Source organism: Dermochelys coriacea, chromosome 1 (assembly GCF_009764565.3).
Source record: "Dermochelys coriacea isolate rDerCor1 chromosome 1, rDerCor1.pri.v4, whole genome shotgun sequence".
Lineage (NCBI taxonomy): Eukaryota > Metazoa > Chordata > Testudines > Dermochelyidae > Dermochelys > Dermochelys coriacea.
In genome coordinates, this window is record NC_050068.2 from 350,087,261 (window position 1) to 350,227,208 (window position 139,948).

Consider the following 139,948-nt stretch of genomic DNA (forward strand, 5'->3'; position numbering starts at 1 on the left):
ATAAAAGAAAGAATCAAAATCACTGTCTGCCGGTGTAAGGGCCTCCTCTCACTGTGACAGTCTGAGGCCCTGTTCTTAGGCTAAGGCCTTTGGCTAAGCAGCAGGGGCAGCCATAAGTTAGGAAGCGAATGGTCACATCCTTACAGTTAGAATCAGTTAGTTAAATTTCAGTAAAATGACAGGTTAAGGTTTAGCTAAGCAGAACTCAAGTTTTACTATATAGTCTGCAGTCAATCAGGAAGTAAGGGGGGAAGGGAATAGGGGGTGGGGAATTGGAATCATGTTTTGCTAAGGAGGGGAATGGGAACAGGGACACAGGCAAGGCTCTGTGGTGTCAGAGCTGGGAAGGGGGACACCGAGGAAGGAAACTGCTTGTTGGAAGTTCACCCCAATAAACATCAAATTGTTTGCACCTTTGGACTTTGGGTATTGTTGCTCTTTGTTCATGCGAGAAGGACCAGGGAAGTAAGCGGGTGAAGGAATAAGCCCCCTAACATGTGTCACATAAGGTAACTGTCTGGGTGGGATGAATGGCTGCAATCCACCCATTTCAACTGAGAGTCCGTAAAGACAATGGGAACCCCAGGACTGAACAATTAACACCTAACGAGGGGAAAGTCTGACAGGCAGAAGGTGTGAACCCAGCCTGGGTCTGCAGGACAATGGACCGAAAGGTGACTGGAGGCTGGGATAAAAGCTGGCCCTTGGAGACACCAGCTCATGTGGGACTGGGAGACAGACAAGGACAGGGACAGAGTGAGGAAACCAAGATTTTTTTTCAGGAACGTGGCTGAAGGGAGCCCTGCCTTGGCCCGTCTGGACAACGTCTTACCCTTTGGTTCTCTGTGCTGACCTAAGGACTTCCCAGGGCTATGTTGCAGTTGACTAATAAACCCTACTTTATTTGGAAAGGGCTGCCTGGTGTCACTGCAAATACTTGCAGAGGTGCACTGGCCCCTGGAGAGCAGACAAGTCTCACAGCACAGGCTGGAGCCCAGGGGCTCAGCCTTGGGGCTGCTCAGGCCGCGTGGCCACCCCTTAAGAAAGAGTGGGAGCCCTGGGGTGTCTGTCACAGTGAAGCAGTTCCTCTAAGGGGCTGTTTTAAAGCCAGGGCGTAACATCCTGTGGGGCCATGACACCCATGCTCTCATTCGGCGCTTCATGAGGTAAGATTAAAGTTATCGAGTTCACCTGGCAGTTCTTGCCATGGGGGTTTTCATGGGCTCCCTTGCTCATTCTGCGGTTCCCGTCTCGAGCAAGGTTTTCCATGCAATTTGCCTTTCTCCTGGGCAGGACAGGTGTGGAGTCTTCCTTTAGCTCCACTTCTCCTCAGGATGCTGCCGTCTTGAATTGCCTGACCCCAGCTGAGAGAGACACATGGCAGAAGTGAGGTTCAAGATTGCAGAGCACCTCCCTTCTAGCTAGTCCCAGGGAGTAATACAGCTGCCTTAGCAACTCAGCCACTGCACAGCCCCGGCTCTCTGCGGGAGTCGCTACAGAGCTGTGGTTCTCAACCTATTTACTATAGTGGGCCGCATCCAGTACTACCTCTACGGCCCTGAGGATGTCACGTGGGCTGCAGCGCCGTGGTGATTGGGCCACAAGTGGCCCGTGGGCCGCAGGTTGAGAATGCCAGAGAAGACGGTGATTGCGGAAGTTTGATGCTGACTGAATCCCTTTGCATCTTGGAGTATGTTAGTCGTGGCTCTTCCGGGCTCCAGCTCAGTCAGGGGTTGGGTAAGGGCGCATAGCTGTATGGGTGGTTATATTTTCCCATAAGCTTTTTTAGGGTCAAGGAACCATGTGTAGGGCTATAACACAACCTCTGGTAGTGCAGTTCCTAGCTGGTGGAAAGAGCATGAGAAAACCAGCTCTCCTGCTATTTCATCCCCACAAATAGCTCCCTAGAAGTAAAAAAAAAAGAATTTGTGTGTTTCCCCCATAGGGTATCAGCATTCCTGGACAATCCAAAGTGACAGCCTCCGGGATGGACATTGACCCCTACAACAGATACAGGAGTTGTGACAAAGTGGGAACTTTCTTAACGTTTTGTATGAATATGGTGTGTGCCTCAGTTTCCCCCATATGATACACAAGTATCTAGGTGGCGGGAACAAGGTTGTGTGATCTTGCAGAGACCCTAGCAGGCAGGTGTGAGTACCATATAGCTACTGGTGCACAGACAGTGGCCAGCACTCTGTGTCCTGGCAACTGATTGCTAGGCCCATCCTCTGCAGGAGCCAGCCGGAGGTGTTAGAGAACAGATAGAGAGCCCAGGTTACCTGTTTGCCTGGGAAAGAGACGAAGGATGGAGGAGGGGCAATGGGGCGTGACTGAGGGTGGGCTGCTGGAAGCTAGTCAGGCTCCGGGTCTGGGACTCAGTGGCAGAGCCCAGGGCTCTCACCCCCCCAAGATGGACTTTGCTGCAGGTTCCTGTTTTCTGTGCAAACAAAACTCTGTTCTATGCTATGTTCCAACTGATTAATAAACCCTCCTGTGTCACACGCTGAGTCGCTGCCGACTGTGGAGTTGGGGTACATGGGGGCATGAGGCTTCCCCAGGTGTCCCAGCCAGCTGGACTCACTGTGGAGAGCATGGACAGGGGGCTGAACACTCCAGGGTCAGACCCAGGAGGCGCAGTAGCTAAGAGGGCTTGCCCTGGTGAGAGCGCGCCCTGAGGGTGTCACAATGGCCCAGGGTCCTGTGGGACCTCCCCGAGAGTGGTGCCAGAGTCCCGAGCCTGGGCACCCATGACAGGAGCGATGAATGCGTTAGTTAGCACCCCCCAGCTCACTACAGAAACTATAGGGTGGCTCACTGGCCGCAGAGGGCTGGGAAAGGGCTGACAGCTCCTCTCCTCAGAGCTACGCTCTCCCACTCCTGCAAACAGAGCAAGGAAGTAACAGAGCTTCTCCCAGGAGCAGGAAGCCATCCTTGCTTCCAGCCAGCGTCTCTGGCCAGCAAGCCATCCCTGGTTCACCACTGGCAAGAGCAGGTCTGATGAGATTTGGTGGCTCCCTGAATAAGCCCGACTCCTAAAGCTTGGCTCCGACTGTCAGGGGTGCCATGCAGGAGGCAATCCAGTCTCAACAGTGGTATCAATGTCACTTCCCAGTGAAAGGCAGAGACTTCACAGCAGGGAGAGGAGGAATAAAAGCTTGTTTGAGACACTGTGTCCAGGTTGTGGAGTTTTTATTTTACAGGGAGGTCGTACTGGGCACTAGCAAGTTATAGACAGGCCCGGCTGTGTTTTGCGTCCAGTGCCTTAGACAGAACCATCCAACTACACTTGTTTTTCCTGTTTGGGTGGTCACCTGCCCTGGTCTCCACATGGCTCTGACAGAGCCATCTGAGGACGGGTTTCGACCCTCCCCTAGGAGGCCAATTCCAGAGCAGCCATCTCTGCCCACCTCACTCTGCCATCTGGGTCCCTGTGCCACTGTCAATCCACAGAGCTTCCCATGCTTCAGGATTTTGAATGGCTGATTACAAACCCCTTTGGGAGGGGTTAGAGCAGGGGTCCCCAGAGTGCAAGCACAGTTCTTTGCCTAATGTAGTCAGTACATGGTCATCTTCAGCTTGACTACACCCAGTGCAGACTGCATGGTCTGCTCCAGGTCCAGCATGCAATCATGGTCTTGCTTGGCTGAAGATGAAGCACTGAGTGCTCAGACAGGGAGTGTCTGGAGGCCACATCCATATTGTCATGATGAAGAGGGCTGCATTCTGCTCCACTCTGCTGTGTGTTAGCTCAGGCTGCTGGCAAGCTGCCAGCGGGACAGTGTACCTGGAAAGACATCCAGAGTGAAGCTTGTCTCACTGCCTGTCAAAGTGATTTTGGTCTCCTGCCTAAACCTTCTGAGCTAATGGTGTCTCTGACTGTATGTTGACTTCTACTAATCTGAAGGCTTGAAGCACCACAGCCAGCTGCAAACAAATGCCTTTCAGGATATCGATGAGAGGGTAAGTCAGGTTCCGGATACTGCAAAGGACATTCAATAGGAATAGCAGCAGGGGCTGCAGGAGGCTGTTAAACACGCCAACCAAGAAGGGCTTAATAACGTGATCTCCTACGGTTGTCAGCAGGCCCACCACCAAGACCTGGAGGGAGAAGATGGATTTTGGTTAGTTGTTTACAGAGTTGTTTATATAGCTGAATATATTCACCAACGAGCAGTATGTACTGTATCCAGCCAGGTGTAATGGAACTGCTGAGTATATGAATAATTCGTGCAGGACAGTCCACTAGCAAGGACCCTGTTAACAGATCAACCATTGAGGTTGATGGTATCCAGATATAAGCTCAGGCTGGAGGGAAGTTCTCCATGCTGAGAAGAGGGAAAGCGGATAGAAGAGGCCAAGAGATTGAGGTTAGAAAAAACAGTTGAGAAATCTCCATTTCTCCCCACCACAGAAAACAACAGCCTCTGTGTACTACAGAAAAATCCAAAGTCACAGCAAAGCTGAAACTTCCCCAGGTATTACAGAGCATTGGTAACCGCTCTAGGGGTTAAGATGAAAACTAGCTTCCCATTACAAGCCTGGTTTTCAACCCCTTAATCCAAAGGAGCAGATCCTCTTGAAACTCTACATGACATCTCATCCCAGGGTAGAATCTGACTGAAGTACTGGAAGGGAATCGGGAGTTTTATTCTTAGGGCTGTAAACATTTTTCCATCACTGACTGTGAGAAATTTCCAACCCTTTTCCTAAGCTAGCTTTGGCTCATTTGTCTCCAAAACAGCTGGGCCTCCAACCTCCAGAGCCGCTTTGCTGCCTGAGCAGACACACCTTTTGGGATTTGGGGAAGTGACGGATTTATAGCAGGGTTTTGTTTGAGAATTTTTCATGTTTGTGTTTTGAATGTAAGATTCTTCATAATCTGCATTTCTCTGTCTAGACGACGTGGGGGATCAAGATACTCATCTTCCTTTAACTCCTTTTCTGGAAAGTAGGGAGAGTTTCCACGCAGGGCATGTTTGCTTGTCTTAGACTGGACAGTTCTTTTATGAATCAATTTCTTTGGTTCCCAAAACTAACCATGCAGGTAAAATTAGCCAAATGTTGGAAGTCCCTGAGCCCTCCAATTCCTAGAACACACCCTTCTCTCAAAAGGAAGAGGAGTTCCAGAAGTGCCTCAGACTTTGAGAACGTTCCTGAGGCTATGCAGCAAAGGCCACTGGCCTCAAAATCCACGGGCTCTACAGGGGTTATCCTCTTTTCTATATAGGAAAGTAAGTTGTGCTCCCTGAAGGCCAACATATCTCTGGACCCCATTTACCCCGCCCCCTGCGCTGGGAGTTGTTGACTTCACTATTTAGGCTAGGGCTTAGGTTACAAAGGAACCAGCACTTATAGAAGGAGAAAATGGGATACATACACCCCCATAGAAGACCTACTGCAAGAGGGTCAGCTCAAGGAAAACCTCTCCCCACTGAGATGGTAGAGGGTCCACCAGCCACGATGCTTCACTCACACAGAATCCACCCTCTCCTGCATACCCAAACAGCACAGAAGAGCGTGTTTTGGTTAGAGTTTGACAATTACTTAAAAGAAGCCATGTTGATAAAGCAGAGTCAGGATTTTCATTTTTGAGGAGTTTTCCATTTCTCCTCTTCATCCACCCACAAACCTAAAGCCACCCCCTGTAGCATCAGTTCTAGTCTCCTAGGGAAGTTCTAGGGAATATCCTGTTTCCTTCAGAGGACTGAAGTTGTGCCCAACTCTACCAATACAGTCCCACATTGTCTGGGCAGACCATGGTTTTAAATCGAGTTGGGATAGGCCAAAGGCATGTGACCAAAAAAGGATGAGGTCATGAGAAAGAAGAACTTGTGTATTAAACTTACAGTGACCATTGGAAATACCAGTGTTCTCTTATTTAAGGTTTGGGCTAAAGTAATAGACATAAAACGCAGTTGATTGGGTACCAGGTGCAGTAAATCATTGGATATAAAAGAAAATCTTTCATCTGGCCTTAGCTAAGAGCTGATACTCAGCAATGACATCACTTGTTTGTTAAAGCGTATTGAAAAGTAAACTCTTAAAGGGTTCATTGCAAATACCTGCCTGACCATGCTGGAGCTGACCTATCCGGTCTACGCACCCCTGGGTTTAGCCCATTTGTGAGTATCTTGCTCAGATGCTTGTAAATGTTTTGTTACTGTTTGGATGTAGTAAATTACTTAATTAGTTAGGCATGTTTAGAGCAATTTCGGCCTCTAGATTTAACAAAGGAAAGTAAGGTTAAATCAGTGTCATGGTCGTACCCTGCAAAGTGAGGATGATGGAACCCCACCATTACAATCTGATCCACCAAGGGTGCTACCAGAGGTGCCTTTCTAGGAGCAGGGAGGCCAGTGGAGCTCTGGGAAGGGCCTGCTCACCTGGAACACTGATTTGCCGAAAAAGCGGACCAGCTCAATAAGGAAAATAAGGACCACATTCATCAAGATCCTCAGCAGGCCAAAGAATTCCCTCAGGTTTTGCTGAATCACCTTCTCAGAGCTGCCAAATGGAGAGGAAATAAAGGTTCTTACGCTGACAGGAAAGACCAGGCTCTTTGGGAATGAATCGTGCTAGCTCTGCCCTGGGTGTTACATCAACACAGAACTATTGTAAGAGTAAAATGACCCCCAAGCCCCACCTAGAATCATAGAATCATAGAATCATAGAATATCAGGGTTGGAAGGGACCCCAGAAGGTCATCTAGTCCAACCCCCTGCTCAAAGCAGGACCAAGTCCCAGTTAAATCATCCCAGCTAGGGCTTTGTCAAGCCTGACCTTAAAAACCTCTAAGGAAGGAGATTCTACCACCTCCCTAGGTAACGCATTCCAGTGTTTCACCACCCTCTTAGTGAAAAAGTTTTTCCTAATATCCAATCTAAACCTCCCCCATTGCAACTTGAGACCATTACTCCTCGTTCTGTCATCTGCTACCATTGAGAACAGTCTAGAGCCATCCTCTTTGAAACCCCCTTTCAGGTAGTTGAAAGCAGCTATCAAATCCCCCCTCATTCTTCTCTTCTCCAGACTAAACAATCCCAGCTCCCTCAGCCTCTCCTCATAAGTCATGTGCTCTAGACCCCTAATCATTTTCGTTGCCCTTCGTTGTACTCTTTCCAATTTATCCACATCCTTCCTGTAGTGTGGGGCCCAAAACTGGACACAGTACTCCAGATGAGGCCTCACCAGTGTCGAATAGAGGGGAACGATCACGTCCCTCGATCTGCTAGCTATGCCCCTACTTATACAACCCAAAATGCCATTGGCCTTCTTGGCAACAAGGGCACACTGCTGACTACCCACACTGGGGGCCAACGTTTTCAAATGTACGTGTTGAGCTCCATATTAAGGCACTTAAATAAGTGGCCTGATTTTCAGAGATGCTGAGCACTCATCACCCAATGAGTCTTGTGGGTACTTGGCCCCTCTGTCATCAGGATGCTTATTTAGGTGTCTAACTTTAGGTATACAAGAGTCAAACTTGTTGTCAGGAGCTTGAAGAACCCCTTCCCCCATCCCCATCCTGCATTTGATTAAGCTGCCCAAGGGCCCAAAGCAAGGCAACGGCAGAAGCTGGAACAGAACACGGAGTCCTGATTCCCAGTCCCCTCCTCTAGCCACACTCCCCTTCACATACACAAAACCCATCTCAGCCTCTGACCTTTCAGCTAAAAGCAGCTAGATTATTTTAGTCTTTCAATATTACCCTGTATTAGCTGGCTGGACGGGTTGTTCACGAGCAATGCAAAATGTTCTTCCCCTTGGGCTGAGCACAATTCCTCCATAGCACGCTGCCCTGCTCATCCAAGAAGCGAGAAGCCAGCATTCAGATCTAAATAAGTCTCTCACATGGCAATGTGGAGTGCTACCGACAGGCACCATCAGAGAGGATGAACGATTCCAGTAGCTTATAGGGAAAATCCAAATCTTAACTAGCCCTTACCATTGAGAACTGCTCATTTATAAAAAGAACGGTATATTGCAACAGCTCATAGATAGCCTTCTCGTATTACAGCAATGGTAGAAGAGATTGTTATTTGTGGTGGTGGTAAAAATCTCTCCGCTGCATTGTGCAATACTTTCACCAGCCTTCCTTGTTCAAACATTCTGTTCAATAATTTTCCTGTGACAGTAACGGACAGAGCAGGATGCCTGACTCTGTCATTCAGCAATTTGACTGAGAAAGAGATGCATCCTCGCTGGCTCAGAATGATTCGTTCCTCTCCATCAGGAACAATAGGAGGCTCTGGAGGCCGGCCAGCTCAGGATAATGGGTTATGAAGACTTTCATCTCCTGATAACTAGTGACTCAGAGTTGCTACCATCTGCTGGGAGCTCAGTGGCGCGCCAGTGTGATACAGCGGTCTAAGTTGGAGTCCCCATTACAAAAGACATCCTGGAAATCACTGGCCTCATGTTAGGTTGCCTCAGGGAGAAGCTGGTTACAGATGTACTGTATAGGGCTAGATATCATTAGGGTTATTGCACCCAGAATCCTAGCAGTGATCTTTCACAGAATCATAGAAATGTGGGGCTGGAAGGGACCTTGAGAAGTCATCAAGCCCAGCCCCCCGCACTGTGGCAGGACCAAGTACACCTAGACCTTCCCTGACAGCTGTTTGTCTAACCTGTTCCTAAAAGCCTCCAGTGACGGGGATTCCACAAATGCACTAGGAACCTTATTTCGGAGCTTAACTGCCCTTAGAGTTAGAAAGATTTCCTAATATTGAACCTAAATCTCCCTTGCTGCAGCTTAAGCCCAGTACTGCTTGTCCTGCCAATAGTGGACTTGGAGAACAACTGATCAGATCCCGCCTCAGTCGTCTTGTCTCAAGACTAAACATGCCCAGTTTTTGAACCTTTCCTCACAGGTCAGGTTTTCTAAACCTTTGATCATTTTTGTTGCTCTCCTCTGAACTCTCTCCAACTTGTCCATGTCCTTCCTAAAGGGCGGTACCCAGACTTGGGACACGGAACTCCAGCTGAGGCCTCGACAGTGCCGAGCAGAGCAGGACAATGACTTCCCGTCTCTTACATACATTTCCTACCTTTCTAGGACAGATTTGAGGTCAGTGGGAAGGGGCTGGGGAAGAAGACACCCTTGCACTGCTACTGCCTTCACTGTACCAAAGAAGTGCAATTTGCAGGGCCACTAGTCAACGATCCATTCATTTTAGAAGGGAAAATAAATAAATAATTTGAGACAGCTGCAGGCAGGGACTTCCCACAGGACAGCGAGTGCTGGTTACCTTTCTGCCAGTTTCATCATGTAGGCTCTCTCATGATCTTTCTTAGGCTGGTAATAATGTCTGTTTCCATAGTCAAAGCAGTACATGCAGCTGAAAGAGCCAAAAGCGACACAGTGAACACTAAAAGAAGAGTACTTGTGGCACCTTAGAGACTAACAAATTTATTTGAGCATAAGCTTTCGTGAGCTACAGCTTACTTCATCGGATGAAAGCCTATGTTCAAATAAATTTGTTAGTCTCTAAGGTGCCACAAGTACTCCTTTTCTTTTTGCAAATACAGACTAACACGGCTGCTACTCTGAACAGTGAACACTCACAGTGTGCAGCTGGCTACCTTTCACACTGTGAAAGCCATCAGAACGGGCATCCCAGATGCTCCAGAGCCACCATTATCAACAAATAACGTTGCACACTAACTCTGGATGGACGGGGGGGAAGGGGGACGGGTGGGGGAGGAAGCTATATGCAGCCGGCACCACAAAGATGTCCACAGACCATGCTATTAATGGAGGGGAGTGTGCCCTCTAATGGCACAACAGAGAAGTGCTCTAGCAAGGCCCTGTGCACAGAATTTTTTGTCCAAAAGGTTTTTCTGAAAAGCTTTAACAAACATCTACTTAAATGGTGATTATCTGAAAAGTGCGGGGGGTGGGGGGGAATTCCACGGTACTGTCCTTCACTGACTCAACAAATGTATTCAGTTTGCTAGTAAAGATGTTTCCCGCCCCCGCATCCTCCCCGCAACTACCAGCTCTGCAAAGTTCCCTGATAATAGAGAGTCAAGCTGGGCTCTTTCCATCTCATGGGCCCCCCCACCAAGAGTTCTACGGGCCGAATTATGTTCTCACTGATATCTGTGCCACTCCATTAGCTGCTTGCGCAGGTGTTACTGTCTGGAGCTTAGCAAACCATTCTGTTGCTGACACCTGAGAAGGAAAAGATTCCAGCATGCTCTTCCCCAGCATGTTGGTGCTGCAGATCTAGTAAAAATAAAAAGCACCACAAGAATGTGCAAACAGAACTCTGAATATACAAAAGGAGCAGCCCTGTTGGGTAATATGTTACCACTTTTACAGTCGATTTTCAGAGGAGAACGACACTTTTAATCATCTTTGTCAGCACTGGTGAATGTACAGTTTGGCAATACTGGCCTTAATTAAAAAATACAAACTGAAGAAATGATTGCCAATTGGATGAGACTGGAAGGCCCTGGAGGTCAAAACTTTGGCCACCCCTTTTTCAGACATTGCTGTGGTCACCTCTCTGGGGTGGATCATGGTAGCTGTTTAACAGAGCACAGCAAGAGTTTAGAGCAGGAAACGGAAAAAAAAAAAACTTTCCAGTTGAAAGTGCTGGTGAAGTTTGAGGGCTGATCTACACTACAGAGTTACGTCAGCTTAACCACAGTGCTCAGGGCTGTGAAAAACATCATGTCCCCTGCTATGCAATTAAGCCGACCTATGCCCCCCTGTAGACACTGCTAGGTTAGCAGAAGAATTCTTCCATGGACATAGCTACTGCCTCTCGGAGAGGTGGATCTACTACAGGGACAGAACAACCCCCTCCAGTCGCTGCAGGGAGTGTAGTAAATGCCTATGCTACAGAACTGCAGCTGTACCACTGTTGCGTTTCTAGTGTAGACAGAAAAGGAGTACTTGTGGCACCTTAGAGACTAACAAATTTATTAGAGCATAAGCTTTCGTGAGCTACAGCTCACTTCATCGGATGCATTTGGTGGAAAAAACAGAGGGGAGATTTATATACACACACAGAGAACATGAAACAATGGGTTTATCATACACACTGTAAGGAGAGTGATCACTTAAGATAAGCCATCACCAGCAGCGAGGTGGGGGGGGAGGAGGAAAACCTTTCATGGTGACAAACAAGGTAGGCTATTTCCAGCAGTTAACAAGAATATCTGAGGAACAGTGGGGGGTGGGGTGGGGGGGAGAAATAACATGGGGAAATAGTTTTACTTTGTGTAATGACTCATCCATTCCCAGTCTCTATTCAAGCCTAAATTAATTGTATCCAGTTTGCAAATTAATTCCAATTCAGCAGTCTCTTGTTGGAGTCTGTTTTTGAAGCTTTTTTGTTGAAGGATAGCCACTCTTAGGTCTGTGATCGAGTGACCAGAGAGATGGAAGTGGTCTCCGACTATTTTTTGAATGTTTTAATTCTTGATGTCTGATTTGTGTCCATTTATTCTTTTATGGAGAGACTGTCCGGTTTGGCCAATGTACATGGCAGAGGGGCATTGCTGGCACATGATGGCATATATCACATTGGTAGATGCGCAGGTGAACGAGCCTCTGATAGTGTGGCTGATGTGATTAGGCCCTATGATGGTATCCCCTGAATAGATATGTGGACAGAGTTGGCAATGGGCTTTGTTGCAAGGATAGGTTCCTGGGTTAGTGGTTCTGTTGTGTGGTGTGTGGTTGCTGGTGAGTATTTGCTTCAGGTTGGGGGGCTGTCTGTAAGCAAGGACTGGCCTGTCTCCGAAGATCTGTGAGAGTGATGGGTCGTCCTTCAGGATAGGTTGTAGATCCTTGATGATGCGTTGGAGAGGTTTTAGTTGGGGGCTGAAGGTGATGGCTAGTGGCGTTCTGTTATTTTCTTTTTGCGAATACAGACTAACACGGCTGCTACTCTGAAACCTAGTGTAGACAGGTTTCAGAGTAGCAGCCGTGTTAGTCTGTATTCGCAAAAAGAAAAGGAGTACTTAGTCTCTAAGGTGCCACAAGTACTCCTTTTCTTCTAGTGTAGACATACTCTTAGGTAGGAAAAATATAACCCATATTGGGGTTTGGCTGGAACACCAGGATTAATACCCCTGTTACTGCAAGAAGTGCTCTACAGCTTTAGAAACCAGAGGCAACAGGAACAGCCTGGGAATCTGTCTGTGTGCACTTATGAATTCCAGTTGGATTTTACATTTACACCCTTATGGGGGTTGTTCACGGCATTGTACCCCTTGTGTTACAAGAAGGGGGACTGGGTCTCTGCCCTGAATGGGACAAACTTCACAGACCATCAGCAGGTGAATAACCTTGCCCTAGCAGGGCAATTGAGGCTCATTGGAAGGGCTATTGACTTGCTAATGATTTATCAGATCCACCCCCTCTGAAACAAAGGGGTGTATGGAGGTGAATCTACCACAGCTGGGGTCCAAGGTCTCACACTGGGGCTCATGACCAAACTGCTTCTTATAAGCCAGAGTGCTTCTGTGAGTGCTTGAGCAGAGAGAGCCCAGAAGCCGAAGACTAGGCAGCAGGAGAGGGGGTGCAGAAGAATCTGGGGTTCCCTGGAAGACACTGACTAAAACCCAAAGGATTCTCTGGAAGGGTGAGGAAACTGAGGCAGGTCTTTGCATGCAGGTGTTTGTTGTTTCTTACAGATCTATGTATCTCTTGTGCTCTCTCTAATAAAATGAAAGTGTGTGTATTTAGTAACACCTTGGCAGAGTCTGCGTGTTACTTGCTTAGGGCACACCTACACTAAAAAATTAAGTCGATTTAAGTTTGGTCGGCCTCCAGCTACTGCAGTAATTAAATCAGCACATATTGCACTCCTTCTGTTGGTGGTCTGCGTCCTCACCAGGAGCGCTTGCACCAACTTACGTGGCACATCGTGGGGCACTGACAGGCAATGTAAGCAACGCAATGTCTACATGCACACTGCATCGACCTAACTACATTGACCTAAGTGCTATGTCTCTTGCAGAGGTGGAGTTATTAGGTCAGTCTAGTGGGCAACTTACTTCAGTGTGAGCAATGTTACAATGTAGACACTTACAGAGTTTGGTTGGTGTAAGCTGCTTTCCATCAACCGAACTCTGTATTGTAGACCAAGCCTCAGACTGTCACATAGTCCCTCAAAAAGGAAACCACAAACTAGAGGGTCCAAAGCTTTTGTGGAACTCTGGGAGCAAGTAGCTGCTACTGAGGAGTTTGGGGAGAGCAGCAGTAGTTTCAGGGCCCAGGGGTCCCCACTGCCAAAAGGGGTGTCAGACATGAGGGCTGCACCTGTACTGCCTGATTTGAGGTTCAAAGCCAGAGAGACAGTACCTAAACTTCATCCAGCCCTTGCAAGCCAAAAGCCTGTGGGACCCAAGGTTTGGGTGTCCAGGAATAGGAGCTCATCTAGGGGTGTGACACCACATATGGTCAGGACAGAAGTTATGCATCATCTGAAAGATGGTGCCTCCAGCAACACTGCGCTCCTCTCTCCCTGAGAGGGAATGGGGCTTGGTTTCACTACCCACTCGGACTCAATGACCCAGTCTACCTTAATTAGTTTGGCGGAATATAAGAAAATCGCATACAAAGGGATGTTGCTGCAGTCACCAAAATTCATCCCAGCCTAGAACTTCCTACTAGATGCCCAACTCCCAGTATTTAGGAATCAAAAATGCTCTGAGAAGAGGGGAATGGGAGAACAAGTCCACAGGAAAGGGAAACAAGTTAGAGGGGCCTTTTCCAGGAGCAAGAAGGGAAACAAGCATTTCACTTACTGATCATCTTTATAACTAACATCTGTTATAGTCCCCACTTTAACTCCTTCCTCCATGGGACAATCAAGCTTTCTATACACTGGCTCCGTAGTGAACCCATAGTTAATCCAATCAAGCTGTCAAAGAGAAGATATAAGAGTATACATAAAACATATCAAACTATTTTACTCTATCCAAAACCCAAGGACTGTTTCTAACACAATTTCTGGAAGAGAAATGTTCTTTGCATTCCTGCGCTTTTGGATGCCTTTTTTTTCTGATAAGCTCATTAGTTTGTTCTTGTTGAATAACACACTCATGCTGTACATGGTTCTTTGTAGAATTAGAAAAAATAGACCTGAAGTCTCCCCTATAAAGGGAAGTATAGATGCAAGGGCATGACTTCAGGAGATGGGGGTAGAAAGAGTAAAATCCTCCCCAGTAACTATCATTCTGGGGAAGCAACTCCTCCTTGAATGTACTGATGGTAAATGACCACTGGAATAAACTACAAAGGGAAATGGTGGATTCTCCATCACTTGAGGTCTTCACACCAAGACTGGATGCCTTTGTGGAAGATAAGCTTTAGCCATACAAGTCACTGGGCTCAATACAAGGGAAACTGGGGGAAACTGAATGGCCAGGAAGTCAGAGTAGATGACCAAATGGTCATCTTCTGGCCTTAAACTCAAAAGGGAATTGGCCACTCTTGGCAACATTAGAAGCTCTCCTTGTTCAGGGGTCTATTATTACCACTCCTAACCATGAATACCATGCTTTATGTCCAGTATCAGTCATTCGTTCAGTTCTTGACCTGCTCTGCTGTGACGGTCAATGATGGGAGTTTACATGGGGGCACCCATCTGCTCACTAGGAACAGGACTGAGATCCCCTAGCTCACTTCAGACCCAAGTGACAGCCGTCAGGATAGCAACTTCCAAGATGGATTGGCTGGGAACCAGTAACAACAAGCGAAAGGCTTTGTACCCCAGTCCTCTACAGTGAAGGATTGTAAAAACCAATCCTCAGCAGCAACATCACCACATGCCTCAAGGAAGTGCTGGTACTTTACAACCTCTAACTCTGTCAGAGAAAAGAGATGACTAAGCGGGGGGATAGGATAGAGGTCTGTCAGATCACAAATGGTGTGGAGAAAGTGAACCAGGAAGCGTTATTTACCCCTTCACATAGCACATGAACCAGGGGGTCACCCAATGAAAGTAAGAGGCAGCAGGTTTAAAACAAATCTAAGGAAGTATTTCTTCACACAACACAGAGTCAAGCTGTAGAACTCATTGCCAGGGGATGTTGTGAAGGGCAGAAGTATAATTGGGTTAAAAAAGAATTAGGTAAGTTCCTGGAGAATAGGTCGAATAGCTATTAGCCAAGATGGTCAGGGATGCAACCCCATGCTCTAGGAGCCCCTAAACCTCTGACCACCAGATGCTGGGACTGGACTGGATAAATGCCCTGTTCTGTTCATTCCCTCTGAAGCATCTAGCCCCGGCCATTGTCAGAAGACAAGTTACAGGGTTCGATGGACCATTGGTGTGACCCAGTATGGCCATTCTTATGTCATTTAGGAACTGAGACCCTATATAGGATGGCATGGTGCCATCTTCACCTTTAGCATAAGAAGGTCCAGCTCTGGCTTCATATAGTTAGTTGTACATTCTTATACCAGTAGAAAATGTGGTCCCCATGTGAGAGTGAAAGAAAAAATGAGTGTGCTATCAATGCTAGATTTTACTGTCCACGAATAGGCCTGGGTAATGTACCTGCCTATTGTAGGATTAGCCATTGTGTCCATCACTATAGCAACCAAGCACTGAAGAGCTCTACCGGAGATGACTTGTATACAGATGAGATCCAAACCAGGATTGAGGTGCCTTGGCAGAGCTGTGCTGGGACAGCTGGCACAGCATAGCACCTGCTCACAATGCCAACCTAAGCCACTTAGTTCCTCATTTCCAAGAGCCCAGCTTTTTTCTGCTCTGTTCTCTTTTAAACCAACTGACCAAAATGCTGAATGAACGTTATAATAAAGACAGGCCCAAGCAGCAAAGCTCCCTTGAAGCATGTGCATGCGCATGAGAAGTCAGGGGTGGGGCACAAAAGTTTGGGTCCAATGTATTGCTTCATCTCTCCTTTGCAAGGGACTTGGTAAAGTACAAACAGAGCCAAGTTATGATTCATGGAGGCCTGAATATGGGGCCCACAGACTGCATTGGGGCAGACCTTTGAATATGCTCAGGCATAACTTTTGGGAGTAGAGGGAAAAACCCCTTGATCATAGATACATCACTGCTCTTGCAGCTCTCGAATCACCATCACAGGTTGGCCAGGACCTCTAGGCATAGTCGTCTCAGCTGAGAGAGTGCCACAGAGACACAAAGTATTGGAGCTCTCAGAAGTCAAGTGACTTGGAGAGAACTGTGCTGTTATCCTGAGACATACCCAGCTTTTGGATAAAAGGAGTTTTTAGGCACAGCAGAGAACCAGACAGGGTTTCCAGTCCAACCTCAGACACAAGTAGAAGGTAATCTAGTGGTTAAACCTCTTCCTAAGGAGAATTTTATTAACTAAGCAGACATTTCCGGAAGACAGAGCTCTTCAAAATCCCCTTCAGAAATGAAAGCCAAACCTCTAATCTCCATTCTGTTAGCACAACAGAGGTCCTGGATTGAGAGGAACATCCCAGTTTGGGCTGATCAAGTGCCGAAAGAGTCTGCAGAACAAATGACACAAGGATGAGCAGCCCCCCTCTAGAGGCTCCCACATTTTTTTATGGGGAGGCACTTTCATATCAGGGTTAGAGCTGAGCCCGAGTGGGGATAGGACAATTCAAGGGCTGGTTGAAGGCATCCAAGGATAGTCACACTCAGAAAAGTATCTTCAATTGAAAGCTCTTGGCACAGCAACTGCCTGACCCTGATCTGAGCTTTTGGCCATTACCATAAATAATAAATAAGAAAACTATGAAATAATAATCAGCACTTCACTCTTCACTATCACCTGGAAAAAATGCCAGACTGCGAAAGATTTAAAGAGCTCCATCAATTCACCTTATCCAAAACCAAGATCAGGAAGGAGATAGATCCCAGCCCACCTCCTAGCTGCTTGCTCAGTTACCAGTGAGGATACAAAGAGCAGAAGATTTTCAGTGTTTAGGTAGGTGTTTGCAGCATTAGCTATTGGGGAGAAAATAAAAAATCATCTATTGACTTGTAAACGAAGCACTCTGGCTCTCCAAACACAGCCTGAGGCTGCCACTGCTCTCACCTCTGCAGTTGGGGTCTCTCCTACTGACATTTACTGTCATGGCCACTTTTGGCATCATGTGCCAATTTGATCACAGCTGAGTTTACACCAAACACACTCTGCTTTCTATCACACTTGTCACTCCAGCAGCCAACTGCTTCCATTACAGGGATTGAAACACAAGAGCAGAACAGATGTAGCTGATCAAAGGCTAAGTAAAAAAGAAGAGGTTCCTAGAGAATGCCCCCAGACAGCTTGCAGAGGCCATGAAGCAGCTGTACAGGATGCAGAGTTGAGAGTCTCCAGAGGCTTTTTGGATGAGTTAAGTGTTCACCAACTGGGCTACAATGCCACTTGAAGCCTCAGAGATGTTTAGCTGCTGTAACAGGAGACCAGAGACCAGTGTGAGAACCATTGAGCTCTACACAACACAGTTCTCCAGTCTAGTTGGCTCCGCGGATCCAGGCCCCACAGAGGGATACTGATATGTTTTAAGGTACCATTTCAGAATCAATTATGCTAGCACAGGCCAAGTCTATAAATCGCTACAGTTAACTTGTGCACTACATTATGAATGCATGTATGTAGCTAGGTAGTCCTGGCCAGAGTCTGACAGCAAGACGGCCGCAAATGCTGCATGCTGTAGTTGCTAGGCACAGTGCAGCACAGGGAGGTCGCCTCCGAAACATATATATTGAAATAGGTCTCTCACAGTCCTATGCTGTTCTGAATTGGGAACTGCCACATGAAGCTACAGAAGGCTTTGGGCAGCCTCCACGCAAGTGGGCACAGATGGTCCGTTACCTCTTTCAGTTCCTCTTCACGCTCCACTTCAGAGCCCCCAGCCCACTTCCTTCCTGTTCCTCCCAGTGGAGTGGGAGGGTTCCTCTTCTCAAGCCCAAAGCTGTTCTTGTTCCCTCTGCCATCTGGGAAGCAGGGTGGCTGGGTCTGGTTTGGAGAGGATTCTAGACAAATATCCCAACAAAGAAAACAAAGAGGAATGTTAGATGAAGTCTGGGCTCGAGGGCAGCGGGGCTTGCAGGTTTATTTGTTTTTTTCCTCTTTTTCTTTGGAAAAAGAAATGCAAACAAGTCAGTAGCTCCCCCATAAGCAACAGCTGGCTTCAGGAATCAGTCAGGAATCAGATTTCACAGCAGCTGGGAGCTTAGCCAGCCTCCCATTCCACCAGCACCATGATGATCACCACACATTTCCTTTAGCATCACCACAGTCTATCAGATGAACACAGACTGCCTGAAACCACATCCCAACTGGCTGGTTGCATCATGCTGAAGTCACACTGTCCACCTGCTGCATACAGCTCACGATGTCGCTAGCTAAATCATGCACCTCCGGCAACACAGGCCTCCCTCACCAGAGGCAAAGCTGCTCTCCCTTAGCTCGTGATAGCAGGTTTCTTCCTACCCCTGCCCCTTTGCTTTTCCTGCCTTGGCACGTGAACTCCCCATCCCAGTACCCAAAGCAATATCAAACTATTCACTCACATCCCTCCTTAGCACTCACTTCTTCTAACAAGACTCACTTTGTGTAGTGTTCCTTGCCAGAGAGAAGAAACAGAACTAGGCTGCGATCAATACAAATGGGACTCTTCATTGAGGCAGCAGGACACAGACAGTCCCTGTGGTTTTCCCTGACTCTATAGTTTCCAGACTGACTGACAGACACAGTTTGTGCTGCCAAGTGTCCTTCTCATCTCCCGAAATCCTGGCCTGGACCATGTAGTCATGGAAAGACCTGCTGACTATGCTAGTGGTATCAAAAAATCCTCCAGTTGCCTAAAACCTCTCACAGCTGACTTGTTTGGTCTGCAAGCAGCTTGGGGCAGAGAACACATCTTCCTGCATGGACCATGCACTTAATGCATCTTTGGAGCATGTCACTGTGTCTTCCAACTCAGAGCAACAACACACCCTTTGCATTCAGGTACTGCCTCCAACGTGCTAGGCACGGTCCAAACACACAATCCCTGCCCTGAAGAACCTATGATCTAATAATATTTGGCACTTATAAAGCTGAGCTAGTATAATCAGCCCCATTTCACAGATCAGGCAAACGAGGAAGAGAGGTGAAGTGACCTGCCCTAGCTCTAACAGGGAGTTGGCAGCTGAGTCATGAACAGAACCAAGGAATCCTGGCTGCCAGCCCCACTCATATACAAATTACAAACGGATACAGACAGCAGCAACATACAGCCTTCTCCCTCTCAGTGACTGTGCCTGGCCTGGGCCAAGTTACCTTCACTTTGTGTGCTCTTGGTAAGGGGCTGCATCCACCTCGGACTTTTGATCTCAGACCGAGCCTCTGAGTTGTCACATTCCTCTCTTTTTTCAGCTGGTGCTATGGCCAGCTTAGCCAATGGTGGTGGATCTCCTACTGGAAAGTAAACAGTACAGGTTCTCTTTTTGTGAAAGAGGCAATGAAGAGGCATTCAGGGCACAGACAGAAGACTGAATTGATAAGAAAGGAGACAGTGGACAGAGTTTAGTACAAGCTCTACCAAGGATCTTCTAGTTCACCCTCTACCAAGCCAGGACACACTCCCCAGATGGGGTGGTATCACACTCTAAACCAATCATCTTTTACTGTTAGTCAGACAATATTAGACTGCAGTTGTTCACTCCTCACTCTAGTGCCAGGTACCACCGTAGGCAATTCTTCTCCCTCTCTAGAAGTCGTTCAACTTTCAGATACTTTTAGAAGTGTGTTTCCCCTTGGGCATTGCCTGGGCTAGTTGGACACGTCTAGTTCTCACAGCTCTTCCTCACATATCAAACCCTCCAGCCCCATCATCAATTTCTCTGTACTCTGAGTTGCCTCTAACTCATCTTTGCATCTCTCTGGGACTGAAGTGATGCTCAGGGGGACAGAGACAGGACAGACGTACCTTTCTCCAGTGCGTTCTGGCAAAGGGCATTGACAACATTCATGAATTAAGCCACCCACCTTCCCCCTCTTCTGTGCCAATTCATTCATTGATGCATCTCCCTTTCCACTCATCTCACCCAGAAAAAGTCCCCTGCTCACATACATAACATGACCTGGTTCTCTATTTCAAATTTGGCTTCTGTTCTCTGATGCAATTGGACGGTAGCCATGCACAAGGCCTGAGAAAGGGTCAGTACACAGTCATTTGGAAACTAAGAAGTAGCTAGGATACCAAGTGGCTAGTTCACTGTAGCTGCCATTCTGCCCCAATCTCAACTTCTATACGATTTTTACACTCCGGCAGGGCGGTCACTGCTAGCTTGTCTCTGTCCATGGAAAATTCCTGAGTCCACTGGATTTTCAGACAAAGCGGAAGTGCTCTTTCCCTCCACGGCTTTGTTTATACCTTACAAATGCTGGCTACATTTCAGAGCAGGATAGCTGCTTGTGGAACAACATGCTTACTCTGCTCTAAATGCGCTCCTCTTGCTCCAGCGTGGTTTCCAATGACAGAAATGGAGCAACTGGAGTTTAGAGGTTTGGTTAATCTCTAATTTTAATATGTTTCTTCAACAGGATCCAGCTAACTGAGAGATCCTATAGAGCAGTGGTTCCCAAACTGGGGTTCGTAAAATGTTACAGGGAGTTCTCAGGAAAAATTTCCCTAATGGCGGACAGAGCTGTCCCTAGGGACCTTGGGCAGCATGGGGCCAGCAGCCCGGAGCTTCTGGACTTCCAAGAGCTAAGCAGATCAAAGCAACCATATCTAAAACACTGAGGAGATATAAACTTCAAGACTCCTTATAAGAAATGGAAAGGGAGGTGGATATTTTTTGCTGTTTTTAAAATTAAATAGGCAGCTAGTATTGTTTTTAAAATTATTATGAAAAACAAGTTTAAGCTTTGTTGTAATGTGCATTGTTTGCCTGGGCTGCTCAAGACCTGAATGCTTATGTAGAAGAAACTCTGAGTTGGCTTCTTAAATACCTTCATACTGTTTCACATCTGATACTCCTTGGTGAAACATAGGACCCTTGTCTTATAACAGGCTTATTCAAAGTGATACAAACTATGAAAGTGAGATCTTGGAATAGTGTTGCCATTTTCAAAATGTAATAAAAATACTGTAATGATAAATAATAATTAATAATAAATAGTGTGTAATAAGCATGTCATAAAAACAAATTTTTTGTTTCCAAGATCACCGCTTTTATAATTTATACTCAGATAAAGGAGAAAATCCCTGGAAATATTCATTTTTAGGAGGGGGTTTGCGAGACTTGACATTTTAGTGAAAACGGTTCATAGGTTGTTAAAGTTTGGGAACCACACAGAGAAAAGCAGAGCTGGAATATTTTTTACACACAATAGAGTAAAGAATGCAAACCACGGTTCCGGTTCTTGTAGAAGGACTTCAGGCAGAATCATCCCTTCGATTGTGAGGGGCCTAGGTTGGTATCTATGTTTTTGTCTTGTTTTCTTGATGTTTTTATTTACCTTGAGCATGTTCTGTTGAGCTGAGCTCATAAACAAAGGCTCTCTGATTCTTCACGGAATGTTGATGAGATTTAGCATCTTTGGGGTCTTGATCTAAGAGAAATTAAGGAAAACAGGTACAAGAAGCAAACCGTCTACTGAGCCAAGCCACAGTCACTCATATGCCCCAGAGATGGCCACAATAAAGAGTCCTGAATAGAACAGGATCACTTTTTTCCAAATCAAGAAGTTATTCCAGTCCTGGGCTCCCCACGCACACAGCCATTCTGACATCCCTCAGTCCTGGCCCACAGCCCTTCTGGTCTTCTACGCTTGCATCCCCACACTGCTCTACCAATGCATCCCTCTACTCCTGAGCTAGAACATCCTCTACTGCTGAGAATCTACTCAGACCAAGCAAACCCACCACTCAGGTTGAACTGTGCTAATCTTGTGGCAGTTTGGGAAGGTAGAATATGCACAAGGCTGAGAAGAGCACAACCATATAACAGTGCATTGAAGGTAGTAGAGGGTTATATTTGTGTCTGATACAGAAGTCATCTGTAAGTGCCAGTTACTCAGATGTGCTCTGTGCCAGCCCATCGGATCGGTGGGGAGCTGGTAGAATTCACTGATATAAGATTTGTATATTTTTAAAGAAATTGGCTTCATAAAAAGATGAGATCCTTTAACAAAGGCTTCGAGCAGTGGGGCTGGGGTAAGGGTTAAGGAGAGAGAGGAGCTGCAGCAAGCTCAGCCCTACAGGCCAGGGTTGACAGGACTACCATACTTGACTCTGCTGCACCCTCTGTGGGCAAGCAAGGTGCAGGACTGATGGTCTCACAGGTATGTCTACACTGGAGCTGTAGATGTAACTTCTAATTCTGGCAGACAGACCTGAGCCAGCCGCGATGGACTAGTATGCTACAAATAGAATTACTGCTGCAGCAATGTGGAAGGCTAGCAGCCTGAATACATACACAGGGCTTGAGACGGGAGCGTACTCCAGCTCCAGTGCAGATTAAGAGCCCCATCCAGTTCTTCAGCTTCCCCTGTCAGGAAGATGCTGGACTGGAAGACAACTCCAAGTGACTACAGAACATGAGATCTGTTCTCCAGGCCAGTCAGAATACAACCCAATAATGACAAACCTGCCTTCACATCTATCAGATAAAGTGATCTGTTACAGTCTCAAAGAGGACCTGAAAGGTACCCTACAATCTCATCTTCAGCAGAGTTCTGGGGACATCACCTATCAAAGTTCCCTTAAAGTCTTCAAACGGAGGGTTCTTCTGATCCACTCTCCTGCTTGCCACCTTTTTCCGTGGTGCCTGAAGATGACTCTCCCCCTCAGCAGAGGCTCTGGACACTTGCGAGTGGGTGAAAGCAATATTCATCCATGAACTGTAGAGATTAAAGATCTAATTAGGAAAATAAAGGGCCACATACATAGAATCATAGAATATCAGGGTTGGAAGGGACCTCAGGAGGTCATCTAGTGCAACCCCCTGCTCAAAGCAGGGCCAATCCCCAACTAAATCATACCAGCCAGGGCTTTGTCAAGCCTGACCTTAAAAACTTCTAAGGAAGGAGATTCCACAATCTCCCTAGGTAACGCATTCCAGTGTTTCACCACCTTCCTAGTGAAAACGTTTTTCCTAATATCCAACCTAAACCTCCCCCACTGCAACTTGAGACCATTACTCCTTGTTCTGTCATCTGCCACCACTGAGAACAGTCTAGATCCATCCTCTTTGGAACCCCCCTTCAGGTAGTTGAAAGCAGCTATCAAATCCCCCCATCACTCTTCTCTTCCGCAGACTAAACAATCCCAGTTCCCTCAGCCTCTCCTCATAAGTCATGTCTTCCAGTTCCCTAATCATTTCTGTTGCCCTCTGCTGGACGCTTTCCAATTTTTCCACATCCTTCTTGTAGTGTGGGACCCAAAACTGGACACAGTACTCCAGATGAGGCCTCACCAATGTGGAATAGAGGGGAACAATCACATCCCTTGATCTGCTGGCAATGTCCCTACTTATACATCCCAAAATGCCATTGGCCTTCTTGGCAACAACAGCACACTGTTGATTCATATCCAGCTTCTTGTCCACTGTAACCCCTGCAGAACTGCTGCCTAGGCATTCGGTCCCTAGTTTGTAGCGGTGCATGGGATTCTTCCATCCTAAGTGCAGGACTCTGCACTTGTCCTTGTTGAAACTCATCAGATTTCTTTTCGCCCAATCCTCTAATTTGTCTAGGGCCCTTTGTATCCTATCCCTACCCTCCAGTGTATCTACCTCTCCTCCCAGTTTAGTGTCATCTGCAAACTTGCTGAGGGTGCAATCCACACCATCCTCTAGATCATTAATGAAGATATTGAACAAAACCGGCCCCAAGACCGACCCTCAGGGCACTCCACTTGATACCGGCTGCCAACTAGACATGGAGCCATTGATCACTACCCGTTGAGCCCGACAATCTAGCCAGCTTTCTACCCACCTTATCATCCATTCATCCAGCCCATACTTCTTTAACTTACTGGCAAGAATACTGTGGGAGACTATGTCAAAAGCTTTGCTAAAGACAAGAAAGATAATGGCCAATGGCTCTGCAATCACATCCGCCAACTCCGTTAGCACTCTCGGATGCAGCACATCTGGCCCCACGGACTTGTTCTCGTCCAGCTTTTCTAAAGAGTCCCAAACCACTTCTTTCTTCACAAAGTGCTGGTCACCTCCTCCCCATGCTGTGCTGCCCAGTGCAGCAGTCTGGGAGCTGACCTTGTTCGTGAAGACAGAGGCAAAAAAAGCATTGAGTACATTAGCTTTTTCCATATCCTCTCTCACTAGGTTGCCTCCCTCATTCAGTAAGGGGCCCATACTTTTCTTCACTTTCTTCTTGTTGCTAACATACCTGAAGAAATCCTTCTTGTTACTCTTAACATCTCTTGCTAGCTGCACCTCCAGGTGTGATTTGGCCTTCCTGATTTCACTCCTGCATGCCCGAGCAATATTTTTATACTCTTCCATGGTCATTTGTCCAATCTTCCACTTCATGTAAGCTTCTTTTTTGTGTTTAAGATCAGCAAGGATTTCACTGTTAAGCCAAGCTGGTCGCCTGCCATATTTACTATTCTTTCTACACATCGGGATGGTTTGTCCCTGTAACCTCAATAAGGATGCAGATGAAGTTTCCCTCCCCTAGGGTTAAAAGCCAAACCTAAATTATTTGTGATGATATCTGCAACCCATTCAGTAAACCTGTGATCTAGTTGCGCAGATTAAGAAGATATTTGAACCAGAGGGGGAAAAAAATCAGCTGTCTGCATTTTGTGGCTGTGTAAAAAATTCTAAGACGGTTGGCCACGTCCTGGTAATTTGGAACACTAACATCTGATGTTCCTTCAAAGAGAAGTTCTCTGTATTTGGTGCTCCAATGCTTCCATCCGATCCTAACACGAAGGAATTCTCATGTACAGCAGGGATACAGACTGAATGCTAATTTGCCATGCAAAATCTCATAAACCTTATGGTGAAGTCCTTGCAGTATCTCCAGCTGATCCCCACTCAGCCCCTTGATAAATGCTGAGTTTATGGCTCAGTTCTCACAGCTCCCCAGATGAGAGCTGTTGTGCTAACTGGGCCTACAAATTTACCCTAATTGTGAGTTAAACTGTAAAAAGTGAATGAACATTTATAGAGTGGGTAACAAAATGGAGGAACTAGAACTACTGGTGCAGGAAGTGAAGCCAGATATTATAGGGATGTCAGAAACATGGTGGAATAGTAACCATGACTGGAGTACAGGTATTGAAGGCTATGTGCTGTTCAGGAAAGACAGAAATAAGGCTAAAAGTGGTGGAGCAGCATTGTATGTTAATGATGAGGTAGACTGTAAAGAAATTAGAAGTGATGGAATGGATAACACAGAGTCCATTTGGGTCAAAATCACTTTGGGAAAGAAAGCTACCAGAGGCTACCTAGGATAGTGCTTGGGCTATGCTAAAGACCCCAGGATCCAATCTGGATATGGATTGACATCTTGTTAATATTTTTAATGAAATAAATACAATTGGAAATTGTATGATTATGGCAGACTAATGTCCCAGATATAGATTGAAGGACAAGTGCTACTAGTAATAGCAAGACCCAGATTTTCCGGGTTGTGATAGCTGGCAGATGTCTTCATCAAACAGTCATTGAACCAACAAGAGGTGATGCCATTTCTGATTTAGAATTGGTGAGTAGTGAGGACATGGTTTGAGCGATCATGAGTTAATTCAGTTTAAACTGAATGAAAGGATAAACAAAAACAAATTTGCATGTAGGGTCCCTGATTTCAAAAGTGCAAACTTTAAAATATTAAGGGAATTAGCTAGGAAAGTGGACTGGACTGAAGAACTCAAGGATCTGAATGTGGAGGAGGCCTGGAATTACTTTAAGTCAAAGTTGCAGAAACTCGGCCTGCATCCCAAAAAAGGGGAAAAAATTCATAGGGAAGGGTTGCAGACTAAGCATCACAAAGAGGCGACAAAGAAAAAGCAGAAAGCCTGCAAGGAATGGAAGATGGGAAGGATCAGCAAGGAAAGTGTAGAGATAGAGTGATAACTGCTAAAAGCTAAGCAGAGTTGGACCTTTTAAAGGAAATTATGTCCACCTAAGTTAGGTCTGCGTACAGCCGATGCAGTAATTAAAGGAAAGAAGAAGTAGGATCGCCAAGCACTGAGGATGGGGTGGAGATTAAAGATAATCTAGGCATGGCCCAACACCTAAACAAATACTTTTCCTCAGTTTTTAATGAGGCTAAAGAAGAGTTTAGGGGCAATGGCGGTAGTTAATGGGAACGAGGATATGGAAGTAGAAATGACCATATCCAGGGTGGAAGACAAACTCAAACAGCTTAATGGGACTAAATCGGGAAGCCTGGATAATCTCCATCCAAAAATATTAAAGGAACTGGCACACGAAAATGGGAGCCCAATAGCAAGGATTTTTAATGAATCTGTAAACTCATGGGTCATGACTGGAGAATTGCTAACATAGTATCTATTTTGAAGAAAAGGGAAAAAAGTGATCCAGGAAATTACAGGCCTCTTAGTTTGACCTCAACCGTATGCAAGGTCTTGGAACAAATTTTGAAACAGAAAGCAGTTAAGGACATAAAGGTAAATGGTAATTGGGATAGACTATAACATGGGTTTACAAAAGGTAGATCATGCCAGACCAACACGATCTCCTTCTTTGAGAAAAAAAAAACTGATTTTTTTGACAAAGGAAATGCAGTAGAACTAATCTATCTGGATTTCAGTAAGGCATTTGATAGAGTTCCACATGGGAAATTATTAGTTAAATTGGAGAAGATGGGGATGAATATGAAAACTGGAAGGTGGATAAGAAACTGGTTAAAGGGAAGACTACAATGGTCATACTGAAAGGTAAACTGTCAGGCTGGGCAAAATTTATTAGTAGAGATCCTCAGGCATCGGTCTTGGGACCAATCTTATTTATCATTCTTATTACTGACCTTGGCACAAAAAGTGGGAGTGTGCTAATAAAATTTGAAGATGACACAAAATTGAGAAGTATTGCCAATACAGAGGAGGACCGGAATATCATACAAGAAGATCTGAACGACCTTGAAAACTGGAATAATAGAAATGGGATAAAATGTAATAGTGCAAACTCATGCACTTAGGGACTAATAAAGATGATTTTTTTCTATAAACTGGGGATTTATCAGTTACAAGTGACAAAGGAAGAGAAGACCTGAATGTGTTGGTTGATCACGGGATAACTATGAGCTGTCAACGTGATTGCGGCCATGAAAAGGGCTAATACAGTCCTAGGATGCATCAGTGAGGTATATCCAGTAGAGACAAGGATAATGATACTAACACTTCCAAGGCACTGGTGAGACGTCATCTGGAGTACTGTGTGCAATTCTGGTCTCCCATGTTTAAGAAAGATGAATTCAAACTGGAATAGGTGCAGAGAAGGGCTACTAGGATGATCCAAGGAATGGAAAACCTGCCTTGCAAGAGGAGACCTAAAAAGCTGGAGATAAGACTGCTCTCTATAAATATGTCAATGGGATAGATACCAGGGAGGGAGAGGAGTTATTTCAGTTAAGTGCCAATGTGGACACAAAAACAAATGGATACAAACTGGTTATCAACAAGTTTAGGCTTGAAATTAGACAAAGGTTTCTAACCATCAGAGGAGTGAAGTTCTGGAACAACCTCCCAAGAGGAACAGGGGAGGCAAAAAACCTAACTGGCTTCAAGACTAAGCTTGATAAGTTTATAAAGGGGATGGTACAAAGAAATTGCCTACAACTGCATGCAGCCGATCTGCAACTGCTAGTAGCAAATATCCCCAAGAGCCGGTGATGGAACACTAGATGGGACGGTTCTGAGTTACTAGAGACTTCTTTCCCAGGGTCTTGCCCACATGCTCAGGGTCCAACTGACCATCATATTTGAGGTTGGGAAGGATTTTTCCCTCAGGTCAGATTGGCAGAGACTCTGGGGGTTTTTAGCCTTCCTCTGCAGCATGGGACACAGGTCACTTTCAGGTTTAAACTACTATAAATGGTGGATTCTCTGTAACATTAAGTCTTTAAACCATGACTTGAGGACTTCAGTAACTCAGCCAGAGGTTATGAGTGTGTTATAGAGGTGGGTGGATGAGGTTCTGTGGCTTGCAATGTGCAGGTCAGACAAGATGATCATGATAGTCACTTCTGACCTTAAAGTCCAATACACCAGGCCAGAGAGAAGGAGCCAGATGACGTTTCCATCTCTACTGGCTAAATCCAAATACCACCTGGGATATCAGACTTTGTCACACGCGCACTCCCACCTCTTTGTGTGTTCTTTTCTTTCCCCACATTATTTCTTCTCCTTCTCATCCCTCCCTCTACTTTTTACTTCTATTTAATAAAAGTCTGGCTTAGCTGGCCAAGACTGCATATTTTGCAATTCTGCTGTAAGCCTGTGAGCAAAAATGGCAGCTACATCCAATGCCTTAAACAGCCTGAAGCTGAGACAAGTCTGCCAAGTCTCTGAGGGTATCTCCACACAGCAACTAGACACCCACAGCTGGCCCGTGCCAGCTGACTTGGGTTTGCAGGACTCTGGCTGTTTCACTGCTGTGCAGACCACTTGGCTTGGGCTGCAACGCAGACTGTAGGATCCTGCGAGGTGGGAAGGTCCCAGAGCTCAGGCTCCAGCCTGAGCCTTGAAGTCTACACAGCAGTGAAACAGCCCCGCAGCCTAAACCGCACGAGCTGGAGTCAGCTGGCACAGGGCAGCCACAAAGTCTTCTTTGCTGTGTAAGCATACTCTGAATGCCTGACCAGACAGAGTGCTGGGTCAGTGTTTCTCAAGCAGTGAGGCTGCAAGAGTCAATAGCAGAGCCAGAAACTGAATTTTGTCTCTTTGCTGTTCTTTTCTCTCCCCCTTTTGTGTTTATTCCTCTTGTCTTGTCTTCTAGGAACCAGGATTGGACTTGAACAGCAGCAGCAGCAATGACAGAGCGAAGTCCTCATGTTGCTCTGGGTATTTCAGGAGCTGCACTGCTCTGGAGTGAATGTGTCCAACCCTCCTTGGCCAGAGGGATGGGGCACAGTCACAGTAATGTGTCTTCATGGTAAGAGCAAATACAGTAGAGCGAGAGGGAAACCCACGCAGGGAAAGAGAAAAGCTATGAACTATAATAGCACAACTACTTCTCCAAAGGGCAGAAGAAAATCTCCCAGTTTGGGCGGTGCTAGTTGGGGATGGACCTACCCATCCTGCTGTGGAACTCCTGCTCCATTCCCTTGTTGGCTTTGCTGCTTCTTCTGTCCCTCCTCTTCCTGACTGCACAAGGACTCGGTAGCACCAGCCTTAGGAAAGATGCAGGATGTTAGCAGTCTCATATTGCTAACCAAAATGTTTGCATCACAAGGTGAAGACACCAATTTAAAATTGCTCTTTAAAATAAGGCATGCTCTCCTTCGCTTGAACTACATTACAGCACCCAAGGAACTAGCTAGGGTTATAGATGGGAAAAGAACATTCATCTTGGGCCATATGGGGAGGGCAGATGTTTACTACATTTAGACAAAGTTCCACATCACGCAGTTTAGACTCCCCCCTCCCCCCTCACCTAAGGGCCAACTTTAGGCACCTGCACCTCCTGCAGAGGCCCCAAATTCTCCTAAACACAACCCATCTCCTGGGACCAATGAAGGACTGATCTCTAGTGCACATTTCCTGGGGTTTGGTGTCCTGTCCAGTTTTAAGGGCCCCAGGTGATGGAGCTTCCATGATATCCTTGATGAGACCAGAATCCACAAGCTAATCCATATCACTGCTCCAAAAGCCCTTCCTGTAGAAAAGACTGGTCTAGTGGCCTTAGGTGACTGTGGACCTTGAACTCCTGAGTTTTGCTTATAGCTCACTGTAATGCTTGAGTAAATGACTCCCTTCACCCTGCATCAATTCCCCAACCTGTGAAATGGAGAGGATAGTCCTTACCTAGCTCACTGGTATGTTGAGAGGTTTAGCATCAGTGAAGTGTTTTGAAAAGCTTGAATTTACCACGGCCAAATTTCTCCCCTGATCTTCCCTTTCAAATCCTCTCCATTCCCTGCAGTCTCTGTAAGGACAGTTGACACCATCACCACCCTCACCTTCATTCAGGCCCATAACCTGGGAGTTTCATTTCATTCCTCTCTCTCCTTTCCCCAAATATGCAAGTCATATCCAACTCTTGCCACTTCTTCCTCCATAACCTCTCTATCTGTGCAGCTAAGAGCTCATGTCCAGGCCTTTATTTTCCATATCGACCTCTACAACTCCTCCTCTTCTCTGGCCTCTCTGCCACCGACTTCACCTTCTCCAGTCCACAAAAATCTCACTGTGCATTATCCCCTTGCTTCTTTAGAGTCACTGATTGCTTAGGAGTCTCAATAATTCATGAATGAAGGACTTCACCCCTGAGTACCAATTAAAGTCAAGTGCTGCAGCTAAAATCTTACCAAGAGTTCCGACACTGCTAGCCCTCCATATGGCTCCTCCTCACAACTGGAAGAAGAACGAGAACTGTCCCAAGGACTGCTCAGTGCATCAATGTCCTGAAATACAGAAGGAGGCGTCCAGGTCAGAGCCCACTGCACTTTCAGGCAGTTACATTTTGATTTCCTAACATCTCTGTGTAGTTTCAACAGGATATGATGTTCTCCTTCAGCTGCTGCAGAGCACTGCGGCCAGTAAACAGGTGAGGCTGCGTTCCATCACAAAGGTAGCTGCATTTCAATGTGGGGAAGTCACAAAGTAATTGCTATTTTTATGGTCCATAAAATGCTTTGAAATCCTCCTGCATGAAAATTGCCATACTGGATATCAAAGATATAAGACCACAGCGAAGACTGACCAATAAGATATTAACCCTACAATGTTCAGGAAGATTTTAATCATTTCAGGTATGCTTTGCAAGGGGGGTAAGCACATTATATATTCCATACACTCACCAGAACTGGTCTTTAGCTAACAAATAAACTAGTTAATTGGCTTAAATATAAAATATACATGAAAGTAAAAGGTATAGAGTTGAAATGTGAAAACCTGACTGATGTGAATACAAGTCTGTGTTGTTTTAAGCTTTCAAGTCTGGATTACCTAGCTAGAAGGCCAGATATGGATTGCTAACTGCATTTCATTTTTGCACTGTACATGGTGAAAGATGCTGTCACTATGTACAATGTTGAAGAGAAATCACCATGATAATTACTGTAATGAAAACTGGAAGGAAAATTTGTGGTTGGAGTCAAAAAAGCAGCTATATTTAAAAGTTTCCTTCTTACTCAAGCAAGCTTCTCCTGTGTACCTCTGAGTCACACTGTAGCTGCTCAATTTGCTAACACAAACTGCTCTTCCAGCCACAACAATGCAGCTATGGCTGAGAGGTGGATTCTGATCTGCCCCATGCATTCCACACTACGCTGGAAGGCCTGTCAGCTGAGAGCCTAGCTGCCACCTTTCCAAAACTCTTCTGGCTGCTCTTCCATGTGACTCCCCACTCTTCCTCTATTGACATCAATGACCCTGGAGAAGCACTCTGCTGCCACTAATACTAATACTCAGCATCACAAATTATAATGCAGACTTGGAAGTGAGTGCATGAGTCATAGTACCATAGACCATATAATGCAACAATAGCGAACTGATTCAGTAACAGCCTCTGCCTTATTCTCTTTTTCCAAGTCTAGCTACTACCACTTCCTAAGATCAGTTAAAAGAAAAGAAGGACTTGTGGCACCTTAGAGACTAACAAATTTATTAGAGCATAAGCTTTCGTGAGCTACAGCGTCCAGTTTTTGACCGAAACGCCCCATTGAAAAGGGACCCTGGCGGCGGTGCTGACTGGGCTGTTAAAAGTCTGGTCAGCAGTGCAGCAGGGGCCCAGGGCTAAGGCAGGCTCCCTACCTGCCAGGGCTCTGCACTGCTCCCAGAAGCGGCTGCCAGGTCCCTCTGGCCCCAAGGCACTGAGGCGGCCGGGGAGGCTCCATGTGCTGCCCCCACCCCTTGTACCAGCTCTGCAGCTCCCACTGGCCAGGAACCACGACTAATGGGAGCTGCAGGGGCGGTGCCTGTGGGCGTGAAGGCAGCATGCGCTGCGCAGAGCCACCTGGCCGTCCATGTGCCTAGAGGACGCAGGGACCTGGCAGCCGCGTCCTCAGAGCCATGGTAAGTGCCGAAAGGACCCCACACCCCTTCCCGCACCCCAACCTCCTGCCCCAGCCTGGAGTCCCCTCCCACGCCCCAAACTCCTCATCTCCAGCCCCACCCCCAGGTAGAACCCTCATTCCCCCTGCACCTCAACCTGAAGCCCCCTCCTGCACCCCAAACCCCTCATGCCTGGCTCCACCCCAAACCTACACCCCCAACCCAGAGCCTGTACCCCAACCCCCTGTCCCAGCCCAGTGAAAGTGAGTGGGGGTGGGGAAGAGCAAGCAACAGAGGGAGCGGGGACGGAGCGAGCAGGGGGTAGGGCCTCGGAGAATGGGTGGGACATGGGGAGGGCAGAGGTGTTGGCTTTTGTGCGATGAGAGTCAGCAACCCAAGATGGGCAGGGGTGTCCCTCTGTGGCCCCGATTTTAAGGGCACAGATGTGAGCGTTCCCCCATGCAGGGGACCAGTTCCTAAACGGGGAGCCAAACCCCATGCTGCTCCTGCTAAGCTTATTCCTGGGGGTACGTACCATGTGGCAGGCCTGGCCCCCGCTTCAGTCCCACGAAGTCTCTGGGAGCTGCCCAGCGGTGCAGCAGGGCATGGAGTGGGGCTTGTAGCTGGGCAGCTGAAGTGGGCAGAGGGTGATACCCAGGGGCGTAAGGGGGGCTAGCACTGGGGGGAGGACTGAGGGCAAGGAAATGGGGGCGGGGGGTGAAGCTGAGAGGCTAGGGGTCCCGAAAGGGCAAAGGCCGGTACTGGGCAGGCCTAGGAAGTGGAAGGGGCCTGGAGGGATCAACGCCGGGGCGGGGGGTCTGGAGCTGGAGCCCCCTGGGGCAGTGGAGGGAAGAGATGGGGTGGTCCGGCGCTCGGGTGGGGGAGGGGCTGGAACTGCCTGGTGCTGAGGAGTCTATGGGATGGGGCGGGGGGGCTGCCAGGAGGGAGCTGGGGCTTTCGGGCACTGCGGGGCACTGCGGCCTCTGGAGGGGGTCTGCTTGGGGTGCAGCAGGGGTGGGGCTGCCTAAGAGGGAGGGGCCGTGTGTGGGGGGCGCGTCACCACTGGCTGGGGGCGGGGCTGTCTATGGCGGCTGCTGTGGGGGAGGGGCGGTGTCGCGAGTGGCTGGGGGCGGGGCTGTCTGTGGCGGTTGCTGTGGGGGAGGGGCGGTGTCGCGGGTGGCTGGGGGCGGGGCTCTCTGTGGCGGTTGGTGTGGGGGAGGGGCGGTGTCGCGGGTGGCTGGGGGCGGGGCTCTCTGTGGCGGTTGGTGTGGGGGAGGGCCGGTGTCGCGGGTGGCTGGGGGCGGGGCTCTCTGTGGCGGATGGTATGGGGGAGGGGCGGTGTCGCGGGTGGCTGGGGGCGGGGCTCTCTGTGGCGGTTGGTGTGGGGGAGGGCCGGTGTCGCGGGTGGCTGGGGGCGGGGCTCTCTGTGGCGGTTGGTGTGGGGGAGGGGCGGTGTCGCGGGTGGCTGGGGGCGGGGCTGTCTGTGGCGGTTGGTGTGGGGGAGGGGCGGTGTCGCGGGTGGCTGGGGGCGGGGCTGTCTGTGGCGGTTGCTGTGGGGGAGGGGCGGTGTCGCGGGTGGCTGGGGGCGGGGCTGTCTCTGGCGGTTGCTGTGGGGGAGGGGCGGTGTCGCGAGTGGCTGGGGACGGGGCTGTCTGTGGCGGTTGCTGTGGGGGAGGGGCGGTGTCGCGGGTGGCTGGGGGCGGGGCTGTCTGTGGCGGTTGGTATGGGGGAGGGGCGGGGCTGTCTGTGGCGGTTGGTGTGGGGGAGGGGCGGTGTCGCGGGAGGCTGGGGGCGGGGCTGTCTCTGGCCGTTGCTGTGGGGGAGGGGCGGTGTCCCGGGTGGCTGGGGGCGGGGCTGTCTGTGGCGGTTGGTATGGGGGAGGGGCGGGGCTGTCTGTGGCGGTTGGTGTGGGGGAGGGGCGGTGTCGCGGGAGGCTGGGGGCGGGGCTGTCTCTGGCCGTTGCTGTGGGGGAGGGGCGGTGTCCCGGGTGGCTGGGGGCGGGGCTGTCTGTGGCGGTTGGTGTGGCTGGGGGCGGGGCTGTCTGTGGCGGTTGGTGTGGGGGAAGGGCGGTGTCGCGGGTGGCTGGGGGCGGGGCTGTCTCTGGCCGTTGCTGTGGGGGAGGGGCGGTGTCGTGGGAGGCTGGGGGCGGGGCTGTCTGTGGCGGTTACTGTGGGGGAAGGGCGGTGTCGCGGGTGGCTGGGAGCGGGGCTGTCTCTGGCCGTTGCTGTGGGGGAGGGCCGGTGTCGCGGGAGGCTGGGGGCGGGGCTGTCTGTGGCGGTTGGTGTGGGGGAGGGGCGGTGTCGCGGGAGGCTGGGGGCGGGGCTGTCTCTGGCGGTTGCTGTGGGGGAAGGGCGGTGTTGCGGGTGGCTGGGGGCGGGGCTGTCTGTGGCGGTTGGTATGGGGGAGGGGCGGTGTTGCGGGTGGCTGTGGGCGGGGCTGTCTGTGGCCGTTGCTGTGGGGGAAGGGCGGTGTCGCGGGTGGCTGGGGGCGGGGCTGTCTCTGGCGGTTGCTGTGGGGGAGGGGCGGTGTCGCGGGGGGCTGGGGGCGGGGCTGTCTCTGGCGGTTGCTGTGGGGGAGGGGCGGTGTCGCGGGGGGCTGGGGGCGGGGCTGTCTCTGGCGGTTGCTGTGGGGGAGGGGCGGTGTCGCGGGGGGCTGGGGGCGGGGCTGTCTCTGGCGGTTGCTGTGGGGGAGGGGCGGTGTCGCGGGGGGGCTGGGGGCGGGGCTGTCTGTGGCGGTTGGTGTGGCTGGGGGCGGGGCTGTCTCTGGCCGTTGCTGTGGGGGAAGGGCGGTGTTGCGGGTGGCTGGGGGCGGGGCTGTCTGTGGCGGTTGCTGTGGGGGAGGGACGGTGTCGCGGGGGGCTGGGGGCGGGGCTGTCTATGGGGGGCGTGTCCCCACTGTTTGCGGGGGGGAGGAGCTGTGTGTGGGGTCGCGTGGCGGGGGCGAGGCTGCCAGGTCACCGCCGCACGTAGCTCCCGCCTGCTGCCAAAGGCCGCCCGCGCCAGGCGGCCCCCAGTGAGAAGTGACCAAGCCGCGGCGGCCAATCGTTGAGCCGGGCTAGGTGAAAGGGGCGGAGCGATCTCCGGAGGCGAACCAATGGGAGCGGAGAAAAGCGGAGGGGCGGGGACATTTTCAGCGCCCTCGCTGGCAGCTCAGAGGAATCCGGGGAGGCCCCAGTCCCGCTCCCTGCTGCATCCCCCGCCTCCCCCGCACGGCGCTGAGCGAGTGCCCAGGTGCATTGTGGGTACGCGGCTCGGCGTTGGGCGGGGTCCAGCTAGAGAGCCCGGGGGGCGATGGGCCGGGGCCCGGCCAAAAGCCCTGGGGGGTGCAGGGCTGGGAGGGGGCGGGGCCCAGGCGAGGGCCGGGGGGTGCAGGGCTGGGAGGGGGCGGGGCGCAGGCGAGGGCCGGGGGGTGCAGGGCTGGGAGGGGGCGGGGCCCAGGCGAGGGCCTGGGGGTGCAGGGCTGGGAGGGGGCGGGGCCCAGGCGAGGGCCTGGGGGGTGCAGGGCTGGGAGGGGGCGGGGCGCAGGCGAGGGCCGGGGGGTGCAGGGCTGGGAGGGGGCGGGGCGCAGGCGAGGGCCTGGGGGGTGCAGGGCTGGGAGGGGGCGGGGCGCAGGCGAGGGCCGGGGGGTGCAGGGCTGGGAGGGGGCGGGGCGCAGGCGAGGGCCTGGGGGGTGCAGGGCTGGGAGGGGGCGGGGCCCAGGCGAGGGCCGGGGGGTGCAGGGCTGGGAGGGGCCGGGGCCCAGGCGAGGGCCTGGGGGGTGCAGGGCTGGGAGGGGCCGGGGCCCAGGCGAGGGCCTGGGGGGTGCAGGGCTGGGAGGGGGCGGGGCGCAGGCGAGGGCCGGGGGGTGCAGGGCTGGGAGGGGGCGGGGCGCAGGCGAGGGCCGGGGGGTGCAGGGCTGGGAGGGGCCGGGGCCCAGGCGAGGGCCGGGGAGTGCAGGGCTGGGAGGGGCCGGGGCCCAGGCGAGGGCCGGGGGGTGCAGAGTTGGGAGGCGCCGGGGCCCAGGAGATGGCCGGGGGGTGCAGGACTGAGGAGTTCAGGGCCAGGAGGGGCCGGGGCCCAGGAGAGGGCCCGGCCCAGCCAGCAGGCCTGGGGGGTGCAGGGGTAGGGCACAGGTACAGGGCTTGGGGTGTACTGGGCTGGGCAGGGGAATGTGCAGGGTATAGGACAGGGGGGTGCAGGGTCAGGAGGGGGCAGGGCCCAGCCACAGGGCCTGGGGTGTGCAAGGCTGGGGAGGGCATCGGCACAGGCAGAGGACTTGGGGGTACTGGGCCTAGGACAGGGGTAGGGAGATCCTAGGATGGCGGCACTGCAGCCTGGCTCCTTCAGCCCAGACCTGTCTCACTCGAGCTGTGGGAGCAGCTCCGTTAGCTGCTGGGAGTATTGGGCTGTTACCCTTTCTGGACAGGACGTGGTTGTGATGCGCCCGCTCCACCAGCATGTGGCAGCAGCACTGGCACTTGCAGAGCCCATCCCTGCAATGCTGGAGTGACGTGATGATGCCTGGAGCCATGGCACCCTTGGTGATGTTCACTAGGGGACCTTCCCCCAGGGAACTACTGCACGCCAGCTACTCATCAAGGTCCTGCCCTACTGAAGTCAGTAGGGACGTTACCATTAACATTAACTGATGCAGGCTCAGGCCCCAAGTCCAGAATCTAAATACCCCAGGTGTCAATAACCAGACACTGAAATAGGGCATGAACTAGAGGTAGGACTGCAAAATCAGGACCAAAAACAGAACAGGGATATGAATGACATGAGCAGCAATCCTCATGAAGTGAACTATTCTTAATCATATCCCAGCCAATCAGGCTGGCTACATATCCATCCCCTAGATTGATGGCTGTGTGAAATAGAGGTCCCCAAACATCTAGGCCTTAGAGCTTTCAATTCATTATTCCTAGAATCATAGAGTATCAGGGTTGGAAGGGACCTCAGGAGGTCATCTAGTCCAACCCCCTGCTCAAAGCAGGGCCAATCCCCAATTTTTGCCCCAGATCCCTAAATGGCCTTCTCTAGGATTGAACTGACAACCCTGGATTAGCAGGCCAATGCTCAAACCGCTGAGCTATTCCTCGTTGTGGAAGGATTTGATTTTTATTGATTGATGTTGGTAAAGGTCAGTTTTCCTGTACACATCCAAACTGACAACAAAAATATTTTCATCAATAACAATAGAAATGTACAGACAGGCAATGTAAGAAAAGCGCTGCTTGAGAACTTACTGTGGTTTAGAATGATGAATGAGGCTTTTTACAAATGGACTAGTGTACGAATAGTGAACAGGTGTGATTTATTGATTTAAGGATATTTAATTTGTATGATTTTGACAATTTGTGTTTTAACAGTTTGTAAAGCTTTACCTTTTTGAATATCAGAGTCTATTGTTCTTAGTCTGATTCCCCCCCACCCTAATTTCCCATAATTGAAAATTTAAATGGGTAAAAATTTAAAAAAAAATGCTTAAAAATAAACATTGATATCAATCAAAATTATAAAAAAGTTAAATTTTGTCAAGATTCATTATTTTCCAGTTTAATTTCTCTCACATGACTTAGTTACATGCCACTTAGTGTCCCAGCCAGCAATCACACCAAAATATCTCTGATTTGTTAAATAACCACAATAAACAAATAAGAAAAGGAGTACTTGTGGCACCTTAGAGACTAACAAATTTATTTGAGCATAAGCTTTCGTGAAAAGCTTATGCTCAAATAAATTTGTTAGTCTCTAAGGTGCCACAAGTACTCCTTTTCTTTTTTGCGAATACAGACTAACACGGTTGCTACTCTGAAACCTGTTAATAAACAAATATTGGACACTTTAGAGTCTTTAAATCAGGATTTGACATATTTTTAAGAGGAGATAGGTTTTGTCTAGTTAAACCACAAGTTATTGACCCTGATACAGGAATCACAGCATGAAATTCTACGGCCATGTTATGCAAGAGGTTAGATTAGATTATCATAGCGGTCCCTTCTGGTGTTAAAATCTGTGAACTTCCTTTACATCACCCCCCTTTGACAAATGAGGAAAAGGTGGCATGTTGAGGAGAAATGACCCACACAGCAAGTCAAGAGCAGAGCTAGGAACAGAAACCAGGAGTCCTGATTCCTTGTCACCAAGCCAATATCTATGTTAAATTCAACATTATCTTTGAAAAAGAGGAGGTAAAAGTCTATGATTGTCAGTCTAGTATTTCTAACATCTCTATGGGGAAACTGGAGACTTGCAACTTGTGTGGGAGGTTTTCTTCATGTGTCTATCTCCGCAGCTGGAATGGGTCTGATGACTAAATTCATTGACACGGAACTGTGGAACAGCTCACGAAAGCTTATGCTCAAATAAATTTGTTAGTCTCTAAGGTGCCACAAGTCCTCCTTTTCTTTTTGCGAATACAGACTAACACGGCTGCTACTCTGAAACAGCTCAGGTACAGTCAGAGATCCCCTGGGCTAAATCCCAACCATTTATCCAAATTAAATAACATTCCTGGTCAGCCTCAACAATGCAAGTGAAGCTGATCAAATCAAATAAATGAATATTTTACATTTCTGTGGAACTTTTCAGTTTCAGATATTTAGAAGTGACTGACGACAGCCGTTTGGCGTGCGGAAACACTGTGCAACCTAACTATTGCTACTGCTGCTGCTACAATACCAGCAGGAATAGCTGGGAATACCCTGCTCTGAAATACAGCCACCCTGCTATGAGTCAGGAATCTGGGACAATCAACAGAGAGAATTTTCGACCAAGGACTTCAGAGCAAAAACCCTACTTATGAAAAGTGCCATGGAATCCTTAATACACACATAGAACAAACAGACTATTGGCACTCAGGTCTCATCTAAAAGACCTTCAGGCAGTAAACTGCATGGAACTCATCAGTTTCTTGACCTTGGTTGGAAGGATGAAGAGCTAGGGGAACCCTGCTGGAATCTGAAGCTGTGATTTCGTAGAATCTGGGTGTCTGGAGGCTCCTGGTTAGCAGTTTCAAAAATGCTTTAGCTAAGAAAACCTACCATTTCCTACCAGGTTTCAGAGTAGCAGCCGTGTTAGTCTGTATTCACAAAAAGAAAAAGGGGTACTTGTCGTACCTTAGAGAGGCACCCCTCTGTTTTTTCCACCAAATGCATCCGATGAAGTGAGCTGTAGCTCACGAAAGCTTATGCTCTAATAAATTTGTTCATTTCCTACCAAAAACTCTTTGATGAGAGGCTGGAATATTTTAAACTGTGCAAATCAGAATTCTGCTTTCTTAGTTAGAACTGAGTTCCAGCTTGTTGCTTTTAAAGGAATATGTTCCAAGGGAAGTCTTGTCTCGAAAGGAAGGTTTCGAAAGAAGATGTAATGGAACGAATACATTGGTTCAGTTCCATTCTCTGCTGAGCCCCAGATCCCTGCCACATACTCAATGGCCAGCAGAGAGGGATATCACTCCATTCCCCTTTGTGTAGGATGGCAGGCATGGAAATCTCATTTTGCAGTTAAGTTTTGACATCCGGATTAAAAAGAGTTTAATCGGGTTAATTTCACTTCACCAGGTGACTGCTGCATGGGTGGGACACAGCACACACTGGGTCCTCTTGAAAACACTTCAGGCTTGTACTGGGCCTGGAGTAACTATGATGTGCTCAACAACAGCTTACACCCAGTGCTTAAAAATACCACCAGTAGTATTGCTCCTTCCTCTTTCTAAAAAGTGCCACAACATCTGGGGCAGCTGCTTGCGAGATGGACAGCAGCTGGAAGACAGGACCTCTGCCTAATTTCTCCGAAGCAGAGCATCTCTCTGGAGCGGCCATTGTGCGATGCTGCAACACAGCTGTTCTTAAACGGTGGCCCCTGGACCAATTGGTAAGCCTCAGGGCATTTGGTCCCCAGGTAGCTGGCTGGCCACATTGGGCTGGCTTCTCCTCCTTGTAGGCAGCTTCTGCACTTCACGAAAAGCTAGTTTCAAATGCTATACAAATCTCCCCCGAGGAAGTGTTATCCCAATGTGAGAGACTCACCTGAGCCCATCTTGGCCCGCTGGGTTTACGAACAAGAGTGTGAGGCCAATGAGCCACAGGAAGGTTCCCACTTGGGACGGAGCTGGGATGAAGGTACCTAGAAGAGGCCGGTGAACAGCTGGCCAAGGGAAGGCATTTTCTCCAGGGAAGAGGGGGGCTGGCAAGGATTCCCGGGCACACACACAGTTTGCACAAGAGAAGCTTCATCATCGAAGGAGGGGCTGGAGTGGATGGGCCGCCATGCGGGGGACTAGCTCCCCCCCCAGGTGAAACTCGTGTCTCAGTCCAATTCAAGTGCACTGGGGAGGTGAGGGGTTGGCATACAGCTGTGGATAGATCAACAGGTGGCACAGGGCACGACACCCGGGGAGAGGGGCTGGCCCGGGGGAGCGGCTCCCCAGGCGGGTGGGGGCTGGCCCCGGTGAGGGGCTCCCGGGCGGCGAGGCGGGGCTGGCCCCTGGGGACGCCCCGGCCGGGGGTGCGGCTGAGCGGCGGCCCCGCCACGCGGAAGTGCCGGGCGGCTGCTGCCGAAGCCAGGAGCTCGGCGCGGCTGACAGCGGCCCCCGGGCAGCGACGGGAGCAGCCCGGCAGCGGGATCCAGGAGCCTCCCGGCGCGGGGTGAGTCCCGGCCCCCACCGCCCCGGGCTCCGAACCCTCCCCTCCCCGGGGCGCCGCGACTCCCACCCCGAGGGCCCCAGCCCTCGGGCAGACCCGCCCCAGAGCCCCTCCCCCGATCCAGTGCCCGTCCTGTGCCAGCCCCAGACCCCCTCCCCTCCCCGTCCTGTGCCAGCCCCAGACCCCCTCCCCTCCCCGTCCTGTGCCAGCCCCAGACCCCCCCCTCCCCGTCCTGTGCCAGCCCCAGACCCCCTCCCCTCCCCTCCCCTCCCCTCCCCGTCCTGTGCCAGCCCCAGACCCCCTCCCCTCCCCTCCCCGTCCTGTGCCAGCCCCAGACCCCCCCCTCCCCGTCCTGTGCCAGCCCCACAGCCCCTCCCCCCTCCCCGTCCTGTGCCACCCCAGACCCCCTCCCCTCCCCGTCCTGTGCCAGCCCCAGACCCCCTCCCCTCCCCTCCCCGTCCTGTGCCAGCCCCAGACCCCCCCCTCCCCGTCCTGTGCCAGCCCCAGACCCCCTCCCCTCCCCTCCCCGTCCTGTGCCAGCCCCAGACCCCCCCCTCCCCGTCCTGTGCCAGCCCCAGACCCCCTCCCCTCCCCTCCCCGTCCTGTGCCAGCCCCAGCCCCCCCCCTCCCCGTCCTGTGCCAGCCCCAGACCCCCTCCCCTCCCCTCCCCTCCCCGTCCTGTGCCAGCCCCACAGCCCCTCCCCCCTCCCCGTCCTGTGCCAGCCCCAGACCCCCTCCCCTCCCCTCCCCGTCCTGTGCCAGCCCCAGACCCCCTCCCCCCCTCCCCGTCCTGTGCCAGCCCCACATCCCTCCCCTCCCCGTCCTGTGCCAGCCCCAGACCCCCTCCCCTCCCCTCCCCGTCCTGTGCCAGCCCCACAGCCCCTCCCCCCTCCCCGTCCTGTGCCACCCCAGACCCCCTCCCCCCTCCCCGTCCTGTGCCAGCCCCAGACCCCCTCCCCTCCCCGTCCTGTGCCAGCCCCAGACCCCCTCCCCTCCCCTCCCCTCCCCGTCCTGTGCCAGCCCCACAGCCCCTCCCCTCCCCGTCCTGTGCCAGCCCCAGACCCCCTCCCCTCCCCTCCCGTCCTGTGCCAGCCCCAGACCCCCCCCTCCCCGTCCTGTGCCAGCCCCACAGCCCCTCCCCCCTCCCCGTCCTGTGCCACCCCCAGACCCCCTCCCCTCCCCGTCCTGTGCCAGCCCCAGACCCCCTCCCCTCCCCTCCCCGTCCTGTGCCAGCCCCAGACCCCCCCTCCCCGTCCTGTGCCAGCCCCAGACCCCCTCCCCTCCCCTCCCCGTCCTGTGCCAGCCCCAGACCCCCCCCTCCCCGTCCTGTGCCAGCCCCAGACCCCCTCCCCTCCCCTCCCCTCCCCGTCCTGTGCCAGCCCCACAGCCCCTCCCCCCCTCCCCGTCCTGTGCCAGCCCCAGACCCCCTCCCCTCCCCTCCCCGTCCTGTGCCAGCCCCAGACCCCCTCCCCCCTCCCCGTCCTGTGCCAGCCCCACATCCCCTCCCCTCCCCGTCCTGTGCCAGCCCCAGACCCCCTCCCCTCCCCTCCCCGTCCTGTGCCAGCCCCACAGCCCCTCCCCCCTCCCCGTCCTGTGCCACCCCAGACCCCCTCCCCCCTCCCCGTCCTGTGCCAGCCCCAGACCCCCCCTCCCAGTCCTGTGCCAGCCCCACAGCCCCTCCCCTCCCCGTCCTGTGCCAGCCCCAGACCCCCTCCCCTCCCCGTCCTGTGCCAGCCCCAGACCCCCCCTCCCCGTCCTGTGCCAGCCCCACAGCCCCTCCCCTCCCCGTCCTGTGCCAGCCCCAGACCCCTCCCTCCCCGTCCTGTGCCAGCCCCAGACCCCCTCCCCTCCCCTCCCCGTCCTGTGCCAGCCCCACAGCCCCTCCCCTCCCCGTCCTGTGCCAGCCCCAGACCCCCTCCCCTCCCCTCCCCGTCCTGTGCCAGCCCCAGACCCCCCCCTCCCCCGTACCTGTGCCAGCCCACAGCCCCTCCCCCCCCTCCCCGTCCTGTGCCACCCCAGACCCCCTCCCCTCCCCGTCCTGTGCCAGCCCCAGACCCCCTCCCCTCCCCTCCCCGTCCTGTGCCAGCCCCAGACCCCCCCCTCCCCGTCCTGTGCCAGCCCCAGACCCCCTCCCCTCCCCTCCCCGTCCTGTGCCAGCCCCAGACCCCCCCCTCCCCGTCCTATGCCAGCCCCAGACCCCCTCCCTCCCCTCCCCTCCCCGTCCTGTGCCAGCCCCACATCCCCTCCCCCCTCCCCGTCCTGTGCCACCCCAGACCCCCTCCCCCCTCCCCGTCCTGTGCCAGCCCAGACCCCCTCCCCTCCCCTCCCCGTCCTGTGCCAGCCCCAGACCCCCGCCCCCCTCCCGTCCTGTGCCAGCCCCACATCCCCTCCCCTCCCCGTCCTGTGCCAGCCCCAGACCCCCTCCCCTCCCCTCCCCGTCCTGTGCCAGCCCACAGCCCCTCCCCCCTCCCCGTCCTGTGCCACCCCAGACCCCCTCCCCCCTCCCCGTCCTGTGCCAGCCCCAGACCCCCCCTCCCAGTCCTGTGCCAGCCCCACAGCCCCTCCCTCCCCGTCCTGTGCCAGCCCCAGACCCCCTCCCCTCCCCGTCCTGTGCCAGCCCCAGACCCCCCCCTCCCCCGTCCTGTGCCAGCCCCACAGCCCCTCCCCTCCCCGTCCTGTGCCAGCCCCAGACCCCCTCCCCTCCCCGTCCTGTGCCAGCCCCAGACCCCCCCCTCCCCGTCCTGTGCCAGCCCCACAGCCCCTCCCCCTCCCCGTCCTGTGCCAGCCCCAGACCCCCTCCCCTCCCGTCCTGTGCCAGCCCCAGACCCCCTCCCCCCTCCCCGTCCTGTGCCAGCCCCAGACCCCCTCCCCTCCCCTCCCCTCCCCGTCCTGTGCCAGCCCCACAGCCCCTCCCCCCTCCCCGTCCTGTGCCAGCCCCAGACCCCCTCCCCCCTCCCCGTCCTGTGCCAGCCCCACACCCCCTCCCCTCCCCTCCCCGTCCTGTGCCAGCCCCAGACCCCCCCCTCCCCGTCCTGTGCCAGCCCCAGACCCCCTCCCCTCCCCTCCCCGTCCTGTGCCAGCCCCACAGCCCCTCCCCTCCCCGTCCTGTGCCAGCCCCAGACCCCCTCCCCTCCCCGTCCTGTGCCAGCCCCAGACCCCCTCCCCCCTCCCCGTCCTGTGCCAGCCCCAGACCCCCTCCCCCCTCCCCGTCCTGTGCCAGCCCCAGACCCCCTCCCCTCCCCTCCCCTCCCCGTCCTGTGCCAGCCCCACAGCCCCTCCCCTCCCCGTCCTGTGCCAGCCCCAGACCCCCTCCCCTCCCCTCCCCGTCCTATGCCAGCCCCAGACCCCCTCCCTCCTCCCCGTCCTGTGCCAGCCCCAGACCCCCTCCCCTCCCCTCCCCGTCCTGTGCCAGCCCCACAGCCCCTCCCCCCCTCCCCGTCCTGTGCCACCCCAGACCCCCTCCCCCCTCCCCGTCCTGTGCCAGCCCCAGACCCCCTCCCCTCCCCTCCCCGTCCTGTGCCAGCCCCAGACCCCCTCCCCTCCTCCCCGTCCTGTGCCAGCCCCAGACCCCCTCCCCCCTCCCCGTCCTGTGCCAGCCCCACAGCCCCTCCCCTCCCCGTCCTGTGCCAGCCCCAGACCCCCTCCCCCCTCCCCGTCCTGTGCCAGCCCCACAGCCCCTCCCCTCCCCGTCCTGTGCCAGCCCCAGACCCCCTCCCCTCCCCTCCCCGTCCTGTGCCAGCCCCAGACCCCCTCCCCTCCCCTCCCCGTCCTGTGCCAGCCCCAGACCCCCTCCCCCCTCCCCGTCCTGTGCCAGCCCCAGACCCACTCCCCTCCTCCCCGTCCTGTGCCAGCCCCACAGCCCCTCCCCCCTCCCCGTCCTGTGCCACCCCAGACCCCCTCCCCCCTCCCCGTCCTGTGCCAGCCCCAGACCCCCTCCCCTCCCCTCCCCGTCCTGTGCCAGCCCCAGACCCCCTCCCCCCTCCCCGTCCTGTGCCAGCCCCAGACCCCCCCCTCCCCGTCCTGTGCCAGCCCCAGACCCCCTCCCCTCCCCTCCCCTCCCCGTCCTGTGCCAGCCCCACAGCCCCTCCCCTCCCCGTCCTGTGCCAGCCCCAGACCCCCTCCCCCCCTCCCCGTCCTGTGCCAGCCCCACATCCCCTCCCCTCCCCGTCCTGTGCCAGCCCCAGACCCCCTCCCCTCCCCTCCCCGTCCTGTGCCAGCCCCAGACCCCCCCCTCCCCGTCCTGTGCCAGCCCCACAGCCCCTCCCCCCTCCCCGTCCTGTGCCACCCCAGACCCCCTCCCCTCCCCGTCCTGTGCCAGCCCCAGACCCCCTCCCCTCCTCCCCGTCCTGTGCCAGCCCCAGACCCCCCCCCTCCCCGTCCTGTGCCAGCCCCAGACCCCCTCCCCTCCTCCCCGTCCTGTGCCAGCCCCACAGCCCCTCCCCTCCCCGTCCTGTGCCAGCCCCAGACCCCCTCCCCCCTCCCCGTCCTGTGCCAGCCCCACAGCCCCTCCCCTCCCCGTCCTGTGCCAGCCCCAGACCCCCTCCCCTCCCCTCCCCGTCCTGTGCCAGCCCCAGACCCCCTCCCCCTCCCCGTCCTGTGCCAGCCCCACAGCCCCTCCCCTCCCCGTCCTGTGCCAGCCCCAACCCCCCCCTCCCCGTCCTGTGCCAGCCCCAGACCCCCTCCCCTCCCCTCCCCGTCCTGTGCCAGCCCCAGACCCCCCCCTCCCCGTCCTGTGCCAGCCCCAGACCCCCTCCCCTCCCCTCCCCTCCCGTCCTGTGCCAGCCCCACAGCCCCTCCCCCCCTCCCCGTCCTGTGCCACCCCAGACCCCCTCCCCCCTCCCCGTCCTGTGCCAGCCCCACAGCCCCTCCCCTCCCCGTCCTGTGCCAGCCCCAGACCCCCTCCCCCCTCCCCGTCCTGTGCCAGCCCCAGACCCCCTCCCCTCCCCTCCCCGTCCTATGCCAGCCCCAGACCCCCTCCCTCCTCCCCGTCCTGTGCCAGCCCCAGACCCCCTCCCCTCCCCTCCCCGTCCTGTGCCAGCCCCACAGCCCCTCCCCCCCTCCCCGTCCTGTGCCACCCCCACCCCCTCCCCCCTCCCCGTCCTGTGCCAGCCCCAGACCCCCTCCCCCCTCCCCGTCCTGTGCCAGCCCCACAGCCCCTCCCCTCCCCGTCCTGTGCCAGCCCCAGACCCCCTCCCCTCCCCGTCCTGTGCCAGCCCCAGACCCCCTCCCCCCTCCCCGTCCTGTGCCAGCCCCACAGCCCCTCCCCTCCCCGTCCTGTGCCAGCCCCAGACCCCCTCCCCTCCCCTCCCCGTCCTGTGCCAGCCCCAGACCCCCTCCCCTCCCCTCCCCGTCCTGTGCCAGCCCCAGACCCCCTCCCCCCTCCCCGTCCTGTGCCAGCCCCAGACCCACTCCCCTCCTCCCCGTCCTGTGCCAGCCCCACAGCCCCTCCCCTCCGCCTCCCCGTCCTGTGCCAGCCCCAGACCCCCTCCCCCCTCCCCGTCCCGTGCCAGCCCAGACCCCCATCCCCTCCCCTCCCCGTCCTGTGCCAGCCCCAGACCCCCCCCCTCCCCGTCCTGTGCCAGCCCCAGAACCCCCCCCCCCCCTCCCCGTCCTGTGCCAGCCCCACAGCCCCTCCCCTCCCCGTCCTGTGCCAGCCCCAGACCCCCTCCCCTCCCCGTCCTGTGCCAGCCCCACAGCCCCTCCCCTCCCCGTCCTGTGCCAGCCCCACAGCCCCTCCCCTCCCCGTCCTGTGCCAGCCCCAGACCCCCTCCCCCCTCCCCGTCCTGTGCCAGCCCCAGACCCCCTCCCCACCCCTCCCCGTCCTGTGCCAGCCCCAGACCCCCTCCCCTCCCCGTCCTGTGCCAGCCCCACAGCCCCTCCCCTCCCCTCCCCGTCCTGTGCCAGCCCCAGACCCCCTCCCCCCTCCCCGTCCTGTGCCAGCCCCAGACCCCCTCCCCTCCTCCCCGTCCTGTGCCAGCCCCAGACCCCCTCCCCCCTCCCCGTCCTGTGCCAGCCCCAGACCCCCTCCCCTCCTCCCCGTCCTGTGCCAGCCCCAGACCCCCTCCCCTCCCCTCCCCGTCCTGTGCCAGCCACAGACCCCTCCCCTCCCCTCCCCGTCCTGTGCCAGCCCCAGACCCCCTCCCCCCTCCCCGTCCTGTGCCAGCCCCACAGCCCCTCCCCTCCCCGTCCTGTGCCAGCCCCAGACCCCCTGCCCCCTCCCCGTCCTGTGCCAGCCCCAGACCCCCTCCCCTCCTCCCCGTCCTGTGCCAGCCCCACAGCCCCTCCCCTCCCCTCCCCGTCCTGTGCCAGCCCCACAGCCCCTCCCCTCCCCGTCCTGTGCCAGCCCCAGACCCCCTCCCCTCCTCCCCGTCCTGTGCCAGCCCCAGACCCCCTCCCCCCTCCCCGTCCTGTGCCAGCCCTAGACCCCCTCCCCTCCTCCCCGTCCTGTGCCAGCCCCACAGCCCCTCCCCTCCCCTCCCCGTCCTGTGCCAGCCCCAGACCCCCTCCCCTCCTCCCCGTCCTGTGCCAGCCCCAGACCCCCCCCCCCTCCCCGTCCTGTGCCAGCCCCACAGCCCCTCCCCTCCCCGTCCTGTGCCAGCCCCAGACCCCCTCCCCTCCCCGTCCTGTGCCAGCCCAGACCCCCTCCCCCCTCCCCGTCCTGTGCCAGCCCCACAGCCCCCCCCCTCCCCGTCCTGTGCCAGCCCCAGACCCCCTCCCCTCCCCTCCCCGTCCTGTGCCAGCCCCAGACCCCCTCCCCTCCCCGTCCTGTGCCAGCCCCAGACCCCCTCCCCCCTCCCCATCCTGTGCCAGCCCCAGACCCACTCCCCTCCTCCCCGTCCTGTGCCAGCCCCCCACCCCCCCCCCCCCTGTCCACCACAGACCCTCCCCTCCCCGTCCTGTGCCAGCCCCAGACCCCCTCCCCTCCCCTCCCCGTCCTGTGCCAGCCCCAGACCCCCTCCCCTCCTCCCCGTCCTGTGCCAGCCCCAGACCACCCTCCCCCCTCCCGTCCTGTGCCAGCCCCAGACCCCCTCCCCTCCTCCCCGTCCTGTGCCAGCCCCAGACCCCCTCCCCTCCCCTCCCCGTCCTGTGCCAGCCACAGACCCCCTCCCCTCCCCTCCCCGTCCTGTGCCAGCCCCAGACCCCCTCCCCCCTCCCCGTCCTGTGCCAGCCCCACAGCCCCTCCCCTCCCCGTCCTGTGCCAGCCCCAGACCCCCTCCCCCCTCCCCGTCCTGTGCCAGCCCCAGACCCCCTCCCCTCCTCCCCGTCCTGTGCCAGCCCCACAGCCCCTCCCCTCCCCTCCCCGTCCTGTGCCAGCCCCACAGCCCCTCCCCTCCCCGTCCTGTGCCAGCCCCAGACCCCCTCCCCTCCTCCCCGTCCTGTGCCAGCCCCAGACCCCCTCCCCCCTCCCCGTCCTGTGCCGCCCCCGCCCCCCTCCCCTCCTCCCCGTCCTGTGCCAGCCCCACAGCCCCTCCCCTCCCCTCCCCGTCCTGTGCCAGCCACAGACCCCCTCCCCTCCCCTCCCCGTCCTGTGCCAGCCCCAGACCCCCTCCCCCCCTCCCGTCCTGTGCCAGCCCCAGACCCCCTCCCCTCCTCCCCGTCCTGTGCCAGCCCCAGACCCCCTCCCCTCCCCTCCCCGTCCTGTGCCAGCCCCAGACCCCCTCCCCTCCCCTCCCTGTCCTGTGCCAGCCCCAGACCCCCTCCCCCCTCCCCGTCCTGTGCCAGCCCCACAGCCCCTCCCCTCCCCGTCCTGTGCCAGCCCCCAGACCCCCTCACCCTCCCCGTCCTGTGCCAGCCCCAGACCCCCTCCCCTCCCCTCCCCGTCCTGTGCCAGCCCCACAGCCCCTCCCCCCCTCCCCGTCCTGTGCCACCCCAGACCCCCTCCCCCCTCCCCATCCTGTGCCAGCCCCAGACCCCCTCCCCTCCCCTCCCCGTCCTGTGCCAGCCCCAGACCCCCTCCCCTCCCTCCCGTCCTGTGCCAGCCCCAGACCCCCTCCCCTCCTCCCCGTCCTGTGCCAGCCCCAGACCCCCTCCCCCCTCCCCGTCCTGTGCCAGCCCCACAGCCCCTCCCCTCCCCGTCCTGTGCCAGCCCCAGACCCCCTCCCCCCTCCCCGTCCTGTGCCAGCCCCACAGCCCCTCCCCTCCCCGTCCTGTGCCAGCCCCAGACCCCCTCCCCTCCTCCCCGTCCTGTGCCAGCCCCAGACCCCCTCCCCTCCCCTCCCCGTCCTGTGCCAGCCCCAGACCCCCTCCCCTCCCCTCCCCGTCCTGTGCCAGCCCCAGACCCCCTCCCCCCCTCCCCGTCCTGTGCCAGCCCCAGACCCCCTCCCCTCCCCTCCCCGTCCTGTGCCAGCCCCAGACCCCCTCCCCCCCTCCCCGTCCTGTGCCAGCCCCAGACCCCCTCCCCTCCCCTCCCCGTCCTGTGCCAGCCCCAGACCCCCTCCCCCCTCCCCGTCCTGTGCCAGCCCAGACCCCCTCCCCTCCCCTCCCCGTCCTGTGCCAGCCCCACAGCCCCTCCCCTCCCTCCCCGTCCTGTGCCAGCCCCACAGCCCCTCCCCTCCCCTTCCCGTCCTGTGCCAGCCCCAGACCCCCTCCCCCCTCCCCGTCCTGTGCCAGCCCCACAGCCCCTCCCCTCTCCCCGTCCTGTGCCAGCCCCAGACCCCCTCCCCTCCCCTCCCCGTCCTGTGCCAACCCCACACCCCCTCCCCGTCCTGTGCCAGGCCCAGACCCCCTCCCCTCCCCGTCCTGTGCCAGCCCCACAGCCCCTCCCCTCCCCGTCCTGTGCCAGCCCCACAGCCCCTCCCCTCCCCTCCCCTCCCCGTCCTGTGCCAGCCCCAGACCCCCTCCCCTCCCCGTCCTGTGCCAGCCCCAGACCCCCTCCCCTCCTCCCCGTCCTGTGCCAGCCCCACAGCCCCTCCCCTCCCCTCCCCGTCCTGTGCCAGCCCCAGACCCCCTCCCCCCCCCGTCCTGTGCCAGCCCCACAGCCCCTCCCCTCCCCGTTCTGTGCCAGCCCCAGACCCCCTCCCCTCCCCGTCATGTGCCAGCCCCAGACCCCCTCCCCCCCTCCCCGTCCTGTGCCAGCCCCAGACCCCCTCCCTTCCCCTCCCCGTCCTGTGCCAGCCCCAGACCCCCTCCCCCCCTCCCCGTCCTGTGCCAGCCCCACAGCCCCTCCCCTCCCCGTCCTGTGCCAGCCCCAGACCCCCTCCCCTCCCCTCCCCGTCCTCTGCCAGCCCCACAGCCCCTCCCCTCCCCATCCTTTGCCAGCCCCAGACCCCCTCCCCTCCTCCCTGTCCTGTGCCAGCCCCACAGCCCCTCCCCTCCCCTCCCCGTCCTGTGCCAGCCCCAGACCCCCTCCCCTCCCCTCCCCGTCCTGTGCCAGCCCCACAGCCCCTCCCCTCCCCGTCCTGTGCCAGCCCCAGACCCCCTCCCCTCCCCGCCCCGTCCTGTGCCAGCCCCAGACCCCCTCCCCCCCCTCCCCGTCCTGTGCCAGCCCCACAGCCCCTCCCCTCCCCTCCCCGTCCTGTGCCAGCCCCAGACCCCCTCCCCTCCCCTCCCCGTCCTGTGCAAGCCCCAGACCCCCTCCCCTCCCCTCCCCGTCCTGTGCCAGCCCCAGACCCCCCCCCCCCCCTCCCCGTCCTGTGCCAGCCCCACAGCCCCTCCCCTCCCCGTCCTGTGCCAGCCCCAGACCCCCCTCCCCCCCTCCCCGTCCTGTGCCAGCCCCACAGCCCCTCCCCTCCCCGTCCTGTGCCAGCCCCAGACCCCCTCCCCTCTCCTCCCCGTCCTGTGCCAGCCCCAGAACCCCTCCCCCCCTCCCCGTCCTGTGCCAGCCCCAGACCCCCTCCCCTCCCCGTCCTGTGCCAGCCCCAGACCCCCTCCCCTCCCCGTCCTGTGCCAGCCCCACAGCCCCTCCCCTCCTCCCCGTCCTGTGCCAGCCCCAGACCCCCTCCCCTCCCCTCCCCGTCCTGTGCCAGCCCCAGACCCCCTCCCCTCCTCCCCGTCCTGTGCCAGCCCCACAGCCCCTCCCCTCCCCTGCCCGTCCTGTGCCAGCCCCAGACCCCCTCCCCTGCCCGTCCTGTGCCAGCCCCAGACCCCTCCCCTCCCCGTCCTGTGCCAGCCCCAGACCCCCTCCCCCCCTCCCCGTCCTGTGCCAGCCCCACAGCCCCTCCCCTCCTCCCCGTCCTGTGCCAGCCCCACAGCCCCTCCCCTCCCCTCCCCGTCCTGTGCCAGCCCCAGACCCCCCCCCCCCCCTCCCCGTCCTGTGCCAGCCCCAGACCCCCTCCCCTCCCCGTCCTGTGCCAGCCCCAGACCCCCTCCCCCCCTCCCCATCCTGTGCCAGCCCCACAGCCCGTCCCCTCCCCTCCCCGTCCTGTGCCAGCCCCACAGCCCCTCCCCTCCCCTCCTGTGCCAGCCCCAGACCCCCTCCCCTCCCCTCCCCATCCTGTGCCAGCCCCAGAGCCCCTCTCCTCCCCTCCCCGTCCTGTGCCAGCCCCAGACCCCCTCCCCTCCTCCCGATCCTGTGCCAGCCCCACAGCCCCTCCCTTCCCCGTCCTGTGCCAGCCCCAGACCCCCTCCCCCCCTCCCCGTCCTGTGCCAGCCCCACAGCCCCTCCCCTCCCCGTCCTGTGCCAGCCCCACACCCCCTCCCCTCCCCTCCCCTCCTGTGCCAGCCCCACAGCCCCTCCCCTCCCCTCCCCATCCTGTGCCAGCCCCAGACCCCCTTCCCTCCCGTCCTGTGCCAGCCCCAGAGCCCCTCCCCTCCCCGTCCTGTGCCAGCCCCAGAGCCCCTCCCCTCCCCGTCTTGTGCCAGCCCCAGAGCCCCCTCCCCGTCCTGTGCCAGCCCCAGAGCCCCTCCCCTCCCCGTCTTGTGCCAGCCCCAGAGCCCCAGAGCCCCCTCCCGTGTCCTGTGCCAGCCCCAGAGCCCCTCCCCCATCCTGTGCCAGCCCCAAAGCCCCCTCTCCGTCCTGTGCCAGCCCCAGAGCCCCTCCCCCAATCCAGTGCCCGTCCTGTGCCAGCCCCAGAGCCCCTGTCCTGTGCCAGCCCCATAGACCCCTCCCCTCCCCATCCTGTGCCAGCCCCAGAGCCCCTCCCCGTCCTGTGCCAGCCCCAGAGCCCCAGAGCCCCCTCCCGTGTCCTGTGCCAGCCCCAGAGCCCCCTCCCCTCCCCATCCTGTGCCAGCCCCAGAGCCCCCTCCCCTCCCCTGTCCTGTGCCAGCCCCAGAGTCCCCTCCCCGTCCTGGGCCAGCCCCAGAGCCCCCTCCCCTCCCATGTCCTGTGCCAGCCCCAGAGCGCCCTCCCCTCCCCGTCCTGTGCCAGCCCCAGAGCCCCAGAGCCCTTCCCCGTCCTGTGCCAGCCCCAGACCCCCTCCCCCCATCCTGTGCCAGCCCCAGAGCCCCCTCCCCTCCCTTCCCCGTCCTGTGCCAACCCCAGAGCCCCCTGCCCTCCCTTCCCCGTCCTGTGCCAGTCCCAGACCCCCTCCCCCCTGTCCTGTGCCAGCCCCAGACCCCCTCCCCCGATCCAGTGCCCGTCCTGTGCCAGCCCCAGAGCCCCAGAGCCCCCTCCCGTGTCCTGTGCCAGCCCCAGAGCCCCTCCCGTGTCCTGTGCCAGCCCCAGAGCCCCCTCCCCTCCCAGTCCTGTGCCAGCCCCAGAGCCCCAGAGCCCCCTCCCCGTCCTGTGCCAGCCCCAGAGCCCCTCCCCCGATCCAGTGCCCGTCCTGTGCCAGCCCCAGAGTCCCTCCCCTCCCCGTCCTGTGCCAGCCCCAGAGCCCCTGTCCTGTGCCAGCCCCAGAGACCCCTCCCCTCCCCATCCTGTGCCAGCCCCAGAGCCCCCTCCCCGTCCTGTGCCAGCCCCAGAGCCCCTCCCCTCCCTTCCCCGTCCTGTGCCAGCCCCAGAGCCCCAGAGCCCTTCCCCGTCCTTTGCCAGCCCCAGACCCCCTAGCCCGATCCAGTGCCCATCCTGTGCCAGCCCCAGATCCCCAGATCCCCAGAGCCCCCTCCCGTGTCCTGTGCCAGCCCCAGAGCCCCTCCCGTGTCCTGTGCCAGCCCCAGAGCCCCAGAGCCCCCTCCCCGTCCTGTGCCAGCCCCAGAGCCCCCTCCCCATCCTGTGCCAGCCCCAGAGCCCCTCCCCCGATACAGTGCCTGTCCTGTGCCAGCCCCAGAGCCCCCTCCCATGTCCTGTGCAGCCCCAGAGCCCCTCCCCGTCCTGTGCCAGCCCCAGAGCCCCCGCCCCATCCTGTGCCAGCCCCAGAGCCCCCTCCCCTCCCCTGTTCTGTGCCAGCTCCAGAGCCCCATTGCCCCCTCCCCTCCCCTGTCCTGTGCCAGCCCCAGAGCCCCCTCCCTGTCCTGTGCCAGCCCCAGAGCCCCTCCCCTGATCCAGTGCCGGTCCTGTGCCAGCCCCAGAGCCCCAGAGCCCCCTCCCGTGTCCTGTGCCAGCCCCAGAGCCCCCTCCCTGTCCTATGCCAGGCCCAGAGCCCCCTCCCCGTCCTGTTACAGCCCCAGTGCCCCTCCCCTGTCCTGTGCCAGCCCCATAGCCCCCTCCCCGTCCTGTGCCAGCCCCAGTGCCCCTCCCCTGTCCTGTGCCAGCCCCAGAGCTCCTCCCCCATCCTGTGCCAGCCCCAGAGCCCGCTGCCCGTCCTGTGCCAGCCCCAGAGGCCCCTCCCTGTCCTGTGCCAGCCCCAGAGCTCCAGAGCCCCCTCCCGTTTCCTGTTCCAGCCCCAGAGCCCCCTCCCCGTCCTATGCTATCCCCAGAGCCCCTGTCCTGTGCCAGCCCCAGAGCCCCCTCCCCTGTCCTGTGCCAGCCCCAGAGCCCCCATCCTGTGCCAGCCCCAGAGCCCCAGAGCCCCCTCCCGTGTCCTGTGCCAGCCCCAGAGCCCCCTCCCTGTCCTATGCCAGGCCCAGAGCCCCAGAGCCCCTGTCCTGTGCCAGCCCCAGAGCCCCCTCCCCATCCTGTGCCAGCCCCAGTGCCCCTCCCCCGTCCTGTGCCAGCCCCAGAGCTCCTCCCCCATCCTGTGCCAGCCCCAGAGCCCGCTGCCCGTCCTGTGCCAGCCCCAGAGGCCCCTCCCTGTCCTGTGCCAGCCCCAGAGCCCCTGTCCTGTGCCAGCCCCAGAGCCCCCTCCCCTGTCCTGTGCCAGCCCCAGAGCCCCCTCCCCGTCCTGTGCCAGCCGCAGAGACCCTGTCCTGTGCCAGTCCCAGAGCCCCTCCCCTCCCCTGTGCCAGCCCGAGCCCCTCCCCTGATCCAGTGCCTGTCCTGTGCCAGCCCCAGAGCCCCCTCCTGTGTCCTGTGCCAGCCCCAGAGCCCCTTTCCTGTGCCAGCCCCAGAGCCCCAGAGCCCCCTCCCCTGTCCTGTGCTAGCCCCAGAGCCCCCTCCCCTGTCCTGTGCCAGCCCCAGATCCCCTCCCCTGTGCCAGTGCCTGTCCTGTGCCAGCCGCAGAGCCCCATAGCCCCTGTCCTGTGCCAGCCCCAGAGCCCCTGTCCTGTGCCAGCCCCAGAGCCCCTCCCCTGATCCAGTGCCTGTCCTGTGCCAGCCCCAGAGCCCCCTCCCGTGTCCTGTGCCAGCCCCAGAGCCCCTTTTGTGTGCCAGCCCCAGAGCCCCAGAGCCCCCTCCCCTGTCCTGTGCCAGCCCCAGAGCCCCTCCCCTGTGCCAGTGCCTGTCCTGTGCCAGCCCCAGAGCCCCTGTCCTGTGCCAGCCGCAGAGCCCCTCCCCTGTCCTGTGCCAGCCCCAGAGCCCCTGTCCTGTGCCAGCCCCAGAGCCCCCTGCCCTCCCCTGTGCCAGCCCCAGAGCCCCTGTCCTGTGCCAGCCCCAGAGCCCCTCCCCTGTCCTGTGCCAGCCCCAGAGCCCCCTCCCCTGCTGGGGGAGTCCCAGAGCCCCTCCCCTGGGCCAGTGCCTGTCCTGTGCCAGACCCAGAGCCTCTGTCCTGTGCCAGCCTCAAAGCCCTTCCTCTGTCCTGTGCCAATGCCTGTCTTGTCCGGTACCAGCCCCTTAGCCTCTCCCCTGTCCTGTGCCAGCCCCTCCCCTGCTGGGGGAGCCCCTGAGTCCCTGTCCTGTGCCAGCCCCTGCCCAGGGTCAGCCACTCCCAGTGCCAGCTCCTCATGTGTCCAGGATCAGCACCAACAGGTGGGGGGCTGGCACAAGTGCCCAGGGAACGGCGCCTCTATTTATTGTGGTGAAAAGTTTTCTGGACTGGGACCCCAACCCCATGGGTGAGAGAGAAACTGAAAGCTGGTGGGTTCCCGGCTGGTGGGAGCTGATGCCCAGCTGGAGCCCCCTGCCCCCAGGAGCTGCTCTGCTCCCACCCCCTGGTGTCATTAGCGCAGAGCTCTTGATCCAGCCGATATTGTTTTTTCAAGCTAATCCAAGTGAGGTGCGGCACAAGCGGGTTTATCTCTGAGTGCTGGAAACACAAACCTCCCAGATGGGCTCACTTCTCCTCACTGAGATAATGCACTCTGCTCTCCAGAGTCGTGTGTGGGCACACAAACGCGCACACGTGCTCTCTCTGTGTGCAGGGTTGTCTGTGTATACACACACATTCTCTCTCTCTCCCTGCAGAGGTGTGTGTGTGTGTACACACAAACTTTCTGTGCAGGGTTGTGTGTGCGTGTACACTCTCTCTTTCTCTCCCTCCCGCAGAGTTGTGTGTGTGTGTGTGTACACACAAACTTTCTGTGCAGGGTTGTGTGTGCGTGTACACTCTCTCTTTCTCTCCCTCCCGCAGAGTTGTGTGTGTGCGTGTGTACACACAAACTTTCTGTGCAGGGTTGTGTGTGCGTGTACACTCTCTTTCTCTCCCTCCCGCAGAGTTGTGTGTAAGTGTACACACACTCTCTGTGCAGGGTTGTGTTCTCGTTCTCTCTCTCTCTCCAGAGTTGTGTCTACACACAAACCCCTTGTGTACAAATTACAGGAAGCCCCCTTCCCCCAAAATGGCAGGTGGGGAATAAAGACCAAAAGTTTCCTGCTGCCATTGGCGTGCAGCACAGATCTAGCAGGCTGCTCCGGAGAGCAGGACCTGCCGTGGAGATGGGCCCAGAAGAGCCCCATGCTAGATGAAGAGAGGGAGCGGGGAGAGTAGCAGGAGACCGCGCTGTTGGAGGGTTTACTTCTCACAACCAGTGCAAGAGCTTTAATTGGGTTATTCCCCCTTGTGCCTATTCCTCTGTGTGCCATGTTCCCACCTTCCCCAATTCCCCCCAAAGGAACATTTTTTCCCCATGTTAAGCTATTTTTCTAGGCTCAATGACACACAGCTAGTGGGCAGTCCGCTGGCAAATACCTAGGAGAGGCAGGATTAAATTAATAAAGACCCTGGCAGACAGTGTAGGTTTTATTGACAGTTTGTCAAAGGAGTTTTCAATGCTACGATGAAGACAAAATTAGGAAAACCCATCAGACATTGTGGCTTTTAACCTTCCCCTGCAAGGATTGTATTCAACCGCCACAGTCCGAGAGAGGCAGCTTGTGGCACTGAATTCTAAACAAACAGGAAATAGACGAGTGGATTTGTTGGGCCGAGGCGAACAAATTGGAAATGAATAACAACTTTTAAAAATTCTCTCAGTGCCAACAATCGAGGGGTTTGTTAGGAACAAGGAGATGAGATTACTTAAAAAAAAAAAAACCCCAAAAACCAAAAAAACAATGCAAATGTGACCTTTAGTTTGCGAGCCTCCCTTTAAAAAAGAGACAATTAGGATTAATATGGGGGAAACTCTGTGGCAGCGAGTCAACAAAAGCACAGTCGTTGATAGTATAACCCCTGCCCAATCCTGCACTGGCTATAAATTTGTTAGGCTCTAAGGTGCCACAAGTCCTCCTTTTCTTTTTGCGAATACAGATTAACACGGCTGCTACTCTGAAACCGGTGGCTAGATTGAATGTCATAGGCCTGCCCACCTATCGTCTCTAGAACTGCAGGATAATTTTTTCCTATCAATGGCAGCTTCACAGAGATGGTGGTGGTGGAGCGTTTACCTTTCTCCAAAGCTACAGGCCCTGGACATTGCCAAAGGCAGCATACCAGCCTGGATGGCTCACCGTGCTTCTGGATGAGTTGCAGCAGGGTTAACTGGTCATCCCTCCCAGAGCCCAGTTCTCCTTGTTCTCATCCCTTGAATACAGGTGCTAGGAGGTGAAAGGGGAGTTCCCCTCCTTAAGCAAGGCTGTAATGACAAACACAATGACCCAGGCAGGGCGGCACAGTAGAAGCTGGTTCAGAATGCTGAATTTGTCATTTTAACAGAGTGCTTCCCTGTTCCTTTCAAAAACCTAGCCCAGAATAGCAGCCGGAGGGTGGGGGAAGCCAGGCCATTGCAGGAGAAAGGGGCAGGAAGACCTGAGTCACACACTAAACAAGGACCTGTGTGTGGATGTAAATGTTCAAACTTGGGTGCTTCTAGCCAGACATATGTGTATAGGCACCCAAATAAGGAATCTTATTTAATTGCTTAAGTGTGGATTTAGTTGTCTAAATATAGACACCCAACTCTGAAAAATGTGACCATAATATAATTGCCCAGGGTAGCGTATATAGTCCTGCAAAACTTTAGGGACCAATCCTACAAGGCTCTTCTGGACAATTCTCCCTCCGATAATATTGCCTAGGAGAGCCAGTATTAATTGACAGCTGCTGTTAAGGTTTCATTGCTCCCAGAGATTACACTATAGATTCCCTGGGAGCTGGCATTGTCTCCCAGGTTTCTGAAATGTACATGTGTTTTTATTACAAACGTCTGAAGTCATCTGTAAAACAGCTAATCCGAGTTCCCTCTCTCTACCTAGATATTTATATAGTGTTGAGTCACAGGCACAGACCTATGGGAAAGTGAGAGACTTAAATACTAGGAGGACTTGTGGCACCTTAGAGACTAACAAATTTATTTGAGCATAAGCTTTCGTGAGCTACAGCTCACTTCATCGGATGTATTCATTTTCCACTGGATGCATCCGATGAAGTGAGCTGTAGCTCACGAAAGTTTATGCTCAAATAAAATTGTTAGTCTCTAAGGTGCCACAAGTACTCCTTTTCTTTTTGCGAATACAGACTAACAGGGCTGCTACTCTGAGACTTAAATACTGCAACCTAAGCTGGGTGTCGCTCTTGCCTGCCTGAGCTTTAGTTGCTTGCATGTGAATTCCTTCCTTTTAACTGAGCTTCTGGTACTGCAAGATTTCCAAGACAAGGCAAGACATGTGGTCTGTCCAGCACCTACCACCGCGGGGCCCTGATTGAGGGCTCCGGTGGTTACTTGCGGTACAAATAAGAGGGGAAATGAAGGGGGTTGTTACAGACATGGCTAGGCTGTTTATGCTCCTCCTCCCAAAGTTATGGAGTTTTCACGCTTGGTAGCCGAAAACCCATGTCTGTTTCTGATGATTTGAGGAAGTGTCTCTCTCATTTTTATTTCAGATACTGAAGTTAGAAAAAACCCCAACCTGAGTTTCAAGTTCCCCTCTCCAACATCGAATTCAAAGCCAGACCTCCATGGGCTTCCAAGAAGTCTTGGGTCGCCTCTTCTCTCTTTCCTTTCTGTGAACCTACATTAGGTAAGTCCGCTTGTCTTTTGCACATTAACTTTATGAAGGTGTCTGCTAGTGGGAAACATCCAGGCAGGAATTGATAGTGGTGTAGTGGATGTTGTGTTTTTTATCTCGGCCCGGTGTCTGCAGTGCTGTTACCGACTAGAGCAATGTGGTTATGAATGGTTAATTGCCGCTCTGACCGGGGAGCAGGGCTGTGTGGGAACTGTCTGTTCTTGCAAGATCATTGTTCATGTTTAATTAAACAGGTAGGAAAAGGGGTTGTAAATAAGAACCTGTTACCATGTCACCCAGCTACAGACTGTGGTCAGGTCAGAATCAAGATTTAAGGATTGAGATAAATCTCAAGAGTCTGGAGTTAATGAAGTCGGTTTCTCCGCCTTCCACCTCCTTTAAGAAATAATGTAAAGGGACACGGTCGTTCTGAAAATCGGATCTATCTGAAAATGTTGGACCTACGATAGTTACAAGTAGCACATAAGACTAGGAAACCCGAGAGATGTTCGCAGAAAAACAAACCTTTGTCTTTGAGCTTTGTCATGTGGCATTTTACAGGGCTCCGCAGAGTCAGTTTCATTGTTCCTCTTTACAGTCAGTCGCTTGGTGTTTTCCTTGCTGAAAAGAAATGTAGCCTTTTTTTATAAAGGAATTTAGAGAAAACTCAGGTTTTATACAGACCATATAAAGGAAACTCCATCAGAAATGGGAATTCTCTGGAAGTTAGTTAATTTAAAAAAGAAGTTGACAGTATGTCATTATTATGGCTGTATTTTGAGAATGCCTAGGGATCCCCCTCTGGGAGCAGGACCACATTGTGCTAGCTTATGTGCAACCACAGAACAAAAATCTGGCCTGGAGAGGCTAAACTGACTGTGAAAAATAAGTGAGGCACACAAATATTTTCCTGGGTTCTGCTTGCTGAGGTTTCAGCCAGTCTGCCCTTTCCTCACATTAAATGGTCCCCACACAGCCACCTCCAAGCAACATGATTAAAATGATCTGGGGCTCATTTCCATGGGTTTCCACACGGGGAAGAGCCTGAAAAGATTGGGATCATTTAGTTTTGGGAAAAGACAAACAGTAGATAATACCCACTCCTGTCATGAGTGTGGGGGACTGGACTAGATGACCTCTCAAGGTCTCTTCCACTCCTATGATTCTATGATCTCAAACTAGCCCAGGCGTGTTAAATTTGATGTTCCATTTGAGGGTATTGGCTAGACCTAAATGAAGTAGCGGGTGTGGTTTAAACTGAGAGCAATCATGAAAATGTGCATGAGATGTTCGTTTACAGAAAGAATCAAAGGGGCTTCCAATAAATTCCAGCAGCATTAATCTTTGCCAGCACGAACAGGATGACTGTATGAATTTCATACGGTAACAGGGATGCTGGCCAGTTGGGAGGTTGAGAAATCACCACCCACCTTTGCGAATAGAACCTCAAAGGGAATTTTTGCCCGACGCCTTTTCTGACAGAATGGCAGTAGAGAGTGAGCTGGTTTGCATGGGAGGACAGGCTTTCTGAACCGGTGTTGCAGGTAGACTCTCTCTTGTCTATTTTTTTCCTTAGTCCTATTCTTAGGAACATACAATTTGCCAGCCTAGATCAGAACATGGGTCTGTAGAGCTGAATATCGTGTCTCTAGCAAGGCCCAGTGCCTGCAACTTCAGAGTTGAAGTCCCCATGAGATGTCTCACTGGCAGTACCATGTAATGTGGCAGTTCCTGATCTCACCTGGGGATCAGCCTGGGGCTGGATGGCAGAAAGCCTTTGCAAGCTTAGCCTTTCATCTCAGCACATCTGAGCTCTGGCCAAGGCCCTACAGAGCCCTGTCTCGCCTGTATCTCTCCACTCTTTTCCACTCACTTGCTTTCCTCTTTCCCGGTGTCCCTCCCTCAAACCTTCTTTCACCAGTCATCCCTGGGTTCTTCTCCTCCACACACTTACCAGGGGCCCGTGCACCTGCACTGCATGGCTGTGACGAAGTGGGAATGTTCTTAATCTTTTCTCTGAATACTGTATGGGTACCTCAGTTTCCCCTAGACATTTCTTAAGTATCTAGGTGGTGGGATAAGGGGGTGTGATTGTTGCAGAGCCCTAGAGGGCCAGTGTGATGGTGTCTGCACAGAGAATGGCCGACACCCTGTCTCCTAGCAAATGATGGCCTGGGCCCCTCTTCTGCAAAAGTGCCAACTGAAGGTGTTGGAGAACAAAGAGACCAGGTGGCCTCCTGGCCTGGGAAAGAGACAAACAGAGGCGAGAGGAGGGCCGGGAGAGTTTCAGTTGGGAGCTGGCTGGGGCAATGGAGGGAGGCCCAGATGGGGCTCTGGCCTCCCTGGCCCCCAAGATTGACCTGACTGAGGGGTCCTGTTCTCTGTACCTACAAGCTCTGTTTTAGACCGTGTTCCTGTCGTCTAATAAACCTTCTGTTTTACTGGCTGGCTGAGAGTCACGTCTGCCTGTGGAATTGGGGTGCAGGGCCCACTGGCTTCCCCAGGAGCCCCACCCATGCAGACTCACTGTGGGAAGCACACAGAGGGGCAGAGGATGCTGAATGCTCCAAGATCAGACACAGGAAGGTGGAAGCTGTGTGAGCTTTTTGCCCTGGAGACAGTCTGCTCCCCCAGAGTCCTGCCTGGCTTTGTAGGGAGCAGTTCCAGAGCATTGCCCGGGACAGTGGCTCTGCTGCGTAGGATCTTGGAGGTGGGGCCTGGGTCTTATTGTTTGTCTTTTATGCACCATCTCTGAAGGCTGGGGTTCAAATCTCACTCAGGTGATGCAGTTGGGAGGGAAACAGCCACCTGGAAAACTCAGGACCCTCCCTTCCCCCCGCCCCCCAGCCTGCTGCATGCCTGTGTGTGGACATGGGGCGAGCTGGGGGTTGAGTCACTTTGCTGATATATTCTGTGACTCTTGCTTTCTTTGTGCTTAATTTGCCTGTTGTCAAACATAGGAGGTGGGCGGGTGCTCAGAATGGAAAATCAAGGCCTTCCACATGCAAAGGGAGATGCTTTGAATGAAGGGAGGTCACCGGAGGTCCCTGTCAAGAGGAATTGGGCAGCCACAGGTGTCTGTGGGCCCAGGTGGGCTCAGGTGCATTGACAGAGGGTGGCTGGGGGCTCAGGTCTGCAGAAGCAAGGGTCTGGATCGAGGTGCATGGCCAGAGGGGGCCCAAGGCATCAGCACATCTGTGGTGGGGGAGCCCCAGGACTGGAGCAGCAGCAGGTCTGATACCTGAGCCCTGCTTGCCGGAGACCCAGATGGGGTAGGAGTGACGGTGTACAGGTAAGCGGGGATGGCGTTTCTCCACCGTGCACCTTGTAGATGGAACCAACTCACTTTGGGAGCGATGGTTTTGTTTCCTTACCCAGTTTCTGCAATGGGATAGATCTCCAGGGAGAGCTTGGGCTTTCGTTTCTCATGGGGCTTGGCCTCGCAGAGAAAGACCTAGCTTGCAAATGTGGGACTCCCGGCTCTTTACTCACACGCCGGTTGCTTCACCCGTCCGCCCGTCACATCTGTGGTTGCTGCTGTAGCAATCTATGTGATGTCACTGGCCGGGTTCTGAGATCTGGGTGTGATGAAACAAGCAGAGGCTTAAATTGCCCAGGGGGGAGAAAGGCGGGGAGAGAGCAGGACTTCAGATAGGTGGAGGAAGCAGGGGAGGAAGCTGCCCTAGTGGGAGGAAGAGCCATCAAACTCGGGTACCAGCGGCTCATCCAGATCAAAAGTATTGGCCACCCCTCAGCCAATCAGATAGCATATGCAAATCTCTGCTTGCTGGTTGGCTCGGAGGAATATTTGAACACAGACTTTTCTCATAGATTCATAGATACTAAGGTCAGAAGGGACCATTCTGATCATCTAGTCCGACCTCCTGCACAGCGCAGGCCACAGAATCTCACCCACCCACTCCTATGAAAAACCTCACCCATGTCTGAGCTATTGAAGTCCTTAAATCATGGTTCAAAGACTTCAAGGAGCAGAGAAGCCTCCCTCAAGTGACCCGTGCCCCATGCTACAGAGGAAGGCGAAAAACCTCCCGGGCCTCTTCCAATCTGCCTGGAGGAAAATTCCTTCCCGACCCCAAATATGGCCATCAGCTAAACCCTGAGCATATGGGCAAGATTCACCAGCCAGATACTACAGAAAATTCTTTCCTGGGTAGCTCAGATCCCACCCATCTAATATCCCATCATAGGCCATTAGGTCTATTTACCCTGAATATTTAAAGATCAATTAATTACCAAAATCACATTATCCCATCATACCATCTCCTCCATAAACTTATCCAGTAGAATCTTAAAACCAGATAGATTTGTTTCCCCATGTCAGTGTACACCCTGTGCTGCTTACATCGACTGTTCCTGGCTTTCAGGGGCCGTCCCCCGATGCCCCACGCTGACAGTAAAATCAATACTGCGCTCCGGTGAGGGCGTGCACCCCGACACAAGGAGCCGTGTGTGGACACCCACAAACGACTGAATAACCTCCGGGGCCGCATGCCGACGTACGTTAGGTTGACGCAATTTTGTGTTGGAGCCGTGGCCTCAGAAGAATGGCTGCAGAATGACGTCCATGGGCTCGGCCGCAGGACTTGCCAGTGCGTTTGATGGGACGCTGCCGTCAGGTTTCCATGATCAGCAGGATGTCCTGCCTCTCGAGAAAGAGCAGTCTGTATCTGTATAGCCTGGTGACTAGAGCCATTCCCCCAGGTCATGCTTGGAGCATGCGCACCTTCAGCTGGCCTCCAAATGTGCCCCCTTGCCATTGGGTCCACTCGCTGCTAATGGCGCTGCCTCCTGGTTGCTCTGGGGATTAGCTTTGGCCAGGCATTGCGCCCACCTCTGGCAGCATCCCTCCTGCCCTCTGCACCTCAATGTGTTCCCTCTTTGTACCTTGGCCCCTCCGGCCAGGTCACTGTGCGCATCCCCTTCCGGGGGTACCAAAGTCTCTCTTGACACATGGACTCTGGCAATCTTCCTGCTCACTGCCTAGCCAGTGCCACTTCCAGCAGCGGAACCCAGGCCCACCCACTGCTCCGAGTTCCAGACTGGGTACCTCGTACCTGCAGCTGTGGCCTGCTTTCCTGCAAGAACCTGTTGCTCCTTCCTACAGTGCCTGGGCTTTATACAGGCCCCTCCTGTTCCTGCCCAGCTGAGCTGCCTGTCTGATCAATCCCTGCTCCCTGGCTGTGCCTCCAGGTGCTGCCTGGGCAGTTAATCTTCCAGCTGCACCCAATTCCAGCCAGGGAGGATGGAGTCAGCAAGCAGATCCTGCCCTACTGAGTCAGCCTGGCCTGAGCCCCGTTGGCAGGACTCCAGGGCCACTGGAGTAACTCCTCGCTCTTACGAAACCTGCCATGGTGTCGGAGACCAGGACATGGTGGTCATGCCCAGGGGTTAGAGCAGGAGTTGATGACCAGGACTGGAGCCGGAGGCAGACATCAGAGCAGAGACTCATAGCAGGTTACCCTCGCCTGCAGTGAGGCAAGGCAAGGGAGGAGGGGGCTGGCAACCCGGAGGGACAGGTCCTATCGCAGCCGTGGGCGAATGCTCTGAGCAGCCCCCAAGCTGCTGCTGCGGGGCACGTTTCCCACCTGTCAGGCAGCCGACTCCAGGTCAGCTGCACTCCCGTAGGTTGCTGGAGCCTGACTCCGGCTCCTGACCCATGGTCTCGATAGTATCTGTGCACTGACTCTGTTTCCTGTGAAGGCTGTGGGGCCTAGTCTAACGTGCCGAGATTCAAACCTGTGAGTGCGGAAACTCTGGGCGTGATGCTATTGGCTGCCTGTGGCTCTTCCAATATTTACTGTCTAGGTCAATTCTTGTTCATCTCGGCAGTAACCTTACCTGGCACTCACCGAGCACTTTACATTTCCAAAGCGCTGAGCAAACTTTGGCTGACTACCAACGACAGTCAGAAATCTCTCCGAGGGCTTGGGGTTAACACTCTACTTCAACCAGGAAACCCAACTGCTCACTGAGCACCATGCAGAGCAGATGCCAGGTCACGAGGGGAAAAGGCTTGAGGATCATTCCTGGCCCCATTTACACCGAACCCTCCCACAAAGGAAAACCCACAGTTTAGGGGTACTGGTAGCTTCTCCCCAGAGTTTCAGGGCTGGAACTGAGGTTACAAGTTGGGATTGAGTTGTTGGCAGAGCGATGTGTGGGGTGCCCAGAGCTGGGATAGCAGGGGGCTGCGGGTCAGGACTGAGGGGCACTGGCAGAGATATGGGGGAGGGGAGCCCAGAGCTGGGATAGCAGGGGGCTGCGGGTTGGGATTGAGAGGCACCGGCAAAGCAGTGGGGACAGGGGGGAGCCTAGGGGTGGAATGGCAGGTCCGGATTCGGGAGCACCACCAGAACTGTGCGAATGGGAGGGGACCAAGGCTGGGCTAGCAGGGGGCTGCGGATCAGGAGTGAAGGGCACTGGCAGAGCTGGGGGAGGGGGGAGCCCAGGGCTGATCTAGCAGGGGGCTGCAGGTTGGGAGTGAGGGGCACTGGCAGAGCTCGGGGAGGGGGGAGCCCAGGGCTGGTCTAGCAGGGGGCTGCAGGTTGGGAGTGAGGGGCACTGGCAGAGCTCGGGGAGGGGGAGCCCAGGGCTGGGAGTGCAGGGGGCTGCGGGTCGGGATTGAGGGACACCAGCAGAACTGTGCGCGGAGAGCGTGGAAGAACTGGAAACTTGAATCTGTTTTCTCAATGTAATTTGTTTGCCTTGATGGTTTTTGGTTACTTGGCTTTCCAAGAATGTCCGGGTCCTGGTGCAGTAACAATATCCAGCTGCCAGCAAACCAGAGGCTTTGCCTGCTCTCCTGGGAGGATCAGAAGTGCCGTGTGTGAAAGCAGGCGATTCTGGGCAGAAACCCGGTGGGCAAGGCAGTTGCAGAGGCCCCCAAGTGATTCTGTGTTCCTTAGGGCAATGTGGGTGTGTTCTGGGGGGGGGGTGTCAGTTATGCAATTACTTGACTTGCCAGAAAGATATAGGAAGAAGCGAGAAAGGAGAAGAAGAGGAGAAAAAGGAGAGAGAGAGGAGACAGGAAAGTGGACCATAAGGACAAGGTCTGGCTGTGTGGAAACATATGTAGGTGATATTTATGGCCTAGAGTACGAGATCATAGGTATGCTTAGGAGAAAGAGATCTCCTCTAAAGGATTGCTCCTTGAGGGGCATGACTGTCTCCATGATGAGAGACAAGGTCTCCTGCGTCCAGCCCCTTGGTCTTTCCAGTGGTGCAGGTGGTCTTGCGACTGATGCATAACAGGGAAGGCTCAGAGCTTGAAAAGATACAGAAAGGAAGCCGGTGAGCATAGGGAGCTGGTTGGTGAGAGAGAGAAGCCAAGTGGCGGTACCGTTTTGCAGTGGGTTAGAAGGGGTCATGGCATCGACTGAGCCAAGGGTAGCAAATACAGGTTTGCCCCCAGATTCAGTGACCATGTCTAGAGGAAGCGAGCTGCATTCTGGGCTGTGCCAGGGCAGAGTGTCACAGCTGGAATATTGGGGAAGGGGCTAATTTTTCTCCTGCGTTTGGCAGCTGTCCATGGTTACACACCCCCTGCTTCGGGCTGCCGGCTGGGCTCTGCGTTGGCTGTTCCTGCTGGGCTGTCGGTGGCGATGGGCCCCTTGTCAGGGCGCTGGAGAGCATTCTGTGAGAACGTGCAGCCTGCGCTGGAGTTAGGAAAAGTTCTGCTTGCAAAGAGGGGATGTTTCCTCACCTTTCCTGTGTCATTTCCCTTCTGGCTGTGACTAAGCACCGATTCGAAACCTCCACTTCCCTTCCCTGCCATGCGGCAAGAACTCCTGGGGCAGGCGTCTGACTGACCAGGCAGGGCCGCCCTTGGCAAGCTGTCCGATGCGAAGGGAAGCCCAGGAGGCCAGCTGCCCGCCACGCCACTCTGAGCAGCAAAGCCGTTGGATGTGGGTTTGCACTGTAACTGGGTTTGTTAGTGTGTGTGTGTGTGCGTGTGTGTGTGCGCGCGTGTGCGTGCGCGCCACTGCCCCCTGCTGGATGGAATCAGAACCACTTGTGTGTCCAAGGCCTTGCACTGCTAACGGCGAGTGGAGGGTCTCCTTTGGCTGAAGAGATGGGGTGTGGTGGAGCAGTAATAATATATAATATGGAGATATACCTATCTCGTAGAACTGGAAGGGACCTTGAAAGGTCATAGTTGAGTCCTGTCCCCTGCCTTCACAAGGGGATCAAGTATCGTCCCTTATTTTTGCCCCAGATCCCTAAATGGCCCCCTCAAGGATTGAACTCACAACCCTGGGTTTAGCAGGCCAACGCTCAGACCACTGAGCTCTCCCCAGTAAGATCAGGGTGCTATCCCCGTGGTGCTGTGATGTTCCAGATGGACACAGGATGCAGCCCATGTCTCCGGCTGGCCAGGGTTTTGTTGTTGTTTGTTGTATTTTGCACTCTTCAGCGTTCGTTACCTCCTTCTCTTAGCAGCTGCTCACCAGCCTCTCTTCCCAACCGTTCCTAGCCCCTTCCATGTGGGCCGAGGCTGGTTTCCGCTGCCCCAGCACCGTGTGTGGTGGCCAGCCCACGGCCAGAAGCTGTTTGCAGAGCATGGCAAATTTTATTGGTCCTGCAAAACCCAAAAACTGCACCGCATGTTCCCGAGCAGTCTCTCGGCACCGTGTCTAGTAGCCAGCTCCACCTGGATCCGCACACCTCTCCTCCAGAGCGTGCTCTTCGTAACTTTGCATCTGTTACTTCTTTGTTCCTGTAAGTACCCTGGTGCCGGAGTGGCTAGCAGAATGCTGTGCCCCTGCTGGCTGGATGTGGAGCAGTGAGCGTGACCGCATATTTTTTTAAAGCAACGGCAACCATGCAAAGTTCTGTTGTCTCTCAGTGTCCCCGTCTAACCCTTCCCTAGTGGGAGGGGTGGGACTTGGTGACCTTTTCTGTTCCTAATTGCTTAGCTCAGCCAGTATCCTGCCCTGCCTGTTACTGGTGGGTTGGTGTCAGTTACCACAAATATTCGGCCAATTAAGTATTTTTTTAAGTCTTTCCAAAGATACCTGTTTTTTAAGAGTGCAACTTAAATTATTTCTAGAATCCCCACAATCCTGGAAAGTCCCCTGTCGTCCCCCAGGCTGGTCATGTGGTGCAGGGTAGCAAAATGTTGGTAGCAAAGTTCTGCTTTCAAGTAGCTGCACTGTGAAGTCCCGGCAGAGCATGAATAACATGGAGGAAGGCTGTTTAAAGAGCGGTGAAGTGCTGTTCCCTCCAGCTCTGGGAGCTGAAAGACAGATGCGGGAAGGGTAAGGCTCCTGTGTTTTCCCTCTGCACATGCCCTTAAATCTTGGTACATAAGTTTCTGCTGCAAGCCTAGAATCTGTTTATTGGCTCTTCATCCTCATGCGTCAGGGCATAAACTGATTGGCAGCTGGGGCCAGGAAGAGGTTTCGTGGGAAATGCATGGTTGTGGGAGATGAGGAGGCATTCTGATATCCTCTGGAGCAACTAGCACCAGCCACTGTTAGGTACAGGATGCCAGACAAACTGGACCACAACAGTGTTTGCATAGAGCTGACCCCAATTCCTACTCCCCCTTGCTCAGCTGCTGGCATCGATACCCCAGTTTCCTTGCCTGACATCTGGGGGGTGAAGAGAGCTCTGCAAAGGGTGACTCCTCGCTGAGATCAGCTCTGGCTGAGAGTAGCTAAGCATGGCTTCTACCACTGTCTATCCAGTACCTCCCTCATAGCCCGTCTCCACACCTCAGCTTCTCCTCTGTACAGTGAGGCTAGTGATATGCACTCATCACCAGTACAGGGCCTATGGCACACAGTCAAGCAAGCCTGCTTCCATCCAGGAGATGGCAGCTCTTTGTATTCCAGTAGCACTGAAAGACGCCCACCCAGGGTCCTAGTGTGCCAGGCGCTGTACACACAGATAAAGGAACACACAATACAGTCCTCGCCCCAGAGAGCTCCCAAGATGGGCTACAGCAGGTGGGCGACAGCAAGCGTACGGGCAGGAAGATGGACATGGTGCCCAAGAAACAATCCCATTTCGTGCACTCAGCAGCAGGCCCACGCTGGCCAGGCGTTTGGGGCCGGTTTCTGTCCTTTGTTCCACACTCTGGGGCAGAGCTTTTCCTGTTCATCATCAGCTCCCTTTCTGCTTTGGGGAGTCCTGTTGAGCGTGGCGTGTGTGGGTTTGAGACAGAGGTGGATTAAGGTCTCCTGAGGCCCTGGGCTGGAGCAAGGGTGGGGCCCTGGTGCTGGAACCATGGCCCTGTCCACCTGCGCTGCCCCTTCTGCCTGAAGCCCTGCCCATGGCCCCACCCTGTTCCATCCCCTTGCCCATGGTCCTCCTCCATTCCGCCCCTTTCCCCACAGCCCTGCCCCCCGCTCACTCCTGTCCATGCCTCCCTCCCCCGACTGCAGAGGGCAAGAGCCCCTCCAATCCTGGGGTCATGACGTGGGGAGATTTTTCCAGGGCCCCCAAATTGGCTGGGGCCCTTGCGCATGGGCCCTGTTGGCCCGTGCGGTAATTCGCCACTGGTGTGTGTGGTGTGAATGGCATGTAACTGTTTGGTTTTTTAAGTCTCTAAATTGCTACCACATGCTTAACTCTCCTGAGAACAGGAGTGAGAGAACTCTTCTAGACTGTCGTTTTGTTCTGGCTTTGTACAGCTCCTGGCACGTTCGAGGGTTTCCCCATTTTCTTCTTACCTGTGTCCCAGGAAGGACTAGTTCAGCCAGTTGTTTTCTGGCCACTGGGGCTGAGCGGAAGCTGCAGCAGGTTCTAGTCAAGCAGAACTGGGCAAGTGAGAGTGTCTTAAAGGAGAAGGGTGGCACAGAGTTCTAAGAAATGCACCTTAGGTCGTGTCTGAGCCCTGGTTCAGCAGGGAACTTAAAGGCAAGTGCCTAACTTTAAGCATATGAGGAAACTTAGTGAAGTCAGTGGAACTACTCATGTGCAGGGCAGTGATATTCTTTTTGTGGGAAACTGAGGCACAGAGAGACTAAGTGACTTGCCCAAGTCACACAGGGGGTCTTTGGCAGAGCCAGGAATTGCATTCAGGTCTCCCAGCACCCTCCCCACTAGATCGACCCCTCCCCCCCCCCGGCCCCATCAATCAGGAACTTCTCATACTGCACTATGGCAGTTACCAACCTGACAAACTTAGACTCATCCTGAAAGGTATTTTGGTGCCTAACTCCTATTGGTTTCAGCCTTTGAGGATCCAGGCCTTAGCAAATTTCACTTCACAGCCCCTTTCTTCCTCCTGCTCATTACTCTGTCTACTGTAATGGGCCCCAGAGCGTATGTGGGGATCGGGGCCACTGCATTGGGTGGACAGGATCAGAACGGTGTGCCTTAGTCCTCTGTCTGTCGCTCACCATTGCTCTCGTGACAGGGGCCCATGTTTTCACAACAGCTCGGTTGCCGTTCTCGTCCCTGCTGTTGCCATGAAGTCCAGACTGACCCTAGCACCCAGCACAGTGACAAATACCCAGTATTATAGGGACAACATCAGTCTAACCGGGACATTTCCATGTGGAAACCTGCATCTAACAGTAACTGAGAGCGCTCTGGATAGTCAGTGTCAGTTTTTCTCTGGGTAGTCAGCTGGTTTGAGAGAGTCTTCCCTGCAGAAACAAGGACAAGAACTACATTTGCTGATTTAAATCAACCTGCCCTGTTACAAAGAGGAAACCTTGATTTAAATAAACAATTTTAATCATGTTTTGCATTTGCACTTTTTATTTTCCTAAAGACAAGTCAGTTCTCGTTGGTTGGTAACCATTAAAACACATTGATTTGCAGCCTTTGTGCTAAATTCGGGGCTTCTTTTTGCTAACCAGGAGGATACGCTATAGCGAGACACTTTTATTTAAGCAATTATGCAGTTTGAAATACATTTATTCATATTCTTAATTTTTACATTTTTATTAAATTAGAAAATGGGGAATGAAACATTTCTTATACAATAGATGATTCAGTTTAACTTGGGTGAGAATTCAAATTCAATAAAAAATGCACAAAAACACCGTTTATTTTTTTTTCTTAAACTAACTTAAAAGTGCTGGATACCTGAGAAAAAACAGTTGATCAAAAAGTTTATCAAAACATGTTTTGCATTTAAAACTAACTGAGTTATTAAAGAAAGGAAGTATCTGCAGTTAGTGAACTGAATGGATTGTTTCTAGTCACCACATCCCTCAAGGTTTTAGAATTAGTAGAGCTCATCCTCTCACACCTAGTTTTTATTCACAGATTGGGAGAGGAAAACAAACCTTCCTGCTTTTGCAACTCCCAATTGATTTCTTAACTTTGAAGGAACTAGTAGTCATTGAACTGACGTAGCTGAATAAGCTGATCTGAAGAAAATATTCTCTCTGTACCTGCAGGAGGGGCTGCTGCTTCTAAAAGGTAGTTTAGAATTTCAGCAAACTTCAGTTCCAGGTGCTTCACCAGCGACTTCCACCGGTTCAGTGGTCTGACTTTCTTTAAAACTTGGCAGCGAACATGTACTGCTTCAAAGTATTATTCGTTATTTAATTTAAATGATGTTGATAGATTATAATAAATGTAGGCCTTAGGTCATCAATGTAAAATGTAATTTATGTAATTAAAAAAATTTATATACATTTTAAAAAATCCAATGTTTTAAATGGATTTTTATCCTTTGGTTTGTAAGAACAGTTCAGGCCAGGTGAGTCCAACACCACAAGATGTGGGGTGGCTGTTAGTCCTGGGGAGAGCTTGCAGATCCTTTTGGAAGGGGACGAGACTTGAAGTGGCCGCTGTCCCTTTAAGTGTGGCTGGCCCCAGTGCCCACCCCGGGGCACTTTCTCATTAGTGGCACTGTGCTCTGCAGAGCAGCTGTTCCCTCTCACTTGATCCTGTTGCTTAACCAGGGTTTATTCCATAACAACACTTTCCTCTTCCCTGTGGTCGTGTATTTTCCTAGGGAGGCATTTTGGGAGCAGCACTCTCTGCAGCTTTTCATCAGCCCCACTGAATTAGCCTCACTTTTCCTCCTAATGATTGTTGTTGCTCTTCTCCGAGCTCCTTCCTCTTGGTCTGTGTCTCTGCTGCGGACGTGCCCCAGGCAGAATGTAAGCGGGTGGCTGCATGTGCTCCATGTGTGCCCCCTACAGGCCCTGGCACTGTGGGTCCTGGGTCACTCCAGTGCGAAGGGAGGGCAAAATGCTACCCGGTCGGGATAGCGGGGTTTAGACCAGTCTTGCACTGACATCGAATGTTCAAAAACCATGAGCCAGCCCCGGTCCCCCACCATCACCACTGCGGTCATGAGACTGGCTTAAAAAAATCTTGTGAGTAAAATAAATATAGGCAGAGTTCTTTGCAATTGCCTTCTGGTTTCGAAGCTGTTTGGGTCGCATTTTCAGGCTTTTCACAACCACCATGGCTGTTTTTTTTTTTTTTTAATGGCAGCTGATATTCTCCCGCATTCACATGACTCTAGGAACTGGTGCTTTAAATTAAACACCCGCTGTCACGTGAGTTGGCCACCTGGCACCTATCGTAAGAGGTGACACCAGGTGCAGGGCCCTAGAAGAATTAGTCCACAGTTGTCATTAAGACAAGTGGGGTAACAATGAGCACATCACAAACCATGGCTATGTATAGGGCCCTACCAAATTCATGGTCCGTTGTGGTCTATTTCACAGTCATAGGATTTAAAAAATCGTAAATTTCATGATTTCAGCTATTTAAATCTGAAATTTCATGGTGTTGTAACTGTAGGGGTCCTGTCCCAAAACCGAGTTGTGGCGGGGGGGTTGTAGTACCGTTACCCTTAATTCTGCATTGGTGCTGGTGGTGGTGCTGCCTTCAGAGCTGGAGAGGGGCGGCTGCTTCCCAGAAGCCCAGCTCTGAAGGCAGAGCCGCCACCAGCAGCATTGCAGAAGGAAGGATGGCATGGTGTGGTATTGCCACCTTTACTTCTGCGCTGCTCCCGGCAGAGCTGGGCCCTCAGTCAGCAGCCACCGCTCTCCAGCCACCCAGCTCTGAAGGCAGCACAGATGTAAAGGTGACAATACTGCAACCTGTCTAAAATAACCTTACCACCCCCCTGCAACTCCCTTTTGGGTCAGGACCCCCAATTTGAGAAAGGCTGGTCTCCCCTGTGAAATCTGTATGGTAGGTAAAAGCACCCACAAGACCAGGTTTCACGATCCGTGACGCATTTTTCATGGCTGTGAATTTGGTAGGGCCCTAACTATGTATGCACATAAAACCCGTGCTTGTCAGTGGGGCCTATCCCAGCCTCTGACTCCTTCACTTGCAAATGATTGACATGACTGGCGCGTGTATATCTGCGGAACACATGCCTTGATCTAGCCGGGAGTTGAGATGTGCACCGGGGAGCACTTTGACTTGAGGGGGAGTTTGCTATTGGGGGAAGGAGTCCATGGGTGTGTTCGGCCGGGCACGTGAGCTGGGCTGCGGGTGGATGTGAGCGTCGACTCAGCAGCTGTTTCGCTGGATTTGCAGTGGTTGTGTCCAAAGGAAACGCACTTGAGCAAGCTCGACTCTTGGGAAATCAAATGTTTGTCTTGGGAATAAAATAATAATAGCCTGCATTCTGCCATTCTGACGCCTGCTGATTGGTGCCTTACGCCGCGTGTTGCCCCACAGACCTCCCTGCGGCTATTTATTACTCAATGGGAGGACAGGCAGAATCTTGCCCAATACATCGAGGAATTGCACACCCACCACTGAAATGCAGCCACCTCTGGGGTGGAATGTGAGAGAGCTTCACAGCGGACAGTAACACTGGAGAAGAGTTTGAGACAGGAAGTGAAGCCTGACGCTCTTTGGGTGGACCCTCCTCTCAGGTTAAAGGTGAGGGACCAAAAAGAAACCTGGGGTTGCTTGAATTCAAGGGAAGAAACGGGCCAAAGACGTTAACGTAACCCAGTCACTGTCCAGCATCAAACAGTGTTAAACAAGGTCCGGAGTTTGGTGTACAGAGATCTATGTCTGCTTCCCACCATGGCAAACGCAACATCCAACATCCCATTCGCCTTTACTAAAGGTATGGAAAAGGGAGAAAACTAATTCAAGCCTGTGAAATATATCCTCTTACGAGAAAAGAAAAGGAGTACTTGTGTCACCTTAGAGCCTAACAAATTTATTAGAGCATAAGCTTTCGTGAGCTACAGCTCACTTCATCGGATGCATTTGGTTTTTTTTTTTCCACCAAATGCATCCGATGAAGTGAGCTGTAGCTCACGAAAGCTTATGCTCTAATAAATTTGTTAGTCTCTAAGGTGCCACAAGTACTCCTTTTCTTTTTGCGAATACAGACTAACACGGCTGCTACTCTGAAACCTCTTGAGAGGCTTTCATTTTCACAGCCTCCCGTGTCCCCTTCCCTTTAGCTGGGGAGAGTTTTAGAAGGAAACCCCCCCCCTTGTTTGACCAGCCCTTAGGTGGTACCAAAGATGGGGGTAACTGTCCTTTGGGGGAGAAGAGAAGTTCTATCCACTGAGATGGGCTGGCGCTCGGGTGATCAGATGTCCTGATTTTTATAGGGACGGTCCTAATATTTGGGGCTTTGTCTTATACAGGCGTCTGTTACCCTCACCCCTATCCTGATTTGTCAGACTTGCTATCTGCTCCCCCTACTTGGAGCGGTTGTTTCTGCTTTTTAATGTCTGGTCCTGTTTCATCCCAGGTGGTGGTTGGGATTCAGCTGGAGCCGGTAAGGGTGGCTATGTCATTTGGGTCCCTCTCTCTGACCTGGCCTGGTCAGGACATTCGTTAGGATTGGCACTAAGGTCAGGGGTCCCAGGAGCTGGGGTCAGGGGGTGGCTGCCAGGATGGTGACACTTGTGTGTCTGTCCTTCTGTTTGTTCTTTTCCCCAGAGTCTCTCTCTTTAAAGACCCCAGAAGGGAGTGGTGGGTGGAACAGCCCATCCCCGCATTATTCTGTCCACTAATTAGGCCTAATATCCGATACACCATCTTCAGTTCGTTAATTTCTGGTTCCACATCTTCTGTTTTTAACCAGCATCATTTCAACAGTCCTGGGATTACAGCGACATGGGTATACACTAATCCAGTTTCTCTGTCTGGATTTCTTGCACCTGTTCCCATCCACGGTGGTTGTTTTATACCATGGTGATGTTCGATGACTGTATGCTCATGGTGTGTGTGTATGTGTGTGTGTATATGGGTGTGTAAACTCCAATGTATTAAGTGCAAGGGAGGTCACAGCTGTGTGCCCAGAGCTGGGGATTGCAAGGTGGGGCCTGGACTTTGGGTGAGTGATTAAAATACACATGGAGCAGCCTGTGAAGAGCCCCACAGGGACCAAGGGCTGTGTGGAGGTGCAGTCAGCACCCACCAGGGAGCTGTGCCAGGTGGGGGAAGGGGTTCCCCATTGTGTGGACTGGAGGGAAGAGCTCTCCCCAGGCCCTGGGCTAGGTGGAGCCCTCCCCCCCCCCGGTGGGTATCTGTCGCTCTCCTCCCCAGGGGACGGGATGCCGTTCCTGTGTCAGGGCTTTTGCCAAGCTGCCTGAGGGCATGGGAGCAGCAGACCAGGCGGGGCTCCTCTCCCAGATCTACAGGAGACACGTGCTTGGTGTGTCACCCCACGCCCTGCCGGCGCCATGTGGCCTGACCAGCCCGGCGACTCGCCCGGCTCGGGCAAGCTGCAGCAAGCAGAGAGCCTCCCTGCCCAGCCCAGAGACCCTCCCGCTCTGCAAATACCAGGGTGTTGTGGGCCCCCCATAGGGCATCATCCTCCCTCAGGACATGGTCTACTCCTCCCGGAGCGATAGGTGTGCAGCCCCCTCCATGACTGTCTCCTCTCCAGGCTTGGGGCTGTTCAATGCTCCCCCCATCCACCCTCCAAGCTTCGATGGGCCTGAGGGCAGTGCGCTGTGTGCCCCACACCCGGTGACCTGCTCCCATCGGTGTAGATTGCACAGGGCTGCAGGGCTGGGCTTGGCACTCACCTCAGAGAGAGTGAAGGAAACGCTGAGGACTGGCAGCAAATGGGGAGAGTCGGGAGCTGTGCAGCACGGCAAGGAGATCCCTTCCTCCTAGGCCCCACCGGCACCGCCCTGCCCACGTGGGCTGGGCTTTCTTCTCTCCTTTCCCCTGGCTTTTTTGAAATCCTCTCTCCGAAGAAGCTTCGAGGGGAGGAAAAGTCCTGCTGCGTCTCCTCCATTTCCAGCACCTGAATCCCTCCTCCTGGCATCGCCGTTGTCCCAGAGCTGAGAGGAACCTGGCCACCGCATCAGCCACGCTGTAGCCAGTGTCTGCCAGTTGGCAGCTGTGAAGCCAGGGAGAGGGCAGGGGGAGCTCATGCAGAGTGTGGGGTTTGTTTGTTTGTGTGTGTGTGTAGGACCTACAAAAACAGTCCTTTTTTTTCCCCTTGGCAATAACAGGACTTGTTTTGTCTGTGAGAAGGTTCATAGATTCCAGGAGTTGAAGGTCAGAAGGAACCACGTTACCTCACCTAGCCCGTCCTGTATCACGGGCCATTACATTTCACCCCGTTACCCCTGTTTTAAGTCCAATAACTTGTGTTTGGCTAAAGCAAATTTTCCAGACAGGCTGCCAGGCTGGATCTGAGGACGCCAAGCGATGGAGAATCTTCCACATCCTTTGGTAGTTTGTGCCAGTGGTGAACCACCTTCCCTGGTCACAATTTGTACCTGATTTTAATTTGTCTGGCTTCAGCTTCCAGCCGGTGGTTCTTGCCCTGTCTGTCTTCAGGAGAACCTGGTATTTTCTCCCTTTGCAGGCACTCACACTGTAAATCGAGTCACCTCTAAATCTTCTTTGATAAGATAAATAGATTGACAGTCTCTTGCTGTCAGGCATTTTCTCCAGCCCTGCAATTGTTTCTGTGGCTCTTTTCTGCACCCTCTGCGAGTTTCAACTACCTTTTTAAAACGCGGCCCCCAGAACTGGGCTCAGTATCCCAGGCGTGGTCTCACCAAGGCCGGGTAGAGCAGTAAAATCACCCCGCTGCTCCTAGGCACCGCTCCCATTTATACATCCCAGAATCTCATTTGCCTTTTTGTTGCCACAACATCGCCCTGGGAGCTCATGTTGAGCTGCTTAGCAACTGTGACCCCAGAGTCTCTGCTTTCGAGGATCCAGGCCCCCATTCGCGTCTTGTGTTCCTTGTTCCTAGAGGTGTAACTTGTACAAACGTTTTGTTTGCCTGGGCCCAGCTTTCCCAAGCGATCCAGATCGCTCGTCTGACTTCAGGGCCCCGCTGGGAACCCTCCCATCCGGTGTTGGCTCCCTGTTGACAGCTCTTGTCTGAGATCTGTCAGCTGGCCAGGCCCTAATCCAGTGTGCTCTGTAATGCAGGGCTAGCTTGGGGACCTCGGGGTCACAGCCAGGCAGCCTCGTAGCAACCTGCTGGTATGTCGGGCCGTGGGCGGCTGGTGCTGGGGTTGTTGCCGCAGGCCTGTTTCGAAAGGCCTAGCAGCTGGCTCTCAGGGTTTGCTTTTTCCCTCTGCGTCCCCAGCAACAAGGCCGTGTGCGTGCCCCGTGGTGCCCTGCAGGGGAGGCCAAAAGAGGAAGCAGGACTGGAAGGAGAAGCTGTAGAGTCCAAGTGCCCGGGCACTGGGAGAGAGGTGGTATGGAGCCTGTCCCTGGCAGAGCCCTGGGGCTCATATAGCTCAGCAACCCCTGCTCCCGCCCCAGGGTGAGCCCCCTGCTCCTGGGAGCCAGCAGCCCCACCCCATGCACTGGGGGAGCCTCCATGGCACCTACCCCAACCGGGACCCCCCCAACATAAGCCAAGAAGGAGACCCCACCCTGCAGTACCATTGAGAGCTCCCCATCCCAGCTGATCCTTGCCCCAAATATAATTTGAGCCAGGGCGCCCCTCAGCCAGGATGCCCCTTCCCCCACCACATGGACTGGGGCCTGGATCCCCCATCCCCTCCGGCACACCTTGCCCCCACCCCAGGAGGTGTCCCAGCTGGCCAGGATCACACCAGGGAGGTGTGAGTGGAGGCCCTGGCAGCAGGGGAGAAGCGAACAAGCAGGTCCCGTCACCTAGAGGCAGCAGCCGCTGGCCTGCATTTGGGATGGGATGGCTGGAGCGGCAGTCACCTTGGGAGAAGTGGGGCATCCCAGAGGAGTGGGGGAGGGGATGGGGGCTCTGGGCTCACGGGAGAAAGGGACATCTCGGTTCACACTGTGTGTGTGCAGGAGGGGCAGGAGTTTTGGGGGACTCTGGGGGTGGGGAATGGGCCCCTCACCTCTAGGGCACTGCCCTGAATCCAGCTTTGCTTGGCAGTAACTGGAAGGCAGCAGGTGCTGGCAGGTTGGCTGCCTACATGAGATGAATTTGTTGGGTCTCTGCCCAGTTCCTAATGAGCAGGTGTCTGCATCAGAAAAAGTCCCTGTAGATGACACCAGCTGGCCCCCTCCTTGGCAGTCCCAGCAGAGAGGCCGAGGACTTGATGGACCTGGAGACCGACCTCCGTGTGCTTTCCCTGCCCTATCCCAAAAGTGGCTGTCCACGTGGGGAATAACCGGCTAGATGTTAGCACTGCTGAAAAGGAGCTGGGGGCTACAGTTGATCACACATTGAATATGAGTCAGCAACATGAGGCAGGTGTGAAAAAGGCTAATATCCTTCTGGGGCGTGTTAACCGTCGTATGTCAGACATGGGCAGCAACTGTCCTGCTCTGCTCGGCACTGGCGAGGCCTCCGCTGAAGTCCTGTGTCCAGTGCTGGGCGTCGCTCTCCTCTGGATTCTCTCCACTTTGTCCACATCCTTCCTGAAGTGCAACAGAAAACCTGACCTGTGAGGAGAGGTTAAAACATGGGGCATGTTTCGTCTTGAGAAAAGAAGCCTGAGGGGGACCTGAGAACAGTCTTCACATCTTTTATGGGCTGTTATAAAGAGGGCGGGGATTACTTGTTCTCCATGTCCACTGATGGTAGGACAAGCAGTAAGGGCTTAATCTGCAGCAGGGCAGACTTGGGTTCGATATTAGGAAGAACTTTCTACCTCTCAGGGTAGTGAAGTTCTGGAACAGGCTTGCAAGGGAGGTGGTGGAATCCCCATCACTGGAGGTTTTTAGGGACAGGCTAGTGACCCACCAGCCTTGCTCAATAATTAAGACTGATGTGTTCTTTCTAGGGAGAGTTGTATTTCTGATGGGGGAGGAGGAGGCTTTAATTACCACTGTGGACCAAAGTGGTTGTAATAGACTAAAATGGACCCTGGCATTCATGACCAATCATTGAGGAGATTAGAGGACTCGCGCATTAGATCTCTCAGAGACATAATTATTAAGTCTGAGAATTGCTCTCAAATTTGAATAATACGAGCTGCTGGTGAAGTCTGTACAACCACTTGTCTCTAGACAAGATGACTTTGGTTTTAGATATTCTAAATGCTTCCAGAGATTGCGCACTTGGTTTGATGCGGACGGTGAAGGAAAAGTCTGTTCTCGTGTGTGTAGCTAGTAGGATAAGATGAAATCCCTCTCCTCATTTATTTCAGGATGTGGTAGAGGCCAGAAGAAGATATAAAGGTTTATTATATGAAACACCTCCCAAGAATATCTTAGATCCTTGTGGAAGGATTTTGAAGCAGAAGCGAAACCTAAAAATTCTTCCCCATTTTGGAAGATGGCAGCTTTAGTGCTGGTAGATATGCTCCAGTTGAGGAGCCTCATATTCATGATGAAGCCCAGGTAGTACACTTTGGCCAAGGCCTTAGTGATTCCCCTCAACCAATTTTACATCTACTTCTGCCATAGCTGGTGCAATGAGGAATCCTCTCTTGGGTTTACCACTCCAGCCTTCCAAAATGGACAGTGAATTGCAGTCATTTATTTTAGCCCAACAATGGACAAAAGCTTCAGGGGAAGGTTTTCTCCTGATGGAAGTTTTTCAGGAGAATCTTAATTGGTTCTCCTCAGTCTTTGGCTACATTATTTACCATCATTAACCATATTGGATGGGTTCCGTCTGGCTGGCTGGATATCCAGTCTTGTCGTTCCTATTTTTAAAATAGGGCTAGAAAGAATACTGCTTCATATAGAGTTATTAGCTGGTTATACGTCAGAGAAAATGTACTCCAGATGTTTAATATCTCAACTTGAAATAGGGGCTTTCAAGGCTAATTTATTACAGGCAGAGCAGTCCAGTTTTAGGGTGGGTAGGGCCACAATTGATAATTGCTTTATTTTATCCTATATGATTTATAAATATATGGAGGTTAAGGGTGCTACAGTGTATGTTGCTTTCTTAGATCTAAAGGTGGCATTTGGTTCTATTGATCAAGGCAAACTTTGGGTGACATTAAGAAGGATGGGGAACAATCATAGAATATCAGGGTTGGAAGGGACCTCAGGAGATCATCTAATCCAACCCCCTGCTGAAAGCAGGACCAATCCCCAACTAAATCATCCCAGCCAGGGCTTTGTCAAGCCTGACCTTAAAAACCTCAAAGGAAGGAGATTCCACCACCTCCCTAGGTAATGCATTCCAGTGTTTCACCACCCTCCTAGTTTTTCCTAATATCCAACCTAAACCTCCTCCACTGCAACTTGAGACCATTACTCCTTGTTCTATCATCTGCTACCACTGAGAACAGTCTAGTTCCATCCTCTTTGGGACCCCCTTTCAGGTAGTTGAAAGCAGCTAGCAAATCCCCCCTCATTCTTCTCTTCTGCAGACTAAACAATCCCAGTTCCCTCAGTCTCTCCTCATAAGTCATGTGTTCCAGTCCCCTAATCATTTTTGTTGCTCTCCGCTGGATGTTTTCCAGTTTTTCCACATTCTTCTTGTAGTGTGGGACCTAAAACTGGACACAGTACTCCAGATGAGGCCTCACCAATGTCAAACAGAGGGGAACGATCACGTCCCTCAATCTGCTGGCAATGCCCCTACTTATACAGCCCAAAATGCCATTAGCCTTCTTGGCAACAAGGCACACTGTTGACTCATAATCTTGTTGAATCAGAATCTTCTATGTGACTTCTGCTCTACAGTAAATTTTACAGTACAGTAAATATACAGTACAGTAAATACAGTAAGTCCTACATGAAGTAAATAACTAATTGTCAATTATTTAAATATGTCTTAAAACCTGCACTAGAACATCATATGATCCCACTTTACTAGGTATATCTTACCTTCCTTCAAAAACATGATTCAGCATTTTGCAGGCACTTTCAGCCACTTCAGGGGAGCCTGAATGTTTCTTCATTATGTCCAATGCATTAATGTGTATTCCTTTTGCCAACAGAACCTTTCTAATATTTACATTACAATCTGAGACTTTCAACTCGTTTGGAGTCTCTGGCCCAGGGCAATATGGCTATCAGGGTCAGAACTAAAATTAACATTTCCCCTGTTTCTAGGGGGGTATGCCCAGCATGCCTTCTAGCTCCTCCTCTTTTTAATTTACATATTAATGAAGTGGTGGATGTTTTAACGGAAGATAATTTTTCTCTGCCACAAATTAAAGGTAGACCTATCCCAGAGTCATTATATGCTGATGATGGGGTTATTTTATCACTAACTCCGCCAGTTATTTTCTCATTTTCCCTCTCATGGTAACTCTCACTGTAACTTAATTATAAGATCAAGGTCATGATTTTGGGGAAGAACCCCTCTGCAAATTGAGTGGAAGCTAGGAAGGCCACCCTGTGGAATAAGTCTCTGCTTTTACTTAGTTAGGGATAAAGTTTTATTATTCGGACCACTGGTCCCCTTATCATAAAGACTTAAACCAAAAGGCCCTTAGATCTGCTCTGTTTTACACACTCATATGGTGGGAACAGAGTTGCCCCCGGCACTAAGAATTTTTAATGCAAAAATAATATTCCAGGTCATCTATGGGGTTGAAATTTGATTAAGGGGACAAATTTTGGCCTTAGTGATTGTTCAAAATATTTTTTTGAGGAGACTTTTATTTCTCCCAAAGTCTACCCCTGCCTTGTTTTTACATGCCAAGTTGGGTGTTCTTTCTGTAAGTACTAGAGCTTGCATTGCTTTTCTTATATTTTGGTTTAAAATCTGTCTCCTTCCAGATTATAAATTGCCCCTTCTTTGCCTCCAGGAGATGGAGGAACAACCCATGTGCTCCTTATTTCCATGGTATAACACTTGCCAATTTATCATAGCTATGTTGGGTTTTTCTGCTACTCACTTTATTGTCAATATCTTTTAATTGATATAATCAGCTACTCAAACAGAACATGACAGCCCATACCCAAGAAGAACATCTGGCAATGACTCATGATTCCAAGTTTGCTTTTGGTTTTCTCCTTTGAAGATGGCCTATGTCTTTGAACTATATTTGAATGAGTTCTCAAACCCCCTGACATTTTAATGGATCATATACATCAGTGTTTCTCACTGACTGGTTTGTGGACCGGCTCCCGTCCCTGAGATCCCCCTGACACAGTTTAGGAAGGGAGCAAGCCAGTCTATGGTATCGAAAAGGTTGAGAAACATGGATATAGATGTGGTTACTTTAGATTTGTAGGTTTGTCTTTTTGTATTCGCAGCAAACGTGTCATAGGTAAGGCTACGATTTAGTCACGGAGGTTGCGGAAGTCATGGAATCCATGACTTCCAGTGACCTCTGGGACTTCAGCCCGCAGTGGTGGGGAGCTGCAGGGTCCCCCGCTGCCCATGCGGGCAGGGAGCTTTAAGGTACCCCCATCACCTCTAGTGGCCACCGGAGCTCCAAGCTTGCTGCAGACGGTGGGGGTACCCTACAGCTACTGGATGCCGCTGGTAGTGGGGGAACTCCTGAGCTCCAGGCTGCTGCGGGCTCCCAGAGTATGGGCAGCGGGGGCACCCCAGAGCTCCTGGCTGCTGCAGGCGGCAGGGGCCCCAGCAGCTCCCAGCCATGGACAATGGGGGAACCTGGAGTGCCAACACGCAATCCGTGGTGGGAGCTCCTAGCGGCCATGCAGCTGCCCCATTGCAGGTCATTTTGTCATGGATATTTTTAGTAAAAATCAGGGGCAGGTCATGGCTTCCGTGAATTTTTGTTTATTGCCCATGACCTGTCCGTGACTTTTACTAAAAATATCGGGGACAAAATCTTCGCCTTAGTCACAGGGCAATGTAATAAAATTTAATTGAATAAAGAAAAAAGACCAGGCTGGACAAACCCCCATCAGGGATGGTCCAGGTTTACTTGGTCCTGCCTCAGCGCAGGGGGCTGGATTTGGTGACCTCTCAAGGTCCCTTCCAGCCTGACAGATCTGGGGGTCTGTGAAAAATGGGGAAGGGTGGACTCTGCCTCCCCCCCACTATTATCCCTGCCCTTCCCCCTCCCCTCATTCCTTCCCCCTTAACTCTGCCCTCTCCCCTGGGTACCTGGCCCTGTAACAGACTCTCCCTCTCTCTCAGTCTGCAGGCTAGTGGCTGGCGTGGCCCTGCGGGCCCTGAGTCGCCATGAACGCGCATCCCCGTCGCATCCGCCTGAAGCCCTGGCTCATCGCCCAAGTGAACAGCAACCAGTACCCAGGCCTGCAGTGGGTGAACCCCGAGAGCAAGCTCTTCTGCATCCCCTGGCGCCATGCCACCCGGCATGTCCCCACACAGGATGACGAGAACACCGTGTTCAAGGTGACCACCCAGGGGGCCCATGGGACGCCAGGCTGGGCTGGGGGTACCCTTTGGGGCACATGACACCCCAGCTGACATGTAAGGAACGGGGTTGACTGGTCATGCGCGCAATGCGACATGACCCCAACTGGGACTCCCAGAAGCTGCTGCACTGGGGCAGGCCATGGGTCCCTCTGCCACCTTGGGATGGGAGGCTCACGGGATGGCATAACCCCCTGGTGTCCTAGAATGCACCCTGCTAGCTGCACGGGACTAGCCACCAGGCCGCTCAGTTAGCTGCGTCTTGAGGTGTTTGAAAAGGCCTGTTCCCCCCTGTGAAACGGGGCCGATCGTACCTGCCTCAAAGCTGGAGGCGTGATGTCCACACCCCTTTTGGAACTGCTCTGTGGACGCAGCTGCGGAGGGGTGATGTGCTGTGGTCGGCCAGGCCCGGAAGCCCGTGGCATTTTATGCCAGCCGGTGTCACTGCAGAAGCTGAACCAGGCTCTGGCCCTGGTCCTGGCCCGCCAGTGAATTACATGTTGTGTCAGGAGAGCATCTCCGAGCTGTCTTCTCCCCGGGCCACCCCCTGGCTGCCCCTTGTCACCGCTCAGCTGCAGAGCAGCTCAGGAATGAAACTTTCATCAACTGACTATACAGGCGACAGCTTGGATTTCCTGGGCTCCTAACACTGGGGCTGGGCTGGGGCTTGACCTATGTCTGTGACCGTCCCTCTCCCCCATGAATCCCAACCTCCTAGGCCTGGGCCAAGGAGACTGGCAAGTACAACGAAGGTGTAGATGAGCCGGACCCAGCCAAGTGGAAAGCCAACCTGCGCTGTGCCCTCAACAAGAGCCGCGAGTTCAAGCTGATCTATGATGGCACCAAGGACACGCCCATGCAGCCCTACAAGATCTACGAGGTGTGCGAGGGCCACCAGCCCAACGGAGGTACCAGCAGCCCGGGCAAGGGGGATCCAGGGGATAGAGTGTACTCAGACTGTCAGAAAGCCCCTCGCCAAAGGCTCTTGAGCAAAGTAAGCTGTTGTAGGATAGGAGGGAAGGTCCTCTCATGGATTGGTAACTGGTTAAAAGATAGGAAATGAAGGGTAGGAATAAATGGTCAGTTTTCAGAATGGAGAGAGGTCAATAGTGGTGTCCCCCAGGGGTCTGTTCTGGGGCCAGGACTATTCAACATATTCATAAATGATCTGGAAAAAGGTAAACAATGAGGTGGAAGAATTTGAAGATGATACAAAACTACTCAAGATAGTTAAGTCCCAAGTAGACTGCAAAGAGTGCAAAAGGATCTCACAAAACTGGGTGACTTGGCAACACGATGGCAGATGAAATGTAATGTTGATAAATGCAAAGTGATGCACATTGGAAAACATAATCCCAACTATACATATACAATGATGGGGTCTAAATTAGCTGTTACCACTCAAGAAAGATCTTGGAGTCACTGTGGAGAGTTCTCTGAAAACACCCGCTCAGTGGGCAGCGGCAGCCAAAACAGCGAACAGAATGTTAGGAACCATTAAGAAAAGGATAGAGAATAAGACAGAAAATATCATATTGCCTCTGTATAAATCCCTGGTGCGCCCACATCTTGAATACTGCGCGCAGATGTGGTCGCCCCAGCTCCAAAAAGGTCTATTGGAATTGGAAAAGTTTCAGAAAAGGGCAACAAAAATGATTAGGGGCACGGAACAGCTTCCGTAGGAGCAGAGATTAATAAGACTGGGACTTTTCATCTTGGAAAAGAGACGACTAAGGGGGGATATGATCGAGGTCTATAAAATCATGACTGGTGTGGAGAAAGTAAATAAGGACGTGTTATTTACTCCTTCTCATAACACAAGAACTAGGCGTCACCAAATGAAATTAATAGGCAGCAGGTTTAAAACAAACAAAAGGAAGTATTTCTTCGCACAACTCACAGTCAACCTGTGGAACTCCTTGCCAGAGGATGTTGTGAAGGCCAAGACTATAACAGGGTTCAAAAAAGAACTAGATAAATTCATGGAGGATAGGTCCATCAATGGCTATTAGCCAGGATAGACAGGGATGGTGTCCCTAGCCTCTGTTTGCCAGAAGCTGGGAATGGGCGACAGGGGATGGATCACTTGAGGATTCCCTGTTCTGTTCATTCCCTCTGGGGCACCTGGCATTGGCCACTGTCGGTAGACAGGATACTGGGCTAGATGGACCTTTGGTCTGACCAGTATGGCTGCCCTTATGGTAAGGGAGGACTGGGCTGGGGGAGGAGGGGAACTGGGGGACAAGCAGGGTGCCTGGAAAGGAGGCTGCTGGGAGAAATGAGGGTTGGGGTCCTCTTTTCTGAGGGGGGGCAGGGAGGATAACACACACATCCCCGCCGCCTGGGCTTCTCTGGCCTATTTCCTATCTTCGGCAGCCCCATCTCAGAGCTGTTGAGGATAGGCAGGTGCTGCCTGGTGAGCCCCCCAGGGCTTGGGGGGGCTGCCTGTGCCCCTACCCAACAAACACCCCACAAACAGGCCCCACGACACCTCCAGCTCCCTCCAAAAACCAGGCCCCAAGACTCACTGCCCCTGCAACATAGCTACCAGGCCCTGTGACCCCCCCTACCCTCACCTCACCCAGCTACCAGACCCCATGACACCCCATTCAGCAAACTCACCCTGCAAACAGGCCTTGTGACCCATCCCTGACAACCCAGCAAACAGGCCCTGTTACACCCTAACCCCACCCAGCAAACAGGCCCTGTGACACCCCCCACCCCGCAACCCAGCTAACAGGCCCCATGACTCCCCACCACACCCGGCTAACAGCCCACGTGACCCCCCCACATGGGGGACTAGGTATCTGGTTTTCGACGAGAGCGCCCGGTCGAAAAGGGGCTCTGGTGGCTCCGGTCAGCACTACCGACTGGGCCGTTAAAAGTCCGCTCGGCGGTGTAGTAGAGCTAAGGCAGGCTGGTCCTTACCTGTCCTGGGTCCGCGCTGCACCCTGGAAGCGTCCAGCAAGTCCGGCTCCTAGGCGGGGGGACCACGGGCCTCCACGCGCTGCCCTCGCCCCGAGCACCGGCTCCGCACTCTCATTGGCCGGTGCGTGTGGGCGAGAGCAGCCCGTGGAGCCTCCTGGCCCGCCCATCTAGGGCCTGGACCTGCTGGCTGCTTTCAGGGTGCAGCACGGAGCTGGGACAGGCAGGGAGCCTGCCTTAGCGCTGCTGACTGGGAGCCGCCTGAGGTAAGCCCGTGCCCTGAGCCCCTGCCCTGAGCCTCCCTCAAACCTGGAGCCCCCTCCTATGCCCCAAAGCCCTCATCCCCAGCCCCACCCCAGAGCCCTCAGCCCCCTGCACCCCAAACCTCTCATCCCCAGAGCCTGCACTCCCAGCTGGAGCCCTCACCCCCACTGCACCCCAACTCCATGCCCCAGCCCTGAGCCTCTTCCCGCACCCTGAACCCCTCATTTCTGGCCCCACCCTGGAGCCTGCACCCCCTCCCACACCCCAACCCCTGCCTCAGCCCAGTGAAAGTGAGTGAGGGTGGGGGAGAACAAGCCACTGAGGGAGGGGGAATGTAGTGAGTGGAGGGTGGGGCCTCAGGGAAGGGGCGGGGCCTCATGGAAGGGGCGGGGCTAGGGTGTTTGGTTTTGTGTGACTAGAAAGTTGGCAACTCTACCTCCACACCCTCGCAGCACCCAGCTAACAGCTCCCAAGACTGCCCACCCAGCAAACCCGCCCTAAAAACAGACCCTCTGACCCACGTCCCACAACCCAGCTAACAGACCCCTTGACACCCCCAGCCCCTCCAAAAAACAGGACCCATGACCCATGCCCCGCAACCCAGCTAAGAGGTTCCATGACGCACCCCAGACACCCTCCCTGCACCCAGAAAACAGGCCCCATGATCCCTCCCAGCTAGCAGGCCCTGTGACTCCAGCCTCACCCCCAACTAACAGGCCCCATGACACACCCCCCTCCCCCACCAATGGGCCCCATGGGTTCCACGTGTGACTTGCTAACCACCCCTGTGTCTCCATTGCAGACTCGCTGGCCGGGGAGGATCACACCTGCTGCCTGGGCGAGGAGGAGGAGGAGGTGAGTGAGTGAGGGGGTTGGCGGAGCTGGCCAGCGCATGAGTGTGGGTGCAATAGGGCCAGGAGGCTACTAGCCATTACACACTTCGCAGGCTGCCAGAAAACCCGGGGCAGAGAGCTGCGCTCGCCCCACCTGCTGAACAGCACTGTGTCTGCTAGCCCACGGGCTGGCTGCTGAGCCCCTGGGGCGGGGGAATCCCTTTGGCTGCATGGGCTGACTGCCCTAGTGTTGCCAGGCGTCCGGTTTTCAACTGGAACCTGCAGTCGAAAAGGGACCCTGGCGGCTCCGGTCAGCACTGCTGACGGGGCTGTTAAAAGTCCGGTCGGCGGTGCTCTGGGGCTACGGCAGGCTCCCTGCCAGCCCCGGCTCCATGTGGCTCCCGGAAGCGGCTGCCATGTCCAGCTCCTAGGAGCAGGGGTGGCCAGGGAGGCTCTGCGCGCTGCCCCCACACCGAGGGCCGGCTTTGCAGCTTCCATGGGCCAGGAACCACAGCCAGTGGGAGCTGTGGGGGTGGCGCTTGCAGGGGTGGGCAGTGCGCAGACCCACCTGTCCACACTTTTGCCAAGGAGCCGGACATGCCGGCTGCTTCTGGGAGCTGCCTGAGGTCAGCGCCCCCTGGCTGGAGCCCATACCCCACACCCCTTCTTGCACCTTAACCCCCTGCCCCTGCCCCTGCCCCAGCCCTGAGCCCTCTCCTGGAGCTCGCACCCCCTCCTACATCCCAATCTCCTGCCCCAGCCCTGAACCCCCTCCCTCACCCAAACTCCCTCCTAGAGCCTGCATCCCAGCCCTGAGCCCCCTCCCGGAGCCCGCATCCCCTCCTGCACCCCAACACCCTATCCCAGGCCTGAGCCTCCTCCTGCACCCCAAACCCCTCATCCCTGGCCCCACCCCAGAGCCCGCACCCCCAGCCGGAACCCTCACCCCAACCCCCTTTCTCAGCCCGGTGAAAGTGAGTGAGGGTGGGGGAGAGCGAGCGATGGAGGGAGTGGGGGATGGAGGGAGCGGGGGCAGGGCAGGGGCGTTAGGTTTTGTGTGATTTGAAAGTTGGCAACCTTACTCTGCCCCCTCCCCTGGGTCTGTCACAGGCCCTTGGGTGCCCTCCCCGAGTAATCGAGCGCCTCCTGTCTCTCTCACAGCTGCAGAAAATGACGACACTGACCATAGCGGGTGAGTGCTGGGGGGGGGGGGGGGGCAGGCCGGGGTGCCTGGCAACTTGGGGATGGGGCTAGCAGGATTTGCAGGGCTGGTCTGCTCCCTCCATCTACTACGCCCCAGGGACTAAGCCAGTCTGCTGCCCGGTTAAACCCCGCCATCCCTTGGGTGCCCTGCAAGCTCAGATAGTGCCCCGGCTCTGCGAGAGGCTGGTGGGGCTGGTGCCAGGTGCCGGCGTGGCCTGAGGCCGGGGATGGTGATGGAGCAGGGCGACCTCATCCAGCTTGTGGGCCGGGACGCCAGCCAGGGCGTCTCTCGGCCTTGCCCCACCCATTGGCGGGGTCACTGTGGCCCAATTGCCCGGGGCCAGCACCCCTTGGTGCAGAGTCTCGTCACCCCTGAGCACCCCCCCTGCATTCCATGGGGCTCTGAGCCCCTCCCTCTCCCTACGCCGCCCTCCTGCCTGAGTCTGCCCCCTCCGCCCCTGCTTTGCCCGGACCCCCCCCCAAGGGGAAGGAGAAGGAGCTGCGGCTTGGTGTGGGGTCCTGCCGGCTCAGCCCCATGGGCTCCCCCTGCTCTGTGCCCAGAGCCGCCTGCAGCTGATCGGGGAAGGTGGGGCAGAAGAGAATGATGCACTCAGCAGCCACCAATGCCCCCCGCCCCCACTCCAACGGGAGCCTGAAAGCTGTGGGGAGAAACACGGGGTGGTCCCCCTCTTCCCCCAGTTGTGGGCTGAGTCTGTCCCCCAAGCAGACGGTCCCAGCTACCAAAGTGCCCCGGAGGCTTGGCTGGTACAGCAAGATCCCACTCCAGGTTGGGGGCTGCCCCTCTTTTACCCTCGATCCACCCTCCCGTGTGGGGCACGAAAGGACCAGCTCCCATCCGGAAGGGTGAGTTGTTTTTTCTCCTTTGCTCTCCGTTAGGGGGAGGGCCCTTGCACCAGGGTTGCTGGAGAGCAGGAGCTGTGTGCTGAGGGAGTCCCGGCCCGCTGGCCCGCCCCCAGGGCCTGGGTGTTGAGCGTCGTGGGCTGGAGCTGGGCATGGCTGGCGATGCCAGCGGCTGGCTTGGGCTGACGGGGGGATCCTGAGCCACTGTGTTTTGCTGTCTTGCAGATCGCAGCCAGGGTGTGGAGCCGCTCCCCTCCTACGTGTGGCCAAAGCAGGAAGTCCAGTATCCCAACGCCTGCGGGAATGGCTCCTTCCCCCCGCTGGGCACCCAGGAACTCCTCCACCCAGACGTGTCGGCGCCTCCACCACCCACCGCCGGCGCCTTCGCAGCCGGGGAGCTGCCCGCCCAGAACCCCGCCGGGGGCATGCCGCTGGGGGGGCCAGGCAGCCTGCAGAACCTGCCCCCCGTGGACGTGTCTCTGCAGCCCATGGAACAGTTCATCCCCGACCTGCTCATCAGCCCGCACATGCTGCCATGTAAGACCCCCCCCACCTGCCCGCTTTGCCCGGGACTGCCCTCCCCATCGGTGCTTCCTTGCCCTATCCCTTCTAGTCTGGGGCGCGGGCACCCGGCCTGCGAGCTCTCCAGGGCGCGGGCTGCATGCCGTTCCCTCCGGACAGCACCTAGCGCCATGCCCACGCTGGGGGGAGAGCCTGAGGGGAGGTAGCGGCCTGACGGTAGCACAGGATTATCAGGGCCCCGCCCCATTTCCCCGGCTAACGGGCTTGTCTCGCTCTTCCCGCGGCCAGTGACCGACTTGGAGATCAAGTTCCACTACCGCGGTCGGCAGGCCAGCTCCCTGACCATCAGCAACCCCCACGGGTGCCGGCTGTTCCACAGCAGCCTGGAGCCCACGCACGAGCAGGTGGAGCTCTTCGGGCCCGTGACGCTGGAGCAGGTGCGCTTCCCGAGCACCGAGCACATCCCCCACGAGAAGCAGCGCTTCTACACCCACCAGCTGCTGGACGTCATGGACCGGGGCCTCATCCTGGAGCTGCAGGGCCAAGACATCTACGCCGTCCGGCTGTGTCAGTGCAAGGTCTTCTGGACGGGGCCCTGTGCCGGCGAGCGGGCCGGCCCCAACCCCATCGAGCGCGAGAGGAAGATCAAACTCTTCAGCCTGGAGAGCTTCCTCAACGGTGAGCAGAGGGGCTGGGGGCCAGCCCTGCCCTCCGCATCCTGGTTCCCCCTTGCCCCCCAGCCCTGGCCTCCCCACGTGGCTTCTCTGCCCCTAGCTTTCCTGGCTGCCATTCCCCTAGGGGCCCCTCTCCTCTGGCCCTGGCCCCTCCCACGTGGCTGGGGGGGGGTGTCGCTAGATGCTGGGTGGGGGAGGGGATTGGAAATGCCACGGGGGCCCCGCCCCTCATGCTGTGTCTGCTCTGGGGCTCCCTAGGGCTCATCCTGTTCCAGAAGGGGCAGACCAGCACGCCGCCCCCCTTCGAAATCTTCCTCTGCTTCGGAGAGGAGTGGCCAGACCAGAAGCCAAAGGAGAAGAAACTTATCACTGTGCAGGTAAGGGGTCCCCCACCCGCTCTCGCCCTTGAGAGCAGGGCCTAGGGCCCAGCTGGGGTCCTGTCTGCTGGTTTGGCTCTGTTAAGGACCCTCTGCCCTCTCTCCGCTTGGCCTAGCCTGCAGCAGGACACGCCAGCCATGGAACCGTGGCCCTTCCAAGCTGGGGTGCCCGATGGTCCAGCGCCCCAGATCCCTGGGCAGGCTGCCTGGGCCCCTGGACTGCACTGAACTCCATGCACGCAGGCCAAGGCTAGAATGAGGACGCGCCAGCAGACCCATATGGGCCCCCAGCAACAGCCCAGAGAAGGCTGAGTGGTTGGGACCGGGGGATGCATGCAGCTTGCGAAGGGAGAGTTGAGGGCCAGGCGTGCGCACGATACCCTTCCTGAGCAGGGGGTCACCAGAGCATCTCGGGCTGGGAGCGGGGTGACCGATCAGTACTTGGACAGAAAACTCGGTCACCAGTTCCTCGCTGCTCCCTCATTCAGCAGGCCCTCTGGTCATGCCGACCGCTCCGCCACTCCCCTCCCCTCCCCTCCCCGGGCCAAGCTCAGAGATTTTCACACTGCCCGGGCTCTAATCGCAGCCCTGGCCTGCTGGGAGGGGTGGAGACGCAGCAGCAAGAGTAGGCTGTTACCCGGCAGGGTTCAGGCGGAGAGAAGGGAATGGGCTCAGAACAGGGCTGTAGCAAGGACTCCCGAGCCGGGGCAGGATGACTCAGCCCTGGATCCTTCCAGGAAGTTGGGGGGCAGACAAGGAGTTAAGGCGGGGAAGGGGCAGGGATGAGCAGGATGCAGAAGGGAGCGGGCTAGCTACGGCCTGCTGTTTGTCTGCCGCCCAGGTCGTGCCAGTGGCCGCCCGCATCCTGCTGGAGATGTTCTCTGGGGAGCTCTCCTGGTCGGCAGACAGCATCCGCCTGCAGATCTCCCATCCGGACCTGAAAGACAAGATGGTGGAGCAGTTCAAGGAACTGCATCAGCTCTGGCAAAACCAGCAGAGCCTGCAGGCCCCCCCAGCCTCGACCCTGGAGCCAGGCCCGGGCCCTTGGGCAATGCAGGCCAGCAGCATGCAGCAGTGAGGACGTGGGCACGTCGCAGACACTCACCCGCTTCCCCTCCCTCCTGATGGGTGCCCGTGTGAGCCTGGCTGTGCACACCAGCCCCGAGGAGGGGGAGATGAGGCAAACTGATCTCCGCTGCTTCAGCTACAGGGCGATGCTCCGCCGGATCCGTCAGCGCAGGCTGCCTGCCAACCTCCCAGCTACCAGCTGTGGACCCCAAAGGGGCAGGGGGGAGGGGGCCCTTCCTGCATGGGATGGATGGAGGCCGGCCCACACCATCGCCTGCTGGGAATACACTAGGCTGTGGGCCAGGCCCCACCTTGCCAGAGCACTGCAGGGACAGGCAATGCCTGCCATGGAGGAAAGAGACTGGGTTAGACCCACAGCCCTGGGCATTTATGGAAACTCTGCCTGGGGGGGTGGGCAGCAGGTGCTGGGGCCTGCTGAAAGGACAGAGGCGATGCTGCATTCACAGGGTCCGGGAGCTGGAGTCACGGCCCCGGGAGCTGGCCTGTCACAGAAATGCAGCAGGGGAAGTGCTCAGCTGTTAATAAAAGCAACCACTTGCCTGCGTGGCGCGTGTGAGGCTTCTTCTGAGGGGGGGCCGGGGAGTGGACAGCAAGGGAGCTGGCACGCTGAGCGTTCAGCGTAGGGAAAAGCACACGCTGAGCCGCCCAGCCCCGAGCTCCGGCGCTCACCTTAACGCGGCCCACGCCGCAGGGAAGAGGAGCTAGCGTGCAGCAAGCACAGGTGTAAGGGCCAGCCCGGGGCTTGGCCAGCCGGGACCACAGGCAGCCTTTGACCTGCGGATTCTCTGCCTGACTCAGCACCCAGGACGCGTTTGCAGGCCTGGCCGTTAGCCTGCGGCCGTGTGCGGGTCGGAAAATGACCAAACCGCCCCGGTTCGGGCTCCAGCACAGTGGCTGGGGGCAGGGCCCTGCTGCTCCCCAGCCTAGCCAGGCCAACAGGGAGCCGAACCCGGGTTAGTTCCCGCCAGGAGCCTGAAGCTTTAATGACTTTGCAGCTGCCGGGCAGGTTAGCCCTGTCTTTACCGTTTGTAACTGCTGGGCCGTAAGCTCCTCAGCAGTGGGGCGCTTCCCGCCGAGTTCGTCACCGGCTGCCTAACTGAGCAAGTGGGGCTGAAGCAGGCCCAGCTGTGTCTACGTTCCCTTCCCCAGGGCTTTGGCCTGGTCCATTTTACAGAGGCCAAGCAACAGCCCTTCCTCCGAGACAGGCCCCTGCTTGGACGCTGGGCTCGGCAGGGTTTCCGCAGACCCCGACTGCTCTGGCTGCAGCCGAGAGCCTGTGGAGAAGTTTTAAGCCATTTGCCTCAGTGTAGAGCATCATGCCACGTACGTGTCCCTGTGAACCAAACCCCCAGCAGAGCAGGACACAGGCTGACCAGCCCATGCCTGTGTTGGCAGCTAGACAGCAGGGTGCCTGGTACACGACCCTGGGGTCGGACTGTCCCGGCATCCCCGGGCGATGCTCTGAGACGGCTCCCTACGAAGCCAGGCAGGACTCTGGGGAGCCTCCTCTCTGCAGGACTCACAGCTCACCCGGCTCCCCCCTTCCTGGGTCTGACCTCGGAGCATTCAGCATCCTCTGCTCTCCGTGTGCTTCCCGCAGCCAGTCTGCCCAGGTGGGGTCCAGGGGAGGCCAGAGGGTCCTGCCCCCCAACTCCACAGTCAGACGTGACTCTCAGCCAGCCAGTAAAACAGGTTTATTAGACGACAGGAACACGGTCTAAACCAGGGCTTGTAGGTGCAGAGAACAGGACCCCTCAGCTGGGTCCATCTTGGGGGGCAGTGAGCCAGACAACCATGTCTGCACTTCACTCCTCGTCCCCAGCCAGCCCCAAACTGACTCCCCCTCCACCAGGCTTTGTCCCTTTCCCCGGCCAGGAGGTCACCGGATTCCTTTGTTCTCCAACCCTTTAGCTCTCACCTTGCAGGGGGGAAGGGCCCAGGCCTTCAGTTGCCAGGAAACAAATGCATCCGATGAAGTGAGCTGTAGCTCAAAAGCTTATGCTCAAATAAATTTGTTAGTCTCTACGGTGCCACAAGTACTCCTTTTCTTTTTGCAAATACAAACTAACATGGCTGCTACTCTGACTCCTTATTTACCTTCTCCACCCCAGTCATGATTTCATAGACTTCGATCATATCACCCCTTAGTAGTCTCTTTTCCAAGCTGAAAAGTCCCAGTCTGATTAATCCCTCCTCCTATGGAAGCTGTTCCATTCCCCTAATCATTCTTGTTGCCTTTTTCTGAACCTTTCCCAATTCCAATAGATCTTTTTAGAGATGCGGCGACCACAGCTGTACGCAGGATTTGAGATGTGGGCGAACCATGGCTTTATAGAGAGACAACGTGCTATTTTCTGTCTTATCAATCCCTTTCTTGAGGATTCTGTTGGCTTTTCTTTTTGACTGCCCTTTTTTAAAAAAATGGCCTCACCTTAGCTGTCCTCCAGTCATCTGATGCAGAAGCCGATTTAAATGATTAGTTACAGGCAACAGTTAGTAGTTCTGCAATGGCACATTTGAGTTCCTTCAGAACTCTTGGGTGATACCATCTGGTCCTGGTGACTTATTACTGTTTAGTTTATCAATTTGTTCCAAAACCTCCTGTAATGACACCTCAGTCTGGGACAGTTCCTCAGATTTGTGAATCTCCCTCACATCCTCAGCCCTGAAGACCAATGCAAAGAATTCATTTAGTTTCTCCTCAATGGCCTTATCAGCATTGAGCGCTTCTTTAACATCTTGAAAAAAGAAAAGGAGTACTTGTAGCACCTTAGAGACTAACAAATTTATTTGAGCGTAAGCTTTCGTGAGCTACAGCTCACTTCATCGGATGCATTTGGTGGAAAATACAGAGGGGAGATATTTTCCACCAAATGCATCCAATGAAGTGAGCTGTAGCTCACGAAAGCTTATACTCAAATAAATTTGTTAGTCTCTAAGGTGCCACAAGTCCTCCTCTTCTTTTTGCGAATACAGACTAACATGGCTGCTATTCTGAAACCTGTCATTATGCAAAATTTAACATTTGATCGTCCAGTGACCCCCCTCTCCCCCCCGGGTTGGTTTGCAGGCTTCCTCCTTCTAATGTACTTAACAATTTTTGCTATTACTTTTGGAGTCTCTGGCTAGCTGTTCTTCATATTCTTTTTTGGCCTTCCTAATTCTATTTTTATCCTTTACTTGCCAGAGTTTATGCTCCTATTTTCCTCACTAGGATTTAACTTCCACTTCTTAAAGGACAGCTTTTGCCTCTCACTGCTTCTTTTACTTTGTTGTTTAGCCATGGTGGCTCTTTTGTGGTGTTCTCACTGTTTTTCAATTTGGGGAAAACATTTAAATTGAGCCTCTATTATGGTGCCTTTAAAATTTCCACGCAGCTTGCAGGGATTTCACTTTTGGTACTGGACCTTTTAATTTCTGTTTAACTAACCTCCTCATTTTTGTGTAGTTCCCCTTTCTGAAATTAAATGCTGCAAAGTTGGTGGCAAATGAGCCAGCTGGCACTGCCAAACCCTCTGGGTGGATGACGGTTGTTGCTCAGTGCATGTGGGCCCTGTGCTGGCCAGCTGAGGGAACTACTCACCAGCACCTCGGAGCACAGACCCTACGATTCCAAAAGATGAAAGCCCTAAGCCAGGCACATTCACTGCCTTTTAACCCTTGGGCAGGGCAGGGCAGGGCAGTTCCAGCCATATGGCCCTGCAGGCAAGTATCAAGGAGAAGAGCTATAGATTTGCTGTTGGATAGTATTTAATTGTGACTCATTCAGCCACAATGGCCTAGCATATAAACCTTTATCAGGATCCTTTGAGCAGTTACAGGCTGCTGTATCATTAACTAGATCTCTGGCTGCAGGAGAGAACCTTGCTCACCAATACACAGCACAGAAAGCTCGCACGGTGCTTAAGAGTCTCGCACCGCGGCTCGCTTTGACTAGCCGAATGATACAGTGCGGGGGCGTTGAAGGCACGCTGCTTTTACACAATGGACACCAGAAGGCAATGAAATATAGGTCACACTCAATCACCCTGCTCAGAAGCTCGTTGTGGTGCAATAAAAAAAAAAAAGCACCTTGACTCTGATCTTCGATCGTTTACTTAAGTCATAAAATCCAGCAATTCCTACCAGACCTGGTCTGCATTAGTGTGAAGCAGAGATGCTGTAGTGTCATTTCAAAAGGTACGACCTAGGATTACAGAGCGATCACAGCAATACTGGCAGGTTAGTGGATGCTACTGTGCCAAACAGTGTGCAAGGGAGAAGCAAATTCTCTTCCTAGAGTAGCAGAAGCCAACATGCTTGGAGAAGAGGGTTAAACTGGGATTGAGTCTTGTGACTAAAGCACAGAAAATTAAATATCACGTCACTTAGCACAGTCTCTTCCAACTGGTTACTACAATCAGCCTTCGTTGGCATTACCCTTTAAGGGTAACGGTGTCTTACTGCCCATTGAAGCACGCTGACAGATCCTACTGTTACCGGGATTTCTGAGCCAGAGCAGCAGCCGGGGCCAGTCCCGCTCCTCGCTGGAGGCGTGCAGACCAGTTCAACAGCCAGAGACACGAGGCACAAAACCGACATTTTAATTTTTTAATTTATTTTTTTGTTTTTTTTGTTTGTATTGTTCTCGAGATGGCTACAACACCAGACGGAACAGCATGCGCTCAATTCTAACGCCTGCGCAGGGTCTCAGGTCTTGTCAATGTAAGATTCCCCAGGGAGTCGTTTCCAAATCTGTTGAGTAAAATAGTCAGCCCCGTCACTGCGACCTCGAGAGCCCTTCTCCTCTCCCCCTCACAGTAAAAAACCCAAATAAAACCAAATTAAAAAAAAAACAAACTAAAAAAAGAAAAAATATATATAATATATAACAGTCTATCCCAGGCGGATTCTCCTGCAGGAGGCTGACCGATCGATGGTTTCAGATTTAGCTAGGGGGGTGCGTAAGGAGGGCAGGGTGGGGTAAGTTTAAACTTCCAGAGGTCTGGAAGTGCGCTCCACAGGGGCGAACAGCAGGATCCCCACGGTGCTGCACGGGGGAACCAACTCCTCCTGATTGTTCTTTTAGAGGGGGCGGGGGGAGTGGAGGAAGCTCGGGGAGTTCCAGAAGTGGGCTAAAAACCTGGGTGCCTTCCCCCCTCCCAGTGCAGACAATTGGTTTTGCTAGGTGTGTATTTTTAATCCCCACGTTTTCCTTAAGTAAATTTTATTTTATTTTTCATTTCACAGAAAGTTTTCTACTTTGTTTTGTGTTTTTTTTTTGTTTTTTTTTTTTTTTGCTACCAGGCAAATTTTTTTTTTCCATTCTTGTTTCATTTCTCTCTTTTTTGTTTGTTTTTTTTATTTCTTTTTTTTTTTTTTTAAAGCAAGTCCATCAGGAAAGCAGCGTTCCCCCCACGATGCCGTAGGTCCGGCTGCAGCCATCTTTAGTCAGGTTGAGTTGCCCTCTCACTCACAAACAGTAACTTCACTGGCTTGTTCTGGCGGGGACGCGTCTCTTCAGGTTTGACGATTCACTCACTCTAGTGTGTAAGCCCTCGGCCACAATGAAGTTTGCTGATTGTGGGACATTCTTGGATTTGTTATTTCCTGTCTTCTAAATAAAAAGACATTCCTGGCGGGGGACAGAAAGCAGAGTCAGGATTTCCAGAGCAAGGCGATTTACGGCTACGAAGAGAGGCTCCCACCTGCCCCAAAGAGCTCACCACCTAGAGAGACCTTCTGGACTCCCGAGTGCCACAGGGTCCGGTTTACTGTCGGAAATACAGAGTAACTCCACAGAAGTCAGTGGAATTACACGGCTGCGACCGAGCCCAGAGGCTGAAAGTTGCACCGAAGACACTAAGCAAAGCTTTTATTGTTTTTAATTGAGTGTTGGTGAACAACAGTCCTGGAATGAGCTTCTCTAGCCACGTGGGCAGCAGCAATGCCCGAACCTGCCCCCTAGCCAACATGATTCTCTCCTGACCTGAAAGGCCCCCTCGAGGAGGATGGATTTAGAGCTTGGTCTATTTGCCGAGACCAAGGAGTGCTGCTGATTTGTCACCCATCCATTGGGAACTCCCACCGAGTTTCATACTGACAATCAAGCTGCCCTCAGATGCTCAAGACGAGTCATCCATCTGGGTTGAATCGGAACGCGCAGCCTCGATGTGAAAGACCCCATTATCCCAAGCTGTCACCGGCCCTTTACAGATGAAATAGCTGCTGAAGCTAACAACTGGGGGGTGCCAGCAGGTGAGGGCCAGTAGTGAGGGCAGCTCTAAGTCAGCAGTGCCACATTGCACACACCACCTCTGGCTAGAAACCCTGGCTTCCCACCAGCCAGCACTCTGAGGCCGAGCAGGGCTTTCACAGAGAGCCGTTCCCCTGCCTTCTGGGATAGCAAACAGCAAATGGCCTCAGGAGTCCATCACCCACAGGGTGCTGGATTATTTTGTCCATCAACCCCTGGCTGTGGGTTGGCTCCATAGCACATGCCAGAGAAACGCTCCAGAGATAGCTACTCCCTTTGGTTACATGTGCAACACCTGGTAGCCAGTGTCCGGGGATGGGCTTAGCGTGTGGGATCAGCGGGCTGGGACCTGGGTGCAGCACACAGATTGCATCTGAAGTTGAGGGTTTTTAGACATCGGCCACTGACCAGCCTTTCACCCCAGACATGGTCTAGGATGGATTCACTTCGATACATGGGCTTCAGGTGGTCTTTACCACAGTGACTCAGGATTCTCACAACCACCTCTTGGCATTTCTCAGAGTTACCGTTCTTATCACCCGCTGGCAACTAATGGGTTAATTTGTACTACAGGCCCCAACCCTGCCCTCCCTGAAGTCGGAGACAGCTCAACCAGCAGGGTGCCCTTGCTGGGAGTGTCCACCCAGACCTGGAGTGCAACCAGACGGCATCTACTAACCTGGAGACAGGCACAGAGTGGGCGCGCGAGCTATCGAAACAATCGGGTGAAGTCCCTCAGGGCCCAGCACACTTGTTTACATTCCTCAGCACTGAAAGACAAGGGCGGCTGTTAGGAGAAGGGAAGATCCAGGCCATCACCAGGGAAGGCTGAGTTGAAGCGGAAGCTGGGAGATGCTACAGAAGGTCAGGCCTGTGCAGGCCTCTCCTTCCCCCTGACACAGACAGCAGCAGTCCACGTCACAGCTGCTGATTTCCCACTTCAGCGACCTGGGGCCGAGCGTGAAGTTTACCGACCCTTCAGGGAAGTGTCTAAACACTCAGGGCTTCAGCGAGGACACACTGGGTGCGATCGTGTAGTCCCAGCACAGGACTGGGGGTCAGGGGCTCCCCGGCGCTGGCGTGAGTGGTTCAGTTTTCCTACGGGCAAAATAGGAACGCTGCCTCCCAAGAAGGGCTGGGAGGGCCAGGCTGCAGAGAGGAGAAAGCTAAGCAGGAAAACATCCAACCGAGAAGGGGCCTTGACAGAATCCCAGAACGACAAGGGCCTTGGCCCAGCTCTGGGCCTCTGACTTTCTGACTGATGGAGACACAAGGCTGGTGTTTCACAAGGCCATGAAAGAGCTGGAGGAACAGGCCAGGACGTGCTGAGGTGATCTGCCCCTTTACCGCTGGGGAGGAACACAACGCCCATGTGCAGGCCCGGGCAGAGCCAGCAGCCCATGCAAACTGGAGCTGCTGAGTCACAGGGCAGAGAAGACCGAGGTGAGTGTCTGAGGGCGATGTACAGACTTGTAAAAGCCCAGTGGTGAAGGAATCCCACAGCTCGTCCTGCTTCGGAGCAGGGCAGCCAGTCACCTAACTCCCTGCGGTTTCCCTCCTCTGTGTGATACTGCATGGACTCACGGGAGAGGAGGGAAAGCGATGGAAAAGGAGGGGACTCCAGACCCCAGCTGGGGCTTTCTGGCAGTCCTGATCACTCGGGACACAGACTGTGGCCTCGGTTTGCACAGAACTTTTATGGGCTTGGAAAGTCAAGAGCTGATTCTTCCCCCAGGAAACCCAGCTCAGATACGCTACACAGGCACTGGCGGAAGGACCCCCACTTGTGTACAGCCCGCCCACAGGATGAAGGGGAAATCACCAGAAATCAAAGGGTTAATGGGGGTCGCGGGGCTGGGAAGAGTCATGAAGCTTCCAGGGAACAAGCTCCCTCCAACTGCCAGTTATGTACCAACACTGCACAATTAAGCAGGGCTGAAGGGCACTAAGGAACCAGATGCTTGCAGCACATACAGCAACAGAATAGCCAGACACCAAGGTGAGGGGCACGTAAATCAGTTCTGGAGTGCAGTTGGTTTAGAACAGGAGGCAAAGAACAATATCCAACTGAACTCCTCTTCCTCACCTAGTCTGGGCAGCAGAATGGAACTGCCCAGTTTAAGAACATAAGAACGGCCTTTCTGGGTCAGCCCAATGGCCCATTTAGCCCAGTATCCTTCTTCCGACAGTGGCCAGTACAAGAGCTTCAGGGGGAGTGAACAGAATAGAGCAATTTTACAGAGATCCATCCATCTTCCCCTCCCAGCTTCTGGCAGTCGGATGCTTCGAGTCATCCAGAACATGGGGTTACATCCCTGACCACCGTAGCTAACAGCCACTGATGGACCTATCCTCCATGAACTTATGTAGTTCATTTTTGAACCCAGTTATACTGCTGGTCATCACACATCCCATGGCAATGAGTTCCACAGGTTAATTGTGTGTTGTGTGAAAAACTACTATTTCTTGTTTGCATTAAACCTGCTGCCTATTCATTTCATCGGGTGACCCCTAGTTTTTTTGTTTTGTTTTTATTGTGGGTGATGGTAAATAACTCCTCTATTCACCGTTCCTGCACCAGTCATGATTTTATAGACCCTCTATCATAACCCCCCCCCCAAATCATCTCTTTTCTAAGGTGAACAGTCCCCGGTTTTTTTGTCTCTCCTTGTATGGAAGCCGTTCCACACCCTCAGTCATCTGTGTTGCCCTTCTCTGAACTTTCTCCAGTTCCAATCAGACAGCGTGACCAGAACAGTATTCAAGGGGTGGGCGCACCATGGATTTATAGAATAGCATTCGGATATTTTCTGTCTTATTTTTCATTCCTTTCCTAATAATTCCTAACACTTTGTTTGCTTTCTTTGACTGCTGCTGTGTGTTGAGCTGAAGTTTTCAGAGAACTAGCCATGATCCCGCCAAGATCTCTTCCTTGAGTGGTAATAGCCAATTTAGAACCCGCCATTAGATACGTGTAGGTGGGACTATGTTTTCCCATGTGCATTATCAGTGTTGAATTTCATCTGTCAGTTTGTTGCCCAGTTTTGTGAGATTCCTTCCTAACTCATTGCAATCTGCTTTGTTCTTAACTATCTCGAGTAATTTTGTATCGCATGCAAGTTTTGCCACTTCACTGTTCGCTCCCTTTTCCAGATCATCAACGAATATGTTGAACAGCACAGGTCCCCGTACAGACCTCTGGGGGACCCCACTATTTCCCTCTCTCCATGGTGAAACCTGACCATTTATTCCTACCCTTTGTTTCCTATCTCTTAGCCTGTTACTGATCTAGGAGAGGACCTTCTCTTATCCCAGGATAACTTAAATTTCCTTAAGAGCCTTTGGTGAGGGGCCTTGTCAAAAGGTTTTCTAAAACAACAACATGTACACTATATCCCCTGGATCCCCCATATCCACATGATCATTGATTCCCTCAACAAATTTGAATAGTTTAGTGCTTGGGCAGGACGCTGGAGCTACCCAAATGTCTGAGAGCTGCAGGGGTCACAGACGCAATGAGTAAGCTCTCAAAGATGAGCAAGTCAAAGGGATACCAGGCCGTGGAACTGATCACTGACCCAAAGCATTCTCTTAAAACCAAGAGAAACTGTTGCCTATTCCAAATAATTGTCCTCGCTACCCAAATGGCAGAGCAGCATCTTCACTCAGTGCCTAGTAATCAGACACCTCCATTGCTTGAGATAACGGGAGCACCCAAGCAATCCACTTGCAGAGAGCTCTATCAGACATCAAGGCCAACATTTTCAAACATGGAGGCTCTCAAATCCCCATCTCAACACGGGACGTTATTTTCAGAGGGGCTGAGTAATCACAGCTCCCACTGAGTCAGCCTTTCGGAGAAGCCAAGTCACAGGCATCAATCCTTTTACAGTCACAGAATCCGGCGCCACCTGGGCCAAGACAGAGACTCCAGATTAAACAGTCAGTGCTTCGGTGTTCAGGACAACCACATGGACAATCTCCGTTGTAAGCGACAGAGACTGGATCAGTAGCTAGCTGACTGGCCAAGTGACTGGAATGGTGCAGCCTAGCTGTCAGAGCTCTGGAACAACTCAGGTCTAACCCTGGCAGCTGCAGGCTCCCTTGGTGACTTGTAAATGGAAGATCAGACTTTCCTCACAGGAGCGGGATGCGTGCATACGGGGCTAGATCAGTTATGAGTATTATTCCCGTTGGCTGATGCTTCGTGGTTTTGCTCATCTGTAAGAGCTTTTCCCCTCCTTGCCTAAGTGACCCAAAGTAGTGCAGGGGCTGACAGCAGGGGGCAGGTTGATTCTAAGTTTACATTTAATGCTTTGCATAACACAGGAGGATTTTAGATTGGCCCCTGGGTTTTACCAGCAGAGAGTCTGCAAGTATCGCAGAGCACTCTCAGCACAAGAACCACCATGGCGGATTCCTGAGGCACTGGCTTTGGCAGAGGTGCTAAATTCTCTGAGGGGGGCACTTCTGGCAGCCATTGTAGAACAATGCAGATGATCGCTGCATTTGGGGTCAGGAAGGAATTTTCCCCCCAGGTCAAATTGGCAGAGCCCCTGGGGGGTTTTCACCTTCCTCTGCAGCACCGGGCGCTTGTTGATTTCAGTTAAAGTATATAGTGGATTCACGGTAACTTGAAGCCTTTAAACCATGATGTGAGGACGTCAGTAGCTCAGCCAGAGGTTATGGGTCTATTACAGGAGGGGGAGGTTCTGTGGCCTGCGATGTGCAGGAGCTCAGACGAGATGACCACGATGGTCCCTTTTGACTTATTGACGATTGAGTGGACAGTCACATGGAACAGCCCAGTGCCTGGCCCTAGATAGGTGTGTGGGGGTGACTCGTGGTGTGAACACCTGTGTGAACCAGGGCACCCTGCCAACATGGAGTTCACTCACCTAGTCACCTCCTTGTGAAAGTCCGTAAGTTGTTTGTGCGTCACTTGGATGGCTCCCCCGGTTGTTTCCTTTGGTAAACCCTTCAGTGAATTCTCTAGCCAGCGACAAAATGTCTGGAGAGGGAGGAAGGAAAAAGTTAAACATTTTATTGCTGTAAAAAGAAATCTAGACCAAGTTCTGGTTCAGGTGCTGGCAGGCCCTGCATCTCCAGGCAGCGTTGCTAGTCAGCCTGCTAGGAAAGAGGGCCTATTTTTAAGTTTCATTTTTACGTGTTGTCTTTTTACGGCCGGAATGAATCATTCCAAGTGACTAATAAACCCTTCACGTGCCCAGATACTGCTCGGAATGATTCACAACCCAGCAGGGATAGACTCAACTCGGGTTGAGCAAGGATTGCGTTTCATTGCAGCGGCTATCAGCCCATGGGCACCTCAAGAGCGCAATCTTCCTGTGTTGGCTAAGAACTGAGAACCCACTTCTGAGGCAGGGTGGGGAGACAGGATCAGCAGCAAATCTTGAAGCAGGAAGGAGTGGGAACGAAGTAGAGAGAGGGACAAGCCAGCTAGCAAGAATCACAGAGCTAAAAGCACTGGCATTGGAGCACTTGAGGGAGGTGGTGTAGGGGGTGGGTGCTAATCTTTACCGCTGTAATTGAAGAGGAGACGCGATTTTTTTTTTTTTTATTCGGGCTGGTGAAATTGACCCTTGATGTTCTGACAGCTGCTAATCACTTGCCCCACCTTTTGTTCGATCCCATCCCCTGAATCCCCCGGGCAGGCCAGTTTCTCCCCGTGCCAACACCGGGCTCAAGGCAGTCCTGCATTAGACTTCTACTACATTTTCTTTCCAGGGGCTGCCTGGCCAACCGTACCGGCCTGTCGATCTGCATGATCTCCCAGAGCACCTCGGCTACGTCGGGCAGGGTGTAGGGCGGCAGGCAGAAGCAGCACGTGTGCAGCAGCTGGCTCACGAGCTGCTGGCCCAGCTGGTTCATCACTTGCCCGATCAGCTCCTTCCGCAGTTCGAAGTCCTCCTCGTGCTGCAGAGGGAAGAGGGGCCGCGTGAGCAGTGCCCAGCATGGTGGCCTAGGGCACATTTACACCTCTGCATCCCTTCCCACCTCCCAGCGTCATTTGCTCATCGAGGCCAAACTTGCTGCAGTGACCGACGTGCCGGACAAAATAGAAGATGAAAAGGCAGCACCCTGGGTTCCGGTGCTGCCAGCTGGTACCGAGCAACCTGGCATAGGCAGGGCATGAACACTGGCACCAACTGCCCCATTGCCCCAGCGAGCAACAACCGGCCTTTTGTTGCATGTGGCCTGAGTGAGAACCAGGAACCAGCCTCCCGGGGCAAGGGGCCAAGAGGAGAGACCAGGGCAGCGGCGGTTCACCCATAGGAAGGCCTTACAACGCATTTTCTCCAGCAGAGCGCTGCGTGAGCGACCCTGCTGGTCTGGTTAACCTGGGAACAGCACTGCAGGCTACGGCTCCCCACAGGCAGGTGGGAGTCCAAATCTCACCTGGCTTTGAATGGCTCATCTGTCAGCTGCAATTCCAAGAGCAACACAGATAAATGCAACAAGCAAAGCAACACCCAAACCAGCCAGCCTCTCTCTCAGGTGGGGGGAAAGCTCAGCTTCCCCGAGCTGACTGGGCAGAGCCGTATGTGACCCCACCACTAGGAGAAGAAACGCTGGGAATCACTCACGTCATTGGCCACCCCGGTGTGAACAAGGTCACGAAGGAATTTCATGACGCTGCAGTTTGCATCCCGATGGTCCAGGGTGGTGGAGGCGATGGCCCACTGCAGGATGGGAATGATCACCTGGCTGCGGAGCAAGGTGATTGGGCTGCGCTGGATGAACCTGGGCAGGGCAGAGAGAGATCGGGGGCGATCAGTGAGGTGTGAGCTAGAAGGCAGTTTCGCTTGGCAGGCTGGTTTGGACAGACGCCCCAAGGACACAGCAGCATTGGGGTTCAGAGGGACGTTCCCTTCCCTCCAGCGCTAGTCACAGCAAGACCCTGGGACCTCCAGCTCCCACCGCCCTCATGATTCACAGGCCAGCCCCAGAAGGCAACTTCCTGACTGCAAGCTGTACTGCACTGCCCCCTGCTGGAGAATAAGTTATCCTCAATGCCGGACGGCTGGAACTCGAGAAACCAGGGAAGCAGGAAAGTCCCGACCACTTCCAAATCCAAGGTCACCTTGTGCTGCAGCCAAAGCACCTACGGCAGCTACCGAGGCACCTGGGCTGGCGGGGGACTCTGGAGGATGTGCATGTGCCGCGAGGGTGGCTTTCTTGTGACGGTTATTGACGAGCCTCGATTTGTGGGTGCAGTGGGCAGGCCGTTCTGATAGGATTGTGAACATTAACCTAAGGGTACCGGGGTGGGGCGGTGTTTGCCATTGCCATTTGTACAGCTTATAAATCCAAAGGAACAGGCGGAGTTAAAAAGATGGAAGCTCCCTATGCCTGGGAAGCAATAAGCACTCAGCCGCCCATTGCGTAAGGAGCAGAACCGGCCAGTGGTAAGGGAGCAATCCCGTATTTAGGCGGAGCGGTTACCTGGTGGCTAGCCGGAAGAGGTCGTCCACGGTGTCTGGGTGGTTCTGAAGGCCATTCTGCTGCTCGAGGAGCTGGAAAGTAGGCAAGCACAGTGCCTAGGAGAAGGGGTAAGGGGACCGGTTAATTAAATTAACGTACTCCATGATCCCTAGCGATGGCATGAGACAGAGTTTGTCCTCAGGGTGTAGGCAGAGAAAGGAGGGAAGAGGAGACAAGGGGGCAGAGGGAAGAAGAGGGAGGGGGCGTGCTCACTTTGCAACATGCAGGCTTTTCGGATTACAATGGGGCACTGTTGCGGGGGTGTCTGGTGGTTTACAAAAGTCTGAGCTCCTAGATCCAAGTGGAAGCAAAACCGGCGGAGGCAGAGCACCTGGTCGCTTAACTCTCTCCCCATTTTCCTGGTCTCCCTGAACCATTCAGACTCACCCGCGCAGCCAGCAGCGATACCGCCCACACGCTTACAAATCACCTTGCATTTATGGGGTTCAAATCACTTTACAAACATTAACTTAGCCTCAGTGCCCTGGGGAGGCAGGAATCAGTCTCCCCGTTTTAGAGACAGGAAACCTGTCCAAGGCCAAACAGTTCTGGGACAAACCCAGGTGTCCTGACTCCAGCTGTGGGGCCTAAGCCATAGGACGGTCCCTTCCATGCCCATACACAAGCAGTGCACTAGCTGGGAGGAGCAGTGAGAGTTCAGTGATGGGGATCCATGAGCGGCCGGGGTCCCGACAAACCAGTGAGGCGTAGCTGGCGGAGGCCTGGCTTCTTGGCCACTCGCTAGCCAGCAAGTGCCAGAGATGCAGTCCCTCAGCCAGCGTCAGAAGCTTCACAGGAGCCCTAATGCCAGCTCTGCCGTGGACACTCACTGGGTGACTGGCCAAGCCTGTACCTCGCTTTACTCTTCTGCACAATGGAGACAGCCAGGCTTAACGTCCAGCCAGTGCTGGGAACGCGGAATGCCCCAAGCACGCAGATGCTGTGTCTGAGCCAGTCACAGCTTGGGCAGTGCCTAGATCAGGGAGCGAGTTGCTCTTTTAGAAGGAACGTTATGGGTTCAGAAGAATGATCAGTTCCTTATCCCCTTCCTCCCACCGCCCCCCACTGGGTATTTTGATTTCCTGCGCTGGATCCACAGTTTATTTACCAGCACAGGGGGCCCGAGCTGGGAACACAGCGGAAGGACGTTTTTCTCCCATTCTGCCAGCACCACTACAGCAGCATCAAAGAATTTCAGGTGGGGCAGGGGCTGGTTTGGTTTTCACTGACCGGGCATTTGGCACAGCGCAGCAATCCCTGCCACTGGCACTAACCACTGCATTTAAACGAAGTGTTCCACTTTTTGGCTGTTTACACAGCTGCCATCTGCGCGGGAGACGTGCCCCACATCAGGTAAGGACCACTGTGAACATCAGGCAAAGGTCATACAGGAGCGCCCTGGGGAAAGCCACAGCAAGCTCGGTCCAACGTACTCCTCTGTACCGAGGGATGCAGCTGCGCCAGCTGCTGAACGGGGGCGAGTCCCAAGGGCAGCCCAGCGGAAATATTATCTAGAACATCTGAGCGACTTAGGAGCTGAAGACCCGTTTTCAAAAGTGACACTTGGCAGATGAAGTCCCATCGGCTTTCAGTGAGAAAAGCACCGAGGGGAAAAAAGGCGTCAAAAAGCTGAAGCCTAGAGGGATGGCAGGGAGCGGGTACCGTTTACACACATAACTGGACGTGCCCTCAGGACACTTACCTGCAGCATGTCCAGCAGCCCCTGCCGGCAGCCTTCCTCCATCCCGTACTCGTCCACCAGGATGCTGCCGAGGTACAGGAAGCAGGAGTGCTGGTGCGCCTGGTAAACATTCACCATCTGCCAAGGACACAGCAAACTTACTCCAGCTCACGCTCCCCTCCAAGACATGCAGCCGCCGTCAGCTGGCCCCAGCCAGGAGCTCGACTGAGCAGATGCATTTCTTACCATCGGGAAGCCCATGGCCTGGCCAGGTTTCCAGTCCCCAGTGGCAATTCGCTTGCAGTTCGGGGAAATTCTCCCCTGCAAAGGGCGAGCTTGGCCCAATTCCCCAAGGCTTGCAGCCCGGGCTCTGCCTGAGGCATTGCTCTGATGTACCTCAGCTCAGGTTCGTACAGCTTTCTGAAAACCTGAAGGGCCAAGCGCTAGCTAAAGGATCCCCTTGTTGCCTCAAGTGCTATGGGGGCCCAGCCAAGCTGGAACTGTCCCCACTGCCTCACGCTAGTCAGAACTCCTTATGCCGGAGATGCTGCGTGCAATGGACCAGTCTCCGACCTGACAGCAGCCTATCCCTGGGGCCTCAATGGAAGGTAGCTGCCTGGGCCCATTCCCGCACTTAGCTGTCCCTGGAGAGCGGGGGCTTCCAGTCCAACCGCTGTTGACAACCAACAATTGCCCAGAAGTAGGGCTGGTTTTCCATGTCATTAGAGCAGCTGCATGTGTACTCATGAAGCTAGCACGGCTTCCTCTTATCTCGCATCTGGCTTCAGTATTTATAAAACATTAACGATGAGAGTCTCCACCAGCTCAGAGTTACCTGTTCACCTTGACTTGTTTACAGGTATTCCAAGTGTCACACAGACTTTTAACCGTCCCAGACCTCCCAGCCTCGTGGGGGCTGTAAATCTCACCCACAAGCTCAGCCAGCTGACCAGTTGTGAGATTTCGCTTTCTGTGCGCACCGATTCAAGACACCCCAACCGGATGAGACGCTCCTCCGCCAAGTGTATCCCCCAGGCGCGCTCACCTGCGTGACCAGCGGCTGTAGCAGGGCCGCAGACCCTTTGCCTACACAGCGGACAGCGAAGCGCAAGCACCGGCAGCAGCGTTCCACAATGCGGTTATCGGCACGATGTTTGTTCAGGGTCTCCGACAGGACTGGCCAGATCTGAGCAAGGACAACAAGGAGGGTTCAAAGTAATCAGGAGGGACCCCACAACCACCCCACTGACTACAACACTCTGCGTCCCTACAGTCCCCGAACTACTGGCAAGACACACCCTCAGGTACACAACCCAACTGCCAGGCAACCGAAGCTGTGGGCACCTCCTGAATGGAATCCTTCCCGCATATCCAGTGACCGGGGCTCTCACACAGCCATGGATCTCAAAGCACTTGACAGAGAAGGGGCTAGAACGTTTTGCTCAAGGTTTTCCTTAATTCCTCTATTTACCAAGGAAAGGAGTGAAAGCAACTAGGATACAAGCCCGTTGAATCTTCATGCCCAATTTCCCCCTCTCAGCAGTTCTACAGCAGCCTCTCCTCTCTGATTACAGGGAACAGCCAGCAGTGACTGTACTTGGGGCTCATTCCTGTTCACCAGCCCAAAGCCAAAGCTGCACCTGGGGAGACCAGATCTGCCCCTGAGCATTCAGTGACAGGGACACCCCAATACCTGGCTAGACTCGTACGGAGAAGGATGGCCCCAGGCCTGGCACCGATGTTCACTTACTTCCTGTATGACTTTTTGGCACGGATGGGTCTGGCCATTTTCTACAATGGGGTTGGTATGCCTGGGAAAAGCAATAAAAGGGTCAAGCGCCTTTTTAAACACGAGCTATTCTGTGTTAATTCAGTGCTGGTAAAACACACCCGGGTGACAGCCCTGACCACCGAGGGCCTCCATTCCCCCCCCCCGCCCCCAGCACACGTACTGCATAAAACACAAACAGAATACGCTTCCCACATCTGGAGATGAGACCTGGGAGTGGGGGAGTGGAATTTAATCTCTTTAGCCTCTCTAACGAGAGGACAGACAAGAGGGTCACCTTGGGGGCTGGTTCTGGGACTGCAGACCCATTGCGTACAGGACTCCAGCACATTTCCCAGCCAGAAGGAGTCACTGCTGATAAGGCTGTACTTTATTGCCTGGTTTCCGGTTCAAGGCAGGGCATTACACACAGTAACTATGGCATGAGGTACACAGGAGCCCACCTGGCCCTCTCCACAGCAGAGAAAGTTACTTACCTTATAGTAACCAGAAGGCCTTCGAGATGTATGATCCCTATCTGTAGTCCATTGTGCGTACGTATGTGCTCCACGTGCTCAGAGACGGAGAATTCTTGAAAGCAGCTTCTATTGGTCCATGCAGGTGCCATTGTCTCCTCATTCCTCCAGCTGAGGAGATACAGGGCGGGGCGGCCTGACCGCCTTTCCAGTTCCTTCTCTGCAGCTAATTCAAGACTGCTCAGAAGCAGAGGGGAAGGATGGGGGGTAGACTACAGATAGGGACCACACATCTCAAAGAACCTCCAGTGACCCAAACGCAGCGGTTCTCAAACTTTTGTACTGGTGACCCCTTTCACGCCTCTGAATGCGACCCCCCCCCGATAAATTAAAAACACTTTTTTATATATTTAACACCATTATAAATACTGGAGGCAAAATGGGGTTTGGGGCAGAGGTTGGCAGCTCGCGACCCCCCCATGTAATAACCTCTGACTCCCTGAGGGGTCCCGACCCCCAGTTTGAGAACCTCTGCTCTAAGGTAAGTAACTTTCTCTTCTTTAAGTGCTGGTCCCGATCTGTATTCCACTGGCAGCGACTGACCAGCAGGACTCAAGGTAGATGGGGGGCACGCGGATGCAGGCAGTAGAGCTGTTTCAGGGACTGCTGTCCCCAAGCAGGCGTCAGTGGAGGAGTCCTGCACTGAGCATGTCTTGGGAGCGTGCGGAAGGAACTCCATGCAGCTGCTTTGCAAACGTCAAGCAGAGGCACTTCTTGAAGCGATGCCATTGACGTGGCTTGCGCTCTTGTCGAGTGCACCTCACCCCAGGTGGGGGAGGAAGATTCGATAGCCGAGAGAGTAAGATACAGCCAGAGATCCATTTGAAGATCCTCAGAAGATACAGCTTGACCTGGGACTCTTCCCGCTACAGCAATAAACAGCCTGGGAGATTTTGTGACTGGCTTTGTCCTTGTGCAGGTAAAAAGACAAGCTTGTTGACGGGATTGAGTCTTCTCTCTTCTTCAGATGTGAGGTGTTTTGGAAGAGACATAGTTAAGTGGCATAACTGGTTCAGGTGAAACGAACTGCTTTGGGGGGTGAGTTTAGAAAGTAAAACACAATGAAATGGTCTCTATGGAACACGGTGTAAGGTGGATTCACCATCAGTGCTCCGAGCTCACCCACCTTCCTGGCTGAGGTGACGGCTACCAGGAATGCAACTTTCATGGGAAGGACAGACATGGAAGATGTCTGTAGGGGCTCAAAAGGAGGCTTAGTGAGGACTCAAAGAACAGAGTTTAAGTCCCATTGAGGAACAGGTTTCCTTACTGGCGGAAAGGTTTGGATTACACCCTTCCAGAATCTGGTAGTAAGTGGGTGAGTGAAAATTGAGCAACCAGTGGAAGGTGGGTGGTACGCCCTGATTGCTGCCAGGTGGACCCATAAAGAATTGATGGGAAAAGACCTGCTGTGTTGAGGGAAAGAAGATAGTCCAGAATATGGGGAATACCCGGAGCTTCTGGGCATTAAGTTTTTGTTGCACCCAGATAAAGAAATGCTTCTATTTGCTATGCACCGTTTTCTAGTGGAATCTTTTCACTGTTGGTAAGGATTGTTTGCCCGGCTTCTGAGCATGAACGTTCTAGAGTTTGTGCCCATCCAAAAACTATGCTCTGAGATGGGAGTGCTTAGGGGTTGGGGTGCTTGATTCTGCCCTTCTCCTGGGGCAGATCAGAAAGGGCCAAATGATGACATGTGTAGGAGACTGAGGAACCACAACTGTCTGAGCCAGTTGGAACTGATCATAGAATCATAGAATCATAGAATATCAGGGTTGGAAGGGACCCCAGAAGGTCATCTAGTCCAACCCCCTGCTCAAAGCAGGACCAAGTCCCAGTTAAATCATCCTAGCCAGGGCTTTGTCAAGCCTGACCTTAAAAACCTCTAAGGAAGGAGATTCTACCACCTCCCTAGGTAACGCATTCCAGTGTTTCACCACCCTCTTAGTGAAAAAGTTTTTCCTAATATCCAATCTAAACCTCCCCCATTGCAACTTGAGACCATTACTCCTCGTTCTGTCATCTGCTACCATTGAGAACAGTCTAGAGCCATCCTCTTTGAAACCCCCTTTCAGGTAGTTGAAAGCAGCTATCAAATCCCCCCTCATTCTTCTCTTCTGCAGACTAAACAATCCCAGCTCCCTCAGCCTCTCCTCGTAAGTCATGTGCTCTAGACCCCTAATCATCTTTGTTGCCCTTCGCTGTACTCTTTCCAATTTATCCACATCCTTCTTGTAGTGTGGGGCCCAAAACTGGACACAGTACTCCAGATGAGGCCTCACCAGTGTCGAATAGAGGGGAACGATCACGTCCCTCGATCTGCTCGCTATGCCCCTACTTATACATCCCAAAATGCCATTGGCCTTCTTGGCAACAAGGGCACACTGCTGACTCATATCCAGCTTCTCGTCCACTGTCACCCCTAGGTCCTTTTCCGCAGAACTGCTGCCGAGCCATTCGGTCCCTAGTCTGTAGCGGTGCATTGGATTCTTCCATCCTAAGTGCAGGACCCTGCACTTATCCTTATTGAACCTCATTAGATTTCTTTTGGCCCAATCTTCCAATTTGTCTAGGTCCTTCTGTATCCTATCCCTCCCCTCCAGCGTATCTACCACTCCTCCCAGTTTAGTATCATCCGCAAATTTGCTGAGAGTGCAATCCACACCATCCTCCAGATCATTTATGATCATTTATGATGAGAGTGTCTTGTCCAGACTAATGTTCTGTAAGACCCGATGTGGGAGTGGTAAGGGAGGGAAGGCAGAATTCAGCTGGCCTGAGCACAGCAAGGAGAGCGCTGCCCTGAGAGCAATGCCCTAGGCCTCATCTGGAGCAGTGCGTGTTGCACTTTGTCAGAGGCAAAGAGACCTCTTGTGGAGGTTCCCCATCGAGCAAAACTACTGTTTACCACGGAGGCATGGTTGATAGCAAAGTGTCTGCTGAAGGAGTCCACCAGCAAATTTTGATTTCCTGGACAGTGAACTGCTGACAGGGTGATATCATTGCTGATGTACCAATTTCACAGAGTGACCACTTCGGCACACAGGTGAATGGATCCCACTCCTCCCTGCTTGTTGATGTAAAAGACGGTCATCATGTTGCCTGACACTACGAGGACTCAGGGACCTGAATGAATGTGAGAAAGGGTTGGGCTGCTCTCAAGTTCCAGAATATCGCTGTGCATCCTGGTGTCTCAGGATGTCCAAATGCCTGGCGCTGTCTGGCTGTCCATGTGAGCTCCCCAGCTTAAAAGGGAGGCATTTATAGTGACTGTCTTGTCTGGTGAGGGAGGAAGGAAGGGAATGCCCATACATGCCTGGTGGGGATACTTCCACCACAGTGGAGATGATGTTGCTTTGGTGGGAAGAGTTCCTATGGCGTTCATGGACTGTTGGTTTGGGGAGTACGCTGTTCTGAGCTATGGCTGCAGGCAATGAAGATGGAGTCTGGCAAATGGTGTGATAATCACAGATGAAGCCATGTGCCCCGGATGGAAAGACATTCTGATTGGTATTTGAGGATGGTTCACGACCTGATCTATGAGGTCCTTCATCGCTTGGAATCTGTACACTGGCAGATAAACCCTTGCTAGGACTGACTTTAGGGAAGCTCAGATGAAGTCTACAGTTTGCATTGCAGTGACGACAGACTTTTCTGAGTTCATGCCGACCCCTAGGGAAGACAGGAGTTAGAGCACTCATGAAGTCGACTCATAAGCTTCTTGACATGTCTTGGCAATGAGACAGAGATAGGGGAAGATGGCGAAGCTGTGACATCTCATATAGGCTGCTATTACCAAAAAGAACTGCCAGAGACCCTAAAGGCAGTAGCAAGACCGAATGGGAGTGCTCGGTGTTGAAAATGGTCAGGGGCCACCATGACCTTAAGACAATATCCGATTGGGGTGAATGACCACGTGAAACTACGTGCCCTTCATATCGAGAGCTGTAAACCACATGCCCTTTTCCAGGGATGGGATCACAGATGCCAGTGTGACCATGCAAAATTTCAGTCTGTGAATAGAAGTGGCTGAGATGACAGAGACTGAGGATAGGTCTCCAGCCCCCCTTCTTTTTGGGTATCCCGAAAGCATGAAGCCATGATTCACAGTGCTGCCACCTACTGCTAATTGAGCAGTGGGCCTGGCAACGAACGTGCCTTCCTCAACGAGACACCATAATAGAGCTCCATCTTGTTGTGGAAGCTTGTCCAAGTCCATGAATTTGGAATAGTTCAGGTAATCATACTTTGGCAACAGTACTTGGTAACTGGCTGTTCTGAACTGAAGGCTAATAGAAAGGAAGACCTTCCTTCCCAATAAAATCAATGCATTTACCCTCTGTATTGACAGGAGTAGGTCTAGGATGCTGCTGTCTAGATATCTCCATGGCAGTCTGGACAACCAAAGAGTTGGGCGCAGGATGAGAAAAGAAATTCCACCCCTTTGGCTGGGACAATATGGTTTTTTTCTGCCCTCTTAGGAAGGGGTGAAAGTGACTGAGGTATGCTAGACTGTTCTAGCTCATTCATTAACAGGAAGTGCTATTCAGCTGGATCCAGATGTTTGGAGAACATCCAGGAAGTTTATGTTGAGGATCCTAAACTTCCTCCCGGGAGATCTGTAGCTCCTCTGTAACCTTACACAACAATTCCTGGACTTGCTTGCGATCATCGCTGGAGGGATGGGTATCAGAGTGACTGCTTCATCCAGAGATAAGGACAGTCTCCACTGGTACCACCGGATTCTACTCATAAACTTGCTCATCCATGGGGCCAGAGGAAGCTCTGGCTGTCCTCTCACAGAGGAGGGAAGGACTGACTCCCTCATGGATCATGTCGATTCTGGAAGATGGTCCAGGTCCCTGGGACTCCAGAACAGACAGTAGGAGGGGTCAAAAGGGGGGGTTGTGGAGGTCCCCATGGCATGGGGTACCAATGGTTCTGAGGTAGGTAATGAGATAGGCATTGGTTCCAGACTGGTCTGGGTCCCTTGTCTGGGAAGGTGTGCCCTGGAGGAAGTGATGTCAGTTCCTTGGGTGATTCAGTCTCCCAAGAAAAAATAATGCCAATTCTGAATCCATTGGCCAAACCGACAGTTCCGCTGGAGGAAAACTACGCCTGGACAATGGAATGGGAGACAGACTCCTCCGACAAACTACATTTTCCGGTGCAGTCAACACCTCCCTTATGAGGGAAGGACCTTATGGTGATGGAGACTGGAGAACAGGGAGACCAAAAATGTCAGATGTAGAGCAAGATTCTGTTCGCCCCAGAATATGAGGTGGTTCATCTGCCTGAACCAATGGAGCCGGAGGAGTTAGTTTGTGCCACAGTCGGGCGAGGCAGTACTGTTGGTGGTTGAGACTCTCTATGGTTGCCTTTTGCCAGTGCCACAGGCACTGTTGCCAGCACAGTGGTCTGGTGCCAATGGAGCCCTGGGTTTGTGGCCCTTTTTGTCATGCCCCCGAGCCGGCTCATGGCACAGGCTGAGCAGAAAGACTTGCTTGACTTAAGCAGGGTTGTATCTGGTGCTTTGAAGTGGATTTAGAGGAGAATTTGCTCTCATGCTTATGAGAGCAATCCCGGCCCACCCGACAAGACCCCTGCTGGGAGTCTGTAGGAGTTCATTCCCTCGCTCCTAAGTCTGACTTCACGGCAGGAGATGCACTCCTTGCTGAGTCAGGCCAATGTATGGGGTGTCCCCCAGCTGGGGCCTGACTGCAGCCTCATGACCTTCTCCATTGAAGTGCTTCTTCAGAGGAAGTTTCCGCTCCTCACAGGTACGACTGAGGAAAGAGCGGCAAATAGTAAACCTTGCTTCAACGTGAGCTTCCCCCGAGGATACTAAGACATGTATGCCTGTGACAATGGACGCAGCTCAGTGAATGGTGGGACTTTCCATTTCCCACTCGGCTGGACAAAGACACTCCCTCTGAACTACATCTTTATATCCTGATACAAACAAGTTAGTGACTGTCCCTCTGACAAAGTTAGTTACTGCCCCGACGTGGCTAGTTATCACCCATCACCTTGTACATGTTGGTTTAAATAAAAAATGTTTATTACGTACTATTATGCTGACCTTATCTTTTAGGAAGGGTCAGTGTGTTCCTGTTATCCTCGGGGAATGTTTTTGAATCATCCTTGATATCAGGCTGTGTTTGCGTGAGCACTCTGTGTGTAGTACTTCGTAGGAATGTGAATTTCTGCAATATCAGCCCTGTTCTTGCCAGATTCTGTGAACAGGTCCTGCCTCATACCAGGCCTATGATACAAGGGCGTATGTCTCAGGCTCTCTTCCTACTACAAGAAGGAACTGGAGAGGTGGTTGGTCTGTTTTGCCCTTTATTTCCTGGGTTGAAGGCACCGGACAGCGAGGGCACATGTGCAGACCAATGGACACTGCTTTCAGGAACTCTGACAGCAGGCGCCTGGATACATGCATACCCACAGTGGAATAACACAGGGTGAGCACACTTGAAGAAGAATGTATCGTTTTACAGATCTTTGTAAATGAGAACCTCTGGCTGGTTCAGGGATTTTAAGTTGATCTAGAGAGATGAGTAGGCCCCACCCAGCCCGCAGCAGGATAGTCTTATTCAGGAGCTACCAACAAAGCCTGCATTAGTCCCCACCTCTCTTACCTAAATATGACAGCCAGTCGATCTAGGGGCACAGTGGGGTCTGAAGACAGGCCATTGCTCGGCTCCTGAGACAGCAGCTGGAGAAATAAGCAAAATTAGCTGAGATTTCAGTGACCATAAGAAGCTCCATTCTGAATGGCCGTTGTCCCGAGAACACAAAGTAAACTGTGCCTCTTTCACCCTCACAAGCAATGTTCATGTCTCAGATTCCCCATGTTCTGGCCAATGCAGAGCAGAAGACTCTTCTGTTCCTAGACAGAGGCAGCAGGCTGGAAGTGGGGAGTATCGCGCTATGAGCCTAAAGGGAGAGATGTGGGACTAGGGCTTGTCAAAAGATTTGAGTGGTGACTAGTCTCGGCTGCACAAGATGGGAAATTCCTGCTACCTACGGCTTTTCCATGGGGCATTCAGAGTTTACTTGACAGGGATTTCAGGCAGAATGCCAAAGGAGAGCCCTACCAGGAGGAGACAAACTGATCAGCTGGTGAGCGCGCCTCACAAGTTACTCACATCAAACTGTACACCACACTTAACTCAGCTTCCACAACAGAGAGGGAGCCATTCAGCCCACCTGGCTCCAAAATGGCAGGTCCTTTTAGGAACGACATATGGGAGTATCCCATGCAATCTTACTTAGCTGCCCCTCCCTCACTTCCCAGCCCTTTCCACTTTTTATCTTCCTTCAGCCAAGACTACAAATGAAAAGGCATCGTGGGCTACTTATACTTCAGGGACGGGTAAGTGGCCCGTGACCACCATCATCTACACTGTAAGGGTACAGTCCATAGAGACTATAGATTTCAGCATGCAACGATCCATCTTGATCACAGCAGAGGCAGTTCAAATTGAGATGAAGCACTGCATGCTGGGAGATATGACAAGAGGAGACTAGTTCCATACTGAAGCTGCAATCGGCTACATTTCATGCAAATTGGATACAGCCCTTGGGCTACAAGCAAATTGGCTCATGTATTTGCAACACTTTCAAGCGTTCTGCAAATCTGGTTCTTACAACAATTTAAGCTACCATGCTCCTCTCTGAATCAGATCCTCAGCTGGTGTCAGTCTGTGTAGCTGCACTGACTTCAGCGAGCTACAGCAGCGTATGCCAGCGGAAGTTATGATGCTGTATTTTCAGATCTTGCTTCATCTTGTTGCCTTTCCCACGTTATTTCCCCATTCTCAGAACAGTAAGTTGCTCAGTGCTATGGCACTTGTAGAACACTGCAGCCACAGTGGAAGTTTTCTACTGAGCAACACAGAAAATTCCTACTACAGACTGGCATAACCAATCCAGCTGCAGAACAAGGCAAAAGTTCTGCAACTGCGGTTCCCCGAAGTACCTTTTTCAATGCCATCACCTGAACGGCGCACAGTTCGCTGAGGCACTCTGCTATCTTTTCCAAGGGTAGCCGGGCAAGAACTAATGCTGTCCCTGGAATGCAAGAGGAAAAGAATTCAGGAAGAAGGTCAAGTGGAAGTTTAGTCAGTTTCAGACATTAAATAAACAAGTTTCCCCATGGACATGGATCCGGCTGCTGCAGATCAACTGAAAATCTCCCTACACACAGCAGGGAAAAACATCTAATATCATCCACATGTCCTCACTGGACATGAAGTTATTACCCCTCAGATAAAACACATTCCTCTGAATATACCACAACTTGGCATTGCTGCTTCATTTTGATCAGACGCTGAAATGGATGTGTGGGATGGAAGACAAAAGATGCTGGCGTGCTGGAGTAAGAGAAGAACCTAGATGAACGAAAAATCTAGCAACCCCACTCAAATCACACCTGTGACCTGAAAAGAAAAGCATGATGCACCACTGAGCTTAGAATAGGCACAAAACATTTCTGTCAGCATTCATACCATGCCTATTAGTGTAGCATATAAACCCCTTTCTGAAATAGCATGTCATTATGTAGCAAAAGCTCTTTATATTTCAGCATAATTGCAATAATCCTGGAAAATTACACACTTCTGGGGGATGAAAAAAAAAGTAAAAGCTTATACTACAGCATTTTAGGGGTCTTACAGTCGGTACACAATCAAAGAACACTTGCATTGCCCCGTCACTGCCTATTGCTTAAGGGCCAGTGGTAACAACAGTATCTTACTTAAAATATACTCAGAGCACAAACATAAAATGCTATGCAAAATTTGTTAATGCAACATAAAGGGTGCAGTCAGGCACTAGTCAGGAAATGCACAAGTTAAGGTTGCAACAGCAGCAGTCGTTCTAGCCAAGTGTCACCCAGTGCAAGTTTCCTGGCATGTGTTTTACAACGTAAATTGGAAATTGCATATTAAACCAGAAAACATGGACAGCGTTACCTCTCTGACATGGCCAGTACGATACTGCTGAGGGAACCTTCATTTTGCCTTTTCCTAACCATGTAATTCAACGTTCTGGTATCAAAATTCATGAGTATTTAAACTCCCTCAATGCAATGTGTTGGTTTTTTTTTGTTTTTTTTTAAAAGAAAACAAAAACCCTCCAGGCAGTGCAAGTGCTAGGATTGCCTGAAAAAGTTAGATGCAAGGTCCTGCAATTCTTTAACACAAGTCACATTACAGATGCACAAGCAATTAAACAGCTAACGACATACATTGATAAGCAAGTACAGTAAAAGCTATGTTATCCAACACTTTACCAACTGGAAAGCACTATAAACTGGCATTTCTGATCTTATTGAAAGTCCGGTTTATAGTACAGTTGGTGTGGAGCCGGCAGGCGGCTCTGCTTGCTCACGCTGCCCTGCCCCAAGCGCTGGCCCCACAGCTCCAACTGGCCAGGAATCGCAGCCAATGGAAGCTGCGGGGGAGGTGCCTGTGGATGGAGGCAGCACACAGAACTGCCTAGCCAAGCCTCCACTTGCAGGCACCACCAAGAGCTCCCACTGGCCGTGGTTCCTGGCAAATGGGAGCTCCGGAGCCAGCGCTAGGGGCGGGGCGAGTGCACAGAGCCACCTAGCCATGCCTCTGCATAGGAGCTGCAGGGACTTGTCGCTGCTTCCGGGGAGCCACCTGAGGTGAGCGCCGCCCGGATCCGGCACCCTGAATCCCCTCCCATGCCCCAACCCTCTGCCCCAAGCTTTCCTGCACCCACACTCCCTCCCAGAGCCCACGCCCCTCATCCCTCTCACGCCCCAACCCTGAGCCCCTTCCCAACACCCAAACTCCCTCCCTCTTAGTTAACCGGAATTTTTTACCCACTGGCACCCTCTATTCCCCCAACATGCTGGATAACAAAGCTTTTACTGTACTTCTGAAAGACAGCTTGCTGCTTAAAGACCTTAATGCAAGTTGATGGCTATTGACATACATTGAAGAATGAACATTAAGAACTGCACGAGTGCAAATCAGTCCATCTCCAGAAGTACAAAAACTTCTGTTTTCCACTGTGCATGAGCAGAAGCCAGTTTCCATGAACTCAGAACTATTATCAGACCAACTTCAAATTCGATCCCATTGGTACTTAAGAACATTTTCATGCTACATTTCAATGTTCTACCAGAGTCGCTGAATGAAGTGTGGCAGTAGGTTTTAAAGCAGAAAACCTGTATTTTTCTACTTCTTCAGAGCTAAGTATAACTGAAAAAATTCTGATCCAACTTTCTTTAAAAAAAAAAAACAAACAAACAAAACAAACAAAATCACCTTTGGGCCAAGAATAGGCATGGAAAATTCTGGCCCAAAAGTGATCTGGTGAGAACTCACTGTGATCTGAGAATGTCAACTGAAGTGTGATACTGGGGGCTGTAATACACCCCTTGGTGACCCTCACAATATCGAGTGCACGTCTGCACTAAGCAGTGAGTCCCGACAGCGGTGTCTGGGCATGTGAGGAAATACCTTTCAGGAGTCCCACGGCAGCCTCTGGAGACAGCATGAAGGAGTCAAGGGAGCGGGCGATCTCCAGCAGGCCGTTAAAGTGCTGAGCCATGTGGTCCCGGCATACCGAGCAGATATTGTGAATCGCTTTGGCAGCAGCAGAAGCCAGTGACTTTTCGCAGAGACCTTTCATCAAGTAACCCAGCACAGGGTCTGTGAAGAGAAGAAACCCGCAAGAAGACACGGGATTATACAGAGGACTCCTGCTACTTCATTTTCTGCCTCATTCTAAGGGGCACGCTGGTTCATCTGTCCCGCACTGACCTCGGAGAGGTCACACTTCCCAGAGGGAAGCCAGCTGAAGTGCAGAGACTGAGTTGGTGTCAATGGCTAGACTCACCCAGGAACTGAGGGTTTCTGTCCACGACTTCACTCATTTCTCCCACCAGCTCGATGCTGGTGTAGCGGACAGCAGTGTGCACGGATTCGGGGAGGCGCACCACCCCCTCCAGCACCTCCACCAGCGTTGGGTTGTTCTCCCTGGGGACAGAGGACAGTGGTTAATCAGTATCTGGCGCAGTCAGTCCTACTCCCAAGCAAGAAACCGACAGTTCCATCGATTCTGCTATTGGAAGGCTGAAAGTACCAGCTAGATCAAGGAACCATGCGGCGCTACCCTGAGGAGCCTGGATAGAGAGTCTGACCCACCGCCCAGCGGGGGCCCGGTATCTTTAACAATAATTGTAACAATATTCAGCACTTAAACGCTATTCAGTCCAAGCTTTACACTGGGGAACCAGAGCCAGGGGAGAGGACCACCAAGCTCCAGAATACTAGTGGCAAGAAAGAGCAGCAAGCTGAAGAAGAGTGAATGAGAAGAGCCATTTGGTAAGAACCAGGGTTATGGGGCAAGACAGGGAGGAAAACACTCAGCAAGGAATTCAACGGGCATTCCTGATTAACCCCGAGTGGCACTTGCACTCAGATCATTGTAGGGCTCCTACTTGGACAGCACACAGGACCCTTCCATCGCCACCCACTCCACTGGACACAAAGAGCATCTTTAAGATACAAGGAATCCAACTCATTAGCCCTAGACATCATCTGTTTTATCCTGCCCTGTTCCATCAGCTATGCCCTGAACTAGGGGAAGTACACCTCCTGGTGGTACCAGAAGGGAATTCAGCCCTATTGGTGGAGGCATCTCACTCCACCAGCGTGCCTGTGTTTTGAGCTGTTAACCAAGTAATCAGCGACCAGGAGGAGTCACAGTGGGAAAGGCTGTGTTCAGAGGAACACGGGTCAGTGACGCGGGAGACACAAAGCAACATGATGGTCGAGCTCTCAGAAACCTCCATCATTTTTGCTACAGGGGAATGACGTTACAAAGGAGAAGAAGAGCAACAGGATGAGTTTTGATGCTTGGCAGTCTGAGTCAGTGAATCTACAGGCAACAGACTATCAACCACCTCCTCCCTGGAGCACCTGCCCTGTAGAGACCCGATAGATTTGTTCTGGCAAAACTCTAACACCTTGCCAACATTTAATTTATTCCCCCCCATTTTGCTAGTCCTCTGTGACTCAGTCGTCTGGTGTCAGGGCATCCCAGACAACAGAGAGCGCCAGCCTCCAGGGACTGGCACAGTTATGGAATTCCTAGCCCCACGCCCTTCCCCTCTACCAGCTGGAGGCCTTCTCGATCCTAGGGCCGCTGCCAGCAGGGGATGCTCCAATATCGTTTTACAGACTCATGTCGCGAGCTGCAATTGAAACAGTACTTTACAGAGTTGTTTCCTGCCCTGAAGGGCTCCCCGCCTTCCACAAGCCAGACGAGAGATACCAGGCAGTAACATCGGGAGGGATTTGAGGAGCAGAGGGCATTGGCGGATGGCACTGGTTGAGGATGCATTAAGGAGTGGGGCTGGGAAAGAACAGAGAATGGGGAGAATGAAGGCAGAGGCCAGGTGACGCACGGTCCTGACGGGACACAAGGAGGGAGTCCAGCACCGAGGTATCTGGGGCTCCTCACTTACATTTCACATCAGCAGTAATCTCTCCCTCGACTGAGGAGGCCTGTAGCACACTGAAGGTCTCTGCATGAGCTCACAGGACCTGCATTTTTAGCGAGTAAACCCAACTTGCTGGGGGGGGTGGGGGGGGGGAAGAACAGCAGCTCAAGCGCAACAGACAAGAGCAACTTGGGATTGCTCAGGGTATTTTCAGCCGTTCCTGAATCTTGGCAATTGGTACTCCTGGGGGGGGTTCTGCACCCCTGTGGGGGCATGGCATTTGTACCTGCCGCAGATCTCTTGGCTCCCCCACAGAACAATGAGGGAGCAAAGAAATCTCTGGGGAAACACACGCCCTTTCCATGGCAGCCTGGGCGCATCTACTGGGAGCAGCTGAGAGCAGATGGGGGGGGGGCAGGGAGGCTGGGCGTGCATGCGCCCCTGGAGAATCATAGAATCATAGAATCATAGAATATCAGGGTTGGAAGGGACCCCAGAAGGTCATCTAGTCCAACCCCCTGCTCAAAGCAGGACCAAGTCCCAGTTAAATCATCCTAGCCAGGGCTTTGTCAAGCCTGACCTTAAAAACCTCTAAGGAAGGAGATTCTACCACCTCCCTAGGTAACGCATTCCAGTGTTTCACCACCCTCTTAGTGAAAAAGTTTTTCCTAATATCCAATCTAAACCTCCCCCATTGCAACTTGAGACCATTACTCCTCGTTCTGTCATCTGCTACCATTGAGAACAGTCTAGAGCCATCCTCTTTGAAACCCCCTTTCAGGTAGTTGAAAGCAGCTATCAAATCCCCCCTCATTCTTCTCTTCTGCAGACTAAACAATCCCAGCTCCCTCAGCCTCTCCTCATAAGTCATGTGCTCTAGACCCCTAATCATTTTCGTTGCCCTTCGTTGTACTCTTTCCAATTTATCCACATCCTTCCTGTAGTGTGGGGCCCAAAACTGGACACAGTACTCCAGATGAGGCCTCACCAGTGTCGAATAGAGGGGAACGATCACGTCCCTCGATCTGCTCGCTATGCCCCTACTTATACAACCCAAAATGCCATTGGCCTTCTTGGCAACAAGGGCACACTGCTGACTCATATCCAGCTTCTCGTCCACTGTCACCCCTAGGTCCTTTTCCGCAGAACTGCTGCCGAGCCATTCGGTCCCTAGTCTGTAGCGGTGCATTGGATTCTTCCATCCTAAGTGCAGGACCCTGCACTTATCCTTATTGAACCTCATTAGATTTCTTTTGGCCCAATCCTCCAATTTGTCTAGGTCCTTCTGTATCCTATCCCTCCCCTCCAGCGTATCTACCACTCCTCCCAGTTTAGTATCATCCGCAAATTTGCTGAGAGTGCAATCCACACCATCCTCCAGATCATTTATGAGAGACATTGAGGGGGTGGGACTGGGCGGGTGCCTGTATGAACCAGTGAGAGAGACTCACTCTGTCCCGCTCGCTCGCAGTTGCTGTGCCCTGGAGCTGAGTGAAGCAGGCTCTGTCCCTGAGGCAGAGCAGAAATGTAACAACTAAGCAGGCAGGCTGCTAATGTTCCCATTAAGAAAAGGAGTACTTGTGGCACCTTAGAGACTAACAAATTTATTAGAGCATAAGCTTTCGTGAGCTAAGCTCACTTCAAATGCAAATGCATCCGATGAAGTGAGCTTAGCTCACGAAAGCTTATGCTCTAATAAATTTGTTAGTCTCTAAGGTGCCACAAGTACTCCTTTTCTTTTTGCGAATACAGACTAACACGGCTGCTACTCTGAAACCAATGTTCCCATTGTTAGTTAATTGTTCCTATTCTTAGTCAATTCAGGCTCCTGTACCTTGCCAGAGTGGTGCAAAGGCTAATGTAAATGACACTAAGGGAATCCTGAGCTAGGAAGAACTATGTGCTTTCTCGTGTTTTTTTCCCTATGCCAGAGTGGCACAATGGGGTTAGATTACAGCTCAGGATCTATTTCACTTATCCATAGAAAAAAAAAAATGCAGGACAATGATTAGCAAAACTGTCAGACTTTCATGTGTGAAAGTCTGAGCAATTTAAAGTGAGAGAGTCTGCTTTAATGCATCTGATGAAGTGAGCTGTAACTCACGAAAGCTTATGCTCAAATAAAGTTGTTAGTCTCTAAGGTGCCACAAGTACTCCTTTTCTTTTTGCAAATACAGACTAACACGGCTGCTACTCTGAAACCAGTCTGCCCTACAGAACACCAAACAGCAAAATAAAAGTCATGTAATTTAAACAAAAATCCAGGATTAGAATTGGAACGCAGGGTCTTGGTTACTGTGTGTTTGTAACTTAACTTTCATGTGTTTAGGAAATGCTGAACAGTTACTGCGACTGTTTTTCTGTATGGTAGTTTAAATAAATTACCAAAATAAGTGAAACTGGCGTGATTATATTGCATTATTTTGACAAATAAAATATGCAGAATCGTGGATGTTTTGGTGCAGAATTCCCCCAGGAGTAAACTGGTCAGCTGCAGCCAGGGCCCCGAAAACAAATGGGACAAACCCCTATACCCAATCTTCACAGACGCAGGCAGTGCCCGATACTCACTGGTCAACGCTCTTGGCTATAGAGGCCATGATGAAGAGAACAGCTTCCGTCACCTCCCAGGGAGGGTTCCCATCCTTCAAGGTAGCATAAAGCTGTGGGGCAGAGAGAGTCGGTCACACAGGAGGATTAAAAAAGCCGGGGCAGCAGCAGGGTAGCACCTCTCCTTGGGAAGTGGCAGAAGTACCTGTTTTGCTCCTCTCCTCCTAAATCTCTTTCTCAACACTGGAGCCTGGTTCTGCACCAAAGCTGATCTATTTCTCACTGCTAGCGCCACGGTCTCCCAGGAGACCTGAAGTGTGCTGAGGTCTGTGATGAGACCCACTCGGCAACAGCTCCTGGAGGCGATTTCACCCCGCCACCAAGAACCAGCTTTTATCACACAGTGGAGTGATGGCAGCGTCCTCGCTGCTGAACACTCCGAGGGGCAGCGCAGCATAGCTTCAGCCAGCAGAGAGGAAAGGAACCTGGGAGATGGCCCATGGGGCCCAGCCAGACCACACAGTGGTGAACGTGACAGGATATGCAGAGATTCTTCATTTTGTCAAGGGGGAGAGTACATGCTCCACTGAGAGCTGGAGTGGGCTCTGAACTAACAGCGAGTGGTAGGGGACACGGCAGTCCAGGATCAAGCCTCAGGAGCTGACTCTGGCCAGCATAGTGGAGGTGAGCAGCCAACACCGCCACAAGGAGAAGACATGGCATCTCAGGGTAACAATCCATTCATAGAATATAGACATTACATCATCCTGTGCGTGCAAAGCCACGCTAAACATGCCCAAGGCAACAGAATCCCCTTCGAGGCAACTTATCCAGCGCCACAGCTGCTTTACTAGGGGCTCACCTGGGCAAAACATTCCACCGATCCAACCAGGAAGATCAAGTCCTTCACCAGGTCTGAGACCCTCATCCGGAATTCCCCGAAGTCATCTGTTTCCTCCGGGACACCCTCCTAGCAGAGATTTAGAGTTGGAGGAAGTGGGGTCACAGAGCTAAGGGGACTTCCAGATCCTAATTCACCCACAGAGCAAGGGAAGGGCAAGACAAGCTATTACATTAAGCCACCCTAAACCATGTGATCCTCTCCGCCATCTTAGGCGAAGGGGATTTCAAGGGATGGAAAAGCAGGAGCACCAACATTATGTCAAGCGAGGTATCTGGGGCTCATGATTGGCCCACTCCACACATCCTGCATTAACAGGCCAGATCCTCTCCCCGCACTGAGCTCCGGAAATAAAGGCAAGCTCTCAGACTCATGCAAAGTCTCTGGGAGGTGGGGGAATATAGCCGGGGATGGCACTAAGTATTCCAAGCTGCTCAGGCTCCTTCAAGAAGGGAGACAGTGACCAGCGGGGAGGAGAGTCAGGTGAACGTGCTCAGCCTGCAATTCCACACACTGGTATTTCAGCTGGGGAGAAGGGGACCCAAGAATGGCAAAAGCAAAAATGAGACCTGCCCGCACCCAGCTCCCGCATCACACGCTGGCCCACCCAAGAGTCATTCTAGGGCAGCACAACCACCAGACCTCTCTGCCGGCACACAGGCTGGCTTGCTGAAAGGAGGGGATGTCAGATTAGGGCCTCTACGTATATTGCAGTTTTTGTTACTGCCCAACCCTGTCATTTCCATCCCTAACTGCAGATGGATATGAGAGGGTTGGGCGGTAACGAAAACTGTTACGTGCCTGGTTCCTTAGCTAGCAGTGACAATCAGTGCGTGGGGAAGGTGAGCTGCATTTCACCAGCCCCCCCCCCCATGTCCACTGCAGCCTACTGGAGCAGGGGAGGAAAAAGGAAGACAGCTGAACGCAGCCTTACGTGGTCTGGGTCAAGCTGACAGTGTCTGGCCAGAGCATGCAGAAGCCTCTGGATGTAGGCTTTGAAGATGCTGTGTATGACTGCATCGTCTGTTTTGTACAGATGCTCCCCCAGTCTGTACCAGAAGTTAAAGGAAATTTCTACCACCTGTTGGGAGAGGAAAAACAGCCATTCGTCATTTTCACAGACAGGATTTCGCCCCCATCCTCCTAGTGTGGAAAGTTGTCAGAAGGCTGCCGCCAAAAAGCACTGTTACAGGCTCCACACTTACACCTGCAGCCTCAACAAAGCCACGAGCAGCTCCTTCGGCTTCACAAACCTGCATTTTTTGCTTGTTGTTTAAGCAGTTGATTTAAAAATCAAACAAGTTAGTGCTGGGACAGCGTTTGGATGAGTGACTCTGCAGAGTAACAGTGAAGCTGTCCCCCACGCTGGGCGTACTCTGGCCTAGGGAGCCATCTCCGAGCAAAAGGGTAATTCAGCCTCCTGGCTTTCAAACCTCTGCAGATACTAGTGCGTCTTGCAGCACTGGATAGAGCTCACTAGGAGCTCAGTTGAAGTCATCAGCTCATTTCATGTAGGTCAAACATCTGTCAGACAGAAACTTCCACCCCCTCCTAGCTCAGGCATGATTCACACCAATAACCATGGAAAGATAATGTTACCCACATCCCAAGGCCTGGTCCACATACAAAAACTGCATCTAAGAAAGCGCTGCACCCTGAGCATGGACACGGTTATATGCGCAGACGCATGCTTTATATCGGTATAACTGTGTCTATATGAGGGGTGGGGTCAGTATAATTATCAGTCAAAAACTGACAGTTATCCTGGTACCCAAACTGTGTGCAGATAAGGCCTAAGGGACATCTGTGCGTTTGAAAACCTGCACCTCTAGAGGTTAATGGCACGTTAGTCCACTTAAAACCCAGTCAGTCCAGTTTTTACTTTTCTCATGAAGAGACTAATTTCAAAGGCTTGACTCCTCCATCAATAAAGTTCTACGTCCCAAATAAAGTGACGGGTGTATAGGTAGTTATGAAACCAGGTCTGGCTGGTGACCATGCATTAGTGCTATATGTAACGAGCACTAATCCATAGATCAGTACCTCTGTGATGGGGGCACATTTACTAAACACAGATCTGAACAGAAGGGGCCCAGTAAACACAACTAGGGGTCAGTCAGCAAGATTTTAGTTAATCAAACTATCCCAGGGGATATCCCAAGAGTGGGAGATCTGGGGAAATGAAGGGGAAAGCCCACATCTTACATGTGATATTTTGCTATTCTGAGCTTCAGGCGGTGTGCAAAAGCGTGCCCAGAGGTGAGGGAGAGCGAGGGGAGATGAGATTACTCATCTGATTTGGGTGAATATGCAAGAAATTACCGCTACACTGGAAGCCTCAGAGAACATTTAGCTATGCATAACATTGAAAAAAAACCCATTACAAGGGCTAGCCTTATGGGTGAGCCGTGGTCAAGAGGCAAGGAGTGAGGCAGGCCTCAGTGTGAGGCTGCAGAAGGGAGCTTGGGGCAATGGGTCGGGGGGAGGCAGCAGAGCTGGGAGCAATGGGGGTGGGGAGCAGCAGGGGCCAGGGGAGGCACCAAAATACAAGCTCACCCAGGAATCTATTTTCCCTAAGCCAGACCCTGACTGACTACTGCACAGAGAAGATGCAGGAAGCAAGATCACAGCAGGTGAGAGGTTTAAAATGCTTTCAAGCAAATTGATGAGTGACTTTTCCATACCTCTTCCATCAGGAGCAGCTGCCTCGGGGCTTTCTATCCCAGGCACAGACGAGTTAAACAATACCTTCTGCACCACAAATTCAGAGCAAGGCTTTCAAGGCCACTATGGAACGGGACCTGAAACCTGCCCAAACTCGCTAGGCTATAAAGAAAAGCTTTCTGCAGATCTGATTGAGGAAGAAGAGCGAGTATCCCACTGAGCCCTACCTCATACTGTGGATGGCCTGCACAGATCAGCAACAACTCCAGCGTGCGCAGGTCCCCCAGCCCATGGCCTGGTGAACAAACAATTTTATCCAGAAACGTCTCACAGAGTTCAGTGAAGACACGGCAGTAATTGAGAACCCTGTTGAAGGAAGTGAAGCAGATCATGTTTCACATGCAAATACCCAGTGATATTGTACATACAGGGAGAAAGTGTCTCCTACTTATGTACAGCATTAGCTTCCTGAAGCTAATATGCACTAAACAGTTATCTCAGAGGCAGGGGTACACTGAATCCTTCCATTTCAGCAGCCTTTTTATCCAGACACATTTCTAATTCACTCCCCAAATTCAGGGAAATGGGGTTACAATGTGCTGAAGAGGTTTCAGAGTAGCAGCTGTGTTAGTCTGTATTCGCAAAAAGAAAAGGAGTACTTGTGGCACCTTAGAGACTAACCAATTTATTTGAGCATAAGCTTTCGTGCATCCGATGAAGTGAGCTGTAGCTCATGAAAGCTTATGCTCTAATAAATTTGTTAGTCTCTAAGGTGCCACAAGTACTCCTTTTCTTTTTGCGAATGTGCTGAAGAGCATCACAGTTGTGGGAGTTGTGCTTAAGAAAATCTGAACTAAGAACGGCCATCCTGGGTGAAGACCAATGGTCCATCAAGCCCAGTATCCTGTCTTCCAACAGTGGCCAGAGCCAGATCCTTCAGAGGGAATGAACACAACAGGGCAATCTCGAGTGATCCATCCCCTGTTGTCCAGTTCCAGCTCTGGCAGTCAGACATTTCGGGACACCCACATTATGGGGTTGCATCGTTGACCATTTTGGCTAATAACCACTGATGGGTTTATCCTCCAGAAACTTAACTAATTCTTTTTTGAATCCAGTTATGGCTTCCAGACTTTGCAACATCCCACAGCAATGAGTTCCACAGGTTGATGGTGCATTGTGTGAAGAAATACTTCCTTGTGTTTGTTTTAAACCTACTGCCTATTAATTTCATTTGGTGACCCCAAGTTCTTGTGTTATGAAAAGTAGTAAACACTTCCGTATCTACTTTCTCTACACCAGTCATGATTTTACAGACTTCTATCACATTCACGCCTTAGTCATCTCTTTTTTAAACTGAACAATCTGTCTTTTTAATCTCTCCTCATATAGAAGCTGTTCCAGACCGCTAATTATTTGTGTTGACCTTCTCTGTACCTTTTCCAATTCTAATATATCTTTTTTGAGATGGGGCAACCAGAGCTACGTGCAGTACTCAAGAAGTGGGCGTACCATGGATTTATAGAGAGGCAATATGATATTTTCTGTGTTATTTATCCCTTTTCTAACATTGCTAGCTTTTTTTTTTTTTTTTATTTTGGACCGCTGTTGCACATTGAGCAGATGTTTTCAGAGAACTATCCACAATTATTCCAATACCCCTTTCTTGAGTGCTAACAGCTAATTTAGACCCCATCATTTTGTATGTGTAGTTGAGATTATGTTTTCCAATGTGGATTACTTTATTCTTATCAACACTGAATTTTATCTGCTATTTTGTTTCCCAGTCATCCAGTTTAGTGAAGTCTCCTTGGAATTCTTCGCACTGTCTGGAATAATTCTGTATTCTCTGCAAACTTTGCCACTTCGCTGTTCACTCCCTTTTCCAGATCGTTTATGAATTTGTGAAATAGCAGGTCCCAGTACAGACCCCTGTATTGACCTCTGTCCATTGTGAAAACTGACAGTTTATTCCTGCCCTTTGTTTCCCATCTTTTAGCCAGTTACTGATCCAGGAGAGGACCTTCTCTTATCCCATAACAGCTTACTTTGCCTAAGAGCCTTTGGCATGTGAAACATCTAAGGCTTTCCGAGAGTCCAAGTACACTATATCCACTGGATCCCCTTTTCCACATGCTTGTTGACCCCCTCAAAGAATACTAGACTGGTGAGGCATGACTTCCCTATACAAAAGCCACGTTGACTCTTCCCCGACGTATTGTATTAATCTATTTGTCTGATAATTCAGTTCTTCACTCTAGTTTAAACCAATTTGCCCTGTACTGAAGTCAGGCTTACCAGCCTGTAATTGCCGGGATCACCTCTGGAGCTTTTTTTTTTTTATAAAATAAAAAATAAAAAAAAATCGGGGTTACATTACCTATCCTCCAAACATTTGGTACAGAGTCTGATTTAAGTGATAAGTTACATATAGTAGTTCTGCAGTTTCACATTTGAGTTCCTTCAGAACTCTTGGGTGATACCATCTGGTCTTGGCGACTCGTTACTGTTTAATTTATCAATTTATTCCAAAACCTCCTCTATTGACACCTCAATCTAGGACAGTTCCTCAGATTTGTCACCTAAAAAGGACAGCTTAGATGTGAGAATCTCCCTCACATCCACTGCAGGGAAGACCAATTCAAAGAATTCATTTAGCTTCGCTGCAACGATCTTGTCTTCCAGGAGCTCTCCTTTAGCACCTGGATCATCCAGTGGCCCCAGTGCGTTTGACAGGCTTCCCACTTCTGATGTACTTAAAAAGAAATATGCTGCTGTTAGTTTCTGCGTCTTTAGCTAGTTGCTCTCCAAATTCTTTTTTGGCCTTCCTTATTATACTTTTACACTTGCCATGTCAGAGTTTATGCTCCTTTCCATTTCCCTCAGTAGGATTTGGCTTCCAACTTTTAAAGCTGCCTTTTTGCCTCTAACTGCCACTTTTACTCTGCTGTTAAGCCATGGTGGCATTTTTTGGTCCTCTTACTGTTGGGGGAATGCATTTAGTTTGAGCCTCTATAACGGTGTTTTTAAATAGTGACCAGTCCTTTTAATTTCTGTTTAACTAGCCTACTCATTTTTGTGTAGTTAACCCTTTTTGCAGTCAAATGGTACTGTGGTGGGTTTCTTTGGTATTTTCCCCTCTACAAGGACGTTAAATTTAATTATACTATGGTTGCTATTACCAAGTGGTTCAGCAATATTCACGTCTTGGACCAGATCCTGTGCTCCACTTAGGACTAAATCAAGAATTGCCTCTCCCTTTATGGATTCCAGGATGTTCTTATGAAAGTGAAGACCACTGCCTGGTCTAAATTGGGTTCCTCAGAGTGAAATTTTAATATATACCCAGGACAACTATGAGACTGTAGTTCAGGAGAAAGTTTATGACATCATCTCCAAAGCTGCAAACAGACCCCAGAAGTCTACCAAAATCAAGCTCAAATGCATTCGGCACAAGAACAGGACATACAGTACCAGAATGGAGGAACTGTGCAACAGCATACGATACACAAGTACGTGAACCAGCTTTATCAGCCTTGAATTTTACAGCAGCATGTCACAGACAGCAAGACAATTTATGTTAGAAGACAGGATTGCTGTCCTGAAAATATCTATAGAAAACAATTTGAGGGGCTGAGTTGAACAGCAAAAACCTGTCCTCAAACTAACCACCTTTGCTATTCTGTTTGAAGAAGGAAGATCAAAACCAAGACCACAGAGACAGTGAGGGCTGACTGCCGAATGTGAAATCTCTCTGTTTGCCATCTCTCAGTTTCCGAGGACCGACAGCACAGCACTGTGTAACTGACAGCATGGCCAAGTGGGCTGAGCACAGGACTGGGAGTTTCTAATGGCAGTTCTAGGAGTGATCTGGAGCATGATCCATGGAAAGCCACCACCCTCTTCACCTTCATTTTCCCCTCTGATAGTGCTGACTTCAGAGAGAGGTAGCAAGGAACACTGGCCATGGGGCGGGGGAGGGGGACACTGCCATAAGAGATCTGCCAACTTGCTTCCCATCTCTTGCCTTTGTTTCTCCTTTTACCCTTTATTCTGTCTTGTCTATCTGCACTGTAAACCCTCTTATTGTGCTAGGCACTGTACAAGCAGAGCGAGGCCTTGATCTTGGCTGGAGCAGCTAGATGCTAACATCATAAAACCAACACGAAGGGCTCTTTAACATCGGTACAGAACTCTGTAGACAGAAGGCAGGACAAGTCCCATGCCGGAGCCCTCCCAAGGCTGTTTTTCCCCTCTCCGGAAGGCTCAGCCATTCCGCACTCTCTCATCGCTCAATGAGAGATGCAAAGCGGCACATCTTCTGGTGCTCTTTGATAAGAGTAAAGCACTAGCATGCCTGCAACGTTCCCTCTTGTCTGCCCAAGCTCAGGTTGCTCGCCCCCCTGCAATTCTAGCCTGGTGCACTGACAGCAAAGGGAAGCGTCGTTAACTCAGCCGTCTCTGTTCTGTGAGCAATCATTTGCATACGACACTCCAGAGTGCTGTACAACACAGCCAATCCCAAGAATAGCTCTCAACAGACAAGTTGACAGTTAATTATCGCAGCTCTCCCCCCTCTCCAGGAACACCAGGAGGCTCATTTGCTTACTTGTCTAAATCCTCCCGGGCCACAGCCATGTGATAGGCGGCCTCCAGCGTCAGGACTCCCTGGAAGAGCTGCAGCGCGAGGGGCAGGTTGGTCTCCACATTTTCAATAGCGTAGAGAGCTGAGCACACACAGTCAGAGGCTGCCTCGTGCAGGTTTGAGGATGTCTTGTCTTGTCGCTGCAGGACAGGAGGGGAGGAAAGGAGCCAGGTGACTGTGGAGCGATAAACGAGGCTGCACCTAACGAAGCTTTTGTTTCATCTCAAATACCAAGGCACGTTTCTTAGTACACAGCTCTCCCTACACCACCTCCTTTGCCAGCCCTGCATAGCCTGCTGCTGTACCCAGGGGGCAAAGACCTTCGCCCCACGGAACCCTTCTGGCTTCTCTACATGGCACATAAAGAGATGGAACAGAATGACTGAAATCTCAGGTCTGAGATATTTCAGCACCATGGAAAAATTGTACTACCCCTTTCTCCTTGGGTGGTGAAGTGGGGGGAAATACCCCTCTGAAGTGAGAATAAAATACTGGTTTTATTATCCTGGTGGCTTAGGGTGGGCCCTGCCTGATAAACATTCATGGCCATTGTGCAAGGCTCATTTCACAGAAGTTTTAATAGCTACCATAGGGCTGGGTGCAATTAGGAAAAGAGACAGGGCTGGGGTACAAAGAAAAAGAGAGCAGACAGTGAAGAGGAGAGGAAACAAAGGAATAGCAGTAATCCAGTGCACACCTATAGATGCCCTTTCATAAGGGGATCCTCAAGCATTTTGCAAACATTGAATAATTAAGCAGCACAATCCCTTGTGAACAGGGAAGGGCAGGGAGAAATTAACTGCAAAAACTATCATTAATGTAACATGCAGGCTGAAAAGCTGAGCACTCAGAAGTCAGAAAACCCCAGAGGATAAGTTTCTATTGCAACATTAACTCAGACTTGTTTCATGCATTAAGTGCTGTCTAGTCCTCTTTCCATTGTTAAATGGGAACCTTAATTTGCATTTTTGTTTGCTTAGATTGTATCGTGCAACAAATGCAAAGCAAGTTACCTGTTTAATAACGGCATAATAATAAAACATTGGACAATACCTCATCCATGCAACAGGTCGAGTGAACAATGCAGGACAAACTGGTACCATTTGGGAATTTCTGACTTGTGTGTGCTTAGCTCAGCTCTTCAACTTTCATGTTGCATTAATGCAAGTTTTTTTTACATTTAATTTTCCTGTTTTACTGGAGCTCTTTGGGGTTTCCATACATATGGAGAAAGACTTTCCTGAGTTAGCTGTTCTGAGTTAAAGGTGTCAGAAAAAGGAGGGATAAAAACACGGTACTGTACATGAACAAAATATTGACTTAAATGTTCAGAACTTGGAAAATCTACAACCAGTTTTGTTTTCTTTTCTTTGATGAGGATTACAAACCAAGCCAAGTTTTATGCTTCTAGCCTTGAAAGTTAACAACATTTGAATATTTTAAATCCCGTGCAGATGGAGAGAACTTTATTCCAACACTCGCCTAGTGCAAACAAGTGTTAAAGGCACCTTGTTCAAAGTCTTACAAAACAATTCACCTTTTAGTATGGTGAATTTCCGCCAGGAAGAACTGTATATGATGGATGCAATGTTGTAGCCCTGTCAATACCAGGATATTAAAGATGCCAGGTGTGTGAGATAATATCTTTTATTGGATCAACTTCAGTTGGTGAGAGAGACAAGCTTTCGAGCCACGCAGAGCTCTTCAGGTCTGAGAAAGGTACTCCGAACGTCACAGCTAAATACAAGGTGGAACAGAATGTTTAGCGTAAGTAGTTATGCTGGTCCCTTAGAATATGAGCTAACTACTTACGCTAAACAACCTTTTCCACCTTGCATTTAGCTGTGACGTTCGGAGTACCTTTCTCAGACCTGAAGAGCTCTGTGTGGCTCGAAAGCTTGTCTCTCTCACCAACTGAAGTTGATCCAATAAAAGATATTATCTCACCCACCTTGTATATGATGGAGAAAGTTATGAGCTCCTAAAAAGGGAGATTAGTATAAAACCTTGAACTCATTCTTAATTGAAGTGGTCAGTAACAGCAACTGATAGCAATGTTCATTTCGCAGACGGGGAAAACAGACAGAAGTTGAAGTCAAACTTTCTTCAAATCACAAAGAACATTAGTGACAGAAGCTGGAATGGAATCCAGGAGCCCTGCCTCCCAGCCTCGTGCTCCAAGAACTCGACCAGTGGTCCCCAAACTGTGGGGTGCACCCTCCTAGAGGGGCACAGAGGAATGTTTGGGGGGGAGTCAGGTGCGGTAGCGATGTCCAGGCCAGCCCCCACAGGGCAGGGCAGGGAGTGCCACCCATCCCAGCTCCGCTCCACTCCCAGCCCAACTCCATCTCTAGCCCCAGCTCCTCCCACACACAGCTCCACTGTCAGTCCAAGCTCCTCTGCAGAGCCAACTGGACAGTAATGGAGGGGGAAGCACAGACCGGTTTCATTACTGGTAAGAGGGGGTGGGGCACGACAGGAAAAGTTAAAGCACCAGTGAACTAGACAAAGTGGCCTCTTAATGGAAGTTAAGAAAATTGATGATGAATGGGCAAGACCGTGAGAACAGGAAACCAGATTGACTAGAACTTTGTGAACTTCTTTTCGAAGTACTGTCTGCCAGAAAGTATAACTGGGTTTGCAAAGATTACAGGATCATGCGGTTTCTGCAATCCAATGCCACCCCACTCCCACTCCAGTCCTGCCCTGGACCAGTGTGCTATAACTGGAAACAGTATGGCGAGCCATTTCATGACCCAGCGGGGATAGAACCGCTGAATCCCAAGCAATACAAAGGAAGGATTTGTTGCAGTAGGGCTTTCAACAGGAATGCAGCCAAAGGGAATAACGGAGTCCAGGGGGCGAGAAGGTGTCTTACTATCTGCTTTAATTAAAAACGTTCTTGCCGCTCAGATCGAGGACTTTCAAATGCAGCATGAGAAAAAACACATGGTTCTTTTCACTATCTGAATAGCTAGAGATTGGGAGTGTAGACGGATGATGACCCTGATGATCACCCTGATGAAGGTGCAGGTTTCTCCCTCCTCTATGGTACACAGCCAAACTGGAGAACAGGTCTTACATTCACATTTTAAGTCTGCTGTGTTTTTGGCCCAGGGCCTTCACCTATCCATCCCCCAATAATCCCTTTGCAGTTCAGAAAACCAGGATTTTGTTTGAGTTGCTCTTTTCCCCGACTATATCACTCTAGAGAAATGGAGTGAGGTTTCCTCCCCGACTCCATGAGCCACAGTCCTTTGCTGTTCATTTGTCTTACTCAATAAAGGCTAAAAATGACATCTTCAATCCTCCCCTTCACCATGCTGTGCTTGGGGCTAACTTCATCCCAGTCTGCTCACAAAGAAACTTTGCCATTCATCTTCATGGTCTCTGACCCAGAATGGAATAGGATCAGATTGGAAATTCACAGAGAACGTAAGCATCACCCCCTCCTATATTTCCCTGTCCAGTCCTGAATTCAGCATTCAGTATTCTGTGCAAGAACGTTGGGCCACATTCTAGGCATATCTCAGGTCAGTGACAGCAGCAGCTGGTTCCAGAGAACTGGAATCCTGAACTCAGGACTTGACATGCAGGCAGAGGAAGCACTTAAACTGGACTCTTGCTCTTAAGAGATTCCTGGGCTCCTGTTTTGCCAGTTCTTGACAGCCTTCAGGCTGGAAATCGAAGGGGCACTAAGCAGAGCTATTTGGAGCACTGGGGAAGAGCTAGTGTGCAGCCAACAGCACAGTGGGATAAGAGATGGGTTGGGTCTCATACTGAAGGCAGAGAAAAGGGCCCAGGAAGGGGAGTAAACTTCTCTTTATGACCCGCCATGCAGACCACCAATGAGCTGTCATGTTAGTGCGCCAATGTTTACAACGGATTTGTAATAAATCTGCACAGGGATTTCAAACTGATTTCAAAGTTTTGCTGATCCTCTCCTGGTAAAAAGTTAACATCGTTCTTCCCGGGCAGAGAGGAGCTCGGACAATGGCCTGAGCAAATACTCACCAGCACCTCGAAGAGGAGGGACAGTAACTTGCTGTTGGCCATGAAGTTACTATCCAGAACTCCCAGGTTGAACCAGCTCCCCAGGCAGCGGAAAATTTTCATGAGCATCTTCTCATCGTTGCCTGCTTTCTCCACACAGGTCATCTGGGGAGGAAGAGCAGGGACGGTGAATTGGTTAGAGACCCAAAGTTACCAGTTCGTTTCCACAAGCACGAAACTGATGCCCTCCTGCGTTCAACAGGTTTCTGAAAGCTGTGAACAGAGAGGATCAGTGTTTCAAGGTACACAGCATCCATAGCGTGATCGCTGAGGGATGAACTGTATTTAAAAACCACAATTCCCCCCACCCCATCAGTGTCAACGTGAAGAGACTCGTCTATATCGCTAAATGACACCCCACGCCTAAAATCAGCTTCTCGAGAAAAGCGCATGGCAAGAAACATGAGCCACATACTATACCCAGAATGTCAGTCTGGCAGGACAAGTGAAGGAAGCACGAATGAGATAGGAGATGACTTGAGCCCCCACCCCGCCCTGCCTAAATAGACAAGCCCCCCACGCGATCTAGGGACTAAGCCAAGCACATCAATTGACTTCAACTGCAGTGACAGCACATGGTGAGAAAAACAGCCTGGAATATGTTCACCCGTCCACGGCACATCAATTTCCTACAGGGTCCTGTGTCAAAGATAGATGAAGCCCAGCCCTAATGAGCTTCATATTTGCTAAGTCTCAAGTTAAGATTTCCTTACACTCACTGCTGCAAAATACACTCGCATCACTAGCTTCTTGGTGACGGCTTTGAAAGGTAAAAGGCATTGTTCAGGCCCACTTGAGGACAATCATTACACGATCGTGCCGTAAGAAACTGGGGAGTTATTTCTGACTATGGCTGGGAGCCCTCAGCCTGGGGGAGGGAAAACCTTCTGTTGTTCATCAGCAACCCCACTGACAAGGTTTGCCAGGACCCATCCCAAGGAGGCCCTTGCTGTGCGAAGCTAGAAGAACAGCCTCATGTTTTGCCCAGTCAGGGCTTGAGTGGACCCTGGACCACCCCATCTCCAGGGAGAATGGAGCCTACAAGTTTGACGGTGTACCTTAACTTTCCATACCAAATGTTTCAAGAGGGTCATGCTTACTGTTTGCTTGTTAGTCTAGTCCAGAAGGCTAGTAGCTCTGTACAATATTACAGCCTCTAGAGGACTCCAATAAAACCTCTGTCTTATTAGAGATTTTATTAGGACAGCAAGAGGTCTACTTAGATCATGGAGAAATCACACGATTTTCATGGGTTGGTCACGGCATAAATAGAAAATTTCGCAGATGGGTTACATATCCCTGATATTCGCTATTTAGACTGCGATGAACCCAAGAAAATGGTGCGTCTTCTCCTATAGCATTTCTCAGACTAGGGGTCCAGATCCAAAAAGGGGGTCAGAAGCCTATTAGGGGGCCGCAGTATTGCTACCTGTACTTCTGTGCTGATGCTGGGGGTTGCACTGCCTGGGTACCAAGCTCTGAAGGCAGAGCGGAGAGCGGCGGCTGCTGGCCGGGCACCCAGCTGTGAAGGCAGCACCACCGGCCAGCAGCTGCAGAGAAGGGACGGCATGGTATTGTCATCCTTACTTCTGTGCTGCGTCGGCACTGCCTTAAGAGCTGGGCACCAGGGCAGCAGCCGCTGCTCTCTGCTCTGCCTTCAGAGCTGGGCTGCCCAAGACCACATTTCTTGGTCCGTAATGCTATTTTCACAGCTGCGAAGAATTTGGTAGACCCCTAAATGTAAGTAACAAAAAAAATGAGCTAAATCCTTTATGAGTTATAAATATAAGTTAAATCCTAGACAGAGACACCTGATTTCTTTTTGCTCTTCAGGCAGCTCATTAAAATGCCCACTTTGGACTTTGGAAAGGAAATTTGGGTGGTCTGAATATAGACTCTTTAATATATACAGAGCACGCTGGGGCAAAGCAAACACCTGGGTGCAGTCTGCCTGGCAAAGCAAACAAATGACAGGCTGTCCCAAGAAATCACCGGCCACGATTTCCTCTCAGCAGGCATATCTGCAGATGGACCATCAGCAGATATCACCAGAGAATTGCCACTGTGCTGCCAAAAGCTGCTTTTCCTTTCAGACTTCAGGAGGGTCATCGTGGTGGAACATGCTCAGAGATTCTACCACCGGGTCCAGCTGGCCTGCTCATGATCCTTTATGATCCACCATCAGCTTTTGACTAACCCGGGCTTCCCACATCATCTCTACTAAGGCAATAAGCAATCAGAGAGACATGAGCTTGCTCAGCTAACCAATTAACTAGTCAGATAGCCGGCTTCTCTCTCTTCACAGAGAAAGTGCCAGGGGTGGCTAGAGCGAAAAAGCAGCACAAAGTTTTAAGGGTAACATCTCTGCAGACCCATAAAGATAGAACCTAGGCTTTAAACTAGGTTGGAATTCAAACCAGCTAATTCTAATACAGGCTCCAGGGTGAGGTTCTGTGGCCTGCAAGGTGCAGAAGGTCAGACTAGCTGATCATGATGGTCCCTTCTGAAAGTCTCATAGATTTTTAGTTAGAATCTGGATTAAACCAACTGGCAAAATTATGAATGTCTTCTCCACGGCCATCCTTATACATACAGGTGCATTGTATGGCGTGGGTTGGTTTTTTTTCTGGGGTGGGAGGGGGGAGAAGAGAGGGGAGAGAGAAAGAGCCTAGACATAAATCGATCTGCCTCTGAAGCATTAGATATTGGCCACTGCTGGACATGGGATACCTAACTGATTGGACCAGTCTGGTCTGACCCCATGTTCCTAACCTCCCCTGCTCCTGTTCCCATACATTTGTATGGAGGCAGCCTTTTTGAATTTTTAAACTGAGTGTTAAGCTCCCAGTTCAATATTAAAAGAAAATAATTAAACTTCAAAAGCAGTTTGAACACATGAAAATGTGGAATTCTGGACAACAAGGTAATAAACTGGGGTTGAGTACAGTGCCGGGTCACACCACAGAACAGGGTTAGTTAACCCCAATATTATTTATACTCCTGGTGAATATTTTATTTGTCAAAATAACGCAATATAATCACACTGGTTTCATTTATTTTGATAATTTATTTAAACTACAATATAATAGATGGAGAAGGGGAGTGGGGAGCACTGGCGAAAATCCCCAACCCCCGCCCAGTAATGTAACTAGGTTTGACCTTTTATTTCTGGTTTCAGAGTAGCAGCCGTGTTAGTCTGTATTCGCAAAAAGAAAAGGAGTACTTGTGGCACCTTAGAGACTAACAAATTTATTAGAGCATAAGCTTTCGT

General features: G+C 53.0%; 3 protein-coding genes and 1 long non-coding RNA gene across 14 annotated transcripts in view; 2 read left to right on the top strand and 2 right to left on the bottom strand.

Annotated features, from left to right (window-relative positions):
• Positions 1-3,017: 3,017 nt before the first annotated feature.
• On the bottom strand, positions 3,018-33,077 carry LOC119842127. Of its 6 annotated transcripts, none has more exons than XM_043499660.1 (11): positions 32,682-33,075; positions 30,460-30,555; positions 29,225-29,322; positions 22,688-22,839; positions 21,457-21,549; positions 19,270-19,407; positions 17,818-17,978; positions 13,774-13,889; positions 9,255-9,344; positions 6,387-6,507; positions 3,018-4,101 (listed from the first exon to the last, which is right to left on the bottom strand). In XM_043499660.1, the coding sequence occupies exons 1-11, from the start codon at positions 32,682-32,684 to the stop codon at positions 3,850-3,852; spliced, it is 1,320 nt and encodes a 439-aa protein (XP_043355595.1). In that variant the 5' UTR covers positions 32,685-33,075; the 3' UTR covers positions 3,018-3,849. The 6 variants fall into 6 exon arrangements, with proteins under 6 accessions (XP_043355595.1, XP_043355605.1, XP_043355615.1 ...); XM_043499670.1 differs by having other exon boundaries at positions 19,270-19,404; positions 32,682-33,074; XM_043499680.1 differs by lacking the exon at positions 32,682-33,075 and adding an exon at positions 29,957-30,077 and having other exon boundaries at positions 30,460-30,599.
• LOC122457011 lies at positions 7,482-25,885 on the top strand. Its single transcript, XR_006276267.1, has 3 exons — positions 7,482-7,491; positions 22,255-22,258; positions 25,700-25,885. It is a non-coding gene; the product is annotated as an uncharacterized LOC122457011 (long non-coding RNA).
• A 2,208-nt stretch (positions 33,078-35,285) lies between the features above and the next one.
• IRF5 (interferon regulatory factor 5) lies at positions 35,286-92,192 on the top strand. 5 transcript variants are annotated; one of them, XM_043499705.1, is made up of 11 exons: positions 35,286-35,387; positions 58,166-58,302; positions 82,661-82,879; positions 83,619-83,808; positions 86,892-86,944; positions 88,084-88,114; positions 89,212-89,523; positions 89,797-90,186; positions 90,441-90,559; positions 91,401-91,755; positions 91,787-92,192. In XM_043499705.1, the coding sequence occupies exons 3-10, from the start codon at positions 82,706-82,708 to the stop codon at positions 91,635-91,637; spliced, it is 1,506 nt and encodes a 501-aa protein (XP_043355640.1). In that variant the 5' UTR covers positions 35,286-35,387; positions 58,166-58,302; positions 82,661-82,705; the 3' UTR covers positions 91,638-91,755; positions 91,787-92,192. The 5 variants fall into 5 exon arrangements, with proteins under 5 accessions (XP_043355640.1, XP_043355642.1, XP_043355645.1 ...); XM_043499707.1 differs by having other exon boundaries at positions 35,286-35,376; XM_043499710.1 differs by lacking the exon at positions 35,286-35,387 and adding an exon at positions 40,546-40,775 and having other exon boundaries at positions 82,668-82,879.
• Positions 92,193-96,224: 4,032 nt separating this feature from the next.
• Positions 96,225-139,948, bottom strand: part of TNPO3 (transportin 3) — an 85,714-nt gene continuing 41,990 nt past the window's right edge. For both annotated transcript variants that reach the window (XM_038395182.2, XM_043499726.1), the window contains exons 5-23: positions 136,639-136,782; positions 132,589-132,764; positions 128,207-128,345; positions 126,250-126,396; positions 125,277-125,384; positions 124,436-124,527; positions 120,256-120,395; positions 119,877-120,068; positions 117,362-117,453; positions 116,019-116,095; positions 108,821-108,881; positions 108,116-108,256; positions 107,092-107,208; positions 105,351-105,445; positions 104,492-104,648; positions 103,653-103,820; positions 102,782-102,894; positions 98,563-98,653; positions 96,225-97,262 (exon numbers count right to left, since the gene is read on the bottom strand). In XM_038395182.2, the coding sequence (XP_038251110.1) occupies positions 98,593-98,653; positions 102,782-102,894; positions 103,653-103,820; positions 104,492-104,648; positions 105,351-105,445; positions 107,092-107,208; positions 108,116-108,256; positions 108,821-108,881; positions 116,019-116,095; positions 117,362-117,453; positions 119,877-120,068; positions 120,256-120,395; positions 124,436-124,527; positions 125,277-125,384; positions 126,250-126,396; positions 128,207-128,345; positions 132,589-132,764; positions 136,639-136,782 (2,220 nt within the window). In that variant the 3' untranslated portion in view covers positions 96,225-97,262; positions 98,563-98,592. The remainder of the gene's footprint in view (positions 97,263-98,562; positions 98,654-102,781; positions 102,895-103,652; positions 103,821-104,491; positions 104,649-105,350; positions 105,446-107,091; positions 107,209-108,115; positions 108,257-108,820; positions 108,882-116,018; positions 116,096-117,361; positions 117,454-119,876; positions 120,069-120,255; positions 120,396-124,435; positions 124,528-125,276; positions 125,385-126,249; positions 126,397-128,206; positions 128,346-132,588; positions 132,765-136,638; positions 136,783-139,948) is intronic.

Coding starts and splice junctions, on each gene's coding strand:
- LOC119842127 (XM_043499660.1), bottom strand. Junction 6,508..9,254: donor ATGATGAAACTGGCAGAAAG/GTAACCAGCACT, acceptor TCCATTTGGCAG/CTCTGAGAAGGTGATTCAGC. Junction 4,102..6,386: donor TCGGCAAATCAGTGTTCCAG/GTGAGCAGGCCC, acceptor TTCTCCCTCCAG/GTCTTGGTGGTGGGCCTGCT.
- IRF5 (XM_043499705.1), top strand. CDS start 82,706: ATGAACGCGCATCCCCGTCGCATCCGCCTGAAGCCCTGGCTCATCGCC. Junction 86,945..88,083: donor TGGGCGAGGAGGAGGAGGAG/GTGAGTGAGTGA, acceptor TCTCTCTCACAG/CTGCAGAAAATGACGACACT. Junction 89,524..89,796: donor CAGCCCGCACATGCTGCCAT/GTAAGACCCCCC, acceptor TCCCGCGGCCAG/TGACCGACTTGGAGATCAAG.